The sequence below is a fragment of the Triticum aestivum genome, chromosome 2D (genome assembly GCF_018294505.1).
Source record: "Triticum aestivum cultivar Chinese Spring chromosome 2D, IWGSC CS RefSeq v2.1, whole genome shotgun sequence".
Lineage (NCBI taxonomy): Eukaryota > Viridiplantae > Streptophyta > Magnoliopsida > Poales > Poaceae > Triticum > Triticum aestivum.
In genome coordinates this window covers 189,989,831-190,134,009 of record NC_057799.1, presented here as the reverse complement: position 1 = coordinate 190,134,009, position 144,179 = coordinate 189,989,831, and positions in this window count along the sequence as shown.

Genomic DNA, 144,179 nt, shown 5'->3' with positions numbered 1-144,179 from the left:
CTTACTCGGGTTTAAGCTTCTGTCACTCTAGCAACCCACCATAAGCGAATCATGAGCATATTGCAAACCCTACAGCGGGGATCCCTCATGCTTGCGCGACACGGAGAGCACCATAGGACAACACCAATAATAAGACATACAACTCAAACCAATCATGATCATCAATCAACCCATAGGACAAAACAGATCTACTCAAACATCATAGGATAGCCATACATCACTGGGACATAATATATAGAGTTGAGCACCATGTTTAAGTAGAGATTACAGTGGGGAGAAGGGGTGTTACACCACTGCATAGAGGGCGAGAGAGTTGGTGATGACGACGGCGATGTTGTTGGTGTAGATCACCGTCACGATGATGGCCCCGACGGTGTTTCGGCGCCACCGGGAGAGAGGGGGAGAGAGCCCCCCTCGTTCTTCTTCTTCCTTGGCCTTCCCCCTAGATGGGCGAAGGGTTTCTCCTCTAGTCCGAGATTGGATCCCTCTCTCTGTTTCCTTCTGTTTCTACGCTCCCGTATTCTGGCCTTTCACCGTTTCTTAAATTCCCAGAGATCCGTAACTCCGATTGGGCTTAAATTTTAACACGATTTTTATCCGGATATTAGCTTCCTTGCGCCAGAAGAAGGGCACTGATACGTCTCCAACATATCTATAATTTTTGATTGTTCCATGCTGTTTTATTATCATTCTTGGATGTTTTATGATCATTTTATAGTCATTTTATATCATTTTTTGGAACTAACCTATTGACATAGTGCCAAGTGCGAGTTCTTGTTTTTTCCATGTTTTTTACATCGCAGGAAATCAATATCAGACGGAGTCCAAATGCAACGAAACTTCATGATGATTTTTGATGGACCAAAAGGAAGAAGTTGGGCCCTGGTTGCACCTGGGGGGAGTCCCGAGGAGGGGACAACCCACCAGGGCGCGCCAAGAGGCCCAGGCGCGCCCTAGTGGGTTGTGCCCACCTCGGGTGCCGCCCGGACCGCCTCTTTGCTCTATAAATACCCCAATATTCCAGAAACCCTAGGAGCATCGATGAAATATTCATCCAGCCGCCGCAGAGTCCAGAACCACCAGATCCAATCTAGACACCATCTCGGATGGGCTTCACCACCTCCATTGGTGCCTCTCCAATGATGCGTGAGTAGTTCTTTGTAGACCTTCGGGTCCGTAGTTAGTAGCTAGATGTCTTTCTCCGTCTCTAGCTGAATTCTCAATACAATGGTCTCTTGGAGATCCATATGATGTAACTCTTTTGCGGTGTGTTTGTTGGGATCTGATGAACTTTGAGTTTATGATCAATCATATCTTTTTATATCCATGAAAGTTATTTGAGTTTCTTTGATCTCTTATAGCCTCATATTTCTTCTCCGTTATTTGGATTTTGTTTGGCCAACTTGATCTATTTATCTTGCAATTGGAAGAGGTGCCCGGTAGTGGGTTTGATCTTACGGTGCTTGATCCCAGTGACAGAAAGGGAACCGACACGTTTGTATCATTGCTACTAAGGATAAAAAGATGGGATCTATATCTAACGCAATAGATAAACGGATCTTGTCTACATCATGTCATCGTTCGTATTGCATTACTCCATTTTTCCATGAACTTAATACACTAGATGCATGCTGGATAGCGGTCGATGTGTGGAGTAATAGCAGTAGATGCAGGCAGGAGTCGGTCTACTAATCTTGGACGTGATGCCTATGTAATGATCATTGCCTGGATATTTTTATAATTATTTGAGGTTCTATCAATTGCCCAACAGCAATTTGTTTACCCACCGTTTGCTATCTTTCTCGAGAGATGCCACTAGTGAAACCTACGGCCCCCGGGTCTTCTTTCTCATATATTTGCTTGCGATCTACTTTTCCTTTGTATTTTTATTTAGATCTATTAAACCAAAATTACAAAAATACTTTGCTGCACTTTATTTACTTGCGATCTATTATTTCAATCTACTACAATTTTCTGGCATCGTTACCCGAAAGGGATTGACAACCCCTTTAACACGTCGGGTTGCGAGGTGTTGTTATTTGTGTGCAGGTGCTGTTTACGTTGTGTTGCTTGGTTCTCCTACTGGTTCGATAACCTTGGTTTCCTCACTGACGGAAATACCTACCGTCGCTGTGCTGCATCATCCCTTCCTCTTTGGGGAAATACCGACGTAGCTCGGAGAGCAATCAGGCACCAACCGCCTTACGGGGTGACCACAAGGGCCCAGGGCGCGCCCTACCCCTGGGGCGTGCCCACTGACTTGTGGCCCCCTCGGGCATCGTGTTTGAGACCGTGAAGGGATTGCCAACTCCTTTTTCGCGTCGAGTGCAAGTGTTTGGTAGTTTGTGCAGGTGCATAGATTGGAGACTTGCTTGTGCCTCCTACTGGATTGATACCTTGGTTCTTAACTGAGGGAAATACTTATCTCTACTTTGCCGCATCACCCTTTCCTCTTCAAGGGAAAAATCAATACAAGCTCAAGAAGTAGCAGGAACATTAGCTGACCAATTAAACATTCTCTATTTTAGTACATGTCAGCATCATATCTGTCGTGGAATTGTCACGACAGATGTCCTAGCGAAAGGACTAAGTCGTGGAGCCATCGCAACTAGGTTAGCTTAAAGGGGTTAATCGGGACAAAGGACACATAGGGTTTATACTGGTTTGGCCCCTCGCGGTGGAGGTAACAAGGCCTACTCCAGTTTGGGATTGTACTGCTTGGGTTTCGATTACCAGAGAGCGAATACGCTTGACCTAGTTCTCAATATCTTCTTTATTTTCCTAAGCCGCCGCTGGGTCGTCCCTTTATATACACAGGTTGACGCCCGGTGGCTCACGGAGTCCCGACCGGCTCATACACAAGTCCGGCTCGGTGACTACCTATACATATGGCAGTTCATCCTCTTGGGCGTCAAGTTGCCTCTGGGTCTTGGGCCGTCAACGGGCTTGCATGATCCGCCATCTTCATTGATGAGTCGGCAGTGGTATGACCCGGCCCCTTCTGGGTGGTTCATACCCAATAGTCATATCCCCAACATTAGGCCCCAGGTTGATTTGAACTTGTTCATGTCAATCTTCAATACCTGACTTGTCAAAATCTTACATCACCTTTGTTTGATAAACCTTGCTATAAATCGCGATGACGTCAGCTCGCAGAACTTTCTTAAACCGCCATGACGTTAGAACATCTTTAACTGATCCTTATCTTAATGAGCATCCCAAAAACCGAGGCGTCCATATAGCCATATGATGATTTTAGCCTCCTCGATTCCCGCGCATGCCTTGTATCCACCCCCTTATAAATAGGGCCAGGGGTCTTTATCATTTCCCCCTCGTTTCCTCCTCGTCTTCCTCCTTCGCACGGCCGCACCAGTGCTCGAGCTCCGCCGCCGCGACCTCCAACTGCCGCATCAACGCAGGCCGCTGCATCAACCTGATCGGACCAGAGAACTCCGGCAAGCCATCGCTGCTCCTCATCACCCGTAAGCGCACCTCCCCCTTTAACTCAGATCTGTATTAGGGTTCAGGCCATTCGTCGGTGTTCTTGCTGTTCTTGCGTTGTTTCCATCAACTCCAATAGCTTTCAATCTGGATAGGCCATAGGTCTTATGCGGAAGTGGTTTTAACATCATTTCCATCATTAGAATAACATCTCTCCACAGAAGATCTCATTAGAATATCCAAACTTTTCCACTGCCGCCACCTTAGGCTAGAATTTTACTGCTTTTTTGAACTATGGTAGATCCAAAATTATTGCTCTAGTTTGCGAAGTCTATTTATCCAATCACTTAGCAAAATTTGAAGTACCATAACTGTCACGACAGCTTATACTATAAACCGTGATCCGCCATACGCCTCATAACTTTCATGACCCAGCACTGCTTCTCCGGTTAACCATGCTTTCCTCCTTATAACTTGATTTTGCTAAATATATCTTGACTTTTAGGCTCTGTCCGGTTTAACAGCAGAATCCTTAATCCGGTAGGTACCATTAGTCCCCATTTAAGCCGCCAATACTTCAATGTCATCCACCAGCTTAATCTGTTAATTGTTCATAGCATTTTATCTTTGAATTAATGGTCTGATTTAATAGCATGACCTTAAGCCGGTAATGTTTCCTTCATTTAGGACTTTGCTCTTTAAGATGGTCAAGACTGTCACTGCCTGCAACTGGGTCGTTTCCCGGGTTACAGAGGAAGACCTGAAAAAATATGTCCATATTGGCGTCTTAGCCAAGAAAGAAGTCATCCATTGGAGGGTCCCAGGCAATGAGACTCGTCCTGAGCCCAAAGACGGTGAAGTCATCGTTTTTACTAATCATATAAACCGGAGATTCAGCCCTCCTGGTTCAAAATTCTTCCGTGATGTGCTGCATTTCTTCAAACTTCATCCAAAAGATATCGGCCCAAACTCCGTCTCAAACATCTACAACTTTCAAGTGTTCTGCGAGGTGTACCTTCAATAGGAGCCCACCGTAGAACTATTCAGGGAGTTCTACTACTTGAACCGGCAGAATGAATTCACCGACGGGCCTAGCCTCGAAGTAGGCAGCATATCCATATGCTACCTCTTGAGCATGCGTTGGTTTTCCCTTGAAGAGGAAAGGGTGATGCATCAAAGTAGCATAAGTATTTCCCTCAGTTTTTGAGAACCAAGGTATCAATCCAGTAGGAGACTACACGCAAATCCCTAATACCTGCACAAACAATTAAGAACCTTGCAACCAACGCGATAAAGGGGTTGTCAATCCCTTCACGGCCACTTGCAAAAGTGAGATCTGATAAAGATAATAAGATAAATATTTTTGGTATTTTTGTTGTATAGATTGAAAAGTAAAGATTGCAAAATAAATGGCGACAGAAATTGCTAGTTGACGGGAGATTAATATGATGGAAAATAGACCCAGGGGTTTCACTAGTGGCTTCTCTCAAGATAGCATGTATTACGGTGGGTGAACAAATTACTGCCGAGCAATTGATAGAATAGTGCATAGTTATGATGATATCTAAGGCAATGATCATGAATATAGGCATCACGTCCGTGTCAAGTAGACCGAAACGATTATGCATCTACTACTATTACTGCACACATCGACCGCTATCCAGCATGCATCTAGAGTATTAAGTTCATAAGAACGGAGTAACACATTAGGCAAGATGGCATGATGTAGAGGGATAAACTCAAGCAATTTGATATAAACCCCATCTTTATATCCTCGATGGCAACAATACAATACATGCCTTGCTGCCCCTGCTGTCACTGGGAAAGGTCACTGCAAGATTGCACCCAAAGCTAAGCACTTCTCCCATTGCAAGAAAGATCAATCTAGTAGGCCAAACCAAACCGATAATTCGAAGAGACTTGCAAAGATATCAAATCATGCATATAAGAATTCAGAGAAGAATCAAATAATATTCATAGATAATCAAGTTCATAAACCCACAATTCATCGGATCTCGGCAAACACACCGCAAAAAGAGTCACATCGAATAGATCTCCAAGAGAATCGAGGAGAACTTTTTATTGAGATCCAAAGAGAGAGAATAAGCCATCTAGCTAATAACTATGGACCCGAAGGTCTGTGGTAAACTACTCACACATCATCGGAGAGGCTATGGTGTTCATGTAGAAGCCCTCCGTGATCGAATCCCCCTCCGACAGATCGCCGGAAAAGGCCCCAAGATGGGATCTCACGGGTATAAAAGGTTGCGGCGGTGGAAAAGGTGTTTCGTGGCTCTCCCCGAAGGTTTCAGGGTATAAGAGTATATATAGGCGAAAGAAGTAGGTCGGTGGAGCTGTGAGGGGCCCACGAGGGTGGGGGCGCGCCCTCCTGCCTCGTGGCCGCCTCGTGGCTTTCTTGACCTCCACTCCAAGTCTCCTGGATTAAACAATCCTCGCGAAGGTTTCATTCCGTTTGATATTACTTTTCTGCGAAACACTGAAATAGGCAAAAAAAACAGCAATTTGCACTAGGCCTTCGGTTAATAGGTTAGTCCCAAAAATAATATAAAAAGGTATATTAAAGCCCGTTAAACATCCAAAACAGATAATATAATAGCATGGAATAATAAAAAATTATAGATACGTTGGAGACGTACCAAGCATCCCCAAGCTTAATTCCTGCTTGTCCTCGAGTAGGTAAATGATAAAAACAAAACTTTTGATGTGGAATGCTACCTAACATAATTTTCAAGGTAATTCTCTTTATTGTGACATGAATGTCCAGATCCAAAAGATTCAAGATAAAAGTTTAATATTGACATAAAAATAGTAATACTTCAAGCATACTAACCAAGCAATTATGTCTTATCAAAATAACATTGCTAAAGAAAGCTTATCCCTACAAAATCATATAGTTTGGCCATGCTTCATTTTCGTCACACAAAATGCTCCCATCATGCATAAACCCGATGACAAGCTGAGTAATTGGTTCATACTTTTTAACGCGCTTCAGCCTTTTCAACCCTTACGCAATACATGAGCGCAAGCCATGGATATAGCACTATAGGTGGAATAGCATATGATGATGGGGGTTATGTGAGAAGACAAAAAAGGAGAAAGTCCCTATTCAAGCCAAGTTCTATAATGAAAAATTCCCACTAGTATATGAAAGTGACAAAATAAGAAACTCTCTATCATGAAGATCATGGTGCTATTTTGAAGCACAAGTGTGGAAAAAGGATAGTAACATTGTCCCTTCTCTCTTTTTCTCTCATTTTTTTGTTTGGGTTTCTTTGGCCTCTTTTTTTATTTGGGCTTCTTTGGCCTCTTTTTATTTCAAAGTCTCCATCATTGTTTCCTCACATGGGACAATGCTCTAATAATGATGATCATCACACTTTTATTTACTCATAACTCAATGTTACAACTCGATACTAGAAGAAAAATATGACTATGTGAATGGCTCCGGCGGTGTACCGGGATATGCGATGAATCAAGAGCGACATGTATGAAAGAATTATGAAAGTGGCTTAGCCACACATACGATGTCAACTACATGATCATGCAAAGCAATATGACAATGATGGAGCGTGTCATAATAAATGGAACGGTGGAAAGTTGCATGGCAATATATCTCGATGGCTATGGAAATGCCATAATAGGTAGGTATGGTGGCTGTTTTGAGGAAGATATAAGTATGCTTATGTGTGATAGAGCGTATCGTATCACGGGGTTTGGATGCACCGGCGAAGTTGGCACCAACTCCCAAGGTGAGAATGGGGAATGCACGGTACCGTAGAGGCTAGCAAATTGCGGAAAGGTAAGAGTGCGTATGATCCATGGACTCACATTAGTCATAAAGAACTCATATACTTATTGCAAAAGTTTATTAGCCCTCGAAGCAAAGTACTACTACGCATGCCCCTAGAGGGATAGATTGGTAGGAAAAGACCATCGCTCCTCCCCGACCGCCACTCATAAGGAAAGCACTCAAAGAAGAACCCATGCTTCAAATTGGTCACACAACGTTTACCATACGTGCATGCTACGGGATTTGCCAACTTTAACACAAGTATTCCTCAATTTCACAATTACCCAACTAGCATGACTCTAACATTACCACCTTTATATCTCAAAACATCTATCAAGTATCATAGTATTCAATGTACACTATATGAAAGTTTTTATCATACCCATCTTGAATGCCTATCATATTAGGACTAATTTTATAGCCAAAGCAAATTACCATGCTGTTCTAAAGGACTCTCAAAATAATATAAGTTAAGCATGAGAGATCAATAATTTCTATAAAATAAAACCACCACCGTGCTCTAAAAAATATAAGTGAAGCATTAGAGCAAAATTATCTAGCTCAAAAGATATAAGTGAAGCACATAGAGTATTCTAATAAATTCCGATTCATGTGTGTATCTCCCAAAAGGTGTGTACAGCAAGGATGATTGTGGTAAACTAAAAATCAAAGACTCAAATCATACAAGACGCTCCAAGCAAAACACATATCATGTGGTGAATAAAAATATAGCCTCAAGTAAAGTTACCGATAGACAAAGACGAAAGAGGGGATGCCTTCCGGGGCATCCCCAAGCTTAGGCTTTTGGTTGTCCTTGAATTTTACCTTGGGGTGCCTTGGGCATCCCCAAGCTTAGTCTCTTGCCACTCTTTATTCCATAATCCATCAAATCTTTACCCAAAGACTTGAAAACTTCACAACACAAAACTCAACAGAAAGTCTCACGAGCTCCGTTAGTATAAGAAAACAAACCACCCCCTTAAGATACTGTAATTAACTCATTATTTATTTATATTGGTGTTAAACCTACTGTATTCCAACTTATCTATGGTTCATACCCCCCGATACTATCCATAGATTCATCAAAATAAGCAAACAACACACAAAAACGGAATCTGTCAAAAACAGAACAACCTGTAGCAATCTGATTTGTTCGAATACTTCTGGAACTCTAAAAATTCTGAAAAACTAGGACAACCTGGATAATTTGTATATTGATCTACTGCAAAAAGAATTGGTATTTTATCACGTTCTGGTGAATTTTAACAATTATGTTCGTGAGCGCAAAGTTTCTGTCTTTTTCAGCAAGATCAAACAACTATCACCCAAGAACATCCTATTGGTTCTACTTGGCACAAACACTAATTAAAACATAAAAACACATCTAAACAGAGGCTAGATGAATTATTTATTACTAAAAAGAAAAAAAATCAAGAAAAATAAATTTGGGTTGCCTCCAACAAGCGCTATCGTTTAACGCCCTAGCTAGGCATAAAAATAAGAATAGATCTAGGTATTGTCATCTTTGGTAGGCAATTCTTCAATAGAACACTTATAACCCTTAGGAGTTTCCTTCTTTTTACTAATGATCAAACTCTTAGGCAAGAAATCAAGAAATTCATTGGTAGCAAAAGGTTCCTTAATGATAGCGAAAAAGTTGGGGGTGAACACTTATTGATTTGAGATCCGCATTTTCCTTACTAGAAGATTCACCCTTATTTTTAGGAACATACATAAATTTGGCAACTTTTGTAGTAGGAGGATTCGAAGTGTTTCTTACGGCAGAAAAGGCAGACCCTAAATTGGTAATAATATCCTCAAGTTTATCAATTCTAGTGGAATCTTGGTCTATCTTTTCATTAACTATGGGTTCTTTTTCTCGAAAAAATTTCAGAGTGACTCCTACCTTAGATCCATATTAGGTAATTTGGTTGTGGATCTTTTTATCCAAATTCTCAATCAACTCTACAGTGGGAACTTTATTTTCAATAATTTCAAGCCTTTGCATCACATGTTCCAAAGTTAAAATAGTTCCATTGACCAAAAGAGGTGGTGGGCCAAACAAATCTAACATAGCATTATAAGAATCAAAAGTATGGCTACCCAAGAAATTCCCTCCGGTAATGGTATCAAGAATATATCTGTTCCAAGGAGTGATGCCTACATAAAAATTGCGAAGAAGAATTGAAGTAGATTGCTTCCTAGTAGATCTATTCTGAGCATTGCAAATTCTATGCCAAGCGTCTTTTAGATTTTCTTCCTCCCTTTGTTTAAAATTAAGAAATTCATGATCGGGAGTACTAACAATGATAGAAGGACTAGCCATAAGAGCAAAATAAACGATCTAACTCACGGACACACAAGAAGCGAGCAAAAAGAGACGAACGAAAAAGGGCGAATAAAACGGCAAAGGTGAAGTGGGGGAGAGGAAAACGAGAGGCAAATGGCAAATAATGTAATGTGAGGTATAAGAGTTTGTGATGGGTACTTGGTATGTCTTGACTTGTGCGTAGATCTCCCCGGCAACGGCGCCAGATATTCTTCTTGCTACCTCTTGAGCATGCGTTGGTTTTCCCTTGAAGAGGAAAGGGTGATGCAGCAAAGTAGCGTAAGTATTTCCCTCAGTTTTTGAGAACCAAGGTATCAATCCAGTAGGAGACTACACGCAAGTCGCCTAGTACCTGCACAAACAAATAAGAACCTTGCAACCAACGCGATAAAGGGGTTGTCAATCCCTTCACGGCCACTTGCAAAAGTGAGATCTGATAAAGATAATAAGATAAATATTTTTGGTATTTTTGTGGTATAGATTGGAAAATAAAGATTGCAAAATAAATAGTAAACTAGAATTGTAGATTGGAAACTTATATGATGTAAAGTAGACCCGGGGGCCATAGGTTTCACTAGTGGCTTCTCTCAAGATAGCATGTATTACGGTGGGTGAACAAATTACTGCCGAGCAATTGATAGAAAAGCGCATAGTTATGATGATATCTAAGGCAATGATCATGAATATAGGCATCACGTCCGTGTCAAGTAGACCGAAATGATTCTGCATCTACTACTATTACTCCACACGAGGGTGGGGGGCGCGCCCACCCCCCTAGGGCGCGCCCTCCCGCCTCGTGGCCGCCTTGTGGCTTTCTTGACCTCCACTCCAAGTCTCCTGGATTGTGTTTGTTCCAAAAACGATCCTCGCGAAGGTTTCATTCCGTTTGGATTTCGTTTGATATTCCTTTTCTGCGAAACACTAAAATAGGCAAAAAAAGCAATTTGCACCGGGCCTTCGGTTAATAGGTTAGTCCCAAAAATAATATAAAAAGGTATATTAAAGCCCATTAAACATCCAAAACAGATAATATAATAGCATGGAACAATAAAAAATTATAGATACGTTGGAGACGTATCACCATACAGCGCCGGAAAGAGGCCACCTTCCCAGCTGCTACTCTTCCCAGTCACCCCAAAGATTGGAACCAGACTTGGTTTTATTGCCAAGATACTTCGCCAGAAGGAGAAAATCCCTTGCCGAGTTACCGTGCTAGCCGGCTTAGCAGCAGACATCATCTTCTGGATCGTATCAGTACAGCATAACAGAAGAAATATGTGTCGGTTTTTGCAAAGATCTGGGCCTTTATGGCCAACGGCCTAACCGAAATTGATCTAGTTCGATGCTGGGTCGCCTGGAGAATCTTGCCTCTAAGCTGCCGGCCCGGTTTAATGTGTGAGTACACCGGCGAGCTAACAGATCCTCAGCGCCACCATCAGATCGAAATAACTGAGGAAGACATCAATAACATGACCAAGACTCTGTTGAATGAGAGCTTGGAAGATTGCTGTCAATTCGGACCGAGTACTTTCTGTACTCTGAATAAGCCGCCAGCTGTAAGTTTTGAATCAAGCCCTTACTTAACTCATATCTTGATTTATACTGTCTGCTCATACTCACTGAAAGGTTTACAGGCTGATTCACCCTTTTGGACCAAGAAGCTTCAGGAGAAACCAAAGAAAACCCAGGCGAAGAGCAAGACTAAGAAGCCTGCTAAGAAGAAAACCAACACCGCCGAGTTATTTAACTTGGACGACAAAGATGATGATGATGAGTCAAAGGTAGAACTTGATTCCCTTGGTTTGCTTTATGTACATCTTATTGACAATGACCATTATCAGGATGATGCGGAAGCCAGCCGTGCAGATGATGACGAGGTAACTATCCTCTCCTCCGGCTCAGAACCTCTGCCAACACAGAAAACTCGACAAGCAAGTCAGAAAGTACGATTTTCTCACCCTTTAGCTTACTTGGATCCCAACTTTCTTTTGATGAAGCCGCAGCACGAAACTCGCCGCACAACTCGGCACAGTGGCGGTGGAATCTTTTCCTCTGGCTTATCGAACACCCCAGCACCTCGCAAATGCCGACCGGAGGTTTCAAAAGTTTCTGACTTAGATTATCCCAAGGCAGGTCTTTTTTGTCAACCTCTTAATCCGTCTGATTCAAATTATCAGGGAACATCTCATTCCTCCTTCGGCGACTCAACGGGAACTCAAATCCCAGCCTTAAAGAGTGTGCCTGGGTAAGAATATATTTAACCATTCAAAATTTCATGCCTGATTGATATGCTAACATCTTTGTATTTTATTTTCTAGTGGTATGGCCAAGCCCGCAAAAAGGCAAAACTAAACAAGCCGGCTGACGACTCTAACCCTTCTGAGCCGGAAAAACAACAGCCATAATTCTCTCATCCAGTTGCTGAGGCCACTATTAGCGACCCGCCACCAGAAGACCATGAAGTCTCCATAGACCATATGGATGTTGAGCCGGCCATTTCTAAGCCGCCAAGCCCAGTTAAGCCCATTGAAGAGAAGACTGACGACGTCGTCGTCACCGGGTTTGGTTACACATCATCGGGTAACCCTACTGTCTTATCCAAGCACAACGCCAAGGAAGAAATTTCTGCTGATGGTAAAGGCAAGTGGAAGGTAGACTTAGAGAGCTACGCCCAGTTCAGTGCCCAGGAAATCCATTATGGTTATTTGAACCGTCTATACACCAGCCGTGATTTTGAAGCCGGCTTAGTCAATTTGATGAAGAAACGCTATGAGGTAATCCAATCACTATTCTCTTCATAATTATATGTCTATCAGCCGCCAAGTCTATAGGATATGATAGGATTGAATATGCGGTAGACTTTCCAATTGCCATAAAGAACTGCATAGCATCACTAGTAGCCCCCAAGGGCCGGCTTAAATCATCAAGTTAAGCCGGGACTTTAAGTAGCAGTAATGAACTTCGCCTCCGTAGCCCCCAAGGATCGATTTAACTAGCATAGCTAAAGCGGGACTTACCAACATTGATAAGTCAACACTTCAATATGTAGCCTTGGTAAACCAGAGCATATCATTCTACCCAAGTCATCGGATAAATTCGTCTTTGAAAAGAGCAATAGGCATTAGCCCCCAAGTGCCAAGGATAATACTTGTATTGTGCCTGGGACTTCAATAAGTTCTTAAGAGCAATAGACATTAGCCCCCAAGTGCCAAGGATAATACTTGTATTGTGCTCGGGACTTCACAGATAATCATGATCATAATGCCTTCCATGTTTGCTTATGTCACAGGCTGAACTGACTGAGAAGGATTCGCAGCTCAATGATCTGAAGGCCAACATTCAAACTCAGCAATCTAAGATATCCAAGGCCAAGTCAGAACTGAACACTACTTTAAAAACATTGAGCAGCTTAAACAAAACTTCAACACTGATAAAACAGCTGGGAGACCGAAAAGGCGGCTCTATTGAAGAGAGCAGAGGATGCTGAAGCCGCACTTAAACCGGTGACTGACGAGTTGTACAGCTTAAGGCAACAGGTCAATAACATGTCGTCAACCATCTTCGGTAAGTAGGAAACATGACTCCCTTGCATCTTGATAAACATATTATAAACATCTGCCGGCTTATCAATAAATTTACTGATACAGGTTCTCGGAGCGCCAAGTTGGGCTCAGATGTGCGCATCCGGCTTAAAGCTGTCTACACCCTTGTAGAACAGTTATACACTGGCACCCAACGTACCATTGCTGCTTCTATGCACAAGAAATCTCCATCCACTCTCATCAATGATATATTGGAGAGGCTATCAGTGCTGCCCCAAAGGATTGATGATTTAAAGCGAGCCTCTGCCAAGTCGGCGCCTTGACTGCTTTAAGCCGGGCAAAGGCATGGCAAGCAGATCTTGATCCTGAAGATTTGGCCAATGGCTGCCCAAGTGTCAAAGAGGATGGATCTGACTTTAGTGCTGATGACTTTGCAGAAATAGCAAGAGCAATGCGTCCATTAGCAAGTAAGTTGGCTGAAGAAACCAATCTATCCACATACCAGGCGGCTTATGATGCTGAGAACAAGAAAGTGAAGGCGTCGGTTCATCAGGAGACGGATCTCATCCCGCCAATTCGTAAGCACACCTTCGCTCCTGACATTGATCCATCCAACCTTATTGATGATGAAGCTGTGTTTAGAGCGTTGACCATGTAACATCCCAATTTTTAATTTGGGTCTTATACATAGGTTTATTTCCATTTTTGGTCATGATCCTAGAAATCTTAAGCAACTCAAGGACCCAAGGAGAGAGTTGGAGGTTTCACATATTTTCATATTTGAATTTTCTCAAATTTGAAAAGAGGATCAATTTGGTTTTAATATTTTTTCTCTCCAATTATTTCCAATATTAAAAATCAAAGAGTGAAGATAATATGACTTCTTCAAAAGAGAGGAATAGTGGAGGAGACATTTTAAAATCAAATTTTTATTTTTATTTGAATTTTATTTGCTATTTTATTTGAATTAGAAAAATATGCATTTTTGAAAATTGCATTTTAGGCCAGAAAAATGTTCACTTTGTTTTAAATATCAGGTTTATACGGTGAAAATTGTTTCTGGTATTTTTGGAATTTTTTTAATATTTTATTAGGATTTTTCTTCGAGCGAAATTTTATTTAAAAAAACTTCCCGCCCGACTGGGCCGAAGGCCCAACCGAGCAGGCCGGCCCGCGTGCGCGCCGCCTCCCTCCCGCTCGAGGACTCCGCGCCGCCGCCGGAGCTCGAGTCCGAGCCGGACTCCTCCCGGCGCCCCCCTCCCCAAGGCACGCCCCCTCGGGCCTTTATAAGGACCCCCGCTGCCGCCTCCTCTCCTCCCCACCAAGCCGCCGCACCACCACCGCCGCCGAGCCGTGCCGCCGCCGCCTTTGCACCGCCGCCGTTGTCGCTTGCTGCCGCTGTTGCGCGCCACCGACGCCGCTTGCCGCCGATGCCGACGCCCCACAGCGCCGCCCCGCCCCGCGCCGCCGGAGCCGCCGCCTCGCCGGAGTCGCCGGACTCGTCGCCGTCGTTGGCCGGTATAAACCGTCCCGGTTCGCTGGTTTATTTTCGGTTTATTTTTAGGGTTAGGGTTTTTCTCGGTTTTTACGTTCGGATCTAATTTGCTGACATTCCTCCGTTAATCCGCAGTAGTGAACAACGTTCGTTCGCTAGGTTTTTCCTTTTATTTTATTTTTGGCCAGGGACCTATCCGAATTCTTTTCTCATAGATTAGTCCCTGATCTTTAAACCCTCGCAAGTTTTTGCTCGTTCGTCCAAATCTAGTGAAACCAACGCCAAAATCTTCGTCTTGTTCCCCTCTTTCCAGATAACCAACTTGAACATGGTTTTGAAAAATTAAAATTTGGTTGCAAGCAGATTTGAATTTGAACTTCTTTTAATCGTAGTTTGAGTTTCGTAGCTCCGATTTGATTGATTCTTTTTGCAAATCGAAGCTCTTCAGTTGAACTTTCAGTTTGGATCTTTTCATCTGAGTTTTACCCTTGCATCTATTGCGTGATTGCTTACGTATGTTATTGTTTGTTCACGATAGAGTTTCCGGTGTGCGAAGCGTGATACTACGAGTCATTAGTGTTTTCAGATCGTCAGCAAGGCAAGTAACACTTTGATCATATCCCTTATTACCCAGTTTTTATGCATTAGTTTCAATCCTCAAACATTGCATGAGTAGGATCTGTTTAACATGTGGGATTTGGGAAGTAGTTGTTGAGGTAGTACCTATTGCCCTTTTATTCAAACCTTGGGAGTTCTACGTTACGCTTTTATACTTTGCTATGCTATGATCGTAGACGTGGTTTGGATTGAGTGATTCATGACAGTTGTGAGTGTTATTATAAACTAAGTGTTTACTTAAGGTGGTTACTTTAACACACATCTGGGTGGATTGGTTTGTGGGCACCTGGGGAAATCCAGTGCTGTCCAAAGGAGAATCCCGGGGTATCCGTGTGATTTTTCCTATGGTTCACCACCCAGGCTCAAAGGGATCATTATGTTATTCATGCTGGAAACTTCCGTGTGCAGCCACAAGCCATTATGGGCTCTGGCATAGTTGAGTAAGTTGTGGGAATCCTTTCCATGATGGTCTAGCAGATGTAGGGGATTGTAGGTGTACCGACCTATCTATCGGTTAAGGGGACGTCTTCGGAAAGACTGTGTCTCGGTCATCCGTTTCTCAAACATCATGTAGTGCGAGAAATACAACGGAGGAGATCGAGTCTTGTGGGGAAAAGTGTGCAAACCTCTGCAGAGTGTACAAACTAATCATGGTTAGCCGTGTCCCCGAATATGGACATCTTAAGTATCTCGTGCTTGAATTACTATGTTCATCTCATCACTTTACTTAATTAACTTGTTGGGTTAATGCTTATTAATTTGGGATTGAGATGGGGTTACCATTCTCAATGTTTTCAACAAACTTTGTAGTTAAATAAAATATATTCCTTTGCAGTAGGGAAAAACTAGCTTTATGCAAATGCTAACCAAAGAGCCTCCACCAGCCAAATATGCATATAGTTATAGCTGTTACTTGTTCATTGCTCTATAGTGTTATCTTGCCAGCATATTCCATGTGCTGACCTACACAGGCTGCAACGTATTAAGTTGCAGAGTTTTCAGACGAAGAGTAAGGTGCGCTAGGTCATTGTCATGCACTCAGCTATGCCGTTGGAGTTGATGGACTCATTTACCTTCGAAGCTTCCGTAGTTATCTTATTTTAGATGGCCTTCAGCCATATTATTGTAATAAGTACTCTCTTTGAGTTATTCGATGTAATAAGTGTGTGATTGCACTCTGTTATAAATCTTCGAGTACTGTGTGTGTCAGCATTACCGATCCAGGGATGACACTTATGCACAGAGATTTGACCGTTTTAGGTCTGATCGCTACAGACCGGTATCAACTGGGCTACACCTGACTTCCAGCTGATGGATAATCAAGAAGTTGAAGAGGAAGAAGAGGCACAGGATGATCCGGAGGCTTCAACCCGCCAAAACTCACGAGCCGTTTTATTAATCATAGCACTTTGATGTTTACGTCTCAAAAACACTTATCCTCTTTGGGCCATCGGATGCCTTGTAATATGCTAGTTAAAATCTGATCTGCCGTGCCATCGTGCACATTTTGTTTGCATAACACTGCTGATCCGTCAATTGAAGATCTGCCACATATGCTCATAATATCATCAAGTATGCAGATCAGATTTATTGTTTTTCCTGCACACAAACAGATCACAAGTGCCCTGGCAGTTTATCCCAGGGCGGGTCACAATACCCCATATAAAAACCACTGGTGACTACAATAGTCCATAACCAGGGCCGGTTTAATCACAACCTCATATAATCAATAACAAAATATCATAACTGTGACATTTGCTCACACTGCCGGCTTATCATACCTGTGCAGTAAGGGTTACAACCCAAAAATTGAGAGCACAACACCCTGTTCAATTGATTCATACCGCCGGCTCATAACGCCATATGCAGCAAGGGGTAACATCCCAAAGCTTAGAGCTAGTACTCTAAGCACAAGATCATCATATGCCGGCGACTCAAAGTCCAAAGCCAGGCCAGGTTAACAAACGCCGGATAGATTCATATATGAACCATAAAGCAATATAGCCCTCATCGGTTTTCAACCATGTATTAACACATCCTAAGAGATGAATCTAAAAAATGTTCAAATCAAATATAAATCAAAAAACAAGGCTTTCATAGGCCGCCAAGCCTTAGAGTCAAGTGTTGTTCAAGGGCTGCAAAGCTGCTGAGTTAAACCTTCATTCAAACCTTGTAAGCCTGGCCTCACATGACCAATCACCGTTTTAACTCTGACAAGTTCAGGGTCTTTATAAGATTGACTGTCAAGAGTACGACTGATACGTCTTCGTTGTATCTATAATTTTTGATTGTTCCATGCCAATATTATACAACTTTCATATACTTTTGGTAACCTTTTATACTATTTTTGGGACTAACATATTGATCCAGTGCCCACTACCAGTTCCTGTTTGTTGCATGTTTTTTGTTTCACAGAAAATCCATATCAAGCGGAGTCCAAACGGGATAAAAACTTACGGAGATTTTTTTGGAATATATGTGATTTTTGGGAGGAAGAATCAACGCGAGACGATGCCCGAGGGGGCCACGAGGCAGGGGTGCGCGCCCCAGGGGGGTGAGTGCCCCTGACCCTCGTGGCCACCCCGTAAGGAAGTTGGTGCCCTTGTTTTGCCGCAAGAAAGACAATATCCAGATAAAGACCGTGTCCAAATTTCAGCCCAATCGGAGTTACGGATCTCAGGGAATATAAGAAACGGCGAAAGGCCAGAATCTGGAACACAGAAACAGAGAGATTCAGAGAGACAGATCCAATCTCGGAGGGGCTCTCGCCCCTCCCATGCCATGGAAGCCAAGGACCAGAGGGGAAACCCTTCTCCCATCTAGGGGGAAGGTCAAGGAAGAAGAAGAAGGGGCTCTCCCCCCTCTCTTTCGGTGGTGCCGGAACACCGCCGGGGGCATCATCGTCATCGCAATCTACACCAACACCTCCGTCATCTTCACCAACATCTTCATCACCTTCCCCCATCTATCTATAGCGGTCCACTCTCCCGCAACCCGTTGTACCCTCAACTTGAACATGGTGCTTTATGCTTCATATTATTATCCAATGATGTGTTGCCATCCTATGATGTCTGAGTAGATTTTCGTTGTCCTATCGGTAATTGGTGAATTGCTATGATTGGTTTAATTTGCTTGTGGTTATGTTGCTGTCCTTTGGTGCCCATCATATGAGCGCGCGCGTGGATCACACCATAGGGTTAGTTGTATGTTGATAGGACTATGTATTGGAGGGCAAGAGTGACAGAAGCTTCAACCTAGCATAGAAATTGATGCATACGGGATTGAAGGGGGACCAATATATCTTAATGCTATGGTTGGGTTTTACCTTAATGAACGTTAGTAGTTGCGGATGCTTGCTAATAGTTCCAATCATAAGTGCATAGAATTCCAAGTCAGGGATGACATGCTAGCAGTGGCCTCTCCCACATAAAACTTGCTATCGGTCTAGTAAAGTAGTCAATTGCTTAGGGACAATTTCGCAACTCCTACCACCACTTTTCCACACTCGCTATACTAACTTTATTGCTTCTTTACCTAAAACAGCCCCTAGTTTTTATTTACGTGCTCTTTATATTCTTGCAAACCTATCCCGTTACACCTACAAAGTACTTCTAGTTTTATACTTGTTCTAGGTAAAGCGAACGTCAAGCGTGCGTAGAGTTGTATCGGTGGTCGATAAAACTTGAGGGAATATTTGTTCTACCTTTAGCTCCTCGTTGGGTTCGACACTCTTACTTATCGAAAGAGGCTACAATTGATCCCCTATACTTGTGGGTTATCAAGACCTTTTTCTGGCGCCGTTGCCGGGGAGTTATAGCGTGAGGTGAATATTCTCGTGTGTGCTTGTTTGCTTTATCACTAAGTAGTTTTTATTTTGTGCTCTTGTTTTCTATCTTTAGTTATGGGTAGGAAACGCAAAATACCAAAAAAATTAGTGGTACCTACTGAACCAATGGTTGAAGAACCACTCAAAATCTATCACACTACTGAAGCTTTTTACTTGGATCATCTTCGATCCCTATGTGCTCGGGCTGAAACCCCAACTAGCTTAGTTGAGGGCAAATCTTTAGATGAGCATGCTTGTTATGTGCGACACCGCATATCTGAAAAAGGGAAACTTTTACTGGATCAAATTCATCGTTTGCAGTGCTATGCTTGGAATTTATGTGAAATATATGATTGTACTTGTTGTTCTAAAGACCCTAAGAAACACCTTCCTTACCAATGTGAGTTTAGTGATAATGGAATCGTATCTTCGTATACTAAGGGTGTTTATAATTACTATGATGTTCAACAAATTGAAGAATTTGTTGCTTTTAGGGGTACTTGTGAAATTGCTTCTTTTATTGAAGAGTGTGATACTACTCTCTACAAATCTGAAAATTTGGCCATACTTAAATATTGCTATGATAATTATGCTTCTAATCCTTATATTAAACCATATATTGAGGACTCCTCCGCTGTCCAAGAAGAGACTAATATTTTGCAGGAGTCTATGGAAGAAGAAATTAATGACATTGTGAGCTCATTGGATGAAAAAGATGAGGAGGAGAGCGAAGAACAAAAGGAGGAAGAGCGGATTGATCACCCGTTCCCACCATCTAATGAGAGTAACTCTTTATCCCATACATTGTTTAATTTCCCTTCGAATTTACCGAAGGATGAATGCTATGATGATTGTTATGATCCCGTTGATTCTTTTGAAATATCCCTTTTTGATGATGCTTGCTATGCTTGTGGCCAAGATGCCAATATGAATTATGCTTATGGAGATGAACTTGCTATAGTTCCTTATGTTAAACATGAAATTGTTGCTATTGCACCCACGCATGATAGTCCTATTATCTTTTTGAATTCTCCCGACTACACTATATCGGAGAAGTTTGCCCTTATTAAGGATTATATTGATGGGTTGCGTTTTACTACTACACATGATGATTTTGATAGATATAATATGCATGTGCTTGCTGCTCCTACTTGCAATTATTATGAGAGAGGAACTACATCTCTGCCTCTCCATGTTTCCAATATGATAAAATTGCAAGAAACTGTTTATACTATGCATTGGCCTTTACTATGTGTGCATGAATTGTTCTTTTATGACATGCCGATGCATAGGAAGAGAGTTAGACTTCGTTGTTGCATGATATATGTTACTTTGTGCTCACTATCACTACTAAATCACAAATGATTGTTAATTAAAATTGTCTTTGATATACCTTGGGATCCGGGTGGATCCATTACTTGAGCACTATATGCCTAGCTTAATGGCTTTAAAGAAAGCGCTGCCAGGGAGACAACCCAGAAGTTTTAGAGAGTCATTTATTTCTGTTGTGTGCTTTTATAAATTTTAAAAACAAAAATAATGTGCCAAGATTTGCCTTTAGGATGTTTACATTGCTTGTTGGTTTGTGCGGTGCAAAACAGGCACTTTGGCTGTAGTGCGCGATTTTACATTTTTTACTTGAACGTCAAACGGTTCCGAAACTTTTTGCACTATCTTTCTATACAAATTGTTTATTTCTCCTAAATTTTTTCAGAATTTTTGGAGTACCACAAGTATGGTGAATGTTCAGATTACTACAGACTGTCCTGTTAAAGACAGATTCTGTTTTTGATGCATAGTTTGCTTGTTTTGATGAAACTATCAATTTCTATCAGTGGATTAAGCCATGGAAAAGTTATATTCCAGTAGCTACAATGCAAAAACAAAATATGAATTGGTTTGCAACAGTACTTAGAGTAGTGATTTGCTTTATTATACTAACGGATCTTACCAAGCTTTCTGTTGAGTTTTGTGTGGATGAAGTTTTCAAAGATCGAGGAGGTCTCGATGTGAGGAGGAGGAGAGGCAAGAGCTCAATCTTGGGGATTCCCAAGGCACCCCAAGTAAATATTCAAGGAGACTCAAGCGTCTAAGCTTGGGGATGCCCCGGAAGGCATCCCATCTTTCTTCAACAAGAATCAGTATGTTTTCAGTTTCGTTTCGTTCATGTGATATGTGCAAATCTTGGAGCGTCTTTTGCATTTAGTTTTAACTTTTATTTGATGCACCATGCTGGTGTGAGATAGTCCTTGGTTGATTTATAGAATGCTCTTTGCACTTCACTTATATCTTTTGAGTATGGCTTTATAGAATGCTTCATGTGCTTCACATATATCATTTGAAGTTTGGATTGCCTTTTTCCCTACACATAGAAAACCGCCATTTGTAGAATGCTCTTTTGATTCACTTATATTTGTTACAGCATGGGCATATATTTTGTAGAAACAATTAAACTCTCTTGCTTCACTTATATCTATTTAGAGAGTTGACAGGAATTGGTCATTCACATGGTTAGTCATAAAATCCTACATAAAACTTGTAGATCACTGAATATGATATGTTTGATTCTTGCAATAGTTTTGCGATATAAAGATGGTGATATTAGAGTTATGCTAGTGGGTAGTTGTGGATTGTAGAAATACTTGTGTTGAAGTTTTTGCTTCCCGTAGCATGCACATATGGTGAACCGTTATGTAACGAAGTTGGAGCATGAGGTATTTATTGATTGTCTTCCTTATGAGTGGCGGTCGGGGACGAGCGATGGTCTTTTCCTACCAATCTATCCCCCTAGGAGCATGTGCGTAGTACTTTGTTTCGATGACTAATAGATTTTTGCAATAAGTATGTGAGTTCTTTATGACTAATGTTGAGTCCATGGATTATACGCACTCTCACCCTTCCATCATTGCTAGCCTCTTCGGTACCGTGCATTGCCCTTTCTCACCTCGAGAGTTGGTGCAAACTTTGCCGGTGCATCCAAACCCTGTGATACGATACGCTCTATCACACATAAGCCTCCTTATATCTTCCTCAAAACAGCCACCATACCTACCTATCATGGCATTTCCATAGCCATTCCGAGATATATTGCCATGCAACTTCCATCATCATCATATACATGACTTGAGCATTTATTGTCATATTGCTTTGCATGATCGTAAGATAGCTAGCATGATGTTTTCATGGCTTGTCCTTTTTTTGATGTCATTGCTAGGCTAGATCATTGCACATACCGGTACACCGCCAGAGGCATTCATATAGAGTCATATCTTTGTTCTAGTATCGAGTTGTAATATTGAGTTGTAAGTAAATAAAAGTGTGATGATCATCATTATTAGAACATTGTCCCATGTGAGGTTATCAAAATAAAAGTGGCCAAAGAAGCACAAAAAAAATAAAAGAGGCCAAAGAAGCCCACCAAAAAAACAAAAAAAACAAAAAAATGAGAGAAAAAAAAGAGAAGGGGCAATATTACTATCCTTTTACCACACTTGTGCTTCAGAGTCGGACCATGTTCTTCATATAGAGAGTCTCTTGAGTTATCACTTTCATATACTAGTGGGAATTTTCATTATAGAACTTGGCTTGTATATTCCAACGATGGGCTTCCTCAAATGCCCTAGGTCTTCATGAGCAAGCAAGTTGGATGCACACCCACTTAGTTTCAGTTTGAGCTTTCATACACTTATAGCTCTTAGTGCATCCGTTGCATGGCAATCCCAACTCCTCGCATTGACATCAATTGATGGGCATCTCCATAGCCCATTGATTAGCCGCGTCGATGTGAGACTTTCTCCCTTTTTTGTCTTCTCCACACAACCTCCATCATCATATTCTATTCCACCTATAGTGCTATGTCCATGGCTCACGCTCATGTATTGCGTGAAATTTGAAAAGGTTTGAGAACATCAAAAGTATGAAACAATTGCTTGGCTTGTCATTGGGGTTGTGCTTGATTTGAATATTTTGTGTGAAGATGGAGCATAGCCAGACCATATGATTTTGTAGGGATAACTTTCTTTGGCGATGTTATTTTGAAAAGACATGATTGCTTTAATAGTATGCTTGAAGTATTGTTGTCTTAATGTCAAAAGATAGACTATTGCTTTGAATCACTCGTGTCTTAATATTCATGCCATGATTACATTACATGATCAAGATTATGCTAGGTATCATTCCACATTATCTTTTTTTATCATTTACCTACTCGAGGACGAGCAGGAATTAAGCTTGGGGATGCTGATACGTCTCCATCGTATCTATAATTTTTTATTGTCCATGCCAATATTATACAACTTTCATATACTTTTGGTAACTTTTTATACTATTTTTTGGGACTAACATATTGATCTAGTGCCCAGTGCCAGTTCCTGTTTGTTGCATGTTTTTGTTTCGCAGAAAATCCATATCAAACGGAGTCCAGACGGGATAAAAACTTACGGAGATTTTTTTTGGAATATATGTGATTTTTGGGAAGAAGAATCAACGCGAGACGATGCCCGAGGGGGCCACGAGGCAGGGGGCGCTCCCCTGACCCTCGTGGCCACCCCGTAAGGCATTTGGTGCCCTTCTTTCGCCGCAAGAAAGCCAATATCCAGGTCAAGATCGTGTCCAAATATCAGCCCAATCGGAGTTACGGATCTCCGGGAATATAAGAAACGGTGAAAGGCCAGAATCTGGAACGCAGAAACAGAGAGAGACAGAGAGACAAATCCAATCTCGGAGGGGCTCTCGCCCCTCCCATTCCATGGAAGCCAAGGACTAGAGGGGAAACCCTTCTCCCATCTAGGGGGAAGGTCAAGGAAGAAGAAGAAGAAGAAGAAGAAGAAGGGGAGCTCTCTCCCCCTCTCTTTCGGTGGCGCCAGGGCCATCATCGTCATCGCAATCTACACCAACACCTCCGTCATCTTCACCAACATCTTCATCACTTTATCCCATCTATCTACAGTGGTCCACTCTCCCGCAACCCGCTGTACCCTCTACTTGAACATGGTGCTTTATGCTTCATATTATTATCCAATGATGTGTTGCCATCCTATGATGTCTGAGTAGATTTTCATTGTCCTATCAGTAATTGGTGAATTGCTATTATTGGTTTAATTTGCTTGTGGTTATGTTGCTGTCCTTTGGTGCCCATCATATGAGCGCGCGCGTGGATCACACCATAGGGTCGGTTCTATGTTGATAGGACTATGTATTGGAGGGCAAGAGTGACAGAAGCTTCAACCTAGCATAGAAATTGATGCATACGGGATTGAAGGGGGACCAATATATCTTAATGCTATGGTTGGGTTTTACCTTAATGAACGTTAGTAGTTGCGGATGCTTGCTAATAGTTTCAATCACAAGTGCATAGAATTCCAAGTCAGGGATGACATGCTAGCAGTGACCTCTCCCACATAAAACTTGCTATCGGTCTAGTAAAGTAGTCAATTGCTTAGGGACAATTTCGCAACTCCTACCACCACTTTTCCACACTCGCTATACTAACTTTATTGCTTCTTTACTTAAAACAGACCCTAGTTTTTATTTACGTGCTCTTTATATTCTTGCAAACCTATCCCGTTACACCTACAAAGTACTTCTAGTTTTATACTTGTTCTAGGTAAAGCAAATGTCAAGCGTGCGTAGAGTTGTATCGGTGGTCGATAAAACTTGAAGGAATATTTGTTCTACCTTTAGCTCCTCGTTGGGTTCGACACTCTTACTTATCAAAAGAGGCTACAATTGATCCCCTATACTTGTGGGTTATCAACGGCGAGTCATTCCAGGATTACCTGGGCAGAGTGGCCAACTTACAAAGGCAGGATAACCCGGATTGTTTAGTGAATACACCTAGCGTCCAAGCCTATTACAAGGGTCAACAAAGCTCTTGTCCATTAACAAAGAGCCCCCAAGTAATATTTCATTCCAGGCATATAAGCCGGATCAACAGGGTAGTCATAGCTATGCTCAATAAGCAAGAAGCCCCCAAGTATTTAGTAATTATGGCGTACAAGCCGGATCAAGAGGGTAGTCATAGCTATGCTCAATGAGCAGGAAGCCCCCAGGTGATCATATGAAGTGACAATAAAGACTCATTATTCTCAGAAATGAAACGACAGAGGCCCTGAATTATCAGGGATGCCGGCTTTATTATATTCATTATAATATATACATTGTCAAAATATATACATCACAAGAGCCAGTGGCTCAGGTGTAATAAGGCCGAAGATAAGCAATATTCCACGGCCGACGGGTCTCCTCCTCCGATGTGCGTGAGTCCTTGTGGTCTCGAACATTGATAAGGTAATATGACCCATCGTTCAGATTTTTGCTCACCACAAAGGGTCCTTCCCAAGGCGGGGATAGTTTGTGCATATCAGTTTGATCCTGGATAAGCCGGAGCACCAAATCGCCTTCTTGAAAGGTCTTGGTTTTAACTCGACGGCTATGATAATGGTGTAGATCTTGCTGGTAAATCACTGAACGAGCCGTCGCAAGGTCACACTCCTCACCCAACAGGTCATTAGCATCCTGACGTGCTTTTTCATTATCAGCTTCAACATAAGCCGCCACACGAGGCGAATCGCGACGGATGTCACTAGGGAGAACCGCCTCTGCTCCGTAAACCATGAAGAAAGGCATGTAACCCGTAGATCTGTTGGGGGTGGTATTGATGCTCCATAACACTGAGGGTAACTCCTCCACCCAACAACCCGGCGTCCTCTGCAAAGGGACCATAAGCCGAGGCTTGATGCCTCTCAAAATTTCTTGATTGGCTCTCTCAGCTTGACCATTGGACTGGGGGTGAGCCACTGATGACACATCAAGTCGAATATGCTCTCATTGACAAAACTCTTTCATAGCACCCTTGGACATATTGGTGCCATTATCTGTTATAATGCTGTGGGGAAAACCGAAACGGAAGATCACCTTTTTGATCAATTGAACCGTTGTGGCCGCGTCACACTTACTAACCGGCTCTCTTCAACCCACTTTGTGAATTTGTCAACCGCCACCAAAAGGTGGGTCTTTTATCCTTGGACCTTTTGAAAGGCCCAACCATATCAAGCCCCCAGACCGCAAACGGCCAATCAATTGGAATCATCCTCAATTATTGAGCCGACATGTGAGCCCGTCTTGAGAATTTCTGACAACCATCACATTTACTGACCAAATCCTCTGCATCAGCATGAGCCGTTAGCCAATAAAATCCATGACGAAAAGCCTTGGCCATGAGAGACTTAGAGCCGGCATGATGACCACAATCTCCTTCATGAATCTCTCATAGGATCTCACGACCTTCTTCAGGAGAGACACAACATTGAAACGCCCCCGTAATACTGCGATGATGCAATTCTCCATTGACAATAGTCATTGACTTAGACCGCCGGATTATCTGCCTGGCCAAAGTTTCATCTTTAGGTAACTCGCCCCAGGTCGTATACGCCAAATAGGGAACTATCCAATCAGGAATAGCATGAAGAGCCGCTACCAGCTATGCCTCTAGGTCAGGAATAGAAAGATCTTCCTCTGTAGGCAGTTTGACTGAAGGATTATGCAGAATATCAAGGAAAATATTGGGTGGTACCGGCTGATGCTGGGATCCCAACCTGCTCAAAGCATCAGCCGCCTCGTTTTTCCTTCGATCAACATGCTCCACTTGATAGCCCTTGAAGTGACTAGCAATAGCATCAACCTCTCGGCGATAAGCCGCCATGAGTGGATCCTTAGAATCCCAAGTGCCTGAAACTTGCTGAGCTACCAAATCTGAGTCACCAAAACACCTCACCCGGCTTAAGTTCATCTCCTTAGCCATCCAAAGACCATGGAGCAAGGCCTCATACTCAGCTGCATCTTTAGTACAAGGGAACAACAACCTTAAAACATAACAAAATTTATCACCTCGTGGGGAAGTCAAGATAACTCCAGCCCCCGAGCCTTCCAACTGCCTGGATCCATCGAAGTGAATAGTCCAATATGTGCTATCCGGCTTCTCCTCGGGCATATGCAGCTCTGTCCAATCATTTATGAAATCCACAGGTGCTTGAGACTTGATGGCTGTGTGAGGCATATACTTCAAACCATGGGTTCCAAGCTCAATGGCCCACTTGGCTACCCGACCTGTGGCTTCTCTGTTTTGAATAATATCCCCTAAAGGAGCAGAACTAACCACATTGATGGGATGACCCAGAAAATATTGCTTGAGCTTTTGACTAGCCATGAATACCCCATATACAAACTTCTGCCAATGCGGATACCTCTACTTGGACTCAATGAGCACCTCACTGATGTAATAAACCGGCCGCTGAACCGGATGCTCCTTGCCTGATTCCTTCCATTCCACCACAATTGCCACGCTAACAGCTCGGCTATTGGCAGCCACATACAACAACAAGGGCTTTTTATCAACGGGAGCAGCAAGAACCGGCGGCTCCGCTAACTATTTTTTCAAGGCCTCAAACGCCTGATTAGCAGCATCACTCCAGACAAAGTGATCTGTCTTCTTCATCATCTGGTACAGAGGGATAGCCTTTTCACCTAGCCGGCTTATGAACCGGCTTAAGGCCGCAATACGACCCGCCAGACGTTGAACATCATTAATACACGCTGGTTTAGCCAGGGAAGTGATAGCCTTTATTTTTTCCGGGTTAGCTTCAATACCCCTGTTCAGGAACCAGAAAGCCCAAAAGCTTGCCTGCTGGTACACCAAAGACACACTTGGCCGGGTTAAGCATCATCTTGTAGACCCAGAGATTGTCAAAGGTCTCTTTCAAATCATCTATCAGGGTTTCCTTCTTCCTGGATTTCACCACAATATCATCTACATAAGCATGAACATTACACCCAATCTGATCATGAAGGCAATTTTGCACACACCGCTGGTAAGTCGCCTGGGCACTCTTGAGCCCAAAAGGCATATACACATAACAGAAGGCTCCAAAAGGAGTGATGAAAGTTGTCTTTTCCTGGTCCTTAACCGCCATCTTGATCTGATGATAACCCGAGTAAGCATCCAGAAAGCTCAAACGTTCACAACCCATCGTAACATCAATGATCTGATCAATACGGGGAAGAGCAAAAAGATCAGTCGGACAGGCCTTGTTTAGGTTTGTGTAATCCACACACATACGCCAAGTACCGTTTTTCTTAAGTACCAGCACCGGGTTAGCCAACCACTCAAGATGAAAAACTTCAACAATAAACCCAGCCGCCAAGAGCCGGGCCACCTCTTCACCAATGGCCTTGCGCCTCTCTTCATTAAAACGGCAAAGGAATTGCTTGACCGGTTTAAACTTTGGATCAATATTAAGAGTGTGCTCAACGAGTTCCCTCGGTACACCTGGCATGTCTGAAGGTTTCCATGCAAAGATGTCCCGGTTCTCACGGATGAACTCGATGAGCGCGCTTTCCTATTTCTGATCCAGATTAGCACTGATACTGAACTCCTTGGACGAATCACCAGGAACAAAGTCAACTAGCTTAGGGTCATCAGCTGATTTAAATTTCAACAGGGGGTCATGCTTTGTGGTTGGCTTCTTCAGAGATGTCATATCTGTCGGGTCAACATTATCTTTGTAAAACTTTAACTCTTCTGTTGCACAGACAGGTTCAACATAATCAGCATCGCCTTCTTCACACTCCAAGGCTTTCTTGCGGCTTCCATGCACTGTGATAGTCCCCTTGTGACCCGGCATCTTAAGCTGCAAATAAACATAACAAGGCCTTGCTATGAACTTAGCATAAGCCGGCCGCCCAAACAGATCATGATAAGGGCTCTTGATTTTAACCACCTCAAAAGTCGATGTCTCAGATCTGGAATCATGATCATCACCAAAAGCAACTCCCAAAGATATTTTGCCCACTGGATATGCTGACATACCAGGCACCACACCGTGAAAAATAGTGTACGACGGCTTAAGATCTTTGCCAGTCAAACTCATACGACGGAAAGTTTCATAATACATAATTTTGATGCTGCTGCCCCCATCCATGAGTACCTTAGTAAATCGATACCCTCCAACCTGAGGCGCCACCACCAGAGCCAAGTGACCTAGATTATCAACCCGGGGCGGGTGATCCTCACGGCTCCAGAGAATAGGGTGTTCAGACCATCGCAAATAACGAGGAATCGCCGGTTCAACTACGTTCACTGCCCTTTTATGGAGCTTCTGATCCCACTTACACAAACTCTTGGTGAAAACGTGGTACTGTCCACTATTCAATTGCTTCAGGTTACTCTGATAACCAGACTGTTGCTGATTCCCCTCACCAGATTGTTGACAAAAACCACCCTGATTGCCATGGCCCTAGAAACCAGAGCTTGAACCGCCACCACCAAAGCCAGGTCCATGAGAGCCGGATCCTGAACCGCCATTCGGGCCATGATTGTTCTGGAAGAAATTAGAATTCCTATATTCCTTCATGATGAAGCAATCCTTCCACAGATGAGTAGCCGGCTTCTCGTGTGTACCATGCTTTGGACAAGGCTGATTGCCTCAAGGTTAAATTTCGGTCCTCCAAACCGGGCCGGCTTACCCTTGCGACGCTGATTATTATTCTGCATATTGCTATTAGCCACGAAGTCTAAATTGCCATCCGCATTGCACTTACCATTGCCACCTTGCCCCGCCGGGTTATGCTGCTGCCCTTTCGTATTGCCGCTCTTCTTTCCCTTACCCGGCTTCTCATCATCACACTCGGGGTCCTTGGTACCATCAGAGTCGACATACTTGACGAAAGCTACCATTAGCTCCCCCATGTCATTGCAGTGATGCTTAAGCCGCCGCAGTTTCTGCTTCAAAGTGAGGAAACAGCAGTTCTTCTCCAACATCAGGACTGCTGAACCGGCGTTGATGCTGTCTGACGAGTGGATAACAGCTGAGATCCGGCGTACCCAATGGGTTGTTGACTCGCCCTCGCCTTGGACACAAGAATCCAAATCAAGGATTGACATAGGCTGCTTGCACGTGTCTTTAAAGTTTTGGATGAAAGAAGCCTTCAATTCTGCCTATGATCTGATGGAGTTAGCGGGGAGCCCCTTCAACCAAGTACAAGCCAGCCCATCCAATAGCATGGTGAAGTACTTAGCACATGCAGCATCACTAACATCCAACATCTCCATGGCCATCTCATAACTCTCAATCCTAGCCTCAGGGGGCTGGTCTGCTGTGTAATTAGGCACCTTACGAGGACCCTTGAAATCCTTAGGTAAATGCTCGTTACGCAGAGCCGACACTAAACACGGCACACCCAAGGTTCTAGAGGTCACACTTGCCTCCACCGAAGCTGATGGATAAACCGGAGATTGTTGTTGAGCCGCCAACTGGGCCGCCTGCTCAGCCTCCCGACGCGCCCTGCCCTGATCCACCTCCACGCGCCTGGTCATGCCCACGAGGCTCACTGCTTGAAATGGTAGGCGACTCAATATGCCTGCTATAACTTCGACTCGGTCGAGGGGTTGAATGAATCCTCTCGCGGCTATAAGAATAAGCCGCCTGCTGAGCCACAGCTATCTGAAGAAGCTCTCTGGCCCTTCGTGTTTCTATCGCCGTTGGAGACTCGCCTTCAACTGGCAGAGCCGCCAACCGCGTTGCCGCAGCAATCATATTACCCAAAGGGTTAGAATAATGACCCGGAGGTGTGGGAACATGCTGAGGCAAAGTACTATTCAAACGTGGCGGGGCCATCGCACGTGGCTGAACCGGCACTCCAGTCCCAGGCGCTTCGACCTCCCGGTTCACCACCGGCGGGTCATTGGTCCCTGCTCCAGGTGTGTTGAAGAGGTTCCTCGGCTCATAAACCGGGGGTAGATGACTCCAGTGCCTCCTCCTCATGATCTCGTTTGAAGCGTTCTGATCCAATGTGGGCCGGAAGGACTCTGCCTGAATCCGTTGTGCCTGGGAGTCCAAAGCAGCCTGCTCGGTAGCCATCCTAGCATTCTCAGCCGCCAGCTCTTCCTTGGCTTGAGCTATCTCATCTCGCAGCTTCACCACATCCACCTTGTGTTGTTCCTAGTTGTTCGGGGTTACCTCCACCCCCATCAGAGTCGCCAAAGCCTCTAATAACTCTGTGAAAGCTTGAGCCGGCGGGCGCACAGTGCCGCTAGCACCAGCCACGGCCGCGGCCGTTGAGCTAGAGGTCATAGCCGCGACGGTTGTTGAACCAAGCGTCGGCTGTGTGCCAGCCATGTAGATCGCGACCCTATTCGGTGGCTCGTAGGGGTCCGGAATACTGTCACCATCGGAACAACCCCCAAGCCGACCGTCTTGCAATTGATACATTGAATTAGTCTCGCCTGTGGACAATTCGTCATCAGAGTAGATGGCCGTCTCACCACCAGACGCAGATCCTTCTCCAACTTCCACCCCATGGGTGAAACCAACAAAGGCACGCTTCATAGCGGGTTGAATCCGGGCGGGTCGTGCACGCTGAGCCATCTCGATGATGTCGGTGCAGGTGTCCGGCTCAGGGCCCGGTTCACCGATCTTGTCGATGAAGACGTGGATTCCGCCGAAGGGGACCCGGTACCCGTACTTGATTGAGCCGGCCTCGGGGCCCCAGCCTGCATCGTCGATGTAGAGCTTGCCGTGACGACTTTTGGTCATCCGGCCCACAGCGTATCCCTCGATCCCTTCGAAGTTGCCCTTGAAGAACTCGAAACCACCATGCGCCAGCCCCACGGTGGGCGCCAACTGTCGTGGAATTGTCACGGCAGATGTCCTAGCGGAAGGACTTAGTCGTGGAGCCATCGCATCTATGTTAGCTTAAAGAGGTTAATCGGGACAAAGGACACAAAGGGTTTATACTGGTTCGGCCCCTCGCGATGGAGGTAACAAGGCCTACTCCAGTTTGGGATTGTATTGCTTGGGTTTCTATTACCAGGGAGCGAATACGCTTGACCTAGTTCTTGATCTCTTCTTTCTTTTCCTAAGCCACCGCCGGGTCATCCCTTTATATACACAGGTTGACGCCCGACGGCTCACGGAGTCCCGGCCGGCACATACACAAGTGTCCAGCTCGGTGACTACCTACGCTTGCCTTACAAAACAAGTTATATACATATGGCGGTTCATCCTCTTGGGCCTCAAGTCGCCTCTGGGTCTTGGGCCGTCAACGGGCTTGCATGATCCGCCATCTTCATTGATGAGTCGCCAGTGGTATGACCCGGCCCCTTCTGGGCGGTTCATACCAAATAGTCATATCCCCAACAATATCAGATTCGTATTTGAGCAACTAAGTTTGGAATTACGAGTGGCATGTTGTTTAGCTTGATGGGTTGACGATGGTACTAAATATATGGGAATGTCTACATGCAAGTCGCCTGACTTTCGTCATTTGGGTCAGTCGACCATTTCAGGCGGTTGGATGAAGATCCTACATCTCCTAACCCTTCTTCTTCCTCGCCTCTTATTCTTCCCCTAAAGACCACCGCACGGGCCGCCAGCCGAACCACCGCCCCTGCCCTCCCTGAGCCGCCCACCACCTCTGGTCTTCCTCTGCCCCCGGCCATCCCTCTAGCTAACCCCACCCCTACACGCGTTGAGTTTTGCCTCCGGCGAGGCCCCACTATAGCCCGACGACAGCCCCCCACAACCACTGTCCCCACCCGAAAACCTAAGGTAGATAATGGGGCACCCTCCGGAGAGCCCCTTCCTTCCCTCCGACGAACTCCCAAAAATGGACTGACCCCAATTTGAAATTCAATCGACTGACATTTAAGCCAATGTGGAATATAAAAGGGGAAAACCATAAGCATTGCGAGTATAGTGGTGAGCGTGCCATGGCGGATCTGAAGGTGCAAATCGGACAAAGGCAACTTCGCAACCAATGTTTGGTTTCAACTAACAAGTAAGATTCTAAGCGATGGACAAGAAATCACAATGAAGCAGTGGCGATCTATTTTCTTGCTGAGATAAATAACTTGAGCAGATACGAAAGAGTACCGCCTCTGGTGTAGCGCAGTGTAAGCATCTGCTGAGGCATTGGGAGTGTTGTGGTAGCGATGGCCTTCGACGGCGTGGAAGAAGATCTTGGAGGGAAGATGATGGCGTCGTGGGAAATATCCCGGCATGGCGGATGAGATGGTCGTACGAGCGGCCTCGGCAAGGTGGACGATGGCGCCGATGAAGCGAGAGGACGCGATGCAAGGATCCTGGTCCAAAGCTGTGGATGAGAGAGGTCGGTCTCTTTTAATGGACGACGACGTCGAGGTATCAGCTCCGGCATGGTGGAGGAGGACAACGGTGGATGGGGTGGCAGACGGAGGAGACTGCAGTGGAGACGGTGTTTTGGCGCCCACAGAGTACGAATGGGGAAATGGAGGGCGAGAGGTAGGGGGAACCATGTCTTCAGGGCGCGCGTGTCTCAAATGCGAGGAAATTTACAAACTTGGCCCCTGTTTAAAATTTCCTACATCACAGCAATATTAGTCGGTTAGGATAGGATGGTAATCTCGCATTGATACGTCTCCAACGTATCTATAATTTTTGATTGTTCCATGCTGTTATATTATCATTCTTGGATGTTTTACCATCATCTTATATCAACTTTATATCATTTTTTGGGACTAACCTATTGACATAGTGCCCAGTGCCAGTTGCTGTTTTCTGCTTATTTTTTACACTCTAGGAAATCAATATCAAACGGAGTCCAAATGCAGCGAAACTTTTTGTGGATTTTTTCTGGACCAGAAGACTCCTGTTGGGCCAAGAAAGTACCTGAGGGGTGCTCCGAGGGGAGCACAACCCACCAGGGCGCGCCCATGTGGGTTGTGCCCACCTCGGTGGCCTCCCGTACCGCCTCTTTGCTCTATAAATACCCCAATATTCCAGAAACCCTAGGGGAGTCGACGAAAATCAATTCTAGCCACCATCACGGGGGGTTCATCATCCTCATTGGTGCCTCTCCGATGATGCGTGAGTAGTTCATTGTAGACCTACGGGTCCGTGGTTAGTAGCTAGATGGCTTCCTCTCTCTCTTTTGATTCTCAATACAATGGTCTCTTGGAGATCTATTTGATGTAACTCTTTTTGCGGTGTGTTTGTTGGGATCCGATGAACTTTGAGTTTATGATCAGATCTATGTTTTTATCCATGAAAGTTATTTGAGTTTCTTTGATCTCTTATATGCATGATTACTTATAGCCTCGTATTTCTTCTTCAAATCTTTGGTTTAGTTAGGCCAACTAGATCGATTTTTCTTGCCATGGGAAGAGGTGCTTTGTGATGGGTTCAATCTTACGATGCTTGATCCCAGTGACAGAAGCGGAACTGACATGTATGTATCATTGCTATTAAGGATAACAAAATCGGGTCTATTTCTACATAAATAGATCTTGTCTGAATCATGTCATCGTTCTTATTGCATTACCCCGTTTCTCCATGAACTTAATACACTAAATGCATGCTGGATAGTGGTCGATGTGTGGAGTAATAGTAGTAGATGTAGGCAGGAGTCGGTCTACTAATCTTGGACGCTGTCGGGGAAACGACACCTATGGGATCACAGGGAATCCCTACTATGGATGACGGGGCGCGGGGCTGTGGAAAGAGTGGGTTTAGAAGATCAACACAGGGGAATTTTATCCAGGTTCGGGCCGCAAGCGATGCGTAATCCTGCTTTGGTGTATATTTGGTGTTCTTGAGTTCTTGAACTAGCTGCGGTGCATCCTAGCCCAAAAAGTCCGAATCCTTCCTCAGTACGCCTCGGGCCTCCTTTTATACGTTAAAGGGGTCGCCACAGTGGCACACAAGAGGTGGAAAGTATGTACAGTGTACAAGTCTATCCCTGACATCGTGGGACAAAACACATTTAATGCACTGCCGACATGTCCCCTTGCTTTATCGGGGACGGCGAGGAAGCTCGTCTCGTCTGTCGCCGCCTCGCCTCGCTTCGACGTGCGTCCAAGCTGACGAGGCATGCAGCGCCACGCTGGCTGGCTGGCTGGCTGCTGTGCTGGTAAGGTGACAGGGTCTTCACGAAGATCTGCATGCCACCACGCAGGTGCTTGCCTGGCTGGCCTAGAAGCTGCATGCTGCCATGTAGGTGCGTGCCTAGTTGGAAGGCAGGCTGCTGAGTCGGAACGGCCATGGGGCAGCGAAACCTTGGTAAGTGCGGGCCTAGTTGTGGCCCCGCAGATGTCCCCGACAAGGGTCTCACCGGGGCCCCGGCAAGGGTCTTGCTGGGGTCTTGTGGGCGTCCCCGGCAAGGATCTTGCCGGGGGGCTTTCGTCTTCTGGTTCTCATCTAGTCTTGCAGGCCTTCGATCTTCACAAAGATCTGCATGTCACCATGCAGGCACCTCCCGAGCCTTGGTTCCTGATGTTGTCGATGGTGTCGGAATTCTTAGGCTCAAGGGTGGCGGCCTTGCTGGTGTTGGGTAAGTTGCCCCGGCAAGGCCCTTGCCGGGGCCACGTAGGTCACCCCGGCAAGGCTTTTGCCGGGACAAGCCCACCTTGTCCCTTTGCTCTTCACGCTCCTGGCTTGAGCGCTGCTCTAGTAGTCTTGTTCTTTGCTTCCTCTGCCCGCCAAGCGTGGCCGCAGGCGTGGCTACAACTGCCCGTGCACAAGTAAAGGGGTACAGGAGGCCCCCTACTTTTGTACACCGACAGGAGCCCCCGGGCCTGGGCCATACATGAGCGCAGAGTGTTGTTGGGCCAGGCCTAGAACGGTGCGCGGGCACGTGTGGCAGAGTTTTGACCACGGTAACTCCTTCGCCAATTGCGCTTCCCCACGACCCATGTTGAGTGCGTGACATGGGGGTCGTGCATGGAATGACCGCAGCATGCTTGCGTCATCCCGTGGTGGATAGTAAAGAGGCGGCGTGGGCCTTCCCCATCAGAAAAGGGAAAACTGCAGGGCCGCTGCTCATTTACTCCCTCGCCTCTCTCAATCTTGGAACCGCCGTTCCACGTTTCCCACCGCGCCCTTCTTTTTCGCCATGTATGCTGCATGCATGGCGCGGGGTAGGTGATGAACGCGTGGGATATGGGAAGGCGCGCCATGGCTGATACCCATGCGCCTTCGATTAGCGTGGGGGGGGCGTCGATTACCCCGCTCGTCGCCATCTTAATGAGCCGTACTTGAAAGGGCTCTCCAGAGGAGTAGAGCCGGTCTTCAGCCTTCCCCTCTTGTCTATAAATAGGGAACTTAGGAGGAGGAGGAGAGGTATCCTCTCGTGCCTTCCCTTCGTCCCCATTCTCCATCCACTGCCATGCCGAGAGGGCGTGGCCGCGACCGTCCTTCTGCGTAGGTGACTAGGTCCTCCTCCTGCCAGAGAGTCGCGGCGGTTAAGGAAGAGCCAAATGCCCAAGGCGAAGGCCACACTCGAGGTGGAGGTGCCAGACGGGGTCACGGTCAGCGAGGCGGTCGAGGCAGAGGCAGGCGCGGAAGGGGACACCCCCGTCGTCACCATCTCCGACACCATCTCCGCCACCATCCTGCTTCGTCGAGCGGCCATGTCGGGGACACGGCGCTCGAGTTCATCCTGCAGTTGTGTGAGCCGCCGTGCAGTCGCCTTCGCCTTCCTGACAAAGGGTTACATGCCTTGCTCGCAAGGCTTTACAAAAAGTGGTCTGCTGGGGGGGCCGGCAACCGCGCCTTATGGGTAAAACTTGCGAAGATGTTTGATGTTCCAGGAGTTGCTCACTGGAATTCCATCTTCGGTCTCCAGGCGGACTGCGCCAGGCCTGGTGACTCGTATTACCCGGTAAGGGCCTTCCCACTTTGGCGTCAACTTGTTGGAATTCTTGGCGGATTGAACTCGCCGAAGAACAAGGTCGCCTTCCTCAAGGCTTCGGGCATGAACCTTGCGGCTATGGTAGCGGCGCAAGGCTTGCTGGTAGCGAGCAGCTCCCACAGCAGCCCGAAGACGGTCTTCCTCAAGGAGCGTTGCATCATCTTGGCGCAACTGCTCTTGCTCAAGCTCATCATAAGCGAGCACTCGAGGTGACCCGTATATGAGTTCCGTGGGGAGAACTGCTTCTGCCCCATATACCAGGGCAAAGGGTGTCTAGCTAGTGGCTCGATTTGGCGTCGTCCTGATCTACCAAAGAACCGTTGGCAACTCATCAATCCAGCGCCTTCCACACCTGTGTAGCCTGTCAAAAGTCATGGTCTTGAGGCCTCGCAACACCTCTGCGTTTGCCCTCTTAGCCTGGCCGTTACTTCTGGGATGAGCCACAGAAGCAAAACAAAACTTGTCGCCGAGGTCATGGATATACTGCATGAAGGTGCGGCTCGTGAACTGTGTGCCATTGTTGGTGATGACTCTGTTCGGCACACCAACACGGCAGACTAGCCCCTTGAAGAACCTGATGGCTGATTGTGCTGTCACCTTTCTCACTGGTTCTACTTCCGGCCACTTTGTGAACTTGTCGATCGCGACGTACAAGTACTCAAAGCCCCTGACTTCACGGGGAAAGGGGCCCAGTATGTCGAGCCCCCAGACCAAAAATGGCCAGGAAAGAGGGATTGTCTGAAGAGCTTGGGTTGGTTGATGAAGCTTCTTTGAATGGAACTGGCATGCTTCACACTTGGTTACTAGGGTAGTTGCATCCTGGAGAGCGGTGGGCCAGAAGAAACCTTGCCGGAACGCTTTGCCAGCAAGGGCTCTTGACCCTATGTGGGAGCCACACATGCCTCCATGTATTTCTGCCAACAGCCTCAGTCCGTCCTCCCGAGGAATGCACTTCAATTTCACGTCGTTCGGTCTCCTTTTGTATTGGGTATCATCCACAAACTAGTACATGCTGGACTGAAGGCTACTTTCTCTGCTTCTTCCTGTTCCTCAGGGAGTTCCCCTTTTTGGAGGAAACGAACGGTGTGATGTGCCCATGCCGGAGCCTGGGGCTCGACGACAAGGACTAAAGGCTCGTCTTCAGCCGTAAGGGCAGCCGCCTCTATGGCCAGGGCTTGAGTTCCTGTCGGAGGTTGCTTCTCTCCGGCAAGCTTGGGACACCTGGCAACGTCCTTGCCGGCGGCTCCTGGGATCTCGGCGGGAAAGTACTTGCCGGGGCCTGCCTTCCTTCACTTGTTCTTTCCTGCTGATGGCTCAACGGATGGCTGAGTTAATTGAAGCACAAAAGTACCTGGTTCCACAGGCAACTTGAGGGCAGCGCGTTTTGACAAGTCATCGGCAATGCTGTTCTCTGCTCGGGGAACATGCTCTGCTTGCAGACTGTCAAAACGCTCCTCCAACTTCCTCACCTCATCCACATAGGCCTCCATCAACGGGCTCTGGTAATCCTTGTTAACATGCTTGACGATGAGCTGCGAATCACCTCTCATGATGAGCTTCCTAATTCCGAGGTCTGCCGCGATCCTGAGACCGGCAAGCAATCCCTCGTACTCCGCCGTGTTGTTTGTTGATTTTTCCCGGGGAAAGTGCATCTGGACCACGTACTTGGGGCGCTCTCCGGTGGGTGCGACGAGTAGCACGCCGGCACCAGCACCTTGGAGTGGGAAAGCCCCATCAAACTACATGATCCAATCATGGCTCGTCTCCTTGCCGGGAAAGGTGGTCTCTTGAATCTCCTCGTCGGGCGTTGAGGTCCATTCTGCTATGAACTCTGCCAAGGCCCGGCTCTTGATTGTTGAAGTACTTTCAAACTTGAGGCAAAAGCTCGACAGTTCCAATGCCCATTCCACAATCCTCCCAGTCGCATCCGGGTTGTGCAAGATTCGTTGCAAGGGGAGGCGGGTGACGACGGTGATCTCATGTGCTTGGAAATAGTGACGCAGCTTTCTCGAGGCCATAAGGAGGCCGAAAATTATCTTCTGCATCTCGGAATATCTTGATCAAGCCCCCTGCAAGAGGGAACTTACGAAATAAACCGGGTGTTGCACCACCTTCTTCTTCTGTTCAACTTCGCCCATCCGTGCAGACTCTACCTTGCCGGGACCGGGCCTTGCCGGGGGTTCCGCCTTGCCGGTGTCAGGCTCTGCCGGGGAGAGCCCCCGCCCACCATCCGACGGCTCCGCTGCCACTATTGCTTCTTCCTCAAGTTCCCTCTGTGCTACTAGCGCAGCACTAACCACTTGATTCGTCGCCACTAGATATAGCAGCAACGGCTCTTGTGGTTTAGGTGCGACTAGTATTGGCATGGAGGAGAGGTACTTCTTCAAATCCTGTAGCGCTGCCTCTGCCTCCGGAGTCCATTTCATTGGACCTGCCTTTTTCAAAACTTTAAAAAGGGGGAGGGTGCGCTCAGCAAATTTGGAGATGAACCTACTTAGGGCAGCAATGCAGCCAGCGAGCCTGCGGACGTCCTTGACCCGTCTCGGCGCCTCAATCTGCTCAATCGCCTTGATCTTGCCGGGATTTGCTTCGATCCCGCATTGAGACACAAAGGACCCAAGAAATTTGCCGGATGGGACACCGAACACACACTTCTCTGGTTGAGCTTGAGGTTGATCCTGCACAGATTTGTGAATGTTTCTTCTAGATCTTGCATGAGCGTAGCCTTGTCCTTGGTTTTGACCACTATATCATCCATGTAAGCTTCCATATTTCTATGCAGCTGGGGCTCAAAACCAATTTGGACCGCTCGAGCAAACGTTGAACCAGCGCTTTTCAACCCGAAAGGCATTCGTACAAAACATTACGTGCCACATGGGGTGATGAACGCGGTCTTTTCTTTGTCTTCCTTCATCATGAAGATCTGATGGTATCCTGAGTAGGCGTCGAGGAATGACAGCAGGTCACACCTGGCAGTGGAGTCCACAATCTGGTCGATGCATGGCAGAGGGAAAGGATCCTTTTGACAAGCCTTGTTGATGTCTGTGTAATCAATACACAGCCTCCACTTCCCGTTTGCCTTACGCATCACCACTGGATTGGCCAACCACATGGGGTGGAGCACTCCTCTGACCAAACCTGCCGCCTCCAACTTCCTGATCTCTTCGATGATGAACTCTTGTCGCTCCAAAGCTTGCTTCCTGACCTTCTGCTTGACGGGCCGCGCATGAGGATAGACTGCAAGATGGTGCTCAATCACCTCCCTGGGAACGCCGGGGATGTCGAATGCTTGCCACGCAAACACGTCGACATTCGCACGCAGGAAGGTGACGAGCGCGCTTTACTATTTGCTGTCAAGGGTGGAGCTTATAGTAAAATCCCCGCCCGTGCCATCCTCCTTGACGGTCACCTTCTTGGTCTCTGGTGGTGCTGCCTTGGATTTCTTGCTCTTGCCGGTGGAGCTCTCTGGCACGTCCTCGACGGGAGCATTGCACTCCAAAGGGGCGCGCTTGCCGGAGTGGGTGCAGGAGGTCTTGCCGGTCTTCTTCCCTCCCGGGGCTACAGCGGAAGGAGCAAGTGCTTTGGTGGCAGTTGCTGCAACTGCCTCCCGGTAGAGTTGATCAGCGCACATGAGTGTGTCTTTATTGTCAGAGGGGATGGTGATTGTTGGTGTCAAAACCGGCAGATCTCGAGTAGGGGGTCCCAAGCTGTGTGTCATGGATCGATGGGTAACAGGAGACAAGGGACACCATGTTTACCCAGGTTCGGGCCCTCTTAATGGAGGTAATACCCTACTTCCTGCTTGATTGATCTTGATGAATATAGAGATTACAAGAGTTGATCTACCTCGAGTCTCGAGATCATAAGTTGTGGTCTAAAACCTGAGGGTATGATGAATAATGTCATAATGATCTATCAACTAGCCTGGCCTCGGCTTATATAATGTACCAGAGGCCTAGGATAACAAGAGTCCTAGTCGAATACGTTGGTGGAGAGGAGTCCTTGTCTTGATCATCAAGTCTTGCGGAATACTCCTTATATGCGGCATGGGCTGCCCGAAGTGGCCCATGAGTGAACCGCCATGGGGTCCTCAGCCCGATCCACCTGATCGGGAGACGACGTGCTGAGTACCCCCTAGTCCAGGACACCGTCAGTAGCCCCTGAACTGGTCTTCAAGTTGGGGACGCTCCTCGATTCTTTTGAACTATTCTTCATCTTCGGTAGTCAGTCTTGAAAACTGGTTCAACAAATCTTCTTACCTTCGATCTTGAGGATCGCCGAAGTAAATCCGAAGTGTTTACACGTCGGGTATCCGAGGAGCCCCTTTAAGTTATCGGCCTTTATCAATGCCTTGTTATTTTTACGCCCATCTCGGGTTTGAAGTTGTTCCCGGGCGGCGGTGTTCTCTTGCGTCCGAGCTCCAACGTCGGACTGCATTCAAGGTATCTTTTGCAGCTGAGGACCAACGCCAGACTGTATCCGAGCTCCAACGCCGGACTATATCCGAGGTGTCATAGATCACCTTGTCTTGAAGAAGTTTAAAGGAGGTTAGCCGAGCTTAATGCCGGAAATGCCCTCTATAGAGCCAACCACTTGCATCCGAGCTTTATGCCGGACTGCTTCCGAGGTGATGCACCACCTTGGGTTTGGGCTGATTTTTTATGCGTTTAAATTTATTTGCTGTCAATATGTATAACTAGTAGCCCTCAAGGTGTGTGTCGGTCTAAAACCCAAGATGCACCTGAAGGAAAACATGAAACCGCTGATCCTAGTAGCCCCTGAGACTCAGGTCGATGCACGAAATCGTCCTGAGGATCAACTCCTAGCTCGGCAGCATACATAGGAATAGAAACGCAGTGTAATGTATTAGAGATAATAGTGATCGGCGAACGGGCCCTTGAGAGAGGGTCTTGAGAAGTTGCCATAATATATTAGCTTGATGCCAGATAGGTCCAGATGGTACCTGTTGTTGTCCGAAGACGTGTTTGCCTATAGTTCAGTCAAGCCGAACACTAAGCACTTTGAATTTTCTGCATTGAACAGGAAATGCAGTAGCCCCCGAGACACTGGTCGGGTGGCAACACCGGATCAGGGGATCGATGTGCCCCCTTTAATATTTGTAAATAATAAGCCCGAAGCCCAGTAGGCCCCGAGCCTTAATGCGGGCATGGGTGGGCAAATTAAGGATCGATATCCATAGTAAAATCACAAATTATGTGTAATGCTATGTATCCAAGTACTTTACATCATTAATGCTCGGATCTGCATTGTACAAAACTTTGTTGACCGACCATCAGCTTCAACCTCTTCGGCCAGTAGCCGAGGAGTGTTTTCCTACTTTATAAAGCCGTTATACGGGCAAAGATTTATGGAAAACAAGGCAATCCGGCCATATGGTTTTATAAACAAAGGTACACGGAGAGATATGTTATATTACGTTTTAACATAAGAAACATCTTCCAAAGAAAATAGTCCCGCTATTGGTTCCTTTCTTTGGGTCGTCATGCTTATCATGATCATGAAACCTCACATCCGATCAATGTGGGAGGAAAATATTGAGGATTTAGTTCGTGGAAAGTTCCCGAACTCTATGGTATTAATGAACCAAAATTTTCACTTCCGTCATTGCCGACCAATGTGATCCTTTAAGATTGCTAGCTTTCGGTTTCACCCAGTCTGAGGTACTTACTCGGATGACCCGGTAGTAACAATCACAGAGGTGCTCCCTTTACCACCTAGCCGAACAATCGGGAACGTAGGGGTAAGCACATGAGCCAGGCAACCCAGCTTGGCCAAAATCTTAAGTCAAATTGATGCATATTTATGGCTTTATAACAATGATTGCAGAAGGAGGCCCTCGTATATTAAATACAAACGCCGATGATATGTTTATTTTGACTCCGTTGCGACCGTTTATCATTTGAAAGTGGTCCATCGTCAGCTTCCACTCCCTTGTAGATGCTACACAGGGTGTTTTCGTAATAAAAAAACTACCCTTACCCGACGTCTCGGTGCCCAAAGGCGGTTGTGTTAGCGGAAACGAAGCAATCAGATATGCGGGCTTTATAACTTTCACTTAGTCATAGGAGCTTAAAGTTGGGAGGCCAGTTACTAGCCCCCAGTTAGTGTTCGGCGACAGTCGAGGTCAACCCGTAAACACTTCGACAAATGTTATGAATGGACCGTCATTTAACATGGGGTGACCTCTATCGATCTTATAATTTAACACAGTCCTCGGATCGCTGACCAGTTTACACTTATTGTGACAGTCAGTTTTCGGCTTTCTCCACTGAGGCGCTTAACCATGCTAGCTGGAAGCACAATCGCAGTGTTCTGCCTTTGCACACCTAGCCGAACAAAGCGGAACATAGGAGGCAAGCACAGGAGCCGGGCAACCCAACTATTGACCAAAGACACAATTTGAAACCGATGCATATAAAGCAATACCCGACAATGTTTTGCCGAATCTCTAAAGGTGTCCGGTGTTGCACTGCGAAACTTATGCTGGAAACACAGAAATAGTTTAAAAGTGTCATAGTCTTAAAAACCAAAAGACTTATGCGGAAACTCCATATTCGAACTAAATCAAGTCAATTGGTGCCAATCCGAAAATTGGTCTAAAAAAATTTGTGCTTCTGTCATGCTTTAACATGACACATCCGATCTCAAGACTGCAAGTGGGTCAAGATCAGACCCAGGCTATCCGGCTATTGACCACACACTCGAGTCGAGGAAGGAGTGATAGAAAAAGATTTTGCAACGAACAAGAAGAAAACACCCTTATTACAAAACGACTCATGTAAATTTAAGAGCCCCCAGCTAACATGGGTAAAGGGAGTTTCTTTTAACAAACAACTCATGTGAGCACGGTCGAACCGAACACAAATAAAAAATTTATAACTTTGAGCATGAAAGCGACTTAGCTGGTTAATGTGCTCGGCATCGATGACGCGGTCCGAGTTTACGGCGGGACGAGGTCCCAGCCCCTAAGCCGGTCCCGAGATGGAGGAGCGAAGAGCTCGGCACTCCGAAGTGGTGACACAGCACGGCCGAGGTGGAACCCCCCATCCGTCCGAGGCGACGGAGCAGGCCGACAGTATGACACCGAAGTTCCCGGCATGGGTTAATGAAGTGAGGACGAAGCCCCCGGTCCAGCCGAGGCGACAGCGCTGCCCAATCCGGATCATTTACATGTGCATAGAAGATAGTGCAAGCCGGAGATAAAAGTAATAAAAAAAGGTTGCATGATTAATAATTCATGCAAAGTGAGTAATAAGAGAAATATGGCCCGTGCGCCGAACACCCGACGAGGTAGGACCCTCTTGATGATGCCGAAGTCTCCGAGGCAACCGAACATGTCGGTATGGCAATTCAATCAACAAGATGATCATGCGAGCCGATTTATGCCAATTGGAACGATGACCTTGGCTTGCCGAAGTGACCGCGTGACGCAGTCGAAGTCAATCACCCACACACATAGAATAGTGCGGTCCAAAAAGAATAATATATATATAATCCTTGCATAATTGCTTTTCGCAAAAATAATTTATTTAAAGAGATGTGGCCTGGTGCCGAAGTCCATGTCGATGCAGGGCATCGGCGTGATGCGGTAAAGGTGTGGCAAAGCCCGAATTCACAGGTCGGTCCGAGTTCCGGATGCGGCGTTCACCGAACTATGTACAGAAACTGACCGAACCACCACGCGACCGTCGTTAATGCGGCCACCATTTGATACACCTGTGTACAGATGATGGAACAAACCAGAGTAATAATTCCTTGGAAAATAAACCCAAACAAGCAAAAATTGCTAGGATTAATAGCACCTGGTTTATTTGTTGTAGTAGTCCGAAGAAAGGTTACTCCCAAAATTGGGACTCGATCCGCACACCCATTGCCTGATGGGTGATGAAGCGGCGGCATGGCGATGCTGGCAAAGATTGTCTCGCCGAGGCAAAGCCCCCGGTCCAGCTAACGTAACGAAGCTGGTCGGCTGGTGACGCCGAAGTTTCCGGAGTAGGTTGATGAAGCTAATGGCGTGGGTTGCCAACATAGGGAAACATGCCAAGGAGACGACACAACTGTGTCGACGAAGGTGGGACGACGAAGTCGGCACGCCGAGGTGACAGCGCGGCCCGGTCTGAACCAATCGCCTGCGCACATAAAATAGTGCAAGCCAGAAATAATAACAATAATATGCTTAAACATTCTTCTACTTAATTAATTTAAGTGAAGTAAATAATTAAAGAAATATGGCCTGAATGCCGAGGTGACGGAGCAGGTCGGTAAGGTGACGTTGCAACCACCATGCTAGTCGATGTGTCGAAGCTGGTCGGCCGGTGATGCCGAAGTCACCGGAGCATGTTGATGAAGAAATAGAGGAGCCCCCGGTCCGCCGAGGTGTCGAAGTAGGTCGGCGTGATGGACATCGGCTTTGAAGAAGCAACAGTGCGGTCATGCCGATGCAGGTCTTAGCTCGTGACGTGGTAAATGTAGGCTTGATGAAGTGATCGTGTGGCGATGCCGGTGTGCCCGCGCCGTGTAATCCGTGGGGCGGCGATGTTGGTGATGATTTATCCTTCGCGATGCCGAACTCTTGTTCGGCTCGCAGAGATGATGATTCGAAGAAGTTGAGCTCGGCTCAACTAAGCGACGACATGTCTAGCGCAGGTTGGCAGCCGCACAGCAATATTGCCGGACTGGTTTGACACCAGCTTGATGGTGAAGAGTACCTCAGAGAAGGCTTAAAATTTTATGAGCACATGTTTAAGAACAACGCACAATACCCTAGAAGAAAATTCCTTTTAAAAAGGTTGTCCAATACCCCGTTCATGAAAAAAGATGAATTCATGGACTCAACATTAGTCATAAAGAACTCACATACTTATTGCAAAAATCTACAAGTCATCAAAACCAAGCACTACGCGCATGCTCCTAGGGGGATATATTGGTAGGAAAAGACCATCGCTCGTCCCCGACCGCCACTCATAAGGAGGACAATCAAAGAAACACCTCATGCTTCAAATTTGTCGCACAACGTTTACCATACGTGCATGCTACGGGACTTGAAAACTCCAACACAAGTATTTCTCAAATTCACAATTACTCAACTAGCATGACTCTAAGATTACCATCTTCATATCTCAAAATAATCATCAAGTATCAAACTTCTCATAGTATTCAATGCACTCTATATGGAAGTTTTTATTATACCCATCTTGGATGCCCATCATATTACGACTAATTTTATAACCAAAGCAAATTACCATGTTGTTCTAAAAGACTCTCAAAATAATATAAGTGAAGCATGAGAGATCAATAATTTCTATAAAATAAAACCACCACCGTGCTCTAAAAGGATATAAGTGAAGCACTAGAGCAAACGACAAACTACTCTGAAAAATATAAGTGAAGATCAATGAGTAGTTGAATAATTATGTAACTATGTGAAGACTCACTAACATTTAAGAATTTCAGATATTGTTATTTTATTCAAAGAGCAAGTAAAACAAAATAAAATAAAATGTCGATCCAAGCAAAACACATATCATGTGGTGAATAAAAATATAGCTCCAAGTAAAGTTACCGATGAACGAAGACGAAAGAGGGGATGCCTTCCGGGGCATCCACAAGCTTAGGCTCTTGGTTGTCCTTGAATATTACATTCGGGTGCCTTGGGAATCCCCAAGCTTAGGATCTTGCCACTCCTTATTCCATAGTCCATCGAATCTTTACCCAAAACTTGAAAACTTCACAACACAAAACTCAACAGAAAACTCGTAAGCTCCGTTAGTATAAGAAAATAAAACCACCACTTAGGTACTGTTGTTAACTCATTATTTATTTATATTGGTGTAATATCTACTGTATTCCAACTTCTCTATGGTTCATACCCTCCGATACTACTCATATATTCATCAAAATAAGCAAACAACACATAGAAAACAGAATCTGTCAAAAAAAAACAGTCTGTAGCAATCTGATTTGTTCGAATACTTCTCGAACTCCAACAATTCTGAAAAACTAGGACAACCTGGATAATTTGTATATTGATCTACTGCAAAAAGAATAAGTATTTTATCACGTTCTTATGAATTTTAACAATTATTTTCGTGAGCGCAAAGTTTCTGTGTTTTTCAGCAAGATCAAACAACTATCACCCAAGAAGATCCTATTGGTTCTACTTGGCACAAACACTAATTAAAACATAAAAACACATCCAAACAGAGGCTAGATGAATTATTTATTACTAAACAGGAACAAAAAATAAGGAACAAAAATAAAATTGGGTTGCCTCCCAACAAGCGCTATCGTTTAACGCCCCTAGCTAGGCATGATGATTTCAATGATGCTCACATAAAAGATAAGAATTGAAACATAAAGAGAGCATCATGAAGAAAATGAGTAGCACATTTAAGTCTAACCCACTTCCTATGCATAGGGATTTTGTGAGCAAACAACTTATGGGAACATGAAACAACTAGCATAGGAAGGTAAAACAAGCAAATCTTCAAGATTTTCAACACATAAAGAGGAAATTTGATATTATTGCAATATGTAGAAGCATATGATCCTCTCTCATAATAATTTTTAGTAGCATCATGAATGAATTCAACCATACAACCAGCACATAAAGCATTCTTTTCATGATCTACTTGCATAGAAATTTTACTACTCTCCACATAAGCAAATGTATTATCATCAATAGTAGTGGGAGCAAACTCAACAAAATAACTATCATGTGAAGCATAATCCAATTGAAAATTAAAATCATGATGACAAGTTTCATGGTTATCTTTATTCTTTATAGCATATGTGTCATCACAATAATCATCATAAATAGGAGGCATGCTTTCATCATAATAAATTTGTTCATCAAAACTTGGGGGACTAAACATATCATCTTCATCAAACATAGCATCCCCAAGCTTGTGGCTTTGCATATCATTAGCATCATGGGTATTCAAAGAATTCATACTAACAACATTGCAATCATGCTCATCATTCAAATATTTTATGCCAAGCATTCTATGTAATTCTTCTTCTAGTACTTGAGCACAATTTTCCTTTCCATCATTTTCACGAAAGACATTAAAAAGATGAAGCATATGAGGCACCCTTAATTCCATTTTTTGTAGTTTTCTTTTATAGACTAAACTGGTGATAAAACAAGAAACTAAAAGACTCGATTGTAAGATCTAAAGCTATAACTTCAAGCACTCACCTCCCCGGTAACGGCGCCAGAAACTGCTTGATGTCTACTACGCAACCTTCTTCTTGTAGACGTTGTTGGGCCTCCAAGTGCAGAGGTTTGTAGGACAGTAGCAAATTTCCCTCAAGTGGATGACCTAAGGTTTATCAATCCGTGGGAGGTGTAGGATGAAGATGGTCTCTCTCAAACAACCCTGCAACCAAATAACAAAGAGTCTCTTGTGTCCCCAACACACCCAATACAATAGTAAATTGTATAGGTGCACTAGTTCGGCGAAGAGATGGTGATGCAAGTGCAATATGGATGGTAGATATAGATTTTTGTAATCTGAAATTATAAAAACAGCAATGTAACAAGCGATAAAAGTGAGCGTAAACGGTATTGCAATGCTAGGAAACAAGACCTAGGGTTCATACTTTCACTAGTGCAAGTTCTCTCAACAATAATAACATAATTGGATCATATAACTATCCCTCAATATGCAACAAAGGGTCACTCCAAAGTCACTAATAGCGGAGAACAAACGAAGAGATTATGGTAGGGTACGAAACCACCTCAAAGTTATTCTTTCTGATCGATCTATTCAAGAGTCCATAGTAAAATAACACGAACTATTCTTTCCGTTCGATCTATCATAGAGTTCGTACTAGAATAACACCTTAACACACAAATCAACCAAAACCCTAATGTCACCTAGATACTCCAATGTCACCTCAAGTATCCGTGGGTATGATTATACGATATGTGTCACACAATCTCAGATTCATCTATTCAAACCAACACAAAGTACTTCAAAGAGTGCCCCAAAGTTTCTACCGAAGAGTCAAGACGAAAACGTGTGCCAACCCCTATGCATAAGTTCACGAGGTCACGGAACCCACAAGTTGATCACCAAAACATACATCAAGTGAATCACGTGATATCCCATTGTCACCACAGATAAACACATGCAAGACATACATCAAGTGTTCTTAAATCCTTAAAGACTCAATCCGATAAGATAACTTCAAAGGGAAAACCCAATCCATTACAAGAGAGTAGAGGGGAGAAATATCATAAGATTCAACTATAGTAGCAAAGCTCGCGATACATCAAGATCGTGCCATATCAAGAATACGAGAGAGAGAGAGAGAGAGAGAGAGAGAGAGATCAAACACATAGCTACTGGTACATACCCTCAGCCCCGAGGGTGAACTACCCCCTCCTCGTCATGGAGAGCGTCGGGATGATGAAGATGGACACCGGTGAGGGATCCCCTCCGGCAGGGTGCCGGATCAGGGTCCCGATTGGTTTCCGGTGGCTACAGAGGCTTGCGGTGGCGGAACTCACGATCTAGGTTATGTTCTGGGGGTTTCTGTATATATAAGAGGTTTTGCCGTCGGGAACAAGTCAGGGGGGTCTCTGAGGCGGCCACGAGGTAGGGGGCGCGCCCAGGGGGTAGGGCACGCCGCGCACCCTCGTGGGTGCCTCGGGACTCTTCTGGCCCATCTCCGATACTCCGTGGGCTTCTTCTGGTCCAAAAATAATCTCCGTCAAATTTCAGGTCAATTGGACTCTGTTTGGTTTTCCTTTTCTGTAAAACTCAAAAACAAGGAAAAAAACAAAAACTGGCACTGGGCTCTAGGTTAATAGGCTAGTCCCAAAAATCATATAAAATAGCATATAAATGAATATAAAACATCCTAGATGGATAATATAATAGCATGGAACAATAAAAAATTATAGATACGTTGGAGACGTATCAGCCCACTGCTTTAGCTGGCGGTGAGAGGTATGCAACGAGGCACCACCGTCGACGCACATGGCCTCCATAGCTTTCTGGAAGTCGTGCTTGCCGAACTCATCGTCCTCACCATGATCATCATCCTCCTCCTTCTTGTCACGGCCCCGAGCGGGCCTCTCTTGTTGATTATCCTTGCCGCGGCGACCTCCTTGGCCGCCATGCTTCTTGCCGGACCCCTTAGCACCATCCTGACCCTTCTCCTTGTCCCGCCTTTCATATTCAGCTTTCTGCTTTTCCGCAAGCAGCTCAACCTATCGGCAGTTTTGGAGGTCGTGGCCCTTGGGGGATGGATCTTGCAGTATTGCTTGTCGGAGCCTCCTGGCTTGTCGGCAACCGCCAAGGCCCGGCAGGCGGCGCACCCGGCAACTTCCTTGCCGGGGTCGTCAGCCTTGGCCTTCTTGGCAGCGCCGGGGTCACCGGATCCCTCAACGGCAAGTACGGTCTTGCCCTTACGCTTCCTATTGCCGCGTCGGCCCTTCTTTGCTGGGGCGGCAGCGTCTTCGTCTGTGGAGTCGGTTTCCGCACCGGCGTCCTCGCTGGGGTACTTCGTTCCTTCTTCAGCCCGAGCGCATCTATCAGCCAGAACATAAAGCTCGGCCACATCCTTGACCATGTTCATCACCAGCTCTTTGCGCATCTTGCGGTTGCACACGTTTTGATTAAACACACTGATGACAGTGGCGGGGTGAACATCTGGGATGTTGTACTACACACGGCTGAACCTTTGGATGTACTTGCGCAGGTTCTCGCCATCCTTCTGGGGGATGACATGCAAATCACTTGCCTGGCCAGGAGTTTGGTGGACTCCGGTAAAGGTGCCAACAAACTCGTGGCACAGAACCGACTAAGAAGAGATGGAATCCACTGGCAAGTGCATCAACCATGACATGACGTTGGGCTTAAGTGCCAACGGAAAGTAATTGGCAAGCACCTTGTCATCGCGAGCCCCGGCGGCTTGTATCATAATAGTGTAGATGCTGAGGAACTCCGACGGGTGAATCTTGCCGTTGTACTTCTCCCCAACATCAGGCTTGAACGTCCGGCAGGAGGGCCACTGGAACTGCCGCAGCTCACGGGTAATGGCCGGACAACCCACCTCGTAGGGTAGGTCGCCAGAACCCCCCGGTGCTGGGTGGTCCATAGTGGGCCCTGCACGCCTATCTAACTGATAGCGCGCTTCCAGGCACCGCTCGATGGTGGTCCGAGCATCCTCCTGGGCTCACTCCCGAAGAACTTGACATTGGTCGCGGCGGGCTCGTGGGTCGGACGACGCTGTGGAAACGTTGTCACAGGCGTCGGCCCGACGAGCCGGCGGCTGCTGTTGCAGGCGTGGGGGGGAGAGTGCACCGTGGTTGCAGCGCCTCCGGTCCTCCCACCATCGGCGTGTGCCGGCTCTACAGAGCACCAGCAAGAGGGTCCCGCTGGTCGCGGTTCATCCTTGTTGGTGAAGCTGACGAGGCTCCGAATGGTGGCTCTCCACTCGTCGAGCTTCTCCGCTGCAGGAGGAAAGTCGAGGAGTAGTTGCACGCGTGCCAACGCTTGTACTGGCGTGGGTGGCGGCGAAAGCTATGTGGACCGTGATGCACTCCGACTTCTAACCACGTTAGAAGGAGCTCTATCACGGTCTCGCAGTCGCATGCCGCTTCCCCAGCGTCCAGGTGCGTACGCAGGCCTGGCGCGCCCTGAGAGTCATGCAAAGGGCTATTCCCGCGGCGGCGCCTAGGGGCATCGATGTCGCAGTGTTGTTCATCACGCGCGCCTTGGGAGGGCCGCAGCGCGGGCGCCGGCTTGGGCGTCATAGAGGTCGCCGCACCGCCCGTCCGCAGCACGGCCCTGCCCTCGGGCCCAGCGGCGTGTGACTCGTCGTCTTGGGCCGGAACGACGCCGCTCACCTGGCTCCGATTGCCAGAGTGTCATGGATGCTCACGGGTTGTGCCTCCGGAACCACCCACGGCCACCCCGTTGCCCGCCCGCGCTGTTGTGGACGGGCTCCGGACGACCCGGTCGCTGTGATCCCCTTCTTCTTGGGGGCCATGGCGATGATGAAGTTGGTGAGTTGGCTTCAAAACTGGATTTTCACAGCTTGTGCCCCCTACCTGGCGCGCCAAATATGTCATGGAAACGACACCTATGGGATCACAGGGAATCCCTACTACGGTTGACGGGGCACGGGGCTGTGGAAAGAGCGGGTTTAGAAGATAAACGCGGGGGAATTTTATCCAGGTTCGGGCCGCAAGCGATGCGTAATACCCTAATCCTGCTTTGGTGTATATTTGGTGTTCTCGAGTTCTTGAACTAGTTGCGGTGCATCCTAGCCCAAAAAGTCTGAATCCTTCCTCAGTACGCCTCAGGCCTCCTTTTATATGTCAAAGGGGTCGCCACAGTGGCACACAGGAGGTGGAAAGTATGTACAGTGTACAAGTCTATCCCTGAAAAGATGTCGGGGAAACGACACCTATGGGATCACAGGGAATCCCTACTACGGTTGACGGGGTGCAGGGCTATGGAAAGAGCGGGTTTAGAAGATCAACGCGGGGGAATTTTATCTAGGTTCGGGCTGCAAGCGATGCGTAATACCCTAATCCTGCTTTGGTGTATATTTGGTGTTCTTGAGTTCTTGAACTAGCTGCGGTGCATCCTGGCCCAAAAAGTCCGAATCCTTCCTCAGTACGCCTCAGGCCTCCTTTTATACGTCAAAGGGGTCGCCATAGTGGCACACATGAGGTGGAAAGTATGTACAGTGTACAAGTCTATCCCTGACATCATGGGACAAAATGTACGACCCGATCGATGTGTCCCCTTGCTTTATCGGGGACGACAAGGAAGCTCGTCTGGTCTGTCGCCGCCTCGCCTCGCTTCGATTCCCGTCCAAGCTGATGAGGCATAGCGCCATGCTGGCTGGATGGCTGCTGTGCTGGTGCGGTGGCAGGGTCTTCACGAAGATCTGCATGCCACCACGCAGGTGCTTGCCTAGTTGGCCTAGAAGCTGCGTGTTGCCACGTAGGTGCGTGCCTAGTTGGCAGGCTGGCTGCTGCGTCAGAACGGCCATGGGGCAGCTAAACCTTGGTAAGTGCGGGACTGGTTGTGGCCTCGCAGATGTCCACGGCAAGGGTCTCGCCGGGGCCCCGGCAAGGGTCTTGCCGGGGTCTTGTGGGCGTCCCCGGCAAGGATCTTGCCGGGGGGCTTTTGTCTTCTGGTTCTCATCTAGTCTTGCAGGCCTTCGGTCTTCACAAAGATCTACATGCCACCATGCAGGTGTCTCCGGAGCCTTGGTTCCTGATGTTGTCGATGGTGTCAGAATTCTTAGGCCCAAGGGTGGCAGCCTTGCTGGTGTTGGGTAAGTTACCCCGGCAAGGCCCTTGCCGGGGCCATGTAGGTCGCCCCGGCAAGGCTCTTGCCTGGACAAGCCCACCTTGTCCCTTCGCACTTCGCGCTCCTGGCTTGAGCGCTGCTCTAGTAGTCTTGTTCTTTGCTTCCTCTTCCCCACCAAGCATGGTCGCAGGCGTGGCTACAACTTCCCGTACACAAGTAAAGGGGTACAGGAGGGCCCCTACTTTTGTACACCGTCAGACGTGATGCCTATATAATGATCATTGCCTGGATATCGTCATGATTATTTGAGGTTCTATCAATTGCCCAACAATAATTTGTTTACCCACCGTATGCTATTTTTCTCGAGAGACGCCACTAGTGAAATCTACAGCGCCTGGGTCTCTTCTTTATTATATTTGCCTTCATGATCTATTTTTATTTGCTTTTATCTTTAGATCTATATTATCAAAAACCAAAAACTATCTCGTTGAATTTTATTTGCTTTTATTTGCATCTATTAATCTATTACAACTTTCTCCCGTCCACTTGCCAATTTCTGGCGCCGTTACCCGCAAGGGATTGACAACCCCTTTAATACGTCGGGTTGCGAGTATTTGTTATTTGTGTGCAGGTGCCGTTCACATGGTGTTGCGTGGTTCTCCTACTGGTTCGATAACCTTGATCTCATCATTGAGGGAAATACCTACTGTAGCTATGCTGCATCACCCCTTCCTCTTTGGGGAAATACCGACGTAGTTCAAGCACACAAAAATTATTGGGATAAGTTCAAAGATGCGTTTATTACCAAGTATTTTCCGCCCGCGAAAATTATTTCCCTTAGAACCCAGATCATGAATTTCAAGCAACTTGAACATGAGCATGTTGCAAAATCTTGGGAAAGGATGAAAGTAATGCTAAGGAATTCCCCAACTCATGGGTTAAATCTTTGGATGATCATACAATTTTTTTATGCGGGGTTGAATTTTGTTTCTCGTAATCTTTTGGACTCCGCCGCAGGTGGTACTTTTATGGAAATTACTTTGGGTGAAGCCACCAAATTGCTTGATAATATTATGGCAAATTATTCACAATGGCATATCGAAAGAGCTCCTACTAGTAAAAAGGTTAATTCGGTTGAAGAAATTTCTTATTTGAGTGAAAAAGTTGATGCTCTTATGAAATTGGTTACTAATAAAAGTGCTCCTATTGATTTTAATGATGTGCCTTTGTCTACTTTTATTGAGCAAAATAGTGATGCCATAGATGTGAATTTTATGTCACAAAACAATTTCTATAACAATGCTTATAGAGGTAATTTTAATCCTAGGCCTTTTCCTAGTAATTCCTCTAATAATTATGGTAATTCCTATGGTAATCCTTCTTATAATAATAATAGGAACACCTCTGATCTTGAGAATAATATTAAAGAATTTATCAATACTCAAAATTTTTTGAATGCTACAATAGAAGAAAAGCTTAATAAGATTGATGATATGTCTAGAAGTATTGGTAGAATTTCTCATGATGTAGAAAATCTCAAAATGAAAATTTTTGTGCCTAAGGTTGAGGAATCAATTAAGGATCTTTATGTTTCTATGGAAGAAAGTAATAAAAGAACCGCTATGCTTAGAGCTAGAAGAGAATTTTTAGAAAAAACATTTTCTAGTGATTGCTTTCATAAAAGTGATGAAGATCTTAAAATGATTGGTGTTTCTTCTATTGATTCCTTGTTTAGTAAAATTAACATTCAGAATAAAGGTACTGAAGAAGAGTCAACTTTAGCTAGAAGGCGTCCCGATTATTCGGAGGGTGAAAATCTTGTTGAGAAAATTGATAAAAGTGGGTTTGAAGAGGTTAAAAATTTAAATAGTGATGTGCCCACTCTTTTGGATTACAAAGACTTTAATTGTGATAGTTTCTCTTTGATTGATTATACTTCTTTGTTGCAATCCATGATGACTTCACCCCATGCTTATGAACAAAATAAAGCTTTTACTAAACATATTGTTAATGCTATGATGAAAGCTTTGGAAGAAAAGTTGGAATTAGAGATTTCAATTCCTACAAAATTACATGATGATGGGAACCTACTATCAAACTCAATATCAAAAATTATGAGCATTTTGCTTTACGTGACTTGGGTGCTAGTGTTTCAACAATTCTGAAATCTTTATGTGATGTGCTTGGTCTTACCGATATTGAAGAATATTATTTAAATTTGCACTTGGCAGATTCTACTATTAAAAAGCCTATGGGAAGAATTAATGATTTTCTTATTCTTGCAAATAGGAATTATGTGCCCATAGATTTTATTGTTGTTGATATTGATTGTAATCTTTCTTGTCCAATTATTCTTGGTAGACCGTTTTTACATACTATTGTTTCCGTGACTGATATGAAATAAGGCAATATTAAATTTCAATTTCCACTAAGGAAGGGTATGGAACACTTCCCTAGAACAAGAATTAGGCCACCATATGAATCAATCATGAGGGCATCTTATGGATCTAGAAACAAAGATGACAATACTTAGATCCTTTGCATTATGCCTAGTTAAGGGCGTAAAACGATAGCGCTCGTTGGGAGGCAACCCAACTTGTATCTTTTATGCTTTTTGGTTTTCTTGATGTTTTCAATAAAATACCCAATTATACCTCTGTTTAGATGTGTTTTTTTGTTTAAATTAGTGTTTGTGCCAAGCAAAGCCTTTGGGATCATGTTGGGTGATAGTTGATTTGATCTTGCTGAAAATCAGAAACTTTTGCGTCCAGAAAAATAATTTTTAAAAAATCACAGAAGCGACAAAAAATTCTGATTTTTTTACAGTAGATTGATGTACAAATTTCTCACGTTGTCCTCATTTTTCAAAAAATTTGGAGTTAGAGAAGTATTCAAAATATCCAGATTGCTACAGACTGTTCTGTTTTTGACAGATTTTGTTTTCTTTGCGATGTGTGCTTTTTTTCATGATTCTATGGTTTACTTTGAAGAGTTTTTGCCATAGAAAAGTTGGAATACAATAGATATAATGCAAAAATAAAATATGAATGGGTTTGCAACAGTACTTAAAGTGGTGATTTGCTTTCTTATACTATCGGATCTCACGAAGTTTTGTTGAGTTTTGTGTGATTGAAGTTTTCAAGTTTTGGGTGAGATCGTGATGGATGAAGGAATAAGGATTAGTAAAAGGCTAAGCTTGGGGATGCCTGAGGCACCCCAAGATAATATTCAAAAAGTATCAAGCAACTAAGCTTGGGGATGCCCCCGAGTGGCATCCCCTCTTTCTTCTAACAAAAATCGGTATTCTACTTGAAACTATATTTTTATTCGTCATATATTATGAGTTTTGCTTGGAGTGTCTTGTATGATATGAGTCTTTGATTGTTTTTCTTTTTATTTTAAGTCATGAATCCTTGCTGGACACACCTATTTGAGAGAGCCAAATTATGGTATGCTTACTCCTATGCTTCACTTAAATCTTTATGAGCTATGGAATTGCTCTAGTGCTTCACTTATATCTTGTTGAGCATGGTGTGCTTTGTTATCCTTGAAGAAATTCTCTCATGCTTCACTTAGATTTATTTGAGAGTTAGGAATTTTTAAGAAATTCTCTCTTGCTTCACTTAAATTAATTTGAGAGAAAGAAATATGACGCTCATGTTCTTCACTTATATTTGTTTGAGCTTATTAAAAGCAACGTATGAAACTAGTTCCAGAGTGATAGATATCCAAGGAGGATATAATAAAAACTTTCATGAAGATCGTTGGACAAAATAAACTTGATTCTTTGTAATAGTTTTGAGATATGATGATAGTGATATGTGAGTCATGTTGATGAGTAATTATGCTTTGGTAAGAATATTGGTGTTAAGGTTAGCGATTCCCTATGCAAGCACGGAAGTCAATAGTTATGCAATGAAATTACATCCTACTTGTGGTGCCTTATTCGGTGTTAGTTATGCTTAATGCTCGCTTATGAGATTTTTCGTTTCTTGGTTGTATGCTTCTCAATGTTTCGCTAGCCTTCATTTGCACTAAGTATGATCACTACTTGTGCATCCAAAATCCTTTAAACCAGTTTTTGCCACATGAGTCCACTATACCTACCTATATGCGGGATTCTTTTGCCGTTCGAAGCAAATTTGCATGTGCCATCTCTAATTTTTAAACTAAACTTCTCTTTGTGTGCTCGTACTGCTCATGAAACGGTAGGGGTGGCTCATATATTTCCATGCTAGATGTGTTATTCTCAAGATGAGTGTTTATTCACTTGTCATTGCACGAGAGTACGGCAAAGGTATTAGGGATGCCCAGTCCCGAAATGAAAAATGAATTTACTTTATGTTGTCAAATAATAATTCCTTGGAAAGTGTTGGTATAGAAGGCACCCGTGGATACGGCTAGCCATGGAAAGTGAAAGTATGGTGGAAAAGGGAATAAACTTTATTTTCTGTTTGGTAACCGCCTATGATACATCTAGCATGGAAAGTATTTGAAACTACTCGATCATTTTCGTTGACAGGAAAAGCATGCCACCCAAAATGTTTTATCTCTATCTTTTTCGCTTTGAGCTCTGGCACCCCTACAAATCCCTACTTCCCTCCGCGAAGGGCCTTTCTTTTACTTTATGCAATTTTTTACTTGAGTCTCCATCTTCTCTTATAGAGCACCAACTAAGGGGCACTATGATCGTACTTGACCATTGGGTGTAGCTAATATGCGAGTGTGTTTCATGAATGGATCAATGATTGAGCATAATGGGCTAGGTATAACTTATTTTAGCGTTGATATTTTGAAAGACATGGTTGCTTGTTGATGTGCTTGAGTATTGAAATCCTCATGTCAAAACTAGACTATTGCTTTGAACCATATAAAAGTCCAAATGTCCATGCTACAAAGAAAAGAATATGTGATGAACATGTTAGGCAGCATTCCACATCAAAAATTCTGTTTTTATCATTTACCTACTCGAGGACAAGCAGGAATTAAGCTTGGGGATGCTGATACGTCTCCAACGTATCTATAATTTTTTATTGTTCCATGCTGTTATATTATCATTCTTGGATGTTTTACGATCATTTTGTATCAACTTTATATCATTTTTTGGGACTAACCTATTGACATAGTGCCCAGTGCCAGTTGCTGTTTTCTGCTTGTTTTTTACATCGCAGGAAATCAATATCAAACGGAATCCAAATGCAGTGAAACTTTTTGTGGATTTTTTCTGGACCAGAAGACTCTTGTTGGGCCAAGAAAGTACCTAAGGGGTGCTCCGAGTGGATCACAACCCACCAGGGCGCGTGATACGTCTCCGTCGTATCCATAATTTTTTATTGTTCCATGCCAATATTCTACAACTTTTACATACTTTTGGCAACTTTTTATACTATTTTTGGGACTAACATATTGATCCAGTGCCCAGTGCCAGTTCCTGTTTGTTGCATGTTTTTGTTTCGTAGAAAATCCATATCAAACGGAGTCCAAACAGGATAAAAGCTGACAGAGATTTTTTTTGGAATATATGTGAATTTTGGGAAGTGGAATCAATGCGAGACGATGCCCGAGGGCCCACGAGGGTGAGGGGCGCGCCCCAGGGGGTCAGGCGCGCCCTGGGCCCTCGTGGCCACCCCATAAGTCAGTTGGTGCCCTTCTTTCACCGCAAGAAATCCAATATTCGGATAAAAATCGTGTCCAAATTTCAGCCCAATCGGAGTTACGGATCTCCGGGAATATAAGAAACAGTGAAAGGGCAGAATCAGGAGCGCAGAAACAGAGAGAGACAGAGAGGCAGATCCAATCTCGGAGGGGCTCTCGCCCCTCCCATGCCATGGAGACGAAGGACCAGAGGGAGAACCCTTCTCCCACCTAGGGAGAAGGCCAAGGAAGAAGGAGAAGGAGGGGGGCTCTCTCCCCCTCGCTTCCGGTGGCGCCGAAACGCCGCCGGGGCCATCATCATCACCGCAATCTACACCAACACCTCCATCATCTTCACCAACATCTTCATCACCTTCCCCCATCTATCTACAGTGGTCCACTCTCCCGCAAACTGCTGTACCATCTACTTGAACATGGTGCCTTATGCTTCATATTATTATCCAATGATGTGTTGCCATCCTATGATGTTTGAGTAGATTTTCGTTGTCCTATCGGTAATTGGTGAATTGCTATGATTGGTTTAGTTTGCTTGTGGTTATGTTGATGTCCTTTGGTGCCCATCATATGAGCGCGCGCGTGGATCACACCATAGGGTTAGTTGTATGTTGATAGGACTATGTATTGGAGGGCAAGAGTGACAGAAGCTTCAACCTAGCATAGAAATAGATGCATACGGGATTGAAGGGGGACCAATATATATTAATGCTATGGCTGGATTTTACCTTAATGAAAGTTAGTAGTTGCGGATGCTTGCTAATAGTTCCAATCATAAGTGCATAGAATTCCAAGTCAGGGATGACATGCTAGCAGTGGCCTCTCCCACATAAAACTTGCTATCAGTCTAGTAAATTAGTCAATTGCTTAGGGAAAATTTTGCAACTCCTACCACCACTTTTCCACACTCGCTATACTAACTTATTGTTTCTTTATCTAAACAGCCCCTACTTTTTATTTATGCGCTCTTTATTATCTTGTAAACCTATCCAAAAGCACCTACAAAGTACTTCTAGTTTCATACTTGTTCTAGGTAAAGCAAACGTTAAGCGTGCGTAGAGTTGTATCGGTGGTCAATAGAACTTGAGGGAATATTTGTTCTACCTTTAGCTCCTCATTCGGTTCGACACTCTTACTTATCGAAAGAGGCTACAATTGATCCCCTATACGTGTGGGTTATCAAGACCTTTTTCTGGCACTGTTGCCGGGGAGTTATAGCGCGGGGTGAATATTCTCGTGTGTGCTAGTTTGCTTTATCACTAAGTAATTTTTATTTGCTGTTCTAAGTTGTTCTCTATCTTTAGTTATGGATATGGAACACGAAATACCAAAAAAATAGGTTTACTTGCTACTCATGCAGATGGGGAACCTCCTAAAACCCTCGATGCTCATTATGTGAAAGATATTATGTACTACTTTAATAATCCTGAGAAAACCCCATTCAATTATGCTATGGGAGACACGTTAGATCAACGTGAATACTTTAGGGATTATCGCTTGACTCAAAAAGGGAAACTATTATGGGATCAAATTCATATGTTGCAGTGGTATGCTCGGCAATTGATACGTCTCCAACGTATCTATAATTTATGAAGTATTCATGCTATTATATTATCCATCTTGGATGTTTAATGGGCTTTACTATGCACTTTTATATTATTTTTGGGACTAACCTATTAACCCAGAGCCCGGTGCCAGTTTCTGTTTTTTCCCTTGTTTCAGTGTTTCACAGAAAAAGAATATCAAATGGAGTCCAAACGGAATGAAACCTTCGGGAGCGTGATTTTTGGAACGAACGTGATCCAGGAGACTTGGAGTTGAAGTCAGGGAAGCTTCGAGGTAGCCACGAGGCAGGGAGGCGCGCCCCCCACCCTCGTGGGCCCCTCGTGGCTCCCCTTACTGACTTCTTTCGCCTATATATATATCCATATACCCTAAAAACATCGGGAAACAGAATAGATCGGGAGTTCTGCCGCCGCAAGCCTATGTAGCCACCAAAAACCAGTCGGGACCCTGTTCCGGCACCCTGCCGGAGGGGGCATCCCTCACCGGTGGCCATCTTCATCATCCCGGCGCTCTCCATGACGAGGAGGGAGTAGTTCACCCTCGGGGCTGAGGGTATGTACCAGTAGCTATGTGTTTGATCTCTCTCTCTCTCTCTCTCTCGTGTTCTTGAGATGGTACGATCTTGATGTACCGCGAGCTTTGCTATTATGGTTGGATCTTGTGATGTTTCTCCCCCCTCTACTCTCTTGTAATGGATTGAGTTTTCCCTGTGAAGTTATCTTATCGGATTGAGTCTTTAAGGATTTGAGAACACTTGATGTATGTCTTGCATGTGCTTATCTGTGGTGACAATGGGATATCACGTGATTCACTTGATGTATGGTTTGGTGATCAACTTGCGGGTTCTGTGACCTCATGAACTTATGCATAGGGGTTGGCACACGTTTTCGTCTTGACTCTCCGGTAGAAACTTTGGAGTGACCCTTTGTTGCATGTTGAGGGATAGTTATATGATCCAATTATGTTATTATTGTTGAGAGAACTTGCACTAGTGAAAGTATGAACCCTAGGCCTTGTTTCCTAGCATTGCAATACCATTTGCACTCACTTTTATCATTAGTTACCTTGCTGTTTTTATAATTTTAGATTACAAAAATCTATATCTACCATCCATATTGCACTTGCATCACCATCTCTTCGCCGAACTAGTGCACCTATACAATTTACCATTGTATTGGGTGTGTTGGGGACACAAGAGACTCTTTGTTATTTGGTTGCAGGGTTGTTTGAGAGAGACCATCTTCATCCTACGCCTCCCACGGATTGATAAACCTTAGGTCATCCACTTGAGGGAAATTTGCTACTGTCCTACAAACCTCTGCACTTGGAGGCCCAACAACATCTACAAGAAGAAGGTTGCGTAGTAGACATCAGCTCTTTTCTGGCACCGTTGCCGGGGAGGTGAGTGCTTGAAGGTATATCTTTAGATCTTGCAATCGAATCTTTTAGTTTATTGTTTTATCACTAGTTTAGTTTGTAAAAGAAAACTACAAAAAAATGGAATTAAGGGTGCCTCATATGCTTCATCTTTTTAATATCTTTCGTGAAAATGATGGGAAGGAAAATTGTGCCCAAGTACTAGAAGAAGAATTACATAGAATGCTTGGCATAAGATATGTGAATGATGGGCATGATTGCAATGTTGTTAGTATGAATTCCTTGAATACTCATGATGCTAATGATATGCAAAGCCACAAGCTTGGGGATGCTATGTTTGATGAAGATGATATGTTTAGTCCCCCAAGTTTTGATGAGCAAATTTATTATGATGAAAGCATGCCTCCTATCTATGATGATTATTGTGATGACACGTATGCTATAAAGAATAATGATAACCATGAAACTTGTCATCTCGATCTTAATTTTCAATCACATGATAGTTATTTTCTTGAGTTTGCTCCCACTACTATTGATGAGAATAAATTTGCTTATGTGGAGAGTAGGAAAATTTCTATGCAAGTAGATCATGAAAAAAATGCTTTATGTGCTGGTTATATGATTGAATTCATTCATGATGCTACTGAAAATTATTATGTGAGAGGATCATATGCTTCTACATATTGCAATAATACCAAGTTTCCTCTCTATGTGCTTAAAGTTTCGAAGTTATGCTTGTTTTGCCTTCCTATGCTAGTTTATTATTGTTCCCATAAGTTGTTTGCTCAAAAAATCCCTATGCATAGGAAGTGGGTTAGACTAATATGTGCTTGCCATGTGTTTCATGATGCTCTCTTTATGTTTCAATTCTTATCTCTTATGTGAGCATCATTGAAATCATCATGCCTAGCTAGGGGCGTTAAACGTTAGCGCTTGTTGGGAGGCAACCCAATTTTATTTTTGTTTCTTGCTTTTTGGTTCTGTTTAGTAATAAATATTTGATCTAGCCTCTGGTTAGATGTAGTTTTATGTTTTAATTAGTGTTTGTGCCAAGTAAGCCTATAGGATCTTCTTGGATGATAGTTATTTGATCTTGCTGAAAATTCCAGAAACTTTCTGTTCATGAAAACAATTGTTTAAAATCACCAGGACGTGATAAAATACTGATTCCAATTGCATTAGATCAATAAACAAATTATCTAGGTCGTCCTATTTTGATAGAATTTTTTGAGTTCCAGAAGTTTGCGTTAGTTACAGATTACTACAGACTGTTCTGTTTTTGACAGATTCTGTTTTTCATGTGTTGTTTGCTTATTTTTGATGAATCTATGGCTAGTAAAACAGTTTATAAACCATAGAAAAGTTGGAATACAGTATATTTAACACCAACACAAATAAAGAATGGGTTCATTACAGTACCTTGAATTGCTGTTTGTTTTCTTTCGCTAACGGAGCTCACGAGAGTTTCTGTTAAGTTTTGTGTTGTCAAGTTTTCAAGTTTTGGGTAAAGAATCGATGGGCTATGGAATAAGGAGTGGCAAGAGCCTAATCTTTGGGATGCCCAAGGCACCCCAAGGTAATATTCAAGGATAACCAAAAGCCTAAGCTTGGGGATGCCCCGGACGGCATCCCCTCTTTCGTCTTCGTTCATCGGTGACTTTACTTGGAGCTATATTTTTATTCACCACATGATATGTGTTTTTCTTGGAGAATCATTTTATTTTCTTTTGTTTTGCTTGATGTATGAATAAAATACCAAGATCTTAAATTCTAAAACGAGAGAGAGTCTTCACATAGCAACATAATTATTTAACTACTCATTGATCTTCACTTATATCTTTTTGGAGTAGTTTGTCATTTACTCGTGTGCTTCACTTATATCCTATGAGTAATGGTTGAATGATTTGAATGTCGTAAATCTGAAATTATCTATGTTTCATATGCCTTTCCCATGGGGAGTAATACCTTCACATATAAGAAGTAGAGGTGGTAAATTTTTTGAAGGTTAGCAAACATTGTATTGGTCACTTGAACAATTCATGAAAGGATATTGAAGGAAGAGAGATTTCACATATAAATATACTATCTTGGACATCTTCTATGATTGTGAGCCCCATTAATTATTTTCAAACCTGAGCAAATTAGTTGAAGTTGGACAAGGAAGACAACATAATGAGTTATGCTTGGGTATATTTGTATAGAAGTTATATTGTTATGGATCCTCTAACATGTGGTGCTTGCTATTTAGAATCCTTTGCTAGCCAAAATATCTGTACTAAGCGGGAATACTGCTTGTGCATCCAAATTCCTTGAACCAAGTTTCTTCCATGAGTGTCCACCATATCTACCTATATGTGGTATTTACCTGCCGTTCCAAGTAAATTTGCATGTGCCAAACTCTAAACCTTCAAATAATAATCTGTTTTGCATGCCCGAATCGCTCATGTAGCGACTAGGGGCTGTCAGTATCTTCCATGCTAGGTGGGTTATTCTCACGATGAGTGGACTCCGCTCATCATTCACGAGAAAATGGCTGGTAACTGGGATGCCCAGTCCTATGATCAAAAGATCAAAAATAAATTCGCAAATAATTTAAACAAAACTCCCCCAGGAAAGTTGATAGTTGGACGGCACCCGTTGTTTCGGACAAGCCGTGGAGTGTGAATGTTGGTGGAGGGGGAGTAAAAACTTTACCTTTCTTTGTGGGAACCGCCTATAATGTATCTAGTATGGAAGATATTGGGAACTCTTGGTCGTTATGTTGACAATGAAAGCATATCTCTCAAAATTATTTTCATCTCTATTTTTGCTTCGAGCTCTGGCACCTCTGCAAATCCCTGCTTCCCTCTGCGAAGGGCCTATCTTTTACTTTTATGCAAGAGTCAGTAGTATTCCTTCTCATTCCAACCTACTCTTTAGTTGGCAAGCATCATGTGATGGAAAGATCTAAGCATATATGGCCATTCAAATATGTTTGAGCATGAATTATTATTGTTGACATTACCCTTGAGGTAAAAGGTTGGGAGGCAAAATATTAAGCCCCTATCTTTCTCTGTGTTCGATAAATACTATTTGTTCTAAAAATATGCTTTGAGTGGTAGCAATCATGGAAGACTAAATGATAGTTGAGTATGTGAAGTTTGCTGAATCAAAGCTCTAACATAGTGTCTTCTTGAAAATAAGATGAATTGTAATTGTTTGATGACTAATAACACGGTTTGTTAGTTTTCAAGAAAGTTTATGATCTATACTTTAACATGTGAATAGTTTGTTATTTGATCATGCAAAGTTTTATGATATGAGCTACTGCTATGACATATAATGATGCTAGAAAAGGTGGTTGAAATTATCATTGATCAAACTTGTGCACCTGCTAGCATTTACACTTCATAAATTATTTCTTTTATCATTTACCTACTCGAGGACGAGCAGGAATTAAGCTTCGGGATGCTGATACGTCTCCAATGTATCTATAATTTATGAAGTATTCATGCTATTATATTATCCATCTTGGATGTTTAATGGGATTTACTATGCACTTTTATATTATTTTTGGGACTAACCTATTAACCTAGAGCCCAGTGCCAGTTTCTGTTTTTCCCTTGTTTCGGTGTTTCGCAGAAAAGGAATATCAAACGGAGTCCAAATGGAATGAAACCTTTGAGAGCATGATTTTTGGAACGAACGTGATCCAGGAGACTTGGAGTTGAAGTCAGGGAAGCTTCGAGGTGGCCACGAGGCAGGGAGGCGCGCCTACCCCCTGGGCGCGCCCCCCACCCTCGTGGCTCCCCTTACTGACTTCTTTCGCCTATATATATATATCCATATACCCTAAAAACATCGAGGAACTGAATAGATCGGGAGTTCCGCCGCCGCAAGCCTCTGTAGCCACCAAAAACCAATTGGGACCCTGTTCAGGCACCCTGCCGGAGGGGCATCCCTCACCGGTTGCCATCTTCATCATCCCGGCGCTCTCCATGACGAGGAGGGACTAGTTCACCCTCGGGGCTGAGGGTATGTACCAGTAGCTATGTGTTTGATCTCTCTCTCTCGTGTTCTTGAGATGGTACGATCTTGATGTACCGCGAGCTTTGCTATTATGGTTGGATCTTATGATGTTTCTCCCCCCTCTACTCTCTTGTAATGGATTGAGTTTTCCCTTTGAAGTTATCTTATCGGATTGAGTCTTTAAGGATTTGAGAACACTTGATGTATGTCTTGCATGTGCTTATCTGTGGTGACAATGGGATATCACGTGATTCACTTGATGTATGTTTTGGTGATCAACTTGCGGGTTCCGTGACCTCGTGAACTTATGCATAGGGGTTGGCACACGTTTTCTTCTTGACTCTCTGTTAGAAACTTTGGGGCACTCTTTGAAGTACTTTGTGTTGGTTTGAATAGATGAATCTGAGATTGTGTGACGCATATCGTATAATCATACCCACGGATACTTGAGGTGACATTGGAGTATCTAGGTGACATTAGGGTTTTGGTTGATTTGTGTCTTAAGGTGTTATTCTAGTACGAACTCTATGATAGATCGAACGGAAAGAATAGCTTCATGTTATTTTACTACAGACTCTTGAATAGATCGATCAGAAAGGATAACTTTGAGGTGGTTTCGTACCCTACCATAATCTCTTCGTTTGTTCTCCGCTATTAGTGACTTTGGAGTGACTCTTTGTTGCATGTTGAGGGATAGTTATATGATCCAATTATGCTATTATTGTTGAGAGAACTTGCACTAGTGAAAGTATGAACCCTAGGCCTTGTTTCCTAGCATTGCAATACCATTTGCGCTCACTTTCATCATTAGTTACCTTGCTGTTTTTATATTTTCAGATTACAAAAACCTATATCTACCATCCATATTGCACTTGCATCACCATCTCTTCGCCGAACTAGTGCACCTATACAATTTACCATTGTATTGGGTGTGTTGGGGACACAAGAGACTCTTTGTTATTTGGTTGCAGGGTTGTTTGAGAGAGACCATCTTCATCCTACGCCTCCCACGGATTGATAAACCTTAGGTCATCCACTTGATGGAAATTTGCTACTGCTTACAAACCTCTGCACTTGGAGGCCCAACAACGTCTACAAGAAGAAGGTTGCGTAGTAGACATCAGCAATTATGCTTGAGATATGATTATACTTGTTGCTCTAGGATGAAGGCTCCACACCTTCCCTTTTCATGCAAATTTAATGATGATAAAACCTTGGCTTCTTATGCTAATGGTATATATGATTACTATGATGTGGAACAAATAGAAGAATTCGTTTCTTTTTTGGGTGCTTATGAATTTGAATCTTTTTTTAAAGAGTGTTAAAATCTTGATGATGTTGTTTACAGACCTAAAATTTTTGCTATACTTAAATATTGCTATGATAATTATGAATTCAATTCCGATATTGATGATTTTATTGAGAGAGTCTCCGCTGTCCAAGAAGAGACTAACATTTTGCAGGAGTCTATGGAAGAAGGAATTGATGAAACTGTGGGCTCATTGGATGAAAAAGATGAGGAGGAGAGCGAAGAACAAAAGGAGGAATAGCAGATTAGCTACCCGTGCCCACCTTCTAATGAGAGTAACTCTTCAACTCATACATTGTTTAATTTACCTTCGTGCTTACTGAAGGATGATTGCTATGATGATTGTTATGACCCCGTTGATTCTTTTGAAATATCCCTTTTTGATGATGCTTGCTATGCTTGTGGCCAAGATGCCAATATGAATTATGCTTATGGAGATGAACTTGCTATAGTTCCTTATGTTAAACATTAAATTGTTGCTATTGCACCCACGCATGATAGTCCTATTATCTTTTTGAATTCTCCCGACTACACTATATCGGAGAAGTTTGTCCTTATTAAGGATTATATTGATGGGTTGCATTTTACTACTACACATGATGATTTTGATAGATATAATATGCATGTGCTTGCTGCTCCTACTTGCAATTATTATGAGAGAGGAACTATATCTCTACCTCTCCATGTTTCCCATATGATAAAATTGCAAGAAACTGTTTATACTATGCATTGGCCTTTACTATGTGTGCATGATTTGTTCTTTTATGACATGCAGATGCATAGGAAGAGAGTTAGACTTCGTTGTTGCATGATATATGTTACTTTGTGCTCAATACTAAATCACAAATCATTGTTAATTAAAATTGGCTTTGATGTACCTTGGGATTCGGGTGGATCCATTACTTGAGCACTTTATGCCTAGCTTAATGGCTTTAAAGAAAGCGCTACCAGGGAGACAACCCGGAAGTTTTAGAGAGTCATTTATTTCTGCTGTGTGCTTTTATAAAGTTTGAAAATAAAAATAATGTGCCAAGGTTTGCCTTTAGGATGTTTAGATTGCTTCTTCGTTTGTACGGTGCAAGACAGAAACTTAGGCTGTAGTGCGCGATTTTACATTTTTTACTGGAACGTCAAACGGTTCTGAAACTTTTTGCACTGTCTTTATATACAAATTTTTTATTTTTCCTAATTCATAATTTTTGGAGTACCAGAAGTAGGGTGAATGTTCATATTACTACAGACTGTCCTGTTTAAGACAGATTCTGTTTTTGATGCATAGTTTGCTTGTTTTGATGAAACTATCAATTTCTATCAGTGGATTAAGCCATGGAAAAGTTATATTACAGTAGCTACAATGCAAAAACAAAATATGAATTTGTTTGCAATAGTACTTAGATTAGTGATTTTCTTTATTATACTAACGGATCTTACCGAACTTTATGTTGAGTTTTGTGTGGATGAAGTGTTCGAAGATCGAGGATGTCTCGATATGAGGATACGGAGGAGAGGAAAGAGCTCAAGCTTGGGGATGCCCAAGGCACCGCAAGTAAATATTCAAGGAGACTCAAGCGTCTAAGCTTGGAGATGCCCCGGAAGGCATCCCATCTTTCCTCAACAAGTATCGGTATGTTTTCGGATTCGTTTCATTCATGCGATATGTGCAAATCTTGGAGCGTCTTTTGCATTTAGTTTTCACTTTTCTTTTATGCACCATTCTGGTATGAGATAGTCCATGGTTGATTTATAGAATGCTCATTGCACTTCACTTATATCTTTTGAGTATGGCTTTATAGAATGCTTCATGTGCTTCGCTTATATCATTTGAAGTTTGGATTGCCTGTTTCCCAACACATAGAAAACCGCCATTTGTAGAATGCTCTTTTGCTTCACTTATATTTGTTAGAGAGTGGGAATATCTTTTGTAGAAAGAATTAAACTCTATTGCTTCACTTACATCTATTTAGAGAGTTGACAGGAATTGGTCATTCACATGGTTAGCCATAAAATCCTACATAAAACTTGTAGATCACTGGATATGATATGTTTGATTCCTTGCAATAGTTTTGAGATATAAAGATGGTGATATTAGAGTCATGCTAGTGGGTAGTTGTGGATTTTAGAAATACTTGTGTTGAAGTTTGTGATTCCCGTAGCATGCACGTATGGTGAACCGTTATGTAACGAAGTTGGAGCATGAGGTATTTATTGATTGTCTTCCTTATGAGTGGCGGTCGGGGACGAGCGATGGTCTTTTCCTACCAATCTATCCCCCTAGGAGCATGCGTGTAGTACTTTGTTTCAATGACTAATAGATTTTTGCAATAAGTATGTGAGTTCTTTATGACTAATGTTGAGTCCATGGATTATACGCACTCTCACCCTTCCATCATTGCTAGCCTCTTCGGTACCGTGCATTGCCCTTTCTCACCTCGAGAGTTGGTGCAAACTTTGCCGGTGCATCCAAACCCCGTGATACGATACCCTCAATCACACATAAGCCTCCTTATATCTTCCTCAAAACAGCCACCATACCTACCTATTATGGCATTTCCATAGCCATTCCGAGATATATTGCCATGCAACTTCCATCATCATCATATACATGACTTGAGCATTCATTGTCATATTGCTTTGCATGATCGTAAGATAGCTAGCATGATGTTTTCATGGCTTGTCCGTTTTTTCGATGTCATTGCTACGCTAGATCATTGCACATCCCGGTACATCGCCGGATGCATTCATATAGAGTCATATCTTTATTCTAGTATCGAGTTGTAATATTGAGTTGTAAGTAAATAAAAGTGTGATGATCATCATTATTAGAGCATTGTCCCATGAAAAAAAGAGAAAGGCCAAATAAAAAAGAAACTCCAAAAAAGAGAAAGGCCAAATAAAAAAACGAAAGGCCCCAAAAAAGGAAAACAAGAAGGGACAATGCTACTATCCTTTTTCCACACTTGTGCTTCAAAGTAGCACCATGATCTTCATGATAGAGAGTCTCTTATTTTGTCACTTTCATATACTAGTGGGAATTTTTCATTATAGAACTTGGCTTGTATATTCCAACAATGGGCTTCCTCAAATGCCCTAGGTCTTCAGGAGCAAGCAAGTTGGATGCACACCCACTTAGTTTCAGTTTGAGCTTTCATACACTTATAGCTCTAGTGCATCCGTTGCATGGCAATCCCTACTCCTCGCATTGACATCAATTGATGGGCATCTCCATAGCCCATTGATTAGCCGCGTCGATGTTAGACTTTCACCTTTTTTGTCTTCTCCACACAACCTCCACCATCATATTCTATTCCACCTATAGTGCTATGTCCATGGCTCACGCTCATGTATCGCATGAAAGTTGAAAAGGTTTGAGAACGTCAAAAGTATGAAACAATTTCTTGGCTTGTCATCGGGGTTTTGCATGATTTGAATATTTTGTGTGGTGAAGATGGAGCATAGCTAGACTATATGATTTTGTAGGGATACCTTTCTTTGGCCATGTTATTTTGAAAAGACATGATTGCTTTATTAGTATGCTTGAAGTATTGTTGTCTTAATGTCAAAAGATAGATTATTGCTTTGAATCACTCGTGTCTTAATATACATGCCATGATTAGATCACATGATCAAGATTATGCTAGGTAGCATTCCACATCAAAAATTATCTTTTTTATCATTTACCTACTCGAGGACGAGCAGGAATTAAGCTTGGGGATGCTGATACGTCTTTGTCGTATCTATAATTTTTTATTGTTCCATGCCAATATTCTACAACTTTTACATACTTTTGGCAACTTTTTATACTACTTTTGGGACTAACATATTGATCCAATGCCCAGTGCCAGTTCCTATTTGTTGCATGTTTTTTTTCCGCAGAAAATCCATATCAAACGGAGTCCAAACGGGATAAAAACTGACGGAGATTTTTTTGGAATATATGTGAATTTTGGGAAGTGGAATTAATGTGAGACGATGCCCGAGGGGCCCACGAGGGTGAGGGGCGCGCCCCGGGGGTCAGGCGAGCCCTGGGCCCTCGTGGCCACCCCATAAGGCTGTTGGTGCCCTTCTTTCACCGCAAGAAAGATAGTATCCGGATAAAAATCGTGTCCAAATTTCAGCCCAATCGGAGTTACGGATCTCCGGGAATATAAGAAACGGTGAAAGGGCAGAATCAGGAGCGCAGAAACAGAGAGAGACAGAGAGGAAGATCCAATCTCGGAGGGGTTGTCGCTCCTCCCATGCCATGGAAGCCAAGGACCAGAGGGGAAACCTTCTCCCATCTAGGGGGGATGTCAAGGAATAAGAAGAAGAAGGGGGGCTCTGTCCCCTCTCTTTCGGTGGCGCCGGGGCCATCATCGTCATCGCAATCTACACCAACACCTCCGTCATCTTCACCAACATCTTCATCACCTTCCCCCATCTATCTACTGCGGTCCACTCTCCCGCAACTCGCTATATCCTCTACTTGAACATGGTGCTTTATGCTTCATATTATTATCCAATGATGTGTTGCCATCCTATGATGTCTGAGTAGATTTTTGTTGTCCTATCAGTAATTGGTGAATTGCTATGATTGGTTTAATTTGCTTGTGGTTATGTTGCTGTCCTTTGGTGCCCATCATACGAGCGCGCGCGTGGATCACACCATAGGGTTAGTTGTATGTTGATAGGACTATGTATTGGAGGGCAAGAGTGACAGAAGCTTCAACCTAGCATAGAAATTGATGCATACGGGATTGAAGGGGGACCAATATATCTTAATGCTATGGCTGGGTTTTACCTTAATGAACGTTAGTAGTTGTGGATGCTTGCTAATAGTTCCAATCATAAGTGCATAGAATTCCAAGTCAGGGATGACATGCGAGCAGTGGCCATAGAATTCCAAGTCAGGGATGACATGCGAGGGGAACCCACTATCAAAGTCAATATTAAAAATTATGAGTTTTTTTCTTTATGTGACTTGGGTGCTAGTGTTTCTACAATTCCGAAATCTTTATGTGATGTGCTTGGTCTTACCGATATTGAAGAATGTTCTTTAAATTTGCACTTGGCGGATTCTACTATTAAAAAGCCTGCGGGAACAATTAATGATGTTCTTATTCTTGCAAATAGGAATTATGTGCCCATAGATTTTATTGTTCTTGATATTGGTTGCAATCCGTCTTGTCCAATTATTCTTGGTAGACCGTTTTTACGCACTATTTGTGCCGTGATTGATATGAAAGAAGGCAATATTAAATTTCAATTTCCACTAAGGAAGGGTATGGAACACTTCCCTAGAACAAGAATTATGCAACCATATGAATCAATCATGAGGGCATCTTATGGATCTAAAAACAAAGATGACAATACTTAGATCCTTTGCATTATGCCTATCTAAGGGCGTAAAACGATAGCGCTCGTTGGGAGGCAACCCAACTTGTATCTTTTTGCTTTTTGGTTTTCTTGCTATTTTCAATAAAATACCCAATTATGCCTCTGTTTAGATGTGTTTTTTGGCTTAAATTAGCATTTGTGCCAAGAAAAGCCTTTGGGATCATGTTGGGTGATAGTTGATTTGATCTTGCTACAAACAGAAACTTTTGCGTCCAGAAAAATAATTTTTAAAAATCACAGAAGCGACGAAAAATTCTGATTTTTTTACAGTAGATTGATTTACAAATTTATCACATTGCCCTAACTTTTCAGAATTTTTGGAGTTACAGAAGTATTCAAAATATCCAGATTGCTACAGACTGTTCTGTTTTTGACAGATTCTGTTTTCTTTGCGTTGTGTGCTTTTTTTGATGATTCTATGGTTTCCTTTGAAGATTTTGCCATAGAACAATTGGAATACAGTATATATAATGCAAAAATAAAATATGAATGGGTTTGCAATAGTACTTAAAGTGGTGATTTGCTTTCTTATACTAACGGATCTCACGAAGTTTTGTTGAGTTTTATGTGATTGAAGTCTTCTAGTTTTGGGTGAGATCGTGATGGATGAAGGAATAAGGATTAGTAAAAGGTTAAGCTTGGGGATGCCTGAGGCACCCCAAGATAATATTCAAGAGGTATCAAGCAACTAAGCTTGGGGATGCCCCCGAGTGGCATCCCCTCTTTCTTCTAACAACCATTGGTATTTTACTTGAAACTATATTTGTTTTCGTCACATATTATGAGTTTTGCTTGGAGCGTCTTGTATGATATGAGTCTTTGATTGTTTTGCTTTTTATTTTAAGTCATGAATCCTTGCTGGACACACCTATTTGAGAGAGCCAAATTATGGTATGCTTGCTCCTATGCTTCACTTAAATCTTTATGAGCTATGGAATTGCTCTAGTGCTTCACTTATATCTTGTTGAGCACGGTGTGCTTTTTATCTTTGAAGAAATTCTCTCATGCTTCACTTAGATTTATTTGAGAGTTAGTAATTTTTAAGAAATTCTCTCTTGCTTCACTTAAATTAATTTGAAAGAAAGAAATATGATGCTCATGTTCTTCACTTATATTTGTTTGAGCTTATTAAAAGCAACATATGAAACTAGTTCCAAAGTGATAGATATCCAAGGAGGATATAATAAGAACTTTCCTGATGATCATTGGACAAAATAAACTTGATTCTTTGTAATAGTTTTGAGATATGATGATAGTGATATGTGAGCATGTTGATGAGTAATTATGCTTTAGTAAGAATATTGGTGTTAAGGTTTGTGATTACCTATGCAAGCACGAAAGTCAATAGTTATGCAATGAAATTACATCCTACTTGTGGTGCCTTATTCGGTGTTAGTTATGCTTAATGCTCGCTTATGAGATTTTTTGTTTCTTGGTTGGATGCTTCTCAATGTTTTGCTAGCCTTCATTTGCACTAAGTATGATCACTACTTGTGCATCCAAAATCCTTTAAACCAGTTTTTGCCACATGAGTCCACTATACCTACCTATATGCAGTATTCTTTTACCGTTCGAAGCAAATTTGTATGTGCCATCTCTAATTTTCAAAATAAACTTCTCTTTTGTGTTCTCGTACCGCTCATGAAACGGTAGGGGGTGGCTGATACATTTCCATGCTAGATGTGTTATTCTCAAGATGAGTGTTTATTCACTTGTCAATGCACGAGAGTACGACAAAGGTATTAGGGATGCCCAGTCCCAAAATGAAAATGAATTTACTTTATGTTGTCAAATAATAATTCCTTGGAAAGTGTTGGTATGGAAGGCACCCGTGGATACGACTAGCCATGGAAAGTGAAAGTATGGCGAAAAAGGGAAAAAACTTTATTTTCTGTCTGGGAACCGCCTATCATACATCTAGCAGGGAAAGTATTTGAAACTACTCGATTGTTTTCGTCGACAGGAAAAGCATGCCACCCGAAATGTTTTATCTCTATCTTTTTCGCTTTGAGCTCTGGCACCCCTACCAATCCCTACTTCCCACCGCGAAGAGCCTTTCTTTTACTTTATGCAATTTTTATTTTTACTTGAGTCTCCATCTTCTCTTATAAAGCACCAACTAAGGGGTACTATGATCGTACTTGAGCATTGGGTGTAGCTAATATGCAAGTGTGTTTCATGAATGGATCAATGATTGAGCATAATGGGCTAGGCATAACTTATTTTAGCGTTGATATTTTGAAAGACATGGTTGCTTGTTGATATGCTTGAGTGTTGAAATCCTCATGTCAAAACTAGACTATTGCTTTGAACCATATAAAAGTCCAAATGTCCATGCTACAAAGAAAAGAATATGTGATGAACATGTTAGGCAGCATTCCACATCAAAAATTCTGTTTTTATCATTTACCTACTCGAGGACAAGCAGGAATTAAGCATGGGGATGCTGATACGTCTCCAACGTATCTATAATTTTTTATTGTTCCATGCTGTTATATTATCATTCTTGGATGTTTTACGATCATTTTATGTCAACTTTATATCATTTTTGGGACTAACCTATTGACATAGTGCCCCCAGTGCCAGTTGTTGTTTTCTGCTTGTTTTTTACATCGCAGGAAATCAATATCAAACGGAGTCCAAATGCAGCAAAACTTTTTGTGGATTTTTTCTGGACCGGAAGACTCCTGTTGGGCCAAGAAAGTACCTGAGGGGTGCTCCGAGGGGAGCACAACCCACCAGGGCGCGCCCAGGTGGGTTGTGCCCACCTCGGTGGGCTCCCGTACCACCTCTTTGCTATATAAATACCCCAATATTCCAGAAACCCTAGGGGAGTTGACGAAAATAAATTCCAGCCGTGGCAAGTTCTAGAACCACCAGATCCAATCTAGACACCATCACGGAGGGGTTCATCATCCTCATTGGTGCCTCTTCGATGATGCGTGAGTAGTTCATTGTAGACCTACGGGTCCGTAGTAAGTAGCTAGATGGCTTCCTCTCTCTCTTTTTATTCTCAATACAATGGTCTCTTGGAGATCTATTTGATGTAACTCTTTTTGTGGTGTGTTTGTTGGGATCCGATGAACTTTGAGTTTATGATCAGATCTATGTTTTTATCCATGAAATCTATTTGAATTTCTTTGATCTCTTATATGCATGATTACTTATAGCCTCGTATTTCTTCTTCGAATATTTGGTTTAGTTAGGCCAACTAGATCGATTTTTCTTGCCATGGGAGGAGGTGCTTTGTGATGCGTTCGATCTTACGGTGCTTGATCCCAGTGACAGAAGGGGAACCGACACGTATGTATCGTTGCTATTAAGGATAACAAGATGGGGTCTATTTCTACATAAATAGATCTTGTCTAAATCATGTCATCGTTCTTATTGCATTACTCCGTTTCTCCATGAACTTAATACACTAGGTGCATGATGGATAGCGGTCGATGTGTGGAGTAATAGTAGTAGATGCAGGCAGGAGTCGGTCTACTAATCTTGGACGTGATGCCTATATAATGGTCATTGCTTGGACATCATCATGATTATTTGAAGTTCTATCAATTGCCCAACAGTAATTTGTTTACCCACCGTATGTTGTTTTTCTTGAGACAAGCCACTAGTGAAATCTACGGCCTCGGGGTCTCTTCTTTATTATATTTGCCTTTGTGATCTATTCTTATTTGCTTTTATCTTCAGATCTATATTATCAAAAACCCAAAAATACCTCGCTGGATTTTATTTGCTTTTATTTGCATCTATCAATCCATTACAACTTTCTCCCGTCCACTTGCCAATTTCTGGCGCCGTTACCCGAAAGGGATTGACAACCCCTTTAATACGTCGAGTTGCGAGTATTTGTTATTTGTGTGCAGGTGCCGTTCACGTAGTGTGGCATGGTTCTCCTACTGGTTCGATTACCTTGGTCTCATCACTGAGGGAAATACCTACCGTAGTTGTGCTGCATCATCCCTTCCTGTTTGGGGAAATACCGATGTAGTTCAAGCAGACATCACGCATACACCGAATATTTGCCGATGGAGATTTCAACTGAGGAGTGTTTGTTTTCACGCCCACCATGTATCAACCGAGGAGGTGAGAGGTGATTTCGGCTGAGGAGAAACTGTGTTTTGGCGCCCACCATGTATGAATCCGGGAAGGTGAGAGGCGGAGGCCGTTATGTCATGTTTGAGTGAAATTACAAGCCTACCCCTATCGAAACCTATAGAAATCGAGCCGATAGGCTTTGCGTGTCAGCATAGGAAGTAATTTCCATCCCGCAGATTTTTGTTTCGGGTGGTCACTGCAAGTTTCCCCGCTTTGTTCAATTTTTTTGCAGAAAAAGAGTGCACGTTTATCGTGCCAACTCACTTCGAATCCATTTTGCATTTGTTTCGGGCAGGATCCATTTTTTATTCGAATACAAATCTATATACATCATTTTTTATATATACTTTCAAAAGCACAACAAAGAATTCTGTTCCTTTATATATAAAATATGATTTACAAATGCAATGATCTCAAAATCATAAGGTTGAATTCAAATTTTTTAAACGAAATTATGTTCAACTTTGAATTCAAAATTTTGAATCGAAATTATGTTCAACTCAAATGTATGGATCGGTAATATCAATATATTAAATAACATACGCGCGCGCAAATTCAATTAGTATGCATGTTTGATAGATCAATTTTGGTTCGAGTATGAATTCATCATCTGGAATTCAAATTTTTGAATCCCTTTTATGTTGACATCTTCTATACACACAACTAAATATTTGAATCTTGTTTCATGCCCATCTCTCTCTAGGTATCTCTCGCGTGCTCCTTCATGTAGCTACCACTCTCCTTTCTCCATCTCACCAGCATGCTCACTACATGCTTCTCCCTTTTTTGCAAACACGGTCTCTCGCCGTCTCCCTCGAGACGTGTCACACTCTCTCTATCTTCATGGATTACATGGTTTTCATTATCTCTCACGTCTCTATCATTCTCTGGTATCACTATAGCTACCTAATCTTTCTTTTTCACCGTCACACACGCACTCTCACTCGTATTTCACTTTTCCTTTCTCTCCAGGGTTCTCTCACACACCCCATATCTTTCTATATACGACTCCTACCACTAAAATTACCTCCCCCGCACACACACACACCGTTTGTTGGGGTCTCCTTTCCGTCTTCATCTTAGTTCCAAAACTAACATTATTCATCTGTTTACCGACTAGACAAACTCTCTCTCCCCCCTCTCTCTCCCCCTCTCTCTCTCACAACTCCTGCTTTGGATCCCCCTACCGACTACCGTCTCTCTCTTTCTCACACACAAAAATCTTGCTTTTGCACCCCCGACTCGTATCTCTCTCACAAACATTGATCGACCAGCCTCTAGATAGGTTTATCCATCTACCACACATTTTTGCTCCTTGTATCTATGTAGATATTTTGTCCCTTCTTGAGACACGCCCTCTCGATCGTGCACACACATACTATCGCCTCATTTTATGGTAATACCTCTCGCACTTCATGTCTTTGTCACCGATATGTCCATTTTGCATCATGTTTATCTACTATTATTTATGATGTTTTTATGCATAATAATGCTTTTTGGAGTAATTCTAATGCCTTTTCTCTCATAACAAGCAAGGTACACACAAAGAGGGAGAACTCCGGCAGCTGGAAATCTGGACCTGGAAAAGCTACGTCAAGCCACCAATTCTGCACAACTCTAAATGAGCTGAAACTTTATGAGGATTTTTTATGGAATATATGAGGAATATTGGAGCCAATAAGTACCAGAGGGGGCACAACCCACCTGGGCGCGCCAGGGAGCCCAGGAGCGCCCTGGTGGGTTGTGCTCCCCTCGGCCGATCCGGTGCCCATCTTCTGGTATACAAGTCATTTTGACCTAGAAAAAAATAAGGGAGGACTTTTCGGATGGAGCGCCACCGTCTCGAGGCGGAACTTGGGCAGGAGCACTTTTGCCCTCCGGTGGAGCGATTCCGCCAGGGAAACTTCCCTCCCGGAGGGGGAATCATCGTCATCATCATCACCAACAACTCTCCCATCTTGGGGAGGGCAATCTCCATCAACATCTTCAACATCACCATCTCATCTCAAACCCTAGTTCATCTCTTGTGTTCAATCTTTGTACCGGAACTATAGATTGGTGCTTGTGGGTGACTAGTAGTCACTACAAAAAAAATACACTTCCGTGATGATACGTGTTTGTCACAGTAGGTCACCTTTTCTGTCATGTATGTACATCCATGACGATTTTATGACAGAATCAAGATAGTCATACCTGTGCTGTCGTAGAAGTGTTCCATGACAATACCAAAATTATCAACACGGAAATGTTCACTTCCATGACAATAAATGACGCGTCATGGAAGTGCTTTTGTCAAGGGTAACCGACACGTGGCATCCACCATAACGGCTCGTCGTTAAGCTATCGGGTCCGGTTTTGGATCCGATAACCCATTAACAGCCCAGACCAATGGGGATTTTCCACGTGTAAAATTCTCATTGGCCGAAGGAAACACGTGTCAGCTCATCATTGGGTCAGATAGGCGCCTATGATATGTCGACATGTGCGGCGGCCCACCATTGGCCCATTTAGCTTACAAAGGCCGGCCCGTTTGACTTGGTCAAAAGTTAGTGGGTCGGCCCATGAAAAGACTGTTAACGATCTGTTCGCAAATAGCCCATTTTACGGCCCGGTAACTCACGGCCTGTTAGGGCCTTCCCGAAATCGGCCCAACAATGTCATGTGGGCCGTCGAATATAGCACCAGCCCGTTTCACTTTCAGCCCATGTATGGCCCATGACATCTTTCGGCCCATAAGACGCCTTTTGTATCTTTAGGCCCTTAAGTGGCCCACGGTGACTCTAGCCCATAATGCCAGGTAAATTTCTTTGTACCTATCGTGGATTTGTCACGGCAGATGTCCTTAGTGTCAGGACTTAGTCGTGAGGCCAACGCATTTATGTGGTAGCTTGAGAGGGGTTGATCGGAATCGAGAGATGCAACACACAAGACAAGGATTTAGACAGCTTCGGGCCCCGGGAAACATCATCCGGTAATAGCCCTACATGCTGTTTGTGGCTAGGTCTCATTATGCTCATGAGGGAGTCGCCGTATCAGCCGGCTCCCCTTTATTGTGTCTAGCCTTAACGATTATTTTCTATCTTGTCCCTCTTGGTGTGCCCTGCCCCTCCTTATATAAGTTGAAGGGGCGGGTTACATGTAGAGTCCTAGTAGGATTAGGACTAGTCTATCTTCTCGTACAAGTTGAATACAAGTCCGGGTCTTGCTTCCTCGTAAAGGAAATATTCGTCATCCCTTTCCTCTTAAGCCGGCTCATCATAACGTGAACCGGCCTTCTGGGCTTTGGGCCTTGTTATCCTTCTGACCCGCCCGCTGGGTTACTAATGAGTCGCCAAGATCGGGCGGGTTATCTGTGAATCGCCAAGCTCCGGGCGGGTCATCGGTGAGTCGCCACGCTCCAGCCGGGTCATACATCCGGTGGGTTACATCGCGGGGTATATCCCCGACATTAGCCCCCAGTTTAATTTGGATTTATCCATGTTAAACTAATCCTACAAAATAACTCAAGAACAAATTTGACAGGTTGTGCTCCGGGTTAAATGTTCTCCTGAGCCGGGACCTGATCATCCTTAAGTCCAATTGTCATTTCCTTCTGCTAAAAAATCTGGGTCAATAAGCCAGCTTCATACTCAATTTGCTGATGTTGGTTTCTCACAGAGAAATATTGTGAAGAATAATCCACTTGAGTCGGCTTCCAAAGCGCCGGCTTAAAAAATATTGGTCTTGAAATACTCATCTGATATTCAGCTGGCTTGAAGATGTAGAACTTGCCGGCTTATCATTGCCAAAACTGCCAGTTTGTAAATATTGATGGCACCGGGTCATAATTGTTGCTTACGCCGGGTCATAATTGTTGTAGACACCGGGTCAATCTGGTTTACTCAAAACTGAGAATTTGAAGATTTTTCTCCCTTATATCCACATTACCTGTAGCCCCCAAGTGCCGGGTCATTATGCAAAAATGATCAGGGACTTTATAAATATGATCATGTAGACTTGAACAGCAACGTGTAGCCCCCAAGGGCCGGCTCAGTAAGATAATATTGAGCTGGGACTTTATATATACTTCTTGGAAAAGAACATCATATGATGTAACCCCCATCATGGGGCTTGAACCCACGTCCACAAGGTTAAGAGATTTGTGCTTTACCAACTGAGCAGCGGACCCTTCAATATAATGGATTAAGACTTGTGTACCTTGAATTGTTGACAGGAGCAATTGGTAGCCCCCAAGGGCCGGCTCATTATGATGTGATGAGTCGGTTCTTCAATAAGGCTTAGTAAAAATGATTTTGCATTAGCCCTCAAGTGTCATGGTGCATGCTTGCAGCGACATGAGACTTGCATATTTGATGTAATCTCAATTTGAATAATATAACCCCCAAGTGCCGGTTCGTAAGCCTGCAGCGATTCAGGACTATTCCTTCCATTGTAGAATAAATTATATCCATTGCGCTGAAGCGACTTTGAAAACCTCAATCATAATATTGATTATTGATAACCATAATAAAAATCCAGCCATGTTGGTTATTCAATATTTGAATAATATAACCCGGTTTGAAACCGGTTCCTGCAATATAAACCAGTATATCCATGCATATATAATGCATGTTATGATGATGCAATGATAATGCAATGTATGATGATGATGTATGATGATGCAATATATGTGTATGATAACATAATACTTCAATGAAACTAGCCTTAGCCACTGGAAGGTCCGTGCTTTCCGTGAGCCTGACTCACAGTACCCAATCGACATTTGAACCCAGATAAAGTCAGGTCTTGCTTTATAGACTTATTAGGAGTACGCGGGGTCAGAGTAACAGCATGCATCACGGGCCGATTTATCCAAGTTTCATGGAAGGCGGCTTATGAAGCCTGAGTCTATCCTGACTATCTGTAAGCCGTACTCTCATGTGACAAACCGCTGTTTGAACCTTCACGAGCTCAAATCTTGGTCGAGTACGCCGTAAAGACTGATCGTTAAGAGTTCGGCGGGTCAATCGGGATTACCCAATGGAGTTGAAGCAGCAAGCTACAGGTAGGATGACCCGGAAAGGTTATATTCTCTTTGGTCGAATACGCCTATGTTTGGAAAACCTGGTCAAGAGGGTAGTAACGCTATGCTCTCTTTGGTCGAATATGCCTATGTTTGAACAGGAAACCCCCAAGTGACATACTGACGAGTGTGGCGTTGAGACGATCAAGAGGGTAGTAATGCTATGATTCGAATACGATCAGGAAGCCCCCAAGTGACCATAATTGTGGCATTGCGCCGGATCAAAAGGGTAGTAACGCTATGTTCTCTTTGGTGAATACACCTATGTTTGAACAGGAAGCCCCCAATGACCATAAGATAAGCCAATAAGGCAGAATACCCATGTTTGAACCGCGCATCATGGCAGCAAGCTCTCCTTGGCAACTTTTAATTTTCCTGAGAACTCAACTTTGCAAGAGATAATTCTTCTTAAGCCGGAATTTTAAACCGGATTTGAGAGCTTCAGAACTTTGTGGGAGACAGATTTCCCTTGAACCGCATTTGAACCGGAATCCTTCTTTTTGAGCCGAAAAATTTCTGACCGCCTTTTAACTTTCATCAATAGGGCAGCAGCCTCTGGGGCCGGGTTATTTTCTCCCTCCAATGACCCGGGGTCATGAATTGGCTGAGTCATACATTGTAGCCCCCAAGTCTTAAGACGACTCGAGGAGTTGGCTTGAGATTCTCCATACTTGACCGTGATGTAAACCGGCATATGGTTGAACAGCGGAACGCTGGAATATGACGAAGCTGGAAACAAGGTGGCAAATTGATGACCCTCGCAATACTCATTGTATATCCTTAGCGTTGATAACGCGATGTGAATCCACAGAAACTTGAGGTCGACCGTGGCAGGTTATAAATGACCCTGTATGATTTGTGTCAGTAATCCGGCCAGTGGTTCATCCCAGCTGGTTTCTTCACCAAAACGAAGTGGTGGTGATTTGTAAGCCTATCCAATGAACCATCCGGTGGAGGCAGATGCAAACACTATGACCTTCTTCAGAGTTGTTGTCACAGCCCTAGATCAGCCCTTGTTTGACTTTGCTTGATCTTTATGCATCATGTCTAAATTTTATTTAAACTTGGAATGGGGGATGTTCAAACCCTAGCATCAAAGGAATTCAAATAGGTTCAACTAATTTTTTTTCAGGAACCCAAATGGCCTTCAAAAATGTTCATCATTTTTGGAAAATGCTAGAAACAGCAACCAGAGGTGATGCACATTTTTCCTAGCCATCTTGGATTTTACCTCAACACATATTGTATTTGATTGGGGCTCCAAAAATTGCTATAAATATTTTGACAACTCCAAATATTCTGAGAATTATTGAGGGGCACTGTATTAATTCAAAGAGTGCCCAAAAATATTTTCAGAATTATTTTAAATGGTTTGGTCTTTGAACTAAATCAAAACAAATAGCAAAATTAGAAAACAGAAATAAATAAAATAGAACAAAGCAGACTTACCTGGGCTACCTACCTGTAGTCGGCCTTGCTGAACCGGCCCAGCCCACCAGGGGCTGGACCGTCTTCTACCTCGCCAGTAGGACGAGAGGCGTGTGCCCGCAACGCGCACGACCACCGACGGCCACCTCCTGCTTCTGCCGATGCCTGGACGAGGGGATAAGCTACCCCTTGCATCCAGATCGAGCCCACCTGCTCTGCCGCCTCCCCCTCGCTCTCCCTCGCCCTCATCCCCTCCTCTGCTCCCTCTCTTCTCTCTGCCCGTGCGCGCCGAGATCGCCGACGAACACCACCGCGACCACAGCCTCCCCCGTGCCTCTCCGACGTGACCTCGAGCTCCGCCGTCGACACCTACGCCGTCTCCACCGAGCCACGCGACGGGAAGAGCCCAGAGCGCCGTCCTCAACGTCTTCTTCGTCCTCGGGTCACCGAGATCGCCGGCGACCGTGCTCCCACTCCGGCGCGTCCCCGAGCCCGCTAATCATCCCTGCAGCTCCGTGGTGAGCCGTTAAACCGATTCCCCCTTGCCCCGTCGTCCCTCGCGTCCTCTAGGCGTCGTCCCCGAGAGCTCCTCGACGCCGGCCATGTCGCCGCTGCCGCTGCAGCCACTGAAGCTTGCGCCTGAGCATCGCCCCGTGCTCAGCACGCTCCCAGGAGCCGGGCGCGTCCACCCGTTCGACCTGCTGTGCCCCCCTAGCGCCAAATCATACCTGTCCGAACTCCGGCCGCCGCCATTTTGGTCGCCGCCGTTGATCCTAGCCATCGCAGCTCCGGCCACCACCACTGGTCGACGCAGCTCGCTCCCAGGAACACGTAGGAGCAAACCTCACCTCAAACGGTGCAGCACAGCGGTTTTCTGAAGCACCCTGCCGCCGCGGCACCTCGCCGGCGGCCTAACTCCGGCGAAAACGCCATTAGGCACTAATCTAATGACCCTTTGGGTCACTTACATGTGGCCCCATGCCTCACTGACACATTTAGTTAGGATTAAATTAGCACTAACAATCTCTGTTAATTAGCTAGGACTCTAATATGTGGGGCCCACTGGCTAGGCTTGACCTGGTCATCGCCGTTGACCAGCTGACATCACGCTGACGCAGTAAATGTTTTCTGGAATTTAAATAAATCTTAAATGATTTATTATTTTCAGAAAATAGCCAAAACTTCAGAAATTCATATAAATTCAACCGTAGCTCAGATTGAAATAATTTATATATGAAAAATTATCAGAAAAATCCAATCTATCCATCTGTACCATTTTCATGCATGTTAGAACAACTTATGGCTTCTGTTTAGGACAAATCATATAAATGGCATTTGAATTTCACATATGGAGTTTGGATTTGAACCTTGGGTTCAAACCAACTTCATTTAACCTGTTGCTAGTTGCATTAGCTCAAATCACAGCATATTGACGTGTCATGATCATGCATCATATTGTTGCATTGCATTGATTGTGTTTCTTCTCTGTTGCCGGTATTTGTCCCCTCTCAGTAGACGTGGTTCCGACGATGAGATCAATGACACCGATGAAGAACTATACTATCTTCAGAAGTGCTAGGCAAGAAAAAACCCCTTCTTCATTCCGATACAATCCCACTCTCTCGCTCCTGCTCTCTTTTACTGCATTAGGACAACAACGATTCAACTGTTACATGATGCGGTAGTTGAACCCCTTTTCCTCTATATGACCTGTCATTGCCACAGTAAATAGATGAAACCCACTAGCATGAGTAGGAGTTGTTTAGCCCTGATGTGCCTACTCATTCATGCCTGTTTGTCATGCCTGCAACTGCTTAGAGTTGAGTCAGGTCTGATTCATCGGGGATGAATTGGAATGGTGATGAACATGTCCTACTGTGTGTGAGCTAAGTGTGTGAACACGATTTGGTAAAGGTAGCGGTGAGAGGCCATGTAGGAGTACATGGTGGGTTGTCTCATTGAAACCGTCCTCAGGAACTGTGTTCTGTGTTTGCGATCCATGAACAACTACTACCACACGTTGGGCCCTGAAATATGACCCCGCTCGACTTATTAACCGCCCCTGTCCTCTGTCCAGGAGTTGCAACTAGTTTCTGGTGTTTGTAGGATATGTGTTGGAGGCCGTGCGTAGCGCTGACCCTAGGGGTGGGCTATGATGCGGTAGATACACCGTGGCACGGTGTACCGGGCGCCAGTTTGGTGTCTCGGGAACCCTGCACACATCGTTTGGGGCTGTGAGCGAAACCCCGACCGGATCTCCTCGCGGATGGAACCCGAATAGGCGATAAACCTGGACTGGAGACTTGTGTGGTTAGTCAGGTCGTGGTCTACACCCACGTCGGCTTTCGCTTGAAGTCTGCCGAGCACATGTCGTGTGCAGACGCTAAGTGGTGGAAACATGTGTGAAGAAGTACACCCCTGCAGGGTTATAAATGATCTATTCGAATAGCCGTGTCCGCGGTAAAGGACTTCTGGGTTGCCTATAACAGTTCACAGACAAGTGAAACTGGATACTCTAAAATGCGCAAGATAAGCGTGAGTGCTATGGATGGCGTTCTCGTAGGTAGACGGGAGCGGATCCATAGTGGTGTATTGAATGGTGAATATGTGGACTCGTGTGCGCCACCTCAAAAGAGTTACTTGCAGTCGTAGTTCAGGGTAGCCACTCAGTCAAAGCTGGCTTGCTGCAGTTAAACTCCACCACCCCCTTTATTGATACCGATGCATATGTAGATAGTTCTGATGTAAGTCTTGCTGGGTACATTTGTACTCACGTTTGCCTATTTTATGTTTTGCAAAGAGACTTCAGTCTCGCTATTAGTTCCGCATGGACTTCGACGTTTAGCTTGTCACCTCAGCTACGATCTTGTGCCCTCAGCAGGATCTTGTAGATAGTCAGGCTTCTCAGCCTTTTTCATTTGTAGTTGTCTGTACTCAGACAAGTTAAGCTTCCGCATGTGCTTGTTGCTTGTATTCTCTATATGTTGGGTCATGAGACCCATGTTTGTAATACTTGGCTCCTTGGAGCCTAATGAATAAATACTCTGAGTCGTAGAGTCTTGTTGTGATGCCATGTTGTATTTGCACATACTGAGCATATTGTGTGTATGATTGAAATGCTTGGTATGTGTGGGATCCGAGAATCTAGTTGTTTATCCTTGGTAGCCTCTCTTATGGGGAAATGTAGTCTGGTGCTTCCACTGAGCCTTGGTAGTCCTGCTAGCCTAGCACTACTGCTCCGGAACACCTAGACTGGCCGGCATGTTAAACACTTCGTTCCTGTGTCTGTCCCTTTGGGGAAATGTCACGCGATGACATCCGGAGTCCTGTTAGCCTGCTACAGCCCGGGTTCCCGGAGTCCTGTTAGCCCAGTTGCTATAGCCCAGATTCACACGCTGCTGACCGACATGCTCGATGTTGTTTCATGTATGCCTGTCCCCATAAGTTAGTGCCAATTTGGGTTAACGACTAGTCATGTCGGCCCGGGTTCTTTGTCATATGGATGCTAGCGACACTATCATATACGTGAGCCAAAAGGCGCAAACGGTCCCGGGCTAGGTAAGGTGGCACCCGTGGGAATACCGTGCGTGAGGCCGCAAAGTGATATGATGTGTTACATGCTAGATCGGTGTGACTTAGGATCGGGGTCCTGACAGCTTTGGTATCAGAGCCTGACTGCCTGTAGGATTACCAAGCCAGACTGGTCGAAGTTGAGTCTAGAAATGCTTTAGTTATATAAGGGAATTGATTGTGGAAGGGAACGTAAGGCTCTTTTTACTCCTTTATCTTACGCCCTTCTGATCTGAGTCAACCTCTTATTTTCTACGGGGTTTAAGAACTAGGCTTCTCATCTTTCTATCAGGATCACGAGTTACTAATCCGTAGACTTATAGGATTGATGGATTCAAGTCTCAGTTCAGTTTCTACTACTTCCGTATGTTCATAGCTGGCCTCAGAACCTTGATATTGTGATGTTGAGTGGTTATGCCACCATTTTTCAGAATGTCTCAAATAATTCTGAGCATTTACAGCCGTTATGCTGTCCGAGTCATCCTAGGTTTCTAAATAGTCTGATGCATTTGCAGATCCCTTCTTCCTGTTCCCGGTGTCCTTTTGGGCCGAATTAACCACACTAATCGGTGGGTTGAGGTACTCTATTGCCTCGACATATATGTTGGAGCTATTATTATGACCCTAGGTGTTTTAGGGAGTCACCTAGTAATCTAGCCATGATTAGCGTTCCCAATGTGATGATTCTGGCCGTCATTCTCGAAAGCATCCCGTGATGCCATTTAGTAGTAGGTATTCTACTCCTGGGTTCTTGACCCAAGATTCACCCCACTTACCTCGTGTTGATAGTGTTGCTCGTACCTTTAGGATATTAGTAACCTTTGCGATAGTCCTCGGGGTCCATGGTATTTTCCTCTTCCAAATACCATGAACTACTTATGGCAGAAGTTCCTTGTTGAACCAAAAGATCACAACAAGAGTGCTCTTGATGAGTTCTCCGTTCAAAAATTGTGAATCTGCCAGTCCCTCCTCTTCTGCATGGGTTATCTGGAAGAAATATGTTGAACTCGTTCGACATGCTAATCTTTGCACCCACACCTCAAAAAATCATATGTTCCTTTGAGTTGTCCCTCTTTAATTGTTTTCTGACCTTCGTCTATCAATTGATAGTCAAGAGTATGCGTGCATTTGTTCATCGATGCCTATTATTCTTGTGGTCCGTCAAGCCATTCTATTCTAGAATGAGTAGGAGAAACAAACTCCAGTACCTTGTCCACTTCGAGGATTGGGTCAAAGTAGTTGTATTCCGTGGATCAAAATGCCAATCCAGCTTTTGCTCTGTTTACCTTGGAGTGTTACCATCTTTATGTCAAGAATGTCATGAGAATTGCACCACCTATTATGAATTCTTGACGCAGTGATACTTCTCGCCATCATTATTCATTCCTCGGTCCCGTGTTGTTGTAACCGGAATGGCGACAAGTGAATTGTGATGTGTGAAATCAATACTCCGAGCAACTCGTTGCTTTGTAGTAAATTGACAATATTCTCATTCTTAGCGTGTTGGTTATTAAATCATCATCCTAAGATTGATCGTGCTACCTAGTCCTTATTACTGGTGCACTCTTCGATCCATGAGTTGGGATTGTGTCAATCCCTCACTCTTTCGATCATATCGTCTTGCCCTGAAAAGCAAGATTGTTCTCGAGCTTAGTAACACATCAATGGTTCGTGATTTTCCGAATATCTTCTCGGAAGTATTACCAGGTTGTCACCTGACCGCTATGTTGAGTTCGTGATCAAGCTGGTTATTCCATAAACCACCCTTTCTCCAAGGATCTGTGTTGGATACCCTTGAGCTAGTTGTTTAAGCTAAACAACAACTTGGAGAGTTGGAAGATAAAAGCTTTATCTGACTTAGTTCATTCCAAAGGGATATCCTTGGGTGTGTGTTGAAGGAAGATGATATCTTCATCGATTGATCCCCGTGATCAGTTGTTAGATCTATTGTCTTATTCAATCTTTGATTTGAGTATGGGCTATCGTCAAATCAAATCAGAACCAACGATAATCGTAATGTTGTCTTACTCGTGGTTGTTTCCTCGAGCATACACCATTATATCTTTTGGGTCTGACCAATGCTATCACCTAGTTCACATAATTGTGGAATTCCACTTATATGGAAACCTGGATGAATTGTTGTTGAGCCCATCAGCAACATTTTTATCTTCTCCATGATTCGTGTTGAACATCCAGCTAGTGTTGGAAACTTTGTGAGCAATGCCTTCGTGTTCCGTTCATGAGGTATATGTTTGGATGAAAGAAGTGACTTCCTCTAACTCACGTGCATTTGATGTAAGTTCTCGCCGTGGATTCGAGAAAGTTTGTTTTGCTCCCTCTGGAATCATCCCAAGTCAGTCATGCATGTGCGAAGTATTCTATGGTCTGATAGACTGATCATCTTCATTCCATATGAATTCCCTAGCACACCAAGCCACTGACTGATTTGTTCAAGGAGAAGTAGTTCCTTCTTAAGAGCATGCCTTATGCAAGGACTTCAATATCCCCGACTATGGTTCCCCACCTGAACTCAGTAGTATTTTATTATAAGACTACTATGTGGTCATGCTTGTCTGGGACAACATGTTCACATGTGTGTAGCAGAACCCGCTCATGTTCTTGAGCTTGCTATCAGAGTTCATTTCCTGAGAACCCTGCAACGTCATCTCGTTGATTTGTGTTGCAACCTTTCCTTTTTAGACATGTTGTCTGGAATATCCTGTTACCAACCAGATCTGAATCTCAGGCAGATATGATGGTTGGAACATTCCCAACATTTGCATTTTGTTCCCAGCTTGCACCGCCATTGTGCCAATTTCCCATGGGCTGCCCTTCTCAGCAGTTGCTGTCCCGGATCATCTTAAAAAGTGGTCCTACCATGGGTCCCATCCATTTCCGATGATAAGCAAAAATCATCCATTGCGTTGTCTTCAACAAGGTAGTCCACATCATCCATTCTAGTCCAAGTATGTCATTCTTTCAAACTCCTTCAAATGATCGATTGTGATTGCCTTAGGCTGGTATAGAGAATTTCAATGATCTCTGAATTGAAAGTAATTCTTTTTGCCACTTAAGGGAATATTTCTACGAGCCACCTTCCCTAAGGTGCCCCGTTATGGAATCGTGGCAATTATCTCCTCGCTACGTTGAAGCCATGCACCATCCTACTCCAGCGTGGGATTGTTGCCCACCAAATTGAACCTCCGTCATCTCTTTCTTCCATCCCTCTTAATGTGCGTTTTGTGTCTCAGCTCAAGATATGTTTCAACGTCTCATTCCATGAGTTGATCCTGAGATGTTCGATCTTCGAGAAGATCGATCCTTCTAGAGTTTTCCCTTTCCTCTCGTTGTCATGTTGGATGGAGTTCTCAGAGCAAGACATCAAGACAAAGATGATGATCGAATCAACGTTCTTATGAAGTGCAACCTGGATCGTGAAGATTGTGTTAGTTTGCGTCCCCCCTTCATCTTACCCTACGCATGAATCTCGGGACGAGATTCTTGTTTAGTGGGGGTGAGTTGTCACAGCCCTGGATCAACCCTTGTTTGACTTTGCTTGATCTTCATGCATCATGTCTAAATTTTATTTAAACTTGGAATGGGGGATGTTCAAATCCTATCATCAAAGGAATTCAAATAGGTTCAACTAATTTTTTTCAGGAACCCAAATGGCCTTCAAAAATGTTCATCATTTTTGGAAAATGCTAGAAACAGCAACCAAAGGTGATGCACATTTTTCCTAGCCATCTTGGATTTTACCTCAACACATATTGTATTTGATTGGGGCTCCAAAAATTGCTATAAATATTTTGACAGCTCCAAATATTCTGAGAATTATTGAGGGACACTGTATTAATTCAGAGAGTGCCCAAAAATATTTTCAAAATTATTTTAAATGGTTTGGTCTTTGAACTAAATCAAAACAAATAGCAAAATTAAAAAACAGAAATAAATAAAACAGAACAGAGCAGACTTACCTGGGCTACCTACCTGTAGTCGGCCCAGCTGAACCGGCCCAGCCCACCAGGGCCTGGACGGTCTTCTACCTCTCGCCACTAGGACGAGAGGCGTGTGCCCGCAACGCGCACGACCATCGACGGCCACCTCCTGCTTCTGCCGACGCCTGGACGAGGGGATAAGCTACCCCTTGCATCTAGATCGAGCCCACCTGCTCTGCCGCCTCCCCCTCGCTCTCCCTCACCCTCATCCCCTCCTATGCTCCCTCTCTTCTCTCTACCCGTGCGCGCCGAGATCGCCGACGAACACCACCGCGACCACAACCTCCCCCGTGCCTCTCCGACGTGACCTCGAGCTCCGCCGTTGACACCTACGCCGTCTCCACTGAGCCACGCGACGGGAAGAGCCCGGAGCACCGTCCTCAACGTCTTCTTCCTCCTCGGGTCACTGAGATCGCTGGTGACCGTGCTCCCACTCCGGCGCGTCCCCGAGCCCGCTAATCATCCCTGTAGCTCCGCGGTGAGCCGTTGAACCGATTCCCCCTTGCCTTGTCGTCCCTCGCGTCCTCTAGGCGTCGTCACCCAGAGCTCCTCGACGCCGGCCATGTCGCCGCTGCCGCTGCAGCCACTGAAGCTTGCGCCTGAGCATCGCCCCGTGCTCAGCACGCTCCCAGGAGCCGGGCGCGTCCACCCGTTCGACCTGATGTGCCCCCCTAGCGCCAAATCGTACCTGTCCGAACTCTGGCCGCCGCCGTTGATCCTAGCCACCGCAGCTCCGGCCACCACCACTGGTCGACGCAGCTCGCTCCCAGGAACACGTAGGAGCAAACCTCGCCTCAAACGGTGCAGCACAGCGGTTTTCTGAAGCAACCTGCCGCCGCAGCACCTCGCCGGCGGCCTAACTCCAACGAAAACACCATTAGGCACTAATCTAATGACCCTCTGGGTCACTTTCATGTGGGCCCATGCCTCGCTGACAGTTTTAGTTAGGATTAAATTAACACTAACAATCTATGTTAATTAGCTAGGACACTGACATGTGGGGCCCACTGGCTAGGCTTGACCTGGTCATCGCCGTTGACCTGCTGACGTCACGCTGATGTCAGGCTGACGCAATAAATGTTTTCTGGAATTTAAATAAATCTTAAATGATTTATAATTTTCAGAAAATGGCCAAAAATTCATATAAATTCAACCGTAGCTCAGATTGAAATAATTTATATATGAAAAATTATCATAAAAATCCAATCTATCCATCTGTAGATCTTCATGCATGTTAGAACAACTTATGGCTGCTGTTTAGGACAAATCATATAAATGGCATTGGAATTTCACATATGGAGTTTGGATTTGAACCTTGGGTTCAAACCAACTTCATTTAACTTGTTGCTAGTTGCATTAGCTCAAATCACAGCATATTGACATGTCATGATCATGCATCATATTGTTGCATTGCATTGATTGTGTTTCTTCTCTGTTGCCGGTATTTGTCCCCTCCCAGTAGACGTGGTTCCGACGATGAGATCAATGACACCGATGAAGAACTATACTATCTTCAGAAGTGCCAGGCAAGCAAACCCCCCTTGTTCATTCCGATACAATCCCACTCTCTCGCTCCTGCTCTCTTTTACTGCATTAGGACAACAACGATTCAACTGTTACATGATACGGTAGTTGAACCCCTTTTCCTCTGCATGACCTGTCATTGCCACAGTAAATAGATGAAACCCACTAGCATGAGTAGGAGTTGTTTAGCCCTGATGTGCCTACTCATTCATGCTTGTTTGTCATGCCTGCTACTGCTTAGAGTTGAGTCAGGTCTGATTCATCGGGGATGAATTGGAATGATGATGAACATGTCCTATTGTGTGTGAGCTAACTGTGTGAACACGATTTGGTAAAGGTAGCGGTGAGAGGCCATGTAGGAGTACATGGTGGGTTGTCTCATTGAAGCCGTCCTCAGGAATTGAGTTCTGTGTTTGTGATCCATGAACAACTACTACCACACCTTGGGCCCTGAAATATGACCCCGCTCGACTTATTAACCACCCCTGTCCTCTGTCCAGGAGTTGCAACTAGTTTCTGGTGTTTGTAGGATATGTGTTGGAGGCCGTGCGTAGCGCTGACCCTAGGGGTGGGCTATGATGCGGTAGATACACCGTGGCACGGTGTACCGGGCGCCCGTTTGGTGTCTCGGGAACCCTGCACACATCGTTTGGGGCTGCGAGCGAAACCCCGGCCGGATCTCCTCGCGGATGGAACCCGAATAGGCGATAAACCTGGACTAGAGACTTGTGTGTTTAGTCAGGTCATGGTCTACACCCATGTCGGCTTTCACTTGAAGTCTGCCGAGCACATGTCGTGTGCAGACACTAAGTGGTGGAAATATGTGTGAAGAAGTACACCCCTGCAGGGTTATAAATGATCTATTCGAATAGCCGTGTCCGTGGTAAAGGACTTCTGGGTTGCCTATAACAGTTCATAGACAAGTGAAAGTGGATACTCTAAAATGCGCAAGATAAGCGTGAGTGCTATGGATGGCGTTCTCGTAGGTAGACGGGAGCGGATCCATAGTGGTGTATTGAATGGTGAATATGTGGACGCGTGTGCGCCACCTCAATAGAGTTACTTGCAGTCGTAGTTCAGGTTAGCCACTGAGTCAAAGCTGGCTTGCTGCAGTTAAACTCCACCACCCCCTTTATTGATACCGATGCATATGTAGATAGTTCTGATGTAAGTCTTGCTGGGTACATTTGTACTCACGTTTGCCTATTTTATATTTTGCAGAGAGACTTCAGTCTCGCTATTAGTTCCGCATGGACTTCGACGTTTAGCTTGTTACCTCATCTACGATCTTGTGCCCTCAGCAGGATCTTGTAGATAGTCAGGCTTCTCAGCCTTTTTCATTTGTAGTTGTCTGTACTCAGACAAGTTAAGCTTCCGCATGTGCTTGTTGCTTGTATGCTTTGTATGTTGGGTCATGAGACCCATGTTTGTAATACTTGGCTCCTCGGAGCCTAATGAATAAATACTCTGAGTCGTAGAGTCTTGTTGTGATGCCATGTTGTATTTGCACATATCGAGCACATTGTGTGTATGATTGAAATGCTTGGTATGTGTGGGATCCGACAATCTAGTTGTTTATCCTTGGTAGCCTCTCCTATGGGGAAATGTAGTCTGGTGCTTCCACTTAGCCTTGGTAGTCCTGCTAGCCCAGCACTACTGCTCCGGAACACCTAGACTGGCCGGCATGTGAAACACTTCGTTCCTGTGTCTGTCCCTTCGGGGAAATGTCACACGATGACATCCGGAGTCCTGTTAGCCTGCTACAGCCCGGGTTCCCGGAGTCCTGTTAGCCCAGTTGATACAGCCCGGATTCACACGCTGCTGACCAACATGCTCGATGTTGTTTCATGTATGCGTGTCCCCGTAAGTTAGTGCCACTTTGGGTTAACGACTAGTCATACCAGCCCGGGTTCTTTGTCATATGGATGCTAGCGACACTATCATATACGTGAGCCAAAAGGCGCAAACAGTCCCGGGCCAGGTAAGGTGGCACCCGTGGGAATACCGTGCGTGAGGCCGCAAAGTGATATGATGTGTTACATGCTAGATCGGTGTGAGGTCCTGACAGTTGTTGTAATAGACCGGGCAGCAGGAGCGGCGACTTGCATGTGCTCGTTTAGCAACTTGTGCACACAGGTGCGGCCCGGTGTGTTGATGTGGACCAGACCGCGAGGGACGGACGGTAAAGACAACCGTAGCATCAGAGGTGGCACAGACAGATGAGTCGGCCATGGTGTTTGTAAGCCGACGCGGGCGGGTGAGTCGGCCGCGGGGCGGACGGGTGAGTTGTCTGTGGTGTTGAAAATCGGCGTAGCAGGTAAGCCGGCCGTGGGACTAGACCGATGAGTCGGCCGTGGCATTTGTAAGCCGGTGCGAACGGGAGAATCGGCACCAGCGTTGTAAGCCAGTGCGGTCGCGAGAGATGGCCATGGCGTTGTAAGCCGGTGCGGGAGTCCGTTGAGTAACGACGACCATCTATGCCAAATGATATTGGCGCGCCTCCATCTCCGCCGTATAATGCCACTTTGTAATGAATAATTCTCCTGCACATAAAACACAGCAGGGCAAAGTAGTTTTGCTCGGATGAATTAATATGTACTTAAAAATAAGGTAAATAGCACCTGGTATTTTCATCGGATGACGCTCAGCCGCAGGTTTGATGATGACTTCTGAATCCTCACTCTCACAAGAGTCAGCCTGGCCACTTTGATCCTTCTATCCTGTTCTCCAACTCACAGGAAGTACAGAGCCAATTCATAGCAAAGAGCAGCCTGCAGTGGTAATGTGGCAACAGCCGGTGGCGGGTCAGAAGTAAGGCCCAGGTCCAAAGCCACGGTAGAGACGGCCACGAGGCAGGGCCGACTTGAGGTGCGGGCGCCGGTGAGGCCACGGAGGCATGGGCCGTGATGGCGGCTTTGCGAGCAGAGGGGAACCGCAGCGGTAGGCCACCGAGGCCGCGGATGTGGAGGTGTGGCCGGCTTGAGGTCGCGGCGATGGAAACGGTCAACTCGGAGGCGGCGGTGCTCAGAGATATGACAATGGTACTAGTCGTGGTATCCTCACGGGGGGCTTGCGAGTCGATAGATGCCACGAGGGCTTAGTGTGAGGGTAAGACTACTGCTGATAGGCCCGGGAGCGGGTATGCGAGTAGCACGCAGTGGTTTACCCAGCTTCGGAGCTCTCCGGAGAGATAATACTCCTACTGCTGCATGTCTGAGTGTATCTGATATATCTAGTACAGGATGCTCCTGGAGCTGTATCTGAGGTCAGTGCCATAGGCATCTGGCATCTGGCCTCGTATATGCCTCGTATGTGGCATGCTAGTGGCCGGCCATGCTCATGGCCATGAGCATGTGGGTGCTCATGCGTGAGTGTGTGTGAGAGTGAGTCCATCCCCTGGATGGATGGATGTGTGCCCCTTTATATAAGAGAGGGTAGCTTAGGATGTAAGCTTGGTAGTGGGCATGGGTAAGGCATGGTGCATGTCATGCTTGTCCCCTGGGTCACTTCATAAATAGTGCCAGGGGACAAGTGACACTATACATGATGGTGTCGCGGTACGGTTGTCTTGTCCGCGGTATGGCCGTCTCGTCAGGGTCTTGTCGGTGTCGGGTCGGGCTGCAGTCGGCAGCCGGCTGGTTGGCGCAGTCGGCAGCCGGCTGGTCGTTGCAGTCAGCAGCCGGCAGCCGGACGGGCAGAGCAGTCGGACGGGGAGCCGGCAGGAGCGGCCGGGCAGTCGGACTGAGGGGCTTTGCTAGCCCCGATGTCTTGAATTACTGTCTCGCCGTCTTCGGGGTATCCGTGTCCAATTACTCCGATAGTAGCCCCCAAGCCTCCGGGCAACTTGGCAAAGTTGGGCGGAGGTTTTTTGGCGAGTGTTCATGGAAATGATCATGAAAAAAGACAAAGTTAGTCCATGCAGGTATATCGAATGTTTGCTTTTAGCATTGCAAGTTTTATGCGGAGGGTGTCGACTCGGTTTCGCCGAGCCCCCTTCAATCTTTTTCATGTTCCCTCCACTCTTTGGCTTGTGCTCTCACTTGCCGGACAGCCGCTCTACGGTCTGTGGCTGAGAGTGGGCCGCGGAGCGGAGTGTACAGTACTCAGACTCTCGGAGCTGATTAGACCGAGCTGATACTCGTAAAGGAAACGGCCGGGTCGCCCGAACCATTTTTCTTCCCGGACGTTTTTCGTGTGGGTGGCCTCCAGCATTCACTCTTGCTAGCCGGACAGCCGCTCTGCGGTCTGTGACTAAGAGTGGGCCTTTGGTACCGCGCCCGCTACTATGCCGTCTGCGGGAACTAACGTCTCGGGCCAAACGGCCAGCCCCGGGCCAACTCTGGCTGGCGCCGGGGCGAACAGTGGTGCAACTGTAATAAAAAGCGAAGGTGGTCCCCGAGCGTCGCCCGGGGTTATCCGGGTTTGCACGCGGTGCGAAAATATGCGGGTGAGGGGCTCACATTGCTTTGACGCAGACGAGGCGGAGGCTGACGAAGACAACCGGCGGGGCGCGCGCCGGCGCACTCGCTGGGTGTAGCCTTCGAGCCCCCGGGTGCTCGAAGGGGGGTCCCGGCCGGTCAGGCTCGACCGGCCAGGCGTCTTGCAACACCCTTTTTCTTCTTTTTCTCTTCTGCTGGCTGCTGGCAGCCGGACAATACTCTTCTCCTGCCAGCAATCTTCACGGGGGCGCGCCAGCGCACCCGCTAGGTGTAGCCCCCGAGATTCGGGCCGACTGCTGAGCAGTCGGGCCGGATCTCCCGGCAACTACTTTGTCTTCTTCTTCGCGGGGGCGTCAGCGCACCGGCTGGGTGTAGCCCCCGAGATTCGGGCCGACTGCTGAGCAGTCGGGCCGGATCTCCCGGCGACTACCTTGTCTTCACTTTGTCCCAGGCGGACGCACATTTCTTTTCCATCTGGCTGGGTAGTCGGACTTCTGGAAACGAGCAGCCGACTCGCATCCTATCTCTCTCTCTCTTTTTTCTTTTTCTTTTTTTTTTCAGCCGGCCCTTGACTTTTCTCTACCAACCGGCAGCAACTTTGCCCCGCGGGCTACCGGCCAATTTCTTTCTTTTTCAGTTCTCTAGCTAGCCACCACTTCTCTCTCCTCCATTCGCGTGGGGAGGCGGCAGCGGCCGGCCGACGTGGGGAAGCCGGCCAACGCGGGGCGGCGACCCGATGGGCGCGCGGGGGGCGACAAGGGCTGGAGCAGAGCGGCCGGGCCAAGGGCGGAGGCGCCGGCGACCCGGCGGCCGGGTGCTGCAGGAGGCGGGGACCGGGTCGCGGGGAAGCCGGACCTGGGCGCGGCAGAAGCCGGCTTGCCGGGTTGCAGCAGAAGGCGGAGGCCGGGTCGCGGGGAAGCCGGCCGCGGGCCAAGCCGGCGAGCGCAGCAGGCCAAAACCAGCAGGCGGACGGGCCGGGACGGGGAGCCGGCAGGCGGCTGGGTAGCGGGCGGAGCCGGCGGGGGGCGCCGGAGGAGCCGGACCGGCGTGGTAGGCGGAGACGGACGGAGGCGCGGGCCGGCCGAGGACGGGGCGGAGCGGGCGCAGCCGGAGCCGGCTCGGTGCGCGGGGCCGGATGGAGGCATAGAGCCGGCCGAGGCCGGGGCGGAGCAGGCGTAGCCGGAGCCGGCTCGGTGCGCGGGGCCGGATGGAGGCACAGAGCCGGACGAGGCCAGGGCGGAGCGGGCGCAGCCGGAGCCGGCTCGGTGCGCGGGGACGGACGGAGGAGAATTCAGGCGAGGTGGACCCGGGCGGCACGGAGGGTGCGGGACGCCGGAGTCAAACGCGAGCGGAGCCGGCCTGCCGGGACGGGCGATCGCGAGTCGGCGTGTCGCGCGGGCTCGAAGCAGGCGGCCAAGGCGTGGGAAGCCGGCCGCGGGGCAGAGGAGGCGGCCACGACGCGGTGGTCGGCGGACGAGGCAACTGCAGCGGCAGGGCGCTGCCCCGGGTGCGTGGGGCTCCTCCCTTGGTGGCGCGCGAGCGAGGAGTCGAGGCAGAGGTGCGCGGGTCGCAGCCGGGCGCGGCGCGCCGCGGGATGGAGGCGGAGCCGCGGGCGCAGAGGCAAGGCGGAGGCGGCCAGGTGGCCAGGCTCGAGCCCGGGACACCGCGGAGGAGAGCCGCTTGTGGCCGGCTAGAGGCGCGGCAGCGAGAACGGGCTGTCGGGGAGGCACGGTCGACGTGGCACACGGGCGCGCGAGGCCTGGCGGCCGCGGCCGCCGCACGTGGAGCAGAGGGCGAGCACGGGAGGCCGAGCGGGCGCAGCTGGCGTCGGCTGGACCGGTGCGGGGTTGAGCTCGGGTGGCCGAGTGGCGCAGACCCGGCAGTGGCGAGGCGAACGCGGCCTGCGCGGGCAGAAGGCGGCCGAGCGTGGGCGCAGGAGCCGGCTTGGCAGCTGACCAAGCAGCCGGATTGAGCAGTTGACCATCGACGGTATATGAAGGAGCGGCTGCGCTTTTCGGCCGGAGCAAAGCGCAACGCAAAAGGAGCAAACGCGCGGATGGATGCGATCGACCGAAGCGAGGCCCTGCATGCGGATGGACGGCCGACGTTGCGGTGGTGGTGAAGAAGAGGCCGACGGCGAGGACGCATCGCCCCTCGCGGCCGCTCCGGGGGCGTGTCGATGTTGGGCCCCCGAGCGCTACCGGAGAGACGACGGCGACGCCGCGGTGACGACGAAGATGGCGAGGCCGATGGCGAGGACGCGCCGCCCCTCGCGGCCACTCCGGGGGCGTGTCGATGTCGAGCCCCCGACCGCTACTTGAGAGACGGCGTGACGCCGCGGCGGTGAAGGCGAAAATGGTCCCGCCCGGACTGCGAAACCAGCAGCAGCGTGGTAGCATAGTAATAGTACCACACCACGGTGGGCGCCAGCTGTCGTGGTATCCTCACGGGGGGCTTGCGAGTCGACAGATGCCACAAGGGCTTAGTGTGAGGGTAAGACTGCTGCTGATAGGCTCAGGAGCGGGTATGCGAGTAGCACGCGGTGGTTTACCCAGCTTCGGAGCTCTCCGGAGAGATAATACTCCTACTGCTGCATGTCTGAGTGTATCTGACATATCTAGTACAGGATGCTCCTGGAGCTGTATCTGAGGTCAGTGCCATAGGCATCTGGCATCTGACCTCGTATATGCCTCGTATGTGGCATGCTAGTGGCCGGCCATGCTCATGGCCATGAGCATGTGGGTGCTCATGCGTGAGTGTGTGTGAGAGTGAGTCCATCCCCTGGATGGATGGATGTGTGCCCCTTTATATAAGAGAGGGTAGCTTAGGATGTAAGCTTGGTAGTGGGCATGGGTAAGGCATGGTGCATGTCATGCTTGTCCCCTGGGTCACTTCATAAATAGTGCCAGGGGACAAGTGACACTATACATGATGGTGTCGCGGTACGGTTGTCTTGTCCGCGGTATGGCCGTCTCGTCGGGGTCTTGTCGGTGTCGGGTCAGGCTGCAGTCGGCAGCCGGCTGGTCGTTGCAGTCAGCAGCCGACAGCCGGCCGGGCAGAGCAGTCGGACGGGGAGCCGGCAGGAGCGGCCGGGCAGTCGGACTGAGGGGCTTTGCTAGCCCCGATGTCTTGAATTATTGTCTCGTCGTCTTCGGGGTATCCGTGTCCAATTACTCCGACAGTACTGCTGCTATATCACCCGGATGGATTTCAGTCAAATCCCTTGAAGCCCGTGTCTGAATAAATGCAAACAAATTTGCTCCGCTAGAATCTTTGATGGAATCGCTTGCTGCTTGTCCCTCTCGTAGATCCTTATGAGAACAAAAATGAAAAACGCGTAACAACTCAAGGCCGCAAAGGGGCGGCAGCTCACCGCTAAGGTGAGACCGCAGCGGAAGCGTAAAGCGCCGGGCGGCCCCCAGGGCGGCTCCCCAACGGCAGCTCTCCGTGAGGCGGCGCTTTGCCGTGCAAGGAAATGGCCCGCTGATAAGATTTGACTGCCTCATCAATACGGACGTAATGCTTCTCCAAGATGTTTTGGTTCAGTCTTTGCACGTGAGGAGTATTAGTAGTAGTACTAACTCTAATACTTGTCTGATTTGATGTTTGAAACTATATGCAGCAACAGCAGCAGGATAGCAGCTCGGAACTTGAAGCGAATCTCCGTACTGGTGGATCCATCCACGGCAGCCGGCCGGGTTGTAGAGATAAACAGCAGCCCCGGCGGCTCGAAGGTGGCCGCAAGGCAGAGCCACGTCGATTTGAGTAGGCAACTTTGGAACAGCAGGTCACAGCAGATGCAGGGCGGCTCGTGGCATGCTTCAATAGAGGCGGAGGCAGCTCGACTGAGGTAAGGCGGCCACGGCGAACCACATCAGAGGCAGAGTCTGGCGACTCGAACGCTTGGAGGCCACGGCGAACCACATCAGCGAGGCGGGGCCGCTTGTGGCAGCGGCATGAAACGGAGCCCGAACGGCTGCGGAGGCAACGCAGTAGATGCATGTGGCTGGGACGGCTCTCCGGCGGAGGCGGCTTGGCATGCAGGCGGACCCACGAGCAGCCGGCGGCGACTTGTGGCAACGGAGACATGTTGGCGAGGGGAGACTATGGCTCGGAGGCGCCGGACCGTGGCAGAGACGGAGACAAGCGGCCACTCGGGGCAGGCTCGACGGGACTGGCCAAACGAAGACCGGTGACTTGGCGAGATAGAACGAAGCATGTGCCGGGGCGGCTCACCGGGCGCGCCGGCCAGCGGATCAACACGGCCGCGGCAGAGAGGCTGCGGACTGGCAGGCTACGGCAAAGCAGAAGGCCGTGTCGTAAGGACGAAGATCACAGTCCACTTCAGAGTCGCGGTCGCTGTCGGTTTGACTTTCCGTGTTTTCCCCGTCATGGCCTTCTCCTTGGAGCGATTTGAACGCACTTGTCGGTCTCGGACTTGGCGTAGGGATGGTTTCGACGGATCCCGTTACATCTGGCGGCTCAAACGATGGAATCCTAACCTTCTCATCTCCAAACCTCGTACTGTCAGCTACAAAGCTAATAACAATTCTGATCACCAACGTGGGATTTGCCGGCTCTACCGAAGACTATCTCCTGCCGAATTTTTCTTTATCCGGCCAATTGCGAACTTTTCGATTCCTGTGAGAAATCCCTTCAAGAACCCAACACCACCGTGCGCAAGCCCCACGGTGGGCGCCAACTGTCATGGATTTGTCATGGCAGATGTCTTTAGTGTCAGGACTTAGTCGTGAGGCCAACGCATCTATGTGATAGCTTGAGAGGGGTTGATCGGAATCGAGAGACGCAACACACAAGACAAGGATTTAGACAGCTTCGGGCCCCGGGAAACATCATCCGGTAATAGCCCTACATGTTGTTTGTGGCTAGATCTCATTATGCTCATGAGGGAGTCGCCGTATCAGCCGGCTCCCCTTTTTTGTGTCTAGCCTTAACGATTATTTTTTATCTTGTCCCTCTTGGTGTGCCCTGCCCCTCCTTATATAAGTTGAAGGGACGGGTTACATGTAGAGTCCTAGTAGGATTAGGACTAGTCTATCTTCTCGTACAAGTTGAATACAAGTCCCGGTCTTCCTTTCTCGTAAAAGAAATATTCGTCATCCCTTTCCTCTTAAGTCGGCCCATCATAATGTGAACCGGCCTTCTGGGCTTTGGGCCTTGTTGTCCTTCTGACCCGCCCGCCGGGTTACTAATGAGTCGCAAAGATTGGGTGGGTTATCTGTGAATCGCCAAGCTCCGGGCAGGTCACCAGTAAGTCGCCACGCTCCAGCCGGGTCATACATCCGGCGGGTTACATCGTGGGGTATATCCCCGACAGTACCCATTAACGGCCCATGATTCACATGGGCCGTTTCTAGCCCGTGTTAGCTTTTGGCCTACTGACGGCCCATACATTCTTGGGATCCTTTCCGGCCCTCGATTACTTCCGGCTCGTTACTGGCCTGTTCCCCTAATGGGCCAAATTCGGCTCGTGGCAAGAATCGTCCTGTTTGTGGCCTATTAACCCGTTGTGCCATTTCCAGCCCGAACTATATTCTGGCCCATTAACAACCCGTTATGCCTGTGACAGAATTAAGCATTTGCTGTCATCCGGCCTGTTAACGACCCATTATCATGTTGGGCCGATACCAATTACGCCCATTTACGGCACATGTGGACCCATTTATCCGACGGCCCAAGGCCCACCGATTATACGACCCGTTGGAGGCCAATTTATTCGACGGCCCGTAGGAGGCCCATGGGTCCTACGGCCTGTAGCAGGGTCAAGGTTACCATGGTCCGTATATGGCCCATGGTTGTTGCGGCCACTAGCAAACCAGGGAAAAACAAGATTAGGAAATAAATAATCCCAAAACTAACGCTAGGCTATTAAGGCGATTGCTCAGATTACATCCACTGGGCATCAAAGTTCGCCACAAGTGCAAATATAGGGAACACCCTACACTATACAAAAATGGCTTGCTGTTTTCTTCAGCCGGTGGCTACACATTAATAACAAATTTTGTATCGCAACAGAACAAATTACAACCATAAAACAAAAGGAAGGTTGGCATAAAAGTTAACAGTGTGGCAGATAAATGCACCACCAGAAGTTCAGAAGCTCAGTTCATTTGACCTGACTGTTACATTTTCATGTTGTATTGTCCGATGGAGCACCATAACCTTCGCCTTCATTTCTCCTTGGCTCCTGAACAACATAGCAAATGTCTGATAGTCTAGTTTCAAAACCATGCATATCTTAACGACATCGAACAATGTTTGTCCTTGTTTCACAAAGGGTCTCTGTTTGGGAATGGACTTGTGTCTGGAGCACAGATATAACATTGTTTTGAGCTTGCATATCTTGATCATGAGGCAGTTTGGACGAGATTGCCTTAACAACCAACCCAGTATTACGTAGGAACGTGCTTTTGGCATTGTTAGTGGATAGGTACCGACCCACTGCAGCAAGGTGTGACATTGCGGTTATAGTTGCCTTGTCGCCTTCAGAAGGTGGCTGTTCCACCATATAGCTTGCTGAAAAGTTGAGTTTTTACATTAGTAGTACCAGAACAGAAGATATTAAGGAGGCAGCAAAACCAAACAAAATAGCTTTGGTTTATATACAGAACTTATTCTGGTGAACCCATGTAAAATATTAGTTGTATTTTACTGCAAAGTACATAATAAAACCAGATTCCAAACATATGACCATGTACCATGGCTAATGTATTGTCTATTTCTTCACATTGTATTGACAGCTAAGGATAAAGAGACAAAGTTTATAATACAGTAAGCATAGTATGACATCATTCATATCACAAAACAACTGAGAATAGACAAACATGCAACTGTAACGTTGTGTGGGCAAGTCCAGCACGAAATTAGATTACATATCAAGATCAAAGGAACATCACTCCTCCGTTTTAAACCTTGTAAGGTGCAATGATACGCTAAGACAATTGTGTATAAAATTGAAAAGAGTAATAGACATTGGCTGCAAACCATGCAGTTCAATGCACAAGTCAGAGTAAGTAGTAGTTAAAAGGCATGAGGATTAAGGCCTTACAACAGCAGCTTTGACTGGTGTAATCATGCCCTTCGTCTTGCTGGTGTGAGAGTCCTTGAAGATTTTCACATCATTTGGTTCAGGTACTTTTTGGTCCTTGAGGGCTTTCCTCTGCATTTGGAACAAGTCAATATAGATCTGATAATATGGTACATCGAAAAGAGTGAAACATCAGCTAATTACAAGAGCCTCACAGTGTGCAATATAGCTACGAGATACTGTCGTCTGTTGGAATTTCACTTTTGTACAGTTGGCCTTGTTCTTTGAACAGTTCACCTACAAGAAGATAGATTTGTGAGGAACATGCGTAAATAGGAGTTCAACATGTGATCTAATCACATATATATAATGTACCTGATACTTTGGATCAGACCAGTCTTCATCTGATATATTTTCCACTTGAGATGTTTGGGCAAGTTCACTTTTAGCCTTGGCTTCAAAGTGAGTTTTCCTCAAGTTATACCGATACTATCGCAGAGCAGACTTGAAAACATGGGTGCAAGCTTGTCTGGTCGCATCATCATGGCTATCCACCTTGAACCTCATTTGTTGGAAATTATAGGAGTCTCATTATCAGCAACCTAGAAAGTATGGGACACAGCAAGACGATATTACTAGTTTCCATACATAACCATACTTACAGATAAATGGTCGAGGAAGGTGTTGAACTGGGTTTCGTCTTTGTCATTCCTGTACTGAATCAATGCTGGGAGGATACGTACATGACACCTAACAGCAACCGCTGGCTCTGATACTAACTTGGCTGACTCTGTAGCATCACGTGGCCTTTTTAAACCTGCCTCAAAACGGATCTCCATTCTTCCTCCTCTAGATTTGGTTAACCTATCGAGCATTATCCCTGATGTTTGTTTCCGCTTGCGCCTAGTGCTAGTCCAACAACGAACATACGAAGTGTTAGTGTACATCAAACTATGAGACTACATATAAAGAAGCATGCAACTGTAACTTGACTCCAGTAACTACCTTCTTGTTGTTGAAGCTCACAAAGTTCATCTGATCTTGCCAACTCGTCTTGTATCAAGAGTGCTTCGAAAGTAGTGTCAGGTGGCAAGGGAGCTTGGGAACGTGTTGCTAGCTGAGTTGACAAACGGGTAACTCGTGCAGCTGGTGGTACTGTGGAAGGAGTTGCAACAACTAGGGCTGTCTCTGCTTGTTTGGTGGCAGCCATTGGTTTCTGTTTGGCTTGTTCTGCAACTCGTCTAGCACGGGATACCCCGTTTGTACAATTTTCCGCTGGACTTTGACCTTCTATTGCACCATCAGTACCAGCAGAATCTGTAGGATTCTTCCGCTTCCCTTTCCGTGTGTCCTTAGTACTAACACCACCCCCTGTCATTCTGTGTTCCTTCCTCTTTCTCTGTGCCATGTTAAGTCAAGCCGACAAGAAAAAGGAATAACAATTTAGTTATTTACAACAAATTGATGCATGATATAGATGAACTGAACTTTGATGCTAGACAACCACATGATAGGAGGATGTAATATGTACGAAAAACAGGACGGCATGAGATAACCAGAACTATGATGTGTAAACTAAGCAGAAGACCTTTCACTAAATTATAAGCAATGCAATGGAAGGTAGACACCATATGAAAGATGCTACAAATATCGCTCTACCAAGTTAACAGTGTCTCGTCATAATTGGCGTTTAAATAAATGTGAAGCAGTACAAGAAATAAATCATATGCAAGATGCAAACAACATCACACAACCAAGTTAAAGGTCTCTCGTCATTAGTTCCATTGCATATTCACAACTTATGATGTGTAAACTAAGGAGAAGGCATTTCAACAAATTAGAAGCAACGAAAGCTAGACACCATATGAAAGATGCAACAAATATCACTCTACCAAGTTAAAATTGTCTCGTCATAAGTGCCATTTCAACAAATTAGAAGTAGTACAAGCTATAAAAGAATGCGAGATGTAAGGCATATACATGATACCAGGATGGAATATGTACAAAAAACAGGACGGCATGGCATATTCACAACTGTTTGTGTAAACTAAGCAGAAACCATTTCAACAAATAAGAAGCAATGCAAGTTAGACACCGTATGCAACATGCAAGACAATATCACACTGCCAAGCTAGAGAAAGCACCTGTGATGCTGGTTTCGCCGGAAGACCGCCATCAGTCCCTGCCTTATTTTTTTCCTTCCTGCTTCTTGGTTTTATTGCCTTGTCAATTCAAACCAACAAGAAAAATGAATAAAAAATTCGCTTTTCAGAACTCATTGATGTAGGATGCTGACAAGCACTACTTTAATGTAAGGCGACCGCATGATAGGATGATTGAATGTGTAACAAAAAAGGACAGCATTGCATATTCACAGCTATGATGTGTAAACTAAGGAGAAGGCATTTCAACAAATTAGAAGCAATGAAAGCTAGACACCATATGAAAGATGCAACGAATATCACTCTACCAAGTTAAAACTGTCTCGTCATAAGTGTCATTTCAAAAAATTAGAAGCAGTGCAAGCTAGAAAAGAATGCGTGATGTAACCTATATCACACTCCCAAGTCAAACCTGTCTTATGATAAGTGATTGTTGCAGTTTACACACTAATAGTACTTTGATATAATAACATGGTGTGATAGACATATATTGTATGTTCTAGAAACAGGAACACGTGTCTTATTCACAAGTATAATGTGTAAAGTAAGCAGATGGAATTCAACAAAATTAGAAGCAATACAAGCTAGACATCATACATAACGTGCAACCACATATAACAGTGCCAAGTTAGAGGGAGCACCTATGATGGTGCAGTAGGGGAGACGTGCTCATCATCAACACAACTACATTGAGTGTCTATGCATGTGTTGTCTTGCAAATCATCTTGGGGGGGTTGGAGGAGTAGAATCTGTAGAGGCCCTCCGTTTGGAAGGAGTACCTTTATATGTTGCCTTGCTAACTTCCTTCCGCTTTATTGATTTTGAATTGTCAAGTAAAACCAACAAGAAAAAGCAATAATATTCACTCTTCATAACTTATTCGTGCATGATACTGACAGTCACTATGTAGAGACCCAACCTCAGACAGTCAAGTCTATGTGCTTAAGTGTCATCCCTAGATCGGTTTGCTGACACACACAGTACTCGAGGATTTATTTCAGAGTTCAATCACACACTTATTATATCGAATGTCTCAAAAGAGAACTTATTACAATAACATGGCTGAAGGCCATCTAAATAAGATAATTGCGGAAGCTTCGAAGAAAAATGAGTCCATCCAACTCCACAGCAATACTGAGTGCACCACAACGACCTAGCGCACCTTACTCTTCGTCTCAAAATTTTGCAACATAATACGTTGCAGCCTGTGTAGGTCATCACATGGAATATGCTGGCAAGATAACACTATAGAGCAGTGAACAAAATAACAGCTATCACTACATGCATATATGGCTGGTGGAGGCTCCACAGTTATCATTTGCATAAAGCTAGTTTTTCCCTACAACAAAGGAATATATTTTATTTAACTACAAAGTTGGTTGAAATTATTGAGAAGGTTCCTCCAACTCAATCCCAAAATAGTAATTTTTAACCCAACAAATTCATTAAGTAAAGTGATGAGATCAAATCAATATTTCAAGTACCAGATACTCAAGATGTCCATAACCGGGGACACGGCTAACCATGATTAGTTTATACACTCTGCAGAGGTTTGCGCACTTTTCCCCACAAGACTCGATCTACTCCGTTGAATTTCTCGCACTACATGATGTTTAAGAAACGGATGATCGAGACACAGTCTTTCAGAAGCATTAACTCTTTACTCTGGGTAGATAGTACCACCTACTTTCCCCTACATCTGCTAGCCTACCACTGAAAGAGGTCGCACAACATACTCAACTATGCCAGAGCCCATAATGGCTTGTGGCTGCACACGGAAGTTTCCAGCATGAATAATCTTATGATCCCTTTGAGCCTGGGTGGAAAACCATAGGATGATCACACGGGTACTCCGGGATCCCCTAGGACAACACTGGATTCTCTAGGTGCCCGCAACCAATCCACCCAGATGTATATTAAAGTAGCCACCTTAAGTTAACCATTAATTAATAATAACTCTCACATCTGTCATGAATCACTCAAACCAATCCACGTCTACGAGCATAGCATAGCATAGCAGTATAAGCACAACGTGGTAACTCCCAAGGTTTGAATATAAGACAATAGGTTCTACCTCATCAGCTACTTCCCAAACCCACATGTTATCAATCCTACTCATGCAATGTTTGAGGGTTGGAACTAATGCATAAAACTGGGTAATAAAGGGATATGATCAAAGTGTTACTTGCCTTGCCGACGATCGGAAAACCCTAGAGATTCGTAGTAGCAAGCCTCGCACTCCAGAAACTCTATTGTGAACAAACAATAGCATACATAAGCACTCAATCATAAGATGCAAGGGTAGAACCAAAAGAAAAGATCTAAACAGAAAGTACAAGTGAAGAGCTTCGATTTGCAAAAAGAATCAATCGAATCGGAGTTTCAAAACTCAAACTACGATAAAAACAAATCTTCTTGAAACCAAATTTTAAATTTTCAAAGTCAGGTTCAAGTTGATTATCTGGATAGAGGGGAACAAGACGAAGATTTTGGCGTTGGTTTCACTGGATTTGGATAAACAAGCAAAAAGTAGCGAGGGTTTGAAGTTCAGGGACTAATCTACGATAAAAGTAACTACGGATAGGTCCCTAGACGAAAATAAACAAAAAAATAAAAATCTACGGAACAAACGTTCGTTAACAGAACTAAACGAACGAAAACCGTTCATTAAAACGATCTAACCAGTGAACGTTTACTACTTAGACTAGAACAAAAACAAAAAACTGATCTAAAATCTAAACCGACAAATCAAAAAAAAAACGAAAGAACCGACCGGTTCTTACCGGCCAACGGCGTCGGCAGCGAGATCCGGCGGCTCCGGTGAGGGGCGTCGGCGAGGCGGGTGGCGGTGCGGGGCGGCGGCGGCGCGACTCGGCTGCGGGGCGGCGGTGGTGCGGGTGATTAGGAGAAGAGGGCGGGGCAGCGAGGCTTATAAGGAGGCCCTGAGGGGTCCTCGGCTTGCGCGATGGGGCGCGGGGAGACCGATCCGGACTCCTCCTCACCGGAGTCCGGCATCCGCACGGGAGGAACAGGCGGCGGCGCTCTGCTCGGCTTCGGCCCAGTTCGGTCCGGAGTTTCTTTTAAATAATCTCGCCGCGAAGAAAAATCCAAATAAAATAAAATAAAAATCCTAAAATTCCAGAGATAATTTTCACTGTCCTCTACTAATATTTAGGACAAAGTGAACATTTTTCTGGGTTAAAATGCATTTTTCAAAAATGCATTTTTTTCCTAATTCAAATAAAATAGCAAATAAAATACAAATAAAATAATAATTTGATTTTAAAATTTCTTCTCCAATATTTCTCTTCTGTTGAAGAAGTCATATTATCTTCTCTCATTTATTTTTATTGTTGGAAATAATTGGAGAGAAACTATTAAAATCAAATTGATCCTCTTTTCAAATTTGAATTAAATTCAAATATGAAAATTTAGTGAAACCTCCAACTCTCTCCTTGGGTCCTTGAGTTGCTTAAGATTTGTAGGATCACAACCAAAATGCAAATAAAATATGATATGCATCTGATGATCTATGTATAACATCCAAATTGAAAATTGGGATGTTACAAACCTACCCCCCTTAAGATGAATCTCGCCCTCGAGATTCGGGTTGGCTAGAAAATAGGTGTGGGTGGTCTTTCCGTAGGTCTTCTTCTCGCTCCCACATGGCTTCCTCCTCGGTATGGTGGCTCCACTGAAATTTGCAAAAACTTGATAACCTTGCTGCATGTAACTCGGCTGGCAAACTCGAGAATCTTGATGCGTTTCTCCTCGTAGGTTAGGTCACTCTCCAACTGAATTGCTTCCAGGGGCACTGTATCTCTCAGAGGAATATCGGCCATCTCTGCATGACACTTCTTCAACTGGGAAACGTGAAACACATCATGAACTCCTGACAATCCTTCGGGTAACTCCAACTTGTAGGCCACTTCTCCCATACGTTCCAGAACTCGGTATGGTCCTACAAATCTTGGGGCTAACTTTCCTTTGACTCCAAATCGTTTAACTCCTCGCAGTGGTGACACACGGAGATATGCTCTGTCTCCGATTTCATAGGTTACCTCCTTGCGTTTAGTATCGGCATAACTCTTCTGCCTGGACTGAGCTACCTTCAGTCTATCATGAATCAACTTAACCTTCTCTTCAGACTCTTTGATTAAATCTGGTCTGAACAACTGACGGTCTCCAACTTCATCCCACATCAATGGTGTCCTGCACCTCCTTCCATATAAGGCTTCAAAAGGGGCCATCTTCAAACTAGCTTGGTAGTTGTTGTTGTAAGAGAACTCTGCGTAAGGCAAATTATCATCCCAACTAGATCCATAATCTAGCGCACAAGCTCTCAACATGTCTTCCAGAATCTGATTGACTCTCTCGGTCTGTCCATCTGTCTGCGGATGAAAGGCTGTACTGAACTCTAGCCTGGTACCCAAAGTCTGGTGCAACTGATTCCAAAAATTTGAAGTAAACTGTGTTCCTCTATCTGATACGATGGTCCTCGGAACTCCATGCAGACATACGATCCTGGTCATATATATCTTGGCCAACTTCGCGCTTGTATAAGTGGTTTTCACAGGGATAAAGTGAGCCACTTTGGTCAAGCGATCAACTACTACCCAGATGGAATCATAACCTGATCGTGTCCTGGGTAATCCGGTGATGAAACCCATGCCAAGTTTATCCCACTTCCATTCGGGTATCGGAATAGGATGTAGTAATCCTGCTGGCTTCTGGTGTTCTGCCTTAACTCTCTGACATACATCACATACTGCTACATACTCGGCAATATCCTTCTTCATACCTGTCCACCAGAAACGTTCCTTCAAATCCAAATACATATTAGTGTTTTCGAGGTGAAACGAGTATGGCGAGTCATGAGCTTCCTGAAGTATTAACTTCCTGATCTCTGGGTCATTGGGCACATAAATATGATCCTCAAACCATAAAGTTTCGTGTTCGTCTTCACGAAAACCTTTGGCCTTTCCTCTACTCATCTTCTCCTTTATCTCCAAAATCTCCTTATCAGACTTCTGGACTTCTCAAATCTTTCCCAACAGGGTGGACCGAACCTCCAATGCTGCAACAAAACCTCTAGGAACTATCTCCAAACGAAGTTCCCTGAGATCTTCGGCTAACTCCTGGGGTAATCCTCCGGTTACGAGAGTATTTACATAACTCTTGCGGCTTAAGGCGTCTGCTACAACATTGGCCTTTCGTGGATGATAATGCAGCTTCGTATCATAATCCTTTATGAGCTCCAACCATCTCCTTTACCTGAGATTCAACTCCTTCTGCGTGAAGATATACTTCAAGCTCTTATGATCCGTGTAAACATCACAACGGTTGCCAATAAGAAAATGTCTCCAGGTCTTGAGTGCATGCACTACGGCTGCCAACTCCAAATCATGCGTGGCATAATTCAACTCATGAGGTCGAAGCTGACGTGAGGCATATGAAACAACTCTTCCATCTTGCATAAGTACACCTCCAAGTCCCAGGCGAGAAGCGTCGCAATATACTTGGAAGTCCTTGCGTAATTAAACGTTTCTTCAACTCCTGAAAACTGGCCTCACATTCTTTGGTCCATTTGAACTTGGTGTCTTTCTTCAACAACTCTGTCATGGGCTTCGCAATCTTGGAAAAATTCTCAATGAATCTCCTATAATATCCTGCGAGTCCAAGAAAACTACGGATCTCACCAACTAAGGTGGGTGCCAACCACTCAGTAACAGACTGAACCTTGGTAGGGTCTACTGCTATACCTTCTCCTGATATAACATGTCCAATAAATCCAACTTCCTTCAAAACCCGCATTTGCTGAATTTGGCATATAACTGATGTTCTCTGAGCTTCTCGAGAACTAATCGCAAATGTTCCTTGTGTTCCTCTTCATTCTTCGAGAATACTAATATATCATCAATGAACACCACAACAAACTTATCCAAGAACTCCATGAACACCTTATTCATCATACTCATGAAATAGGCAGGGGCGTTAGTCAATCCAAAAGACATGACCGTGTACTCATATAGCATGTACCTTGTGGTAAAAGTTGTCTTAGGTATATCCTGTTCTCGGATCTTTAGCTGGTGGTATCCTGATCGAAGATCGATCTTGGAGAATACTTTAGCTCCCTGCAGCTGGTCAAACAAATCATTGATCATCGGTAGTGGGTACTTGTTCTTGATCGTTACCTCATGCAATGCACGATAATCAACAACCATTCTCAAAGATCCATCCTTCTTCTCAACTAAGAGACCTGGAGCTCCCCACGGTGATGAACTTGGTCGAATATAACCTTTCTCCAATAACTCCTTAATATGCTTCTTAATCTCTTCCAGATCATTCGCGGGCATCCGATACGGTCTCTTCGATATTGGTCTGGTGCCTGGTAACAACTCTATCAAAAATTCTATATCTCGATCTAGTGGCATGCCTGGTAATTCCTCTGGAAAAACATCAGGGTAATCCTTTACAACTGGCACTTCCTCCTGAACAACTCCCGAGAGGGAATTTACTTGAGTCCTCCTTGGCGCATGTCTGGATACATACTTGATCCTCTTTCCTTCAGGGGTGGTGAGTAGTATCGACTTACTAGCATAGTCGATGTTTCCTCCATACTTCGATAGCCAATCCATGCCTAGTATTATATCCAATCCTTGTGACTCCAAAATTATTAAGTCTGAGGGGAAAACGTGGCTACCAATGGTTAAAGGTAACCGATCACACCATCGGCTGGCCATATACTCCGCTCCTGGCGAGCTTACTAACATGGGTGACCTAAGGGCTAAGGTTGGCAACTTAAACTTGTCCACAAATCCCTTTGAGATGTATGAATGCGATGCACCAGTGTCAAAAAGAACAAGAGCAGTAAATGAATTAATTAAAAACTTACCAATCACTGCATCGGGCTGCTCTTCGACTTCCTCCACGTTGATGTGGTTCACCTGACCTCTGGTGAAGGGATTTGGCTTCTTTCCTGATCTTCCATTGTCGTTTCCATTCTTTGCTTCAGGACACTCAATGGCATAGTGTCCAGTCTTCCCGCACTTGAAACAAGTAATGTGACTTAGATCCTTCTTGGCGGGTGTAGTGGGGTTGAAACGGCTCAGACTGCTGCTTCCTCCATTCCCATTTCCATTCTTAGGGCCACTGTGGTTATGTGGGATTCCTCCATTGTGAGTGTGGCCTCCATGGTTATGATGGGTATGCCCTCCCGAGTTTGGGGTAAAATGAGGCTTCTGCTGAGCTCCAGAGTTGTACTTCCCTTGTCCATACTTTCGTTTGCGGTTCTCAATCTACTGCTGCTTGCCTTCAATCATGAGAGCCCTGTCTACCAGCTCCTGATAGTTAGTGAATGTTGCCACCATCAACTGCATACTCAGCTCATCATTAAGCCCCTCCATAAACTTCTCATGCTTTGCAGCATCTGTGACCACATCATCTGGGGCATAACGGGCTAACTTGCTGAACTCATCCATGTATTGCGCCACAGTACGATTTCCCTGGCGTAAGTTGCGAAACTCACGCTTCTTCATACTCATAGCTCCAGCTATAACATGTGCAGTGCGGAATGCTTGCTGAAACTGATCCCAAGTGACATTGGCCACGGGGAAAGTGGCAGTGTAGTTCTCCCACCATGAGGCTGCGGGTCCATCCAGTTGATGTGCGGCAAAGCATACCTTCTCAGCATCTGTGCAACCTGCGGTGGTCAGCTCCCTTCCAATCCTGTGGATCCAGTCATCAGCAACAATCAGCTCAGTGCTACTAGAGAACACCGGCGGATTCAGCCTCAGAAAACGGGCTAAGTTGTCCACTGGAGGTGGCGGCGGTGGGTTGTTGTTGTTGTTGTTGTTTTTGCCTTGGTTCTGGACTAGCAACTGCATCAAGGCATTCTGCTGTTGGATCAACTGAGTGAGCTCCGGTGGGAAGACAAATCCGGGGTCACGTCTCGGAGGCATCTGATAGGTTTAGAGGGGTGAGAACATAATAGAGTGAGGTCTAAAGGGAAATCACTGCCCATATGCACATGAGACAAACACATTCATTTCACAGCACTCAATTCAAACAAGATCATACAATCGATCTAAACTACCATTACAAAATGCTCGGACTATTATTATATACATGGGGGAATACTACTGATAATATGGTGGTCGACTAGAAATTTTGATCGGTGGAAGACTCCATGATATCTGATCCAGCTTCGTCTTCATAATCATCATCACTATCGGGGTCGGAGTCGAGTCGGTGTCGTCGATTATGATGTAGACTTCCTCAGGTTCGGGATCTCCCATGAATATTCCTAGCTTCTTCTTCTCCAGGTCTTCATTCTTCTCCAGTAGTACTGCAATTTCCTCTTCATATCCATCGCGTGTAGACTTGAGTTCCTCTTCTCGCTCCATGTTCCTGGTCATCACCTTCTTCATGTCTATCATGTTGGCGCACATCTGGTTCTCCTGATGACGAATGTGCTGATTCAACTCCTGGATGTAGGCTGCAATGGATTTGTCCTTCCTGGTGCAAATCATCTCCCATTGCTCATCTCGGCGTCCACATATGTGGTAGATGGTGTCCTTAAGATCCTTGTTGTATACCTCGCCGATGCGTCGCATGGCGATGTGGGCGGCCATGCTCTTTCCTAGACTCCAGGTTGGTGCATCAAAGGAAAACTCTATATGGGCTCAGTAACTGGTGCGAACGTCCTTCCTGGAACATGAAATCGAATCGTCCAGCGCTCTTCTTCTGGTAGAGTGGCGGTGTAGGTCCCGGTGAAGCTTGGTATTCCGATGCTCAGGTACCTAGTGACTTCCTTCAAGTGTCGTCCAAAAGGTGTTTCATCATCCGGTTGAGTGAACTTGTTCCTTGGGTCCGCCATCTATAGAGTGGAGAATGGAGAAGAGTCAGAAATGAGTAGAGAAGAGTATCATGTGGCTTATCCTAGTGGTCACGTCCTACAGACAGTGTGTGCTCTGATACCATCTTGTAGCGACCCGACCTTAGACGGTTAAGTCTCTGTGCTTAAGTGTCATCCCTGGATCGGTATTGCTAACACACACAGTACTCGAGGATTTATTTCAGAGTTCAATCACACACTTATTACATCGAATGTCTCAAAAGAGAACTTATTACAATAACATGGCTGAAGGCCATCTAAATAAGATAACTGTGGAAGCTTCGAAGATAAATGAGTCCATCCAACTCCACGACAATACTGAGTGCACGACAACGACCTAGTGCACCTTACTCTTCATCTGAAAATTCTGCAACATAATACGTTGCAGCCTGTGTAGGTCAGCACATGGAATATGCTGGCAAGATAACACTATAGAGCAGTGAACAGAATAACAGCTATCACTACATGCATATACGACTGGTGGAGGCTCTACGGTTATCATTTGCATAAAGCTAGTTTTTTCCTACAACAAAGGAATATATTTTATTTAACTACAAAGTTGGTTGAAATTATTGAGAAGGTTCCTCCAACTCAATCCCAAAATAGTAATTTTTAACCCAACAAATTCATTAAGTAAAGTGATGAGATCAAATCAATAATTCAAGTACCAGATACTCAAGATGTCCATAACCGGGGACACGGCTAACCATGATTAGTTTATACACTCTGCAGAGGTTTCCACACTTTTCCCCACAAGACTCGATCTCATCCATTGAATTTCTTGCACTACATGATGTTTGAGAAATGGATGATCGAGACACAGTCTTTCAATGATCCCTTTAAGCCTGGGTGGCAAACCATAGGATGATCACACGGGTACTCCGGGATCCCCTAAGACAACACTGGATTCTCCAGGTGCCCGCAACCAATCCACCCAGATGTATATTAAAATAGCCACCTTAAGTTAACAATTAATTAATAATAACTCTCACATCTATCATGAATCACTCAAACCAATCCACGTCTACGAGCATAGCATAGCAGTATAAGCATAATGTGGCAACTCCCAAGGTTTGAATATAAGACAATAGGTTCTACCTCATCAGCTACTTCCCAAACCCACATGTTACAATCCTACTCATGCAATGTTTGAGGGTTGGAACTAATGCATAAAAACTGGGTAATAAAGGGATATGATCAAAGTGTTACTTGCCTTGCTGACGATCGGAAAACCCTAGAGATTCGTAGTAGCAAGCCTCGCACTCCGGAAACTCTATCGTGAACAAACAATTGCATACATAAGCACTGAAGCATAAGATGCAAGGTTAGAACCAAAAGAAAAGATCTAAACAGAATTACAAGTGAAGAGCTTCGATTTGCAAAAAGAATCAATCGAATCGGAGTTACGAAACTCAAACTACAATAAACAAATTCGAAAACAAATCTGCTTGAAACCAAATTTAAAATTTTCAAAATCAGATTCAAGTTGATTATCTGGATAGAGGGGAACAAGACGAAGATTCTGGCGGTTGTTTCACTGGATTTGGATAAACGAGCAAAAAGTTGCAAGGGTTTGAAGATCAGGGACTAATCTGCGATAAAAGTAACTACGCATAGGTCCCTAGACGAAAATAAACAGAAAAAGAAAAATCTACGGAACGAACGTTCGTTAACAGAACTAAACGAACAAAAACCGTTCGTTAAAATGATCTAACGAGTGAACGTTTACTACTTAGACTAAAACAAAAACGAAAAACCGATCTAAAAACTAAACGACAAAACCAAAAAAACCGAAAGAACCGACCGGTTCTTACCGGTCAACGGCGTCGGCGGTGGGATCCGGCGGCTCCGGTGACGGGCATCGGTGGCGAGGCGACGGCGAGGCGGGCGGCGGTGCGGGGCGGCGGCGCGGTTCGGCTGCGGGGCGGCGGTGGTGCGGGCGATGAGGAGAAGAGAGCGGGGCGGCGCGACTTATAAAGAGGCCCCGAGGGGGCGTGGGAAGGCCGACCCGGACTCCTCCTCGCCGGAGTCCGGCGTCCGCATGGGAGGAAGAGGCGGTGGCGCTCGGCTGGGCCGGCTGGGCTTCGGCCAAGTTCGGTCCGGAGTTTTTTTAAATAATTTCGCTGCAAAGAAAAATCCAAATAAAAGAAAATAAAAATCCTAAAATTCCAGAAATAATTTTCTCGGTCCTCTAGTAATATTTAGGACAAAGTGAACATTTTTCTGGGCTAAAATGCAATTTTCAAAAATGCAATTTTTCCCTAATTCAAATAAAATAGCAAATAAAATACAAATAAAATAATAATTTGATTTTAAAATTTCTTCTCCAATATTTCTCTTCTATTGAAGAAGTCATATTATCTTCTCTCATTTATTTTTATTGTTGGAAATAATTGGAGAGAAACTATTAAAATCAAATTGATCCTCTTTTCAAATTTGAAATAAATTCAAATATGAAAATTTAGAGAAACCTCCAACTCTCTCCTTGGGTCCTTGAGTTGCTTAAGATTTCTGGGATCACAATCAAAATGCAAATAAAATATGATATGCATCTGATGATCTATGTATGATATCCAAATTGAAAATTGGGATGTTACACACTACTTTGATGTAAGGCAAACATATGATACCAGGATGGAATATGTACGAAAAACAGGACGGCATGGCATATTCACAACTGTTTGTGTAAACTAAGCAGCAGCCATTTCAACAAATAAGAAGCAATGCAAGCTAGACACCGTATGCAACATCCAAGAATATATCACACTGCCAAGCTAGAGAAAGCACCTAGGATGCCGGTTTCGCCGGAAGACCGCCATCAGTCCCTGCCTTATTTTTTCCCTTCCCGCTTCTTAGTTTTATCGCCTTATCAATTTAAACCCACAAGAAAAATGAATAAAAATTTGCTTTTCAGAACTCATTGATGCATGATGCTGACGAGCACTACTTTAATGTAAGGCGGCCGCATGATAGGACGATTGAATGTGTAACAAAGAAGGACAACATTGCATACTCACAGCTATGATGTGTAAACTAAGGAGAAGGCATTTCAACAAATTAGAAGCAATGAAAGCTAGACACCGTATGAAAGATGCAACGAATATCACTCTACCAAGTTAAAACTGTCTCGTCATAAGTGCCATTTCAACAAATTAGAAGTAGTGGAAGCTAGAAAAGAATGCGAGATGTAACCTATATCACACTCCCAAGTCAAACGTGTCTTATGATAAGTGATTGTTGCAGGTTACACAACAGTAGTACTTTGATGTAAGAACATGGTGTGATAGACATATATTGTATGTTCTAGAAACAGGAACATGTGTCTTATTCACACGTATAATGTGTAAAGTAAGCATATGGAATTCAACAAAATTAGAAGCAATACAAGCTACACATCATACATAACATGCAACCACATATAACAGTGCCAAGTTAGAGGGAGCACCTGTGATGGTGCACTAGGGGAGACGTGCTCATCATCAACACAGCTACGTTGAGTGTCTATGCATGTGTTGTCTTGCAAATCATCTTGGGGGGTTGGAGAGTAGAATCTGTAGAGGCCCTCCGTTTGGAAGGAGCACCTTTATCCACTGCCTTGCTAACTTCGTTCTGTTTTATTGATTTTCAATTGTTAAGTAAAACCGACAAGAAAATGCAATAAAATTCACTCTTCAGAATTCATTTGTGCATGATACTGACAATCACTAGTTTGATGTAAGGCAAACACATGATACCAGGATGGAATATGTACGAAAAATAGGACGGCATGGCATGTTCACAAATGTTTGTGTAAACTAAGTAGAAACCATTTCATCAAAAAAAAAACAATGCAAGCTAGACACCGTATGCAACATGCAAGACAATATCACACTGCCAAGCTAGAGAAAGCACCTGGGATGCCGGTTTCGCCCGAAGACCGCCATCCGTCCCTGCCTTATTTTTTCCTTCCCGCTTCTTAGTTTTATTGCCTTATCAATTCAAACCCACAAGAAAAATGAATAAAAATTCACTTTTCAGAACTCATTGAGGCATGATGCTGACGAGCACTACTTTACTGTAAGGCGACCGCATGATAGGATGATTGAATGTGTAACAAAAAAAGGACAACATTGCATATTCACAGCTATGATGTGTAAACTAAGGAGAAGGCATTTCAACAAATTAGAAGCAATGAAAGATAGACACCATTTGAAAGATGCAATGAATATCACTCTACCAAGTTAAAACTATCTCGTCATAAGTGCCATTTCAACAAATTAGAAGTAGTACAAGCTATAAAAGAATGCGAGATGTAACCTATATCACACTCCCAAGTCAAACATGTCTTATGATAAGTGATTGTTGCAGGTTACACAATAGTAGTACTTTGATGTAAGAACATGGTGTGATAGACAGATATTGTATGTTCTAGAAACAGGAACACGTGTCTTATTTACAAGTATAAAGTGTAAAGTAAGCATATGGAATTCAACAAAATTAGAAGCAATACAAGCTAGACATCATACATAACATGCAACCACATATAACAGTGCCAAGTTAGAGGGAGCACCTGTGATGGTGCACTAGGGGAGACGTGCTCATCATCAACATAGATATGTTGAGTGTCTATGCATGTGTTGTCTTGCAAATCATCTTTGGGGGTTGGAGGAGTAGAATCTGTAGAGGCCCTCCGTTTGGAAGGAGCACCTTTATCCGTTCCCTTGCTAACTTCATTCCGCTTTATTTGAATTGCCAAGTAAAACCGACAAGAAAAAGCAATAAAATTCACTCTTCAGAACTCATTCGTGCATGATACTGACAATCACTACTTTGATGTAAGGCTATGATACCAGGATGGAATATGTACGAAAAACAGGACGGCTTGGCATATTCACAACTGTTTGTGTAAACTGATCAGAAGCCATTTCAACAATAAGAAGCAATGCAAGCTAGACATAACATGAAAGATGCAACCAATATGACTCTGCCAAGTTAAAAGCGTTCCATCATAAATGGCATTTTAACCATTTAGAAGCAGCGCATGCTATAAATCATATGAAAGATGCAACTAATATCGCACTGCATATACTAAAGGTGTCTCGTCATATTAATTGATGCGGGATACAAAAAAAATAGTTTTATGTAAGGACATGCTTAATAGACAGATGTACTATGTACTAAAAATAGGAAGGCATGTCAGATTAACAGGTATAATGTATAAACTAAGAAAAATAGCACATGCAATTTAACCAGATTGGAAGAATTACAATCTAGACACCATATGCAATATGCAACCACATATCACGCTGCCAAGTTAGAGCAAGCACATGCGATGCTCGTGTAGGGGAAATGCGGTAATAAACTACAGAGCTACGTTCACTATCTTCATCTAGCCTTGCTATTTCTTGAGAATCATGTGGGGAGGCTGACGTTGCATTCTTTAAATAAGGATCCTTACTCACAGTAGTCCACTGGCATGACTGCCTCATCATAAGTGATTGATGAGGGATACACAAGAACATTAGTTTGATGTAAGAACATGGTTAATAGACAGATGTACTAGTATGTACCAAAAACAGGAAGCCATGTCATATTCAAAGGTATAATGTGTAAGCTAAGCAGATGCAATTTAACCAAATTGGAAGCAATACAAGCTAGACATCCGGCTGGAGTGGTGAGCATGATCATCTAGGACCTGAGAGCCTGGTGGGAGGCGGGCTGCTTCGCCACCATCATGGCTTTTTAGTTGGCTTCCAGGTGATGCCTGTTTGTGCTGGGCTTGTCACTGGCTCGTCCAGTGCCCTGACTAGCTATTTGTCTTCTGGTGCTCCCGGGATGGTGGTTCATGTAAAACATATCTTCCCTTATCTTAACAAAGACCGACTTCAGACTTTTGAATACAAGCTAGACACCATATGCAATATGCTACCACATATGACACCGTGAAGTTAAAGCAAGCACCTGGGATGGTGGTTCACAGAGAGCGAGATCATCAACTCCAGAGCTATGTTTACCCTCCATCTACTGACACTACACCCTTTAAACTGCTGAAACGTGTCAGGCCTAGCCGCGTACAAAGCTGGACCAACTTCTCTCTTTTCTTTTCTGCTTCTGTCAAGGCAGAGTCTGAAATACCCTTGCATAAAAACGCAATAGTGAGAGTATGGGTGAAGTGTGTGCAGAACTAGTGCACTGTAAAAGTAGCAGATAGCAGGTGGCTGAAAAATAAATGACAGGAGACATATGATAGCTCTAAAACATTGCATGGCAAACAAATTAGATTTTACTCCGTATGATTTTGTAATATATGAGCACATGGATGGCTGGGAAATGCAGGTACTCCTCCAGCACACCGCCACATGTGGTCCTATCAAAATAATAGTCGGTTGAAAATAAATAGGTCCATCGATTTTTTATGAACCGTTCGATCTATAAGGAACGTGTCGGCGTTCTGGGAACGGGGGTCCCCAGACTTGCCTGCCTGCGGCCCACAGCATGGCTAAGCCAGCAGGGCCGTACGGCCCATCTTCATCAACAAGGCATCCAAGACCCTCGCAAGGGTCCATGCCTCGCGAGGCGGACGACGCAAGACCTCCTCTGGAGTGGCCTAGCCAGGCAGGCTCACGAGGAGCGGAGATATCAAGGCGGGGCAAACCTCACGAGGCTCTCGTGACGTGAGCCATGACGAATGACACCAGGCGGGCGCCAGCGCACGCAGCGTCCTTATTTCCTCTTTGGTGCTAAGGAGGCCAGCGCAGGCGAAGAGTACCGAGGCATCAGGCAAAGGTTGCTATATTGGTGCAACGAGACTAAGACCAGGAGGACGACAAGACGGAGGTCATCGTGGAGCCCAAGACGGTGTCACCACCAGAGCTTTTCGCAGGCGAAGACCGCTTTTGTCAGGATAGCTTATACTAGCTGTCCCCCTTCAAATTTGCCCGCCGTTGTTGGCTCCCTTCCCGCTCGATATTTGGGAAGAGGACCAGGGCCTATATAAGTAGAGCTAGCCACCATAGAAGGGGCATCTCATCTTAGCTTGATCCAACCCGATCGAGAGCCTACCCACAAGAACACCTCAACCTCAGGAGGCTGTTCTTCCCTTGTATTGTTCATCATCAGCCCTAGAGGCAATCCACCACCACCACACTGGAGTAGGGCATTACACCACAACGGTGGCCCGAACCAGTATAAACCTCGTGTCTTTCTGTGTTGCGAGTTCGTCGAGTTCGTCCGCGAGATCTTAGCGAGCTAGGGCGTAGATCGATAGAAGGGAAAGACTTCGCGCGCACCCCAGTGTTCGAACCTTAAGGGTTTGCCAGAACCCCACATCCGACATTTGGCGCGCCAGGTAGGGGTGCGCCGTAGCTTCCCTTTGATCAGTTGTCGCTCCGTCGCTCTGTCGTCTCCATGGCGGACGCTCGCCGTGCTCGGGCTGAGCGTCGGGCTGCCCTCACCGCCCGTGTCGCTCAGACGGCTCCCGTTGGCGGGCCACCTCGTCGTTCTCCGTCACCCGCCGCCAATGCTGCCACCGGCCTGGCAGGCAACAAGCAGCAGGCGTCCTCGCTGCATCCTTCGGTGCGGCAGGACGGCTGCACCGCCACTCCATCGCTGACCCCTGCCGGTTCTTCGTCTCACGCGCGCCGCGCTCCCATGGAGGCGCGGGCCGCGCTCCTCGCGGTGAACGAACTCCTGCGCTACCGCCCCGTCGACGACCTCTATGAGGAGTGGCTCGACTGCATCGCCGAGCTCGTCCGCGCCGCAGGGGGCTCCTCGGCGCCGTCCCTCTCTCTACCTCCCCCTCAACCAGCCACGGGCGACGAGGCTCATGGCGTGCCTCCACCACCTCTGCCCCAAGACGGTGCCTTGGCACCAAGGCGCGCGCTTCCGCGGCGTGATCCACCACGCCCAGTGCCCGCGCGGGAAGAGAGAAGCTGTCAAGAAATTCCGCGGCCGCGAGAAGCTGCACCTGCGCTCCTCGCGCCACCTCGTCAAGACCGCGCACCGCCCGCAGCGGCGCCGCACGGACCTCGTCAAGACCAAGCTCCACCTCCGAAGCGGGCCCTGGCAACCACGGCTGGCTGCCGCGCCTTCACCCCCGAGCTGCGTAGCATCGCCTGGCTAGGCAAGTTCAAGCCGGATCTGCCTCCTTGCTACGACGGTACCACTGACCCCGCGGAGTTCCTGCAGCTCTATGAGCTGAGCATCGAAGCGGCCAACGGCGACGAAAAAGTCATGGCGAACTGGTTTCCCATGGCTCTCAAAGATGGAGCCCGCTCCTGGCACCTGAACCTGCAGCACGGCTCGATCTCCTCTTGGGACGAAATGCGCGACCGCTTCGTCGCCAACTTCCAGGGCACTCGCGACCGCCCGCCGGCCGTGGGTGATCTACGCCGCATCAAGCAGCAACAAGGAGAGACCCTCCAGAAGTACATCCAGCGCTTCAACAATACCTGCCTCAAGATCCCCAAGGTCACGAACGAAGCCATCATCTCCGCGTTCTCAGACGGCGTCCGTGACGTCAAGATGAAGGAAGAGCTCGCCATCCACGAGGAGCTCTGCACCTCTCAGGAGTTGTTCAACCTGGCGACCAAGTGCGCAAGAGCTGAGGAGGGGCGCCTCTCTCTCCTTGAGCTGCCAGCCGTGGGCGCAGAGGAGAAGAAAACCAAGGCCAAGGACGTGAAGCGCAAGGAGGCAGCTGTGCTCGCAGCGGAGCCTGACACCAAGCGGGGCAGAGATCAGCCCGAGTCTTCCAAGAACAGCCGACCTGCACCTTCCACAACCTGAACACCCACAACACCAGCGACTGTCAAGAGCTCAGAGCCATACGAGAAGGACGCTTTGGTCGACGCCCCGAGCGCAGTGACCGGGGCTACGGCCGCGGAGGAGGACGCGGAGGCGGACGCTGGGACGACCGTGGCCCGCGCCAGGAGTGGCGCGACCGGCCTCATGAGGACCGCTGGCAGGACCAACCTCGTGAGGGCGCCTGGAGGGACCCGCCTCGTGAGGATCGCCCCCAAGGCAACACCGGTCTTTCCCCGCTGCCGCCACCAAGAAGGAACGACGACTACCACCAGGACGAGGGGGCTGGGGGCTTCCAGGAGCCGCGTGCGATCGCCTGCATCTTGGGCGGCGCCCAGGCCCCAGCCTCTCAGCGCATCTTCAAACAGTTCGCTCGCGAGGTGAACACGGTGCTCCCCAAGCTCGAGGCCACGCGCCCGCTCAAGTGGTCCCAATGCACCATCACTTTCAACTCGGCAGATCAGCTCAAGTGCGCAGCCACCGCTGGCGTCCTCCCTATGCTGCGTTCCCCAGTCATTAGCAATGTGCAGGTTACCAAGACCCTCATCGACGGCGGTGCAGGGCTCAACGTCCTATCCGTCGACACGTTCGACAACCTCCAAGTTCCATATGAACAACTCTAGCCCACCAAGCCTTTCTCAGTAGTGACCGACGGTTCCACCACACCGATAGGGTAGGTCCGCCTGCCTGTCACCTTCGGGGAGCGCAAGAACTACCACACCGAGCTCATCAACTTCGACGTCGCGCACATCCGCGTGCCGTACAATGCCATCCTCGGGTATCCAGCCCTGGCCAAGTTCATGGCAGTCACCCATCATGGCTACAACGTTCTCAAGATGCCAGGAAGCGGAGGGATCATCACGGTCCCATGTGAAGAGAGGGATGCAGTGTGCTCCCTCGAGCGCGCCTTCTAGGCTGCAGCAATCGACGACCCCGACAGCAGAAGCGAGGGCCCTCCAGAGGCCATCCCCAAGAAGAAGAAGCTGCGCCATGCAGGTCCTCAGGAGGATGGCGTCGCGGCAGGAGCCTCATCAGTATCAGCGCCCGTCCCAGGGGCGCCTCCCTCCGTCGCATAGGAAAGCGTGTCCGGCGCCCTCCTCGGGCAGGGCTCGGGGGCTCTCTTCTGGAGGGCCTCAGACCTTGCCAACCTCACGAGGGAGGCGCTTGGGCACCACTTGGAGGCGTGCTTCGCGGCATGTGTCCCTCAGGAGAGCACGGGGCAAGGAGTGCCCACCACCCAGGAGTTCATCACCAAGACCACCTAGGAACTGCAAGATGCAAGAGCCATGCGCGGCGACCGCCACTCACGAGGCGCTGCCCCCCATCCCGGCGAGGATGCTGGGCTGCGTGTCTGCATCGACGTCCCATGGCTCAACAGAGCTGCGTCTCAGGAGCGCTTCTGGCCTTCGCGTGTGGGCCGCTGCGAGGGCCTGCCGCACAGCTACGTTCGCATGCCCTTCGGCTTGCCGAGCATGGCGTCGGCCTATCAGCGCAACATACGGCGTGTCCTGGCGGCCTAGGAGGCCAAGTACCATGCCGTCCTGGAGGAGATGGAGACGGTCTTCAGGGAACCTGCCGAGCCCCCAGAGCCTCCCGAGGCTCAGGGCTCCGGCGGCTCATGAGGAGTCATTTCTTCAACGCACGCCTTCAGCTGCACCAACTCTACTTCGTCTACAGAACCAGGTGACATCTTCCAAGCGCGTTTAGCTAGGAGCGCCCCTCGGGCTGCATTATTCCCAGGCCGCGTGGGTCTGTCCCTGTGGCATGTACCCCTTTTGCTTACGTCTTTAGCTTACCTTGCTGGAGGCGCCCCTCGGGCTGCATCATCCCCAAGCTGCTCGGGCCGGACCCGGTGGCATGTATCTTCCTGCATTTATCCAAGTGGAATTTCTCTCCATTCTCAGCCGGCCCATGGCTATCGCCTGCTCGATCGCCGCCCACCACGGGTCTGTTCATCCTATGCAATTCGCTTGTGCGTTAAAAGGGGGCCCCCTGAGCATTGCGACTCAGGAGCTCTTACTAGCTCTCCAGCCCTCACCCCCTGGCCTTGACCACAACATTGTGACCTGGCATACCAGCGGCGGCTGAACTCGCTCGAGGGTCGGGACCTGAGGACGTAGAGATCTTGCATCTAACCGCCTTGTAGGAACACACAGTCACCAAGACTCAAGACCATGCGCAACCCGCCTTGAGGTAGGGCCTCGTGAGTCCCGCGCTGGCTCTCGAGTGCCCAGATACACCTCGCAGCCCTGCCGTGCAAGCCACGTGTCAGGGCGGGGCTGTACACGCCCCGCGGGCTCCTCCCGGAGGGGGGTCCGCCATCCCACGCACAAGTGGAAGAACCATGCTCCGCGCTGGCTGTCGACACTGCCGAGGAGCGGCTATGCCCGTGCACAAGCGGAAGCACTATGCTCCGCGCTGGTGATAAACAACTGAGGGCGGCCCCATGGTCGTACCAACCTCAGGGAGCCCAAAGCTCACTGTCCAGCCTCACCGTAACGCCTCCCCTCAGGAGAGCCGCGCGAGGGGGCTGGGCACGGGGGCTGCGCTCGGGTCGCGCCCGAGCGCCGCCACCCAACTAGGTCTCCCGGACCTGGGCGTCGCGCGCCCCTCCTGAGGCCTCGGCGAGGGCAGGTATGGAAATTGTTTGCACGTCAAGGGGGACTCCTGAGCATCGCAACTCAGGAGCCTAACTGGTCACGTAGCCCCTCACTCCTTGGTCCGTCCTGGTCTCCGGTCGGCCCAATGGCGGTTGAGATATGCGCGGGGCCGGGCTCTGCCGACGTAGAACATTAGTCTACCCTCGCGAACTCTCCCTATAAGCTGTTTGCGCGTCAAGGGGGACTCCTGAGCATCGCGACTCGGGAGCCTAACTGGTCACGTAGCCCCTCACTCCTTGGTCCGTTCTGGTCTTCGGTCGGCCCAATGGCGGTTGAGGTATGCGCGGGACCGGGCTCTGCCGACGCAGAACGCAAAGCAAATAGGAAGGAAATTGCAAAATCTCAAAGCAAATATTACAAGCATATTGTCCTCACAATGCCAAATGAAAAGTCTATCCGCCTCCATGAGGCGTGATACATGTCGCAGGAACGGAACGGTAAGAATAGCCGCGGGTCACCTCTAGACATTGCCGTCGCCTACGGAAGGTGCTCCCCCGTGAGCAATTTTGTCTTCACCTTCACCACCAGCTGCAGGATCGGCGACATCGCCGGACAGAGGAGTGGAGACAAAGCCGCGGAACTTCTTCAGCAAGGCCTCCACCTGACCTTGCACGGCTGCGGCGGCCGCCTCGCATTGATCTTCAGCTACAGGCTCCAGCAGCTCGTCAAGGCAAGCGTTGGGGTCGCGAAGGTGCAGGTGGCTGAAGACGCGAGCCAGCGCAGCCGAAGACAGGACGCGAGCTTCTGCCTCCGCCATGGGACCGAGGCCATCAACGACCTCCTCAAGCGCCTTCACCAAGAGAGGAAGCAGCCGGGTAGGGCTGTCCTCGTCGGTGGCCAGCGACTTTTCCAGGCCGTGCTCGTAGAGCGTCTTCAGCGCCTTGCAAGACCTCTCCTCGAGGTCGGCGAAGGCCGCCCGATCTTCGGCCAGGACACGCGACTTGGCGTCAAGATCGGCCTCCCTCGCCTTCGCCTTCCGCTCCAGCCCTTCCAACCGGCCCCGCTCGGCGGCCTACGTCTTCTCCAACTCCGCCAGCTCAGCATCGCGGTTCTTCACGGTGTCCTCCCGGGCCTTCGCCTCCTCCTCCTTCGCTTGGCGGCAGCGTGCTTCTTCGGCGTGCTTGTCGCGCATGCTCTGCAACTCGTCCTCAAGTGCACGACAGCGTTCACGGGCGCCCTGGGCGTCTTTCAGCGCCATCTCGCGATCGGTTGCGGCGTTGGCGGCGCTCTGCTTCTCCTTCTCAGAAGCCGCGGCGGCCTGGCCCAGCGCCGCGCGAATAGCCAAGTCGGAGTGGAGCCAGCCTGAGGCCAGCTCCAGGCGCCCGGCCACAAGACGTGGGTCCGCGCTCAGGAGATCCACCTGTAGCTCGGTCATCTCCGAAAGAGCACGCTCCAGAGCAACACCAGCAGAAGAACCTGGGAGTGGATGTGCAGCGGCAGAAGGAGGCGACATCATCACCAGGGCCTGGGGGGTCGCGGGTTCCGGAGCAGCTGGGACCTCATCAGCCGCACTAGGCGCCGGCACCTCCGGAGCCAGCGGGACCCTGGGGCTGACTCCCCGCGGCGATGCTCCTCTTGGCCTCGCGAGGACAACCGGGCTGGGGAGATGCGGGCGCTGCTGCCTCCTTTCTCCGCAGGGGGGGGGGGGCACAGCCGCTGCGTCTTCCTTCCTCTTCGTCGCCGAAGATGTCAGCCTGATCGACCAAGGGCGAGCATCAGGAAATGACGAGTACAAACAAGGACAAGGTGAAGCTTAGGACACTTACTGATCCACCGCAACATACTTCCGCTTAGGGAGCTTGAAGCCTGGCAGCTTCGGGACCTGAGGAGCAGGCGTTTGGGCTCCGGCGGCGCCAGGTGGTGCGGAGGCAGAACCGGATCCAGCTCCAGGAGGTGTTGGGGCGGAGGCGGCACCACGGGCCACTAGCGACGACCTACCCCTAGTCGGGACGAGGAGTTGCTCCCTCTCCCCTTGGTAGGCGTCGGCCTCGGCATCATTGGGAAGGGCGCGGAGAATCTCGGCCTTGCTCAGAAGGGAAGTCTCCCCCACCTCTTCCAGAGTCTTCTCCGAGTCCACCTCCTCTTCCCCCTCTCCGCGGGACTCGCCAGAAGACACCTCCACCGGTTTCTATGCCGTAGGAGCTCCCGGAAGCGCCGGCGGCACCAGCCCGCGCACATCAAAAGTTGGCCTGGAGGCAACGAATTCCTCCCGGTCCCTGCGTTGGAACAAGGGAACGAAGGCGCTAGGCGGGTACTCCTGATTATCCCCGACTATGAGGCACAGGACGGCGTCAAATTCATCGCCAGGCAGGTCCCCCGGCCTCAGGCGGGTCTTGTTTCCCTCTTCTTCAAGCTCCCACAGGGGGCGCGCGCGCCTAGAGTGGGCGACCCGCAGCATCAAGAACTCCCTTAGGAGCATCGCCCCCGTTACCTTGGCCGCCCTCGCGTTGCCCGGCTTCAAGTCGGTCATCATCTGCCCCAACACTGACGATGCCCGCTCATCGACAAGCTCAGCCTTGGGCCACCCCCCGTTGGAAGGGGCGCCGCTATTGGCAACGCCAAACGCGGGTCGGCATGCTTGGCGTCCATCATGACCCATTTGGATCGAATGTTGTCGGCCCTCTTCCCGGTGCTCGAGATCGAGTTGGCCTTGCCGCATGTGATGAAATTAGCGCATCCGGAGATGTGCGTTTCGCTGACACGGAGGAAGAAGAAATGACACAGGAGCGCCACAGACGACATCACGCCCAGGTACGCCTCACAGTAATAGGCGAAGATGGACAGGAGGAGGACAGAGTTGGGATGGAGATGCAACGCCTGCAGACCGTAGTGGTCGAGGACTTCATAAAAGAAATCGGAGAAAGGGGGGACCAACCCAATGGCGACGCTACTCGAGAAGAAAGGGAAGAAGGTGCTCCCCTCAGGCCCCGGCTCGTCGGAGGCGAGCCGAAGCTCCGTCTTCCCCCACTCATTGCTCTCCCCCGCCGTCAGTAGACGCACGGAGGCGAGGCTCTTCTCTGTGACGGTGGGCGCCTCAAGAGCGGGCTCGTACCAAGTCGGAGCCAAGGAAGTCTTGACCTAGCGCGGCGCCATGGGCGGCAGATGCAGAGCAAGGTTGGAGTAGATCTGGAGGTAGCGGCGGCGGAGAGCGAGAAAGGGGATCTGGGGTGAGGCGATGAAGAAGCAATGAAGGCAAGAACTGCCCGCGCCAGCCTTTTGTCAGGTCAAGTAGTTGCCGAGGCAGCGTGGGGAAGCGGAGACACCCACGTCCAATCAACCGCCATGCGTCAACCGAGGCCGCAGGCTTTTGGGGCCCGCGGTGCTCCGAACTTGACCCTTGGCTTCGCCGCGAAGCCAAGCCCGAGCGCACCTTGGGCCCGGGGGCTACTGTCGGCGTTCTGGGAACGGGAGTCCCCAGACTTGCCCGTCTGCGGCCCACAGCGTGGCTAAGCCAGTAGGCCGTACGACCCATCTTCATCAACAAGGCATCCAAGACCCTCGCGAGGGTCCAAGCCTCGCGAGGCGGACGACGCAAGACCTCCTCTAGACTGGCCTATCCAGGCAGGCTCACGAGGAGCGGAGATATCAAGGCGGGGCAAACCTCACGAGGCTCTCGTGACATGAGCCATGACGAATGACACCAGGCGGGCGCCAGCGCGCGCAGCGTCCTTATTTCCTCTTTGGTGCTAAGGAGGCCAGCGCAGGCAAAGAGTACCGAGGCATCAGGCAAAGGTTGCTATATTGGTGCAACAAGACCAAGACCAGGAGGACGGCAAGACGGAGGTCATCGTGGAGCCCAAGACGGTGTCACCACCAGAGCTTTTCGCAGGCGAAGACCGGTTTTGTCAGGATAGCTTGTACTAGCTGTCCCCGTTCAAATTTGCCCGCCGTTGTTGGCTCCCTTCTCGCTCGATATTTGGGAAGAGGACCAGGGCCTATATAAGTAGAGCTAGCCACCATAGAAGGGGCATCTCATCTTAGCTTGATCCAACCCAATCGAGAGCCTGCCCACAAGAACACCTTAACCTCAGGAGGCTGTTCTTCCCTTGTACTGTTCATCATCAGCCCTAGAGGCAATCCACCACCACCACACTGGAGTAGGGTATTACACCACAACCGTGGCCCGAACCAGTATAAACCTCGTGTCTTTCTATGTTGCGAGTTCGTCGAGTTCGTCCGTGAGATCTTAGCGAGCTAGGGCATAGATCGGCAGAAGGGAAATACTTCGCGCGCACCCCAGTGTTCGAACCTTAAGGGTTTGCCGAACCCCACATCCGATAGAACGGGCAGATAGCCTTCGTCTACCTCCCGCCATTCACTGTTGACGATCTTTCTTGAACCGCCAGCGACCACCGGCCCAGACCCCTGCCTCTGCTGCCCCGCCCTCCCCTCGACCTCACACCACCGCCATGCTTGGCAGCGCCCCCGGTCATCCCTTTAATCCCGGCCGACCTCCAGATCGGGTGCCAGCAGCTCTAGGCCCCACACACCCCTAAGATAAACACCGAGGCGCTTCTTCCCCGACGTAATAGGCAGTGTCGGTGTCAAAACCGGCGGATCTCGGGTAGGGGGTCCCGAACTGTGCGTCTAGGATCGATGGTAACAGGAGACGGGGGACACAATGTTTACCCAGGTTTGGGCCCTCTCTATGGAGGTAATACCCTACTTCCTGCTTGATTGTTCTTGACGAATATGAGTATTACAAGAGTTGAGCTACCACGAGATCGTAATGGCTAAACCCTAGAAGTCTAGCCTATATGACTATGGTAATGTGTATATCCTTTCCAGACTAACCCCTCCAGTTTATATAGACACCGGGGGGATCTAGGGTTTACATAGAGTCGGTTACATAAGATGGAATCTACATAGTCGGTTGCCAAGATTGCCTTCCACGCCAAGTAGAGTCCAATCCGGACAAGGGTACAGTCTTCGGCCTTCATGTCTTCACAGTCCATCAGTCCGGCCCAATGGATAACAGGCCGGACGCCCGAGGACCCCCTAGTCCAAGACTCCCTCAGTAGCCCCTGAACCTGGCTTCAATGACGAGGAGTCCGGCGCGTAGATTGTTTTCGGCATTGCAAGGCGGGTTCCCCTTTTTCCGAACTCCAAGATAGTTTTCGGATGCAATGATAGTATCCGAACCTATCACACACACCATACACAACCGCAGAGAGAACATATTTTTACACGAGTTCCATCTGCTGACAACTTTTTCGCAGCACGATATTACGTCTGACCGGCCATAATTCCAAACCGCTTTCATATTCGACACCCCACGTCTCGAGACACGGTTGTCATCGGCACATCTTGTCAAAGCACAGATCGTGTCCCCTTATCGTGGGATTCTCATCAATGCGGGCATGGGTAACCCAACCGTGCCGTTTATACAGCCCTTGGGAATAGGCGAATCTTAAGGCGAGTGAGGAGGCGTTTAAAATTCGCTGTCTTTATAAGGGGATAAGAATTCCCTCTTCCTCTCTCACGCCCTCTCTCTGTCTCCGCCTTTCCAATCTCGAGCTCCAGCGCCCAAGTTCTCATCTCCTTTCCACTCAAGCAACCATGTCCGGATCCGGAGGCCAGGGTAGGTGGATGGTCTCCTCTGTCAAGGAGGAGGACATTACTGAGCTTCGGGTGGCCGGATATTTGGCGAAGGAGATCACTCACCGCCTGCCGACCGAGGGACAAGTCGTCCCCACACCGAATCCCACCGAGAGGGTAGTGTTCATCCCCCATTTCTTCCGTGGGCTAGGGTTTCCACTCCACCCTTTCGTTAGCGGGCTGATGTATTATTACGGGATAGATTTCCATGATCTGTCCCTGAATTCCTTCCTCAACATTTTGGCGTTTATCGTCGTGTGTGAGGCCTTCCTCCGCATCCAACCCCACTTCGGGTTGTGGCTCAAAGTCTTCAACGTGAAGCCGAAGGTGGTGGATGGCGTAACGCCCACGATGCGGCTATATCTCCCACGTGTCGAGGCACGACTTAGAGGCATAACCGCATTGTAGGTATTGTCGCAAGAAGGGTCATCTTAACACAATCCCATGTAATGAACAAGAATGGGATAACGAGAGTTGGCTTAGAATCGCCGCTTCACACAATACATAAATAATTCATACATCATCCAAAAACCACACATAGACCGACTACGGTCAAATCCAAATGAAAATAAGATAACCCCAAATGCTAGATCCCCGATCGTCCCAACTGGGCTCCACTACTGATCATCAGGAAACGAAACATAGTAACGACCACGTTCCACGTCGAACTCCCACTTGAGCTCAGTTGCGTCATCTGCACTGACATCGTCGGCACCTGCAACTGTTTTGGTAGAATCTGTGAGTCACGAGGACTCAGCAATCTCACACCCGCGAGATCAAGACTATTTAAGCTTATAGGAAAGGATGTGTAATGAGGTGGAGCTGCAGCAAGCACTAAGCATATATGGTGGCTAACACACGCAAATGAGAGCGAGAAGAGAAGCAACGCAACGGTCGCGAAGCTAGAAATGATCAAGAAGTGCTCCTGAAACTACTTACGTGCATTCATAACTCCAACCGTGTTCACTTCCCGGACTCCGCCGAGAAGAGACCATCATGGCTACACACACGGTTGATGTATTTTAATTAAGTCAAGTGACAAGTTCTCTACAACCGGACATTAACAAAATTCCCATCTGCCTCATAACCGCGGGCACGGCTTTCGAAAGATAATACCCTGCAGGGGTGTCCCAACTTAGCCCATTATAAGCTCTCACGGTCAACGAAGGATAAACCTTCTCCCAGGAAGACCCGATCAGTCTCGGAATCCCGGTTTACAAGACATTTTGACAATGGTAAAACAAGACCAGCAAAGCCGCCCGATGCACCGACAAATCCCGATAGGAGCTGCACATATCTCGTTCTCAGGGCACACCGGATAAGTCAAGCTACGAGTAAAACCAGGCCTCGAGTTTCCCCGAGGTGGCCCCGCAGGCTGCTCGGTTCGGACCAACGCTCGAAGGAGCACTGGCCCGGGGGGGGGGGGTTAAATAAAGATGACCCTCGGGCTCGCGAAAACCCAAGGGAAAAGGCTTAGGTGGCAAATGGTAAAACCAAGGTTGGGCCTTGCTGGAGGAGTTTTATTCAAGGCGAACTGTCAAGGGGGTCCCATAAATCACCCAACCGCGTAAGGAACGCAAACTCAAGGAACATAATACCGGTATGACGGAAACTAGGGTGGAACAAAACACCAGGCATAAGGCCGAGCCTTCCACCCTTTACCCAAAATATATAGATGCATTAATTAAATAAGAGATATTGTGATATTCCAAAATATCCATGTTCCAACATGGAACCAACTTCAACTTCACCCGCGACTAGCAACGCTATAAGAAGGGCTGAGCAAAAGCGGTAACTTAGCCAAACAACGGTTTGCTAGGAAAGGATGGTTAGAGGCTTGACATGGCAACATGGGAGGCATGATATGGAAAGTGGTAGGTAGCGCAGCAAAGCAATAGAACGAACAACTAGCAAAGCAAACATAGAAGTGATTTCGAGGGTATGGTCATCTTGCCTGCAAGGTTCTCAGAGTTGTCGAAAGCTTGATCCTCGTAAGCGTACTCAACAGGTTCCTCGTTCACGAACTCGTCTCCTGGCTCTACCCACAGCAAGAACAAAAGCAATGGAACCACAATCAATCACGGGAAATGCACAAGCAACATGATGCAATACATGCATGATATGCAACATATGATATGCGATGCGTATGCGTGCTCCGGAAGAAAAAGGATGAACAAGGCAGTAACTTGGCAAACCAAGTATGCCACTGGAAATATGAGATGATTTCGGTCGAAATCGATATAAAGATCACCGGAAACGGATGCACGGTTTGCAAATGGCAAGCAAAACAAGAATAACACGAATCTGCGATTAACAGCATGATAGCACTTAGAATACATCAAGCAACTATGCTACAACACTCCAACATAGCAACAAAGCATATGGCAGTAATCTACAGGAGATTCTTGACAAAAGATGAATACTGAGCTACGGCTAGATCACACCATAACAGGTTCAAACAAGCATGGCGAAAGTGCAAAAGATATCAGGTTCACAGACTTGGTGAAAATACTGAACATGGCTGAAACAGCATCAGGTAGCAATGTTCAGAGCAAGCAAAACACATGCTACAGGAACTTAACATAGCAAAACAAGGCATGGCATGAATCTACTAAATGCATAGAACAAACGTCCCTTACTGACCATGAGCCAAAAAAGATCAGAAGATATGATGGCACCCATGTAAACATAGCAAGTTTCGTTAACAGGTTTCAGACTTAGCAGAAAACAGATCATGGCTGTAACAGAAATTATGAGGGCATCTTGGTGAGCTTGATTCACTCATCACAAAGCAATGCATGACAAAAAAAGCATACCTACAGCAAGATGGCATGTGTATGAAGCTAACCATGGCAAGATCAAGTTCATAGCATGCATGAATCAACTACAACAACCTTGGCAAAATTGAATAACATGTAAACAATCTGCCAAGAACATTTTATAGCAAAAGTAGAGCAAGATTAAGGCATGCTATGGCACTCCATAATTGCAAACAGTACGATGGATGGATCGAGCATAACCATATCTACAAAACATCCTTACTGAACATACCCAAAAGAAGCATGGATCTCTCTGCAGCCACATAGATACATGGTAACAAAATAACAGCAGTAACAAACTTGGCAAAAATCTTGTCTCTGAAAACAGAAACATCACGAACCCTAGTTTGCATGCTTGTGCTAGTCACCACATAGATCACAAAAATACATGGCATACACCTCTGTAAATATGGCATGGCATAGAACAAAACACCTATAGAGCTCATGCTCAAAGATGCACACATCAATTGCAACAAAAATAACAAATCACCAAGTTCTGATAAGTAACAGCAGTAAACATCATATAGCACTCTTGCACGAGAGATTTGGGCATCAAGATGAACTCAAACGAGCATGGCAGAAAGGAACAAAATGAAGAGCATCTCGTAATGAACATTTCAATATATTGCACGCACGAAACGGAGCAGTGTGCACGGAGTTATGATGCGTCAAAATATGCAACAGAATGTAAAATTTTAGGACTTAGAGAAATCGAGGGGAGGGGAGAAAGTCAACTGTCTCGCCCAGATCTGGATCGGGCTCGCCGGAGCTGCTGCTGTTCACCGGAGAGGGGGGAAGACGGCGGCCGGAGTGGAGAGGCTCGGGGGAAGGGACGGTCGCACGACGGAGGAGCTCGGAGGGAGGAGCACGGGGCACGCGGCGGACGCGGGCGGCGCCGGCGTCGGAGGAGCGGGGCGCGGCGTCGGGGTCGCCGGAGGACGGCGGAGGGCGGTGGCGCGGCTCTCGGGCGCGGGCGCCCGTGGCGGCGGCGGCGGGAGACGGGCCGCGGGGAGGAGACGGGCGGCGGCGCGCGGGCTGGGAGGGCCCCGGCGGGCCGGCGGCGATGTGGACGCGGGGCTGCCACGTGGCTGGCGGCGATTGGACGAGGGCGGCGGCGGCGGGATTTTTGTCCGGCGCGGACCGGACGTGTCCGGCGGCGCACGGAGGACGAAGGCTAGGGTTAGGGTGGATTTGATCCGAAATTTTCGGGGAAGGGGTGTTTATATAGGTAGAGGGAGCTAGGAGACTCCAAATGGAGTGCGGTTTTTGCCCACACGATCGTGATCGAACGACCGTGAGCATGGAGGTGACTTAGATGGGTTGTTGGACTGTTTGGAGGGGTTTTTGCTACAACACACAAAAGACCTTTGCGGTTACCCGGTTAACCGTTGGAGCATCAAACGAACGAAACTTGGCAGGTGGTCTATCGGTGGTGTACCAAGGCCACGTGGCAAACCTCGGTCCATTCCGAGAACGTTTAACACCCGCTCATGAAAAGAAACAAGAGGGGTGCGCCGGTGCATGTGGGAGTGCCGGATTGCAAAACGGACAACGGGGAAAATACTCGGATGCATAAGACGAACACGTATGCAAATGAGATGCGCATGATGACATGATATGAAATGCATGACATGAACAAAATGCAAAACGAAAAACAAAACCCGACCACGAAGGGAATATCATAACACATAGCCGAAAATGGCAAGAGTTGGAGTTACAAATATGGAAAGTTACATCCGGGGTGTTACAGATGGCCAGCACGCGGAGTGCGGAGGAGCCATGGTGAGCAAGCTACTCAACGTCTCCTGGCCGAAAGGTACCTTCATGGAGACAGTAAAGGAGTGGCAGAGACAATGGTTCTACATCACAGAACCCCGTGGCACCACCTGGGCCACGGCCGCCGAATTCCGCTCCGGGGCTCCCATGCGACTCACCTCCTGGGTCGAGAAGAGTCCGGACTGGTGTTCGCCCGATGAGCTGATAGCATTGCAGACGCGTGTCCAGAGCATGATAGCCAAGGATGTCAAGCTTGTCGATGTAATCCAGGTGATGCTAGTTCGCCGGATTCTCCCATGCCAGCGCAGAAGTCGCCCTCTATGGGATTTTAATCCGAAGAAGCATCAAACCCTGGTGAGGCTCTTCGAAACCTCCCATGAAGATGCCTGGAAGTTGCCTTTTAAGGGCAACGAGAAGCCTCCGGCCACGGATTTAGACCGTGGTCATGATTGTAAACACCCTGCCAGCGAGGTATGCTATTTTTTATGTATCCCCAACTTAATTGTTTCGAGGATGATGTCTGAGTTTATCATTGCTTTTTCAGGACTGGATGGAGAGGGCGAAGCGGATCAAGTGTTTGGCTCTGCTGCCTGAAGAACCGGTCATCCCGCGTCTAGCGAAGATGCTGGTGCCGGCGCCGTATAAGGCACCGGAGAAGAAGGCGAAGAAAAAGGCCAAGGGGGCCAAGAGTGGCCCCCGTCTCAAGGGCACTTCGGACGTGACGTCCGAAGACGACGAAGCTCATTCCTCTATCCCTGAGGACAATGACGAGGAAGAGGAGGAGGAGGAAAACAACCCTCCCCCTGAGAAGAAGAAGAAGAAGAAGAGGGCGGCTTCGGTGCATCTGGAGGCGGAAACGCCCAAGAAGGGGAAGGGCGTCCCAGCGGTCAACACCGCGTGGGACGTTGACAGCAGTCCGGAACGACGCCCCCGCACTAAGCCACAGGCCGCATCATAAGTGACCCGGCTCACTCATGCGCACATCCGGCCCTTTCTCTTCATTATCTTGACATAGTTAACTATACTATTGCAGTCCGGCCCGCAACCTTATCCAGCAATCCTCGTCTGGAGGTTCGTTGGCTTCGTCGGAGATGGCGAGCATGTCGCCACCGCCTGCTTATTCCCTCGGGGCCAGGGACGACACCGAAGTGTTATCCTGGAGGACCGCTCTAACCCGGGGAGGAGCCCAGGACGCTGTCCGGGAGGCGCCACAAGACGAGACCTCCACTGCCGGACATATGGGGGAGCTGATCCCCATGGAGACTGGCGAAGAGGGCCGCATCTAGTTCGGCCCTCAGCCGAATACGATTCCGGAGACCCATATGGCTCCGGAGTCGGGCGAGCAGCCCCCTTTGTAGGAGGGGGTGCGCCGCTTCCACCGGTGGTCCCTGTCCATCCAGGGGCGTCGGATAACCTGATGGAGGCGCTACGAGGTGCCTCCGTCGTGGACGAGCACCGTGTCCTTATGGGTGCGGTGATCGGGAAGGTTCAGTCCGCCAAGAGTGGACTGAATGAAGCCTACAGCAACCTGTTGACAGGTTTCGAGGTAAGAAAGAGAAAAACCCCGTGTAGACAGTAGCCCTTGAGACACTGTCCGGTGTTCGGCAAGAAGAACCGGACAGAGGATCAATCATTATAGGAGACTAATGTAATATGTATGGATAAGCAGGCATCGCTGTTGGCCGCAACCTCGCATGCGGCCGAAGTCTCTGAACTGAGGCAGAGGCTGGAACGGACCAAGAACAAGCTCGGTGAGGTTAAGGTTCGGCTCCAGGAGAAGCAAGGTGAGTGACGACTTGTTGTGTGTTCAGAAAGGATAGGCGTTGTATATTGACCGTAGTGTCGTAATATGTGCAGGAGCCGCGATCGAGGTTGAGGCCCTAAGGAAGGCCCTAGGCGAGGTCGAGGAGAAGGCTGTCCAGCAGCAAGCCGCCCGTAAGAAGCTCAAGGCCCGGGTCAAAGAAGTCCAGCAGGAGCTCCAGGATGCGATGAAAAATGCGATGCCTTGGAGCATGATGCGTCGGTTCAAGGGACCGAACTCGCCAAGGCTCGCCAGAGCGCGGAGACTGCACGGAATGAGGCCCAGGCCGCCCTCCAGGAGATCCAGGAGGCCAAGAAGATCACGGCGGGTAAGGCTTTTAAGATGCGAAGCAAGTATGCAGAGAAGCAGTACCTTTTACTAACCCGGGTTCGGAGTTCCCCAGGGGATTTTGCTGATTTGCCACGCAGTGTATTAGATGCCGCGGAGTTCTATCGAGCCGAAGGAGGGGGTTCTACGGAGAAGCTATTCTAGTCGCAATATGCGGCGCCAGAGCATCCTGTATCCTTCACCGATCAGCTGAAACAACTGGTGGAGCTGCATAGGGTGGCCGAACTAGCCATTAAGGATTTGATAATCCGGCTATGGCCAGCCGAAGCTATGCCAGGCAGCTACTTCGAACTCGTCAGGCGGATGGTGAACGCCTGTCCTCGGCTGGACGTCGTCAAGCGCTCGGCCTGCATTGAAGGCACGCGCATGGCCTTCGCCCGTTGCAAGATGTGGTGGGCGAAGATGGACGCCGTCGCGATGACCAGAGGGCCACCGGATGGCAAGGCGCACTGCACACCCGAACGGTATTTTGCGGATGTCCTGGAGGGGTCTCGCCTTGCGGCAACACAATGTTCGCAGGACATTGTATTTGAATAAATGTATTCATGTTGCCTTTGCCTTGTATTATGAAAACAAAGCCTGTTTGTAATATAATTTTGTTATGCTTTAATTGTTTCCTCCTGTGCAGCCATGTTGTATGTAATCTGAGGGTTGGCCAGTCGCCGGCTTCTGCCCTCACGTAGGTAGTACGGAGGTGTCCGGGATGGAATCTAAACAATCTTGATCCAATTATATGGTCCTTGAAGGAGTTGTTTAGCGCAACGAACAAGGCAATCGGACTATGCGGCTTAAACGCCCTCACTTAGCCATAGGAGTTTTATAATAAAGCATGGGCGCAGCCCCTGGTTCGAACCAGAGTGCTGTCAGCATCTGATCGGGAAGTGCCGATCTTTCGCATAATGCGGAAAAAATCTCCAACGATTTGTAACCCTCGAACAGCTGACCGGCTCTCGCCGTATCATGACAGTCAGTTTTCGGCTTTCTCTACGGAGGCGCTCATCTGGTCAAGGCCAGGGCACAATCGCAGTAATTCTCCCTTTACTACCCTAGCTGATTTAGCGGAACGTATGGTAGGAAGCACAGGAGCCGGGCAACCCAACTATTGACCAAAGACATGATTCGGAGCCAATGCATATAATGCTAAATTCGGGGTGCCGAACTTCTCTATAAGAAGTGTTCGGACTTTGTTGCCGTGTTATCGGGCGATGAGGAGCCCCTGGCAGATATCAAACTTACCAGAGTGTACGGTTGCTAGGAAATAAGTAATTGAAAGGAAAACAGAAGGAGAACAGAGATGGTATCTGGGGCCCTTGAACTTGGACCATGAACTATTTCCATTATAGTTGGATTAATGCGTCAAAGCGCATTGGTTCAAAATAATGCCATAAGCAACCGGCTATTTGACATGCCACAACTAAATGCGAGCCACGTGTGGGTCCTGAAAACAGATAGAGTAATCGTTGGATTGGCCTCTAGGGCTTCCCCTGTACGCCTGTGCTCCATGTCGATCTGGTGTATTTGTCCTTTGACAGGACCATAAATCAGGCCATCGAAAGAGCCCCGCATAAAGGAAACCTGTGAAAAAGGGAAATAAGGAATAGTAAAGTTATATGTGTGTCCGGGATTGGTCTAGCCGAACTATAGATCCCGGGCTAGCTTGTGCCTCCGTCGATGTCCATGGAATTTTGAGTGCGTAATTGTGTACGCGCGGTACGAATGCCCCTACTTCATCGGGACTAGGACGGAGGCCGAATTGCTAATCGAGCTCTTGACAAGCCGCACTGTCCTGTTGAAGTGTAGTCTGGAACCTCTTAATGATGTCCAGGGGCTCGGCAGCCGTACTATGGTGCTGCTTGAGAAGGCCGCTCTGTACCTCTGCTGCTAGGGCGGTAGTGTGCTCCTCTGTTCGGAGGGAGCGTTCAGTATTGCCATTGACTGTTATGATGCCGCATGGACCGGACATCTTGAGCTTGAGATAAGCATAGTGTGGTACTGCGTTGAATCTAGCAAACGCGGTTCGTCCGAGCAGTGCGTGGTAACCGCTGCGGAAGGGGACGATGTCGAAGATTAACTCTTCGCTTCGGAAGTTGTCCGGAGAACCGAAGACTACCTCCAGCGGATTGAGCCCGTACAATGGGCCTCAACGCCTGGTATGACTCCTTTAAAGGTAGTCTTTGTGGGTTTGATTCGTGAGGGATTAATGCCCATCTTCCGCACTGTATCCTGATAAAGCAGGTTGAGGCTGCTACCACCGTCCATTAGGACTCGTGTTAGGTGAAATCCGTCGATGATTGGGTCGAGGACCAGTGCGGCTGAACCGCCATGCCGGATACTAGTTGGGTGATCTCGACGATCGAAGGTGATCGAGAATGATGACCACAGATTGAATTTTGGGGCGACTGGCTCTACCGCGTAGACGTCCCTGAGTGCTCGCTTACGCTCCCTTTTGGGGATGTGTGTAGCGTATATCATGTTCACCGTTTTGACTTGAGGGGGAAATTTCTTCTGCCCCCCGGTGTTCGGCTGCCGGGGCTCTTCGTCCTCGTCCTCACTTTGTGATCCCTTTTCTTTGTTTTCGGCATTTAACTTGCCAGCCTGTTTGAAAACCCAACAATCCTGTTGGTATGATTGGCTTGTTTGTCTGGGGTGCCGTGTATCTGGCACGGACGGTCGAGTATGCGGTCTAGGCTGGAAGGTCCCTCATTGTTTCTTTTGTAGGGCTTCTTCTGTTGGCCGGACTTGGAGCCGCTGAATCCGGCGTTAACTGTGGTGTCATCGGTGTTATCGCCATTGCTTCGGCGTTTGTGTCTATTGCGCCGGAGCTTGCCGGTGCTGTTCTTGGCCTCGGAGGGGCCTGCCTTGCTGGCAGTGTTTTTGTTGCGAGCTAGCCAGCTGTCCTCACCCGCGCAAAAGCGGGTCATGAGTGCCGTAAGGGCTGCCATAGACTTCGGCTTTTCTTGGCCGAGGTGGCGCGCTAGCCATTCGTCACGGATGCTGCGTTTGAAGGCCGCTAGTGCTTCGGCATCTGGACAGTCAACGATCTGGTTCTTTTTGGTTAGGAACCTAGTCCAGAATTTTCTGGCTGATTCTCCAGGTTGTTGAACTATGTGGCTTAAGTCATCGGCATCTGGTGGCCGGACATAAGTTCCTTGGAAGTTATCAAGGAAAGCCTCTTCCAAGTCCTCCCAGCTGCCGATGGAATTCTCAGGAAGACTATTTAGCCAGTGTCGAGCTGGTCCTTTGAGCTTTAATGGGAAGTATTTGATAGCGTGGAGGTCATCTCCTCGGGCCATGTGGATGTGGAGAATAAAATCTTCGATCCACACTGCGGGATCGGTTGTTCCGTCGTATGATTCAACATTGACGGGCTTGAACCCTCAGGGAATTCGTGATCCAGCACCTCATCTGTGAAGCAGAGAGGGTGTGCGGCGCCTCTATAGCGGGCCGCGTCACAGCGCACCTCCGATGAAGTCAGTCTGCGGTTATCGGCCCGGGTGTGATTAAGTTTGTCACGTCCGAATAGGTAGCTGTCATCCCGAGTAGGGAAGCGTCCTCGCGATCCGTAGATTGATCTGGTGTGTCCTGCTCTACTGTCCAATTCCTGCCGAAGGTCGTGTGTATGGTCCCGAGCTGTTATGTCCGTGTTTTTGCGAGGCGGTGGGGCGGGCTGTTGTTCGGCCTGAGTTACCGTTTTATCCCGACCGCGGGGTGGTCGGTCCGCCGCACTATCCCAACCACGTGGTGGTCGGTCTGCATTGCGCGAGGGAGGTATGGGATCTGGTGCCTCCTCATCGAACTGAGGTAGCAGTCTGCGTTTTGGGTAACTCTTGGCTGGGCGCTTGAGGTCATACTCTTCGGCTGCCAGGACATCGGTCCATCTATCGATGAGTAGGTCTTTATCTGCTTGGAGCTGCCGCTGCTTTTTCTTTAGGCTTCTTGCAGTAGCTATGAGCTGGCGCTTAAAGCGCTCCTGCTCGAGGGGTGCCTCCGGCACGATGAAGTCCTCATTGCCGAGGCTCTCATCATCCTCGGAGGGAGGACGATAACTATCATCATCCGGGTCATTGGGCATGGCCTGTTTATCAAGGTTAACTTGCTCGTTGTCTTGTTCCTCTTGTTCGGATGTTGTTCCAACAGGGTCTTCATTGTTTTCAGCGTCGTCAGGAGTATTATTCCCTCCGGTGCCGGTATTGCTGTCTTTTGAGTGACGTGACTTAGAGCGGCGTTTAGGGCACCGGCGCCTGGACTGTGTCTCAGAGGGTTTATTCGCATCTGGCTCTTCTTTGTCGTCGCCAGATCCTTTAGGTGTATCAACCATGTACACATCGTACGAAGAGGTGGTCGTCCAACGTCCAGTGAATGGTGGGTCTTGGCCTTGGTCCTTGTCAGCATCGTCGTCCATACCGTCGATGTCTTCGGAGCCATAATCGAGCTCGTCGGTTAAGTCCTCGACGGCAGCTATGAAGTGGGTGGCGGGTGGGAAGCAAAATTCCCCATTATCAGCCTCTAACTCGAACCGAACATAGTTCGGCTGTGAGTCCTTCTCCAAGGACAAATTCCTTAAAGAGTTCAGCACATCGCCCAAAGGTGAGTGCTGGAAGATGTCTGCGGCGCTAAATTCGGAAATCGATAACCGATCTAGCTAGGTGTCCGCAGGCGTACCCGGTCCGGAACTTATAGCCAGAAACGAGTCCGGAGTTCCATGGATGCAAATATTGCGGGGTGTCGAGTCTGTGTGCGACTCCAACGTCGCGGACTCTGTGGCCTCGGATGGCATGATCTGCTTCGGTTCTAAGGCCGTTGCAGCAACAGGAACCATCTCCTGACGTGATCCGATGACACATTTAAGTCATGTTCATCGGGGCGAGGGGGAGCGATCGCTGCGGTCTCAAATCCGTTGAAGATCAAGTCTCCACGGATGTCCGCGATGTAGTTCAAGCTTCCAGATCTGACTTCGTGGTCAGGGGCGTAGCTACCGATCTGCTCCAGATGGCCGAGCGAATTGGCCCGCAGTACGAAGCCGCCGAACACAAAAATCTGTCCGGGGAGGAAGGTTTCTCCTTGGACAGCGTCACTATCAACGATTGAAGGGGCCATCGAACCTTTCATCAACAGCAAAGTGTAACTCTCAATGAAAGCACCAATGTCAGTGTCAAAACCAGCGGATCTCGGGTAGGGGGTCCCGAACTGTGCGTCTAGGATCGATGGTAACAGGAGACGGGGGACACGATGTTTACCCAGGTTCGGGCCCTCTCTATGGAGGTAATACCCTACTTCCTGCTTGATTAATCTTGACAAATATGAGTATTACAAGAGTTGATCTACCACGAGATCGTAATGGCTAAACCCTAGAAGTCTAGCCTATATGACTATGGTAATGTGTATATCCTTTCCGGACTAACCCCTCCGGTTTATATAGACACCGGGGGGATCTAGGGTTTACATAGAGTCGGTTACATAAGATGGAATCTACATAGTCGGTTGCCAAGCTTGCCTTCCACGCCAAGTAGAGTCCAATCCGGACACGGGTACAGTCTTCGGCCTTCATGTCTTCACAGTCCATCAGTCCGGCCCAATGGATAACAGGCCGGACGCCCAAGGACCCCCTAGTCCAGGACTCCCTCAGGCGGACTAGCGCCTGTAACAGCGGGGAATGCCTCCCTTAGTTGGGAATCAACTGACCAGGAATTGAAATCCAGGGGCGACAGACCTCTAGATAAGGTGAAATAGTATATGAGGAGAAACCTTGTGCATCGCGAGTTACTAGGAACATCTCGTATCAAGAAGAAGCGGTCAACT